The 121,355-nt window shown below is 40.2% G+C and overlaps 13 protein-coding genes and 1 pseudogene across 16 annotated transcripts; 6 read left to right on the top strand and 8 right to left on the bottom strand.

Annotated features, from left to right (window-relative positions):
• Positions 1–12,347: 12,347 nt before the first annotated feature.
• Positions 12,348–15,856, top strand: LOC112198618. Its single transcript, XM_024339761.1, has 3 exons — positions 12,348–13,179; positions 13,297–15,304; positions 15,382–15,856. The coding sequence occupies exons 1-3, from the start codon at positions 12,348–12,350 to the stop codon at positions 15,854–15,856; spliced, it is 3,315 nt and encodes a 1,104-aa protein (XP_024195529.1).
• Positions 15,857–32,642: 16,786 nt separating this feature from the next.
• LOC112198329 (anaphase-promoting complex subunit 13) lies at positions 32,643–34,357 on the bottom strand. The gene is made up of 4 exons (XM_024339427.2): positions 34,164–34,357; positions 33,588–33,724; positions 33,419–33,472; positions 32,643–32,947 (listed from the first exon to the last, which is right to left on the bottom strand). Exons 2-4 carry the CDS (start codon positions 33,661–33,663, stop codon positions 32,886–32,888), a joined length of 192 nt encoding a protein of 63 aa, XP_024195195.1. The 5' UTR covers positions 33,664–33,724; positions 34,164–34,357; the 3' UTR covers positions 32,643–32,885.
• Positions 34,358–36,628: 2,271 nt separating this feature from the next.
• On the top strand, positions 36,629–39,104 carry LOC112198328 (annotated as a pseudogene).
• On the top strand, positions 38,704–41,919 carry LOC112198327 (perakine reductase). The gene is made up of 8 exons (XM_024339425.2): positions 38,704–38,842; positions 39,468–39,564; positions 40,084–40,254; positions 40,405–40,608; positions 40,730–40,902; positions 41,029–41,125; positions 41,245–41,398; positions 41,568–41,919. The coding sequence occupies exons 2-8, from the start codon at positions 39,505–39,507 to the stop codon at positions 41,741–41,743; spliced, it is 1,035 nt and encodes a 344-aa protein (XP_024195193.1). The 5' UTR covers positions 38,704–38,842; positions 39,468–39,504; the 3' UTR covers positions 41,744–41,919.
• A 1,080-nt stretch (positions 41,920–42,999) lies between these two features.
• Positions 43,000–44,048, top strand: LOC112197495 (early light-induced protein 1, chloroplastic). Its single transcript, XM_024338208.2, has 2 exons — positions 43,000–43,226; positions 43,393–44,048. Exons 1-2 carry the CDS (start codon positions 43,083–43,085, stop codon positions 43,840–43,842), a joined length of 594 nt encoding a protein of 197 aa, XP_024193976.1. The 5' UTR covers positions 43,000–43,082; the 3' UTR covers positions 43,843–44,048.
• Positions 44,049–46,213: 2,165 nt separating this feature from the next.
• LOC112197494 (early light-induced protein, chloroplastic) lies at positions 46,214–47,322 on the top strand. Its single transcript, XM_024338207.2, has 2 exons — positions 46,214–46,484; positions 46,648–47,322. Exons 1-2 carry the CDS (start codon positions 46,341–46,343, stop codon positions 47,098–47,100), a joined length of 597 nt encoding a protein of 198 aa, XP_024193975.1. The 5' UTR covers positions 46,214–46,340; the 3' UTR covers positions 47,101–47,322.
• A 368-nt stretch (positions 47,323–47,690) lies between these two features.
• LOC112198297 (dymeclin) lies at positions 47,691–54,900 on the bottom strand. Its single transcript, XM_024339392.2, has 18 exons — positions 54,398–54,900; positions 53,070–53,309; positions 52,401–52,464; positions 52,188–52,317; positions 51,955–52,099; positions 51,466–51,714; positions 51,296–51,380; positions 50,575–50,677; positions 50,218–50,343; positions 50,028–50,141; positions 49,629–49,747; positions 49,400–49,472; positions 49,196–49,288; positions 48,997–49,086; positions 48,664–48,783; positions 48,474–48,565; positions 48,167–48,224; positions 47,691–48,057 (listed from the first exon to the last, which is right to left on the bottom strand). Exons 1-18 carry the CDS (start codon positions 54,594–54,596, stop codon positions 47,977–47,979), a joined length of 2,181 nt encoding a protein of 726 aa, XP_024195160.1. The 5' UTR covers positions 54,597–54,900; the 3' UTR covers positions 47,691–47,976.
• Positions 54,901–66,086: 11,186 nt separating this feature from the next.
• Positions 66,087–68,341, top strand: LOC112196460 (uncharacterized protein At4g06744). The gene is made up of 2 exons (XM_024336811.2): positions 66,087–67,237; positions 67,503–68,341. The coding sequence occupies exons 1-2, from the start codon at positions 66,253–66,255 to the stop codon at positions 67,943–67,945; spliced, it is 1,428 nt and encodes a 475-aa protein (XP_024192579.1). The 5' UTR covers positions 66,087–66,252; the 3' UTR covers positions 67,946–68,341.
• Positions 68,342–70,208: 1,867 nt separating this feature from the next.
• Positions 70,209–72,445, bottom strand: LOC112200575 (heat stress transcription factor A-6b). The gene is made up of 2 exons (XM_024341612.2): positions 71,854–72,445; positions 70,209–71,371 (listed from the first exon to the last, which is right to left on the bottom strand). The coding sequence occupies exons 1-2, from the start codon at positions 72,106–72,108 to the stop codon at positions 70,574–70,576; spliced, it is 1,053 nt and encodes a 350-aa protein (XP_024197380.1). The 5' UTR covers positions 72,109–72,445; the 3' UTR covers positions 70,209–70,573.
• A 16,335-nt stretch (positions 72,446–88,780) lies between these two features.
• On the bottom strand, positions 88,781–91,358 carry LOC112200576 (1,2-dihydroxy-3-keto-5-methylthiopentene dioxygenase 2). The gene is made up of 7 exons (XM_024341613.2): positions 91,201–91,358; positions 90,626–90,737; positions 90,303–90,397; positions 89,950–90,064; positions 89,741–89,865; positions 89,115–89,185; positions 88,781–89,028 (listed from the first exon to the last, which is right to left on the bottom strand). The coding sequence occupies exons 1-7, from the start codon at positions 91,216–91,218 to the stop codon at positions 88,968–88,970; spliced, it is 597 nt and encodes a 198-aa protein (XP_024197381.1). The 5' UTR covers positions 91,219–91,358; the 3' UTR covers positions 88,781–88,967.
• A 1,059-nt stretch (positions 91,359–92,417) lies between these two features.
• Positions 92,418–97,950, bottom strand: LOC112200578 (1,2-dihydroxy-3-keto-5-methylthiopentene dioxygenase 1). Of its 2 annotated transcripts, none has more exons than XM_040519045.1 (5): positions 97,806–97,950; positions 97,627–97,714; positions 97,416–97,510; positions 97,100–97,339; positions 92,418–92,555 (listed from the first exon to the last, which is right to left on the bottom strand). In XM_040519045.1, exons 1-5 carry the CDS (start codon positions 97,815–97,817, stop codon positions 92,433–92,435), a joined length of 558 nt encoding a protein of 185 aa, XP_040374979.1. In that variant the 5' UTR covers positions 97,818–97,950; the 3' UTR covers positions 92,418–92,432. The 2 variants fall into 2 exon arrangements, with proteins under 2 accessions (XP_040374979.1, XP_024197384.1); XM_024341616.2 differs by lacking the exon at positions 92,418–92,555 and adding an exon at positions 96,394–96,697 and having other exon boundaries at positions 97,806–97,944.
• LOC112200577 (1,2-dihydroxy-3-keto-5-methylthiopentene dioxygenase 2) lies at positions 93,040–95,442 on the bottom strand. Its single transcript, XM_024341614.2, has 7 exons — positions 95,306–95,442; positions 94,695–94,806; positions 94,359–94,453; positions 94,041–94,155; positions 93,831–93,955; positions 93,205–93,275; positions 93,040–93,118 (listed from the first exon to the last, which is right to left on the bottom strand). The coding sequence occupies exons 1-7, from the start codon at positions 95,321–95,323 to the stop codon at positions 93,058–93,060; spliced, it is 597 nt and encodes a 198-aa protein (XP_024197382.1). The 5' UTR covers positions 95,324–95,442; the 3' UTR covers positions 93,040–93,057.
• A 778-nt stretch (positions 97,951–98,728) lies between the features above and the next one.
• LOC112201149 (protein TIFY 4B) lies at positions 98,729–103,364 on the bottom strand. Of its 3 annotated transcripts, XM_024342161.2 has the most exons (9): positions 103,059–103,364; positions 102,776–102,921; positions 102,517–102,677; positions 101,366–101,459; positions 101,135–101,294; positions 100,600–100,659; positions 99,678–99,735; positions 99,361–99,560; positions 98,729–99,220 (listed from the first exon to the last, which is right to left on the bottom strand). In XM_024342161.2, exons 1-9 carry the CDS (start codon positions 103,192–103,194, stop codon positions 99,204–99,206), a joined length of 1,032 nt encoding a protein of 343 aa, XP_024197929.1. In that variant the 5' UTR covers positions 103,195–103,364; the 3' UTR covers positions 98,729–99,203. The 3 variants fall into 3 exon arrangements, with proteins under 3 accessions (XP_024197929.1, XP_024197930.1, XP_024197931.1); XM_024342162.2 differs by lacking the exon at positions 100,600–100,659; XM_024342163.2 differs by lacking the exon at positions 100,600–100,659 and having other exon boundaries at positions 99,361–99,488.
• Positions 103,365–109,187: 5,823 nt separating this feature from the next.
• Positions 109,188–117,366, bottom strand: LOC121052759. Its single transcript, XM_040518607.1, has 7 exons — positions 117,262–117,366; positions 116,600–116,839; positions 111,677–111,694; positions 111,057–111,154; positions 110,850–110,956; positions 110,474–110,754; positions 109,188–109,291 (listed from the first exon to the last, which is right to left on the bottom strand). The coding sequence occupies exons 1-6, from the start codon at positions 117,364–117,366 to the stop codon at positions 110,558–110,560; spliced, it is 765 nt and encodes a 254-aa protein (XP_040374541.1). The 3' UTR covers positions 109,188–109,291; positions 110,474–110,557.
• Positions 117,367–121,355: the final 3,989 nt, after the last annotated feature.

Genomic DNA, 121,355 nt, shown 5'->3' with positions numbered 1-121,355 from the left:
TGTCCACATGGACACCTTCAAGAAGGTCACCAACAACAAGGGGTTCGACGACGCCACCTTATGCCATCTATTCAGTGAAACGTTGGATGGCGAAGCAATGAACTGGTTTTTCGAATGTCCGCCAGGGTCTGTCGGCTCATTCCATGCACTATCGCATGCTTTCCTCTCCCGCTTCATCTTACTGTCCGCCGGACATCACAATACAAGTCATCTTTTCGGCGTTAAACAGGGGGAGGACGAGTCACTGAAGGCCTTTGTCACCAGGTGGCGGGCGGCAGCATCTCAATGCCGCGACCTAGACAAGACTATGGCATCGGCGGCCTTCAGGAAGGGACTCCTCAAGGGACCGTTCCTCTATCACCTCAATTACAACCATCCCAATGCAACGTACGACCACGTCATGAGCGAGGCAGTCATTCACGCCCAGGCGGAATTCATTACATATGGAGAGACCCCACCGCCAGCAACGGCAGCAAAGTCAGCACAACCATCTACCAGTCATCAGGAAACCGCTGACAAGCCCCCTCAGCACCGCCAACTGATAAGAAAAGGGAATGGCAGCAGGGCCACCATCAAACCAAGCTGCAGAAGGGGCAGCATTATTACAGGGGAAACCGCCCAGCTCATGGGGATAACCACAGCAAGCAGGCGGAATCCTCGCAGCGGTACGCAGTTTTCACGGTCCTAACGGCCTCATACGAAGATATCTACAATCAGTGCAAGGATCAGATCCCACCGCCACCCCCTCCAAAGTACCCAAAAACAGGCAAACCCAGGAACACTGGCAAGTGGTGCAAATACCACGCGGACAGCGGCCACAATACAAACAGCTGCAATGCTCTCAAAACGGCCATTGAGACTTTGTACCGTGACGGCAGGTTGGAGCAGTTCAAGGTGCGCCAACCACCACCGGTGATTGCCAACGTCGAGACCTTGGGCCGCATCAACACCATCGATGGCGGTGCTCCAATCACCAGCATGTCTCACAGGGCAAGAAAGCGCTATGAACGCGCCAACCACCCGAAGGAAGTTTGCAACATCCGCTACGAAAGATCCGCCAAACTACCAAGATCAGGATGGGAGACTATTACCTTTTCAGAGGAGGAGGAGCGCGGAGTACATTTACCCCATGACGACCCATTCTTGGTCGATGCCATTCTTGGCAAATTCTCGGTGGGAAGAATCTTGGTGGATAGCGGGTCCGCTGTCAACGTCATCTTCAGCGGGTGCTACGACCATCTCAAGCGGAACAAGAAACTACTCCAAGATCACGAGCCACTGCTCAGCTTCTCCGGTGACATCACGCAACCCCTAGGGTCGGATTACATGCGACTAGTTATTGGCACTAGTCCCTGTATGGCGGAGGTGCACACTGAGTTCATCATAGTCGACTGTTTCAGTTCGTACAACGCCATCATTGGTCGACCAGCGCTTAATAAGCTCAAGTGTATCATTGCCGGATACATGCTTCTCATGAAATTCCCCACACCCAACGGCACAGGCTGCGTAAGGGGAAGCCAGTAGCTGGCACGAGAATGCTATTCAACAACTGTAGCGCGTTCGACGCGCCGCCATGAAATCCTGACAGTGGGTAATGACCCACCATCACCGAATATCTTTGAGGATCCTAGGGATGAGGAGAAGAAATATGTAATGAAGGAGCCGGTCAACCCGGACACGTCGCTGAAGGTCATCTGCATCTCAGACGAACATCCGGAGAGGACGGTCCGCATAGGCGCCCAACTGGGCCCAGAGGTGGAGGCAGAACTCACTCAGTTCCTACGTGACAACGCCACCGTCTTTGCATGGTCCTATGCGGACATGCCTGGCATCTCCGCTGAAATAATCACTCATAAGCTAACCATCAAACCTTCCTTTTATCCCATCAAGCAGAAGCGGAGGGCTTTTGACGAGGAAAAGTACTAGGCAATCGGACAGGAGGTCGCCAAACTACGGGACATTGGATTCATCCGCCAGGTCATCTACCCTCAGTGGATCTCAAATCTGGTAATGGTAAAAAAGCCCAGCGGCAAGTGGCGGATGTGCGTCGACTTCAAAAATCTAAACAAGGCATGCCCAAAGGATAGTTTCCCACTACCTCGAATCGATCAGCTGGTCGATGCAACCGCCGGACACGAACTCCTCAGCATGATGGACGCCTTCTCCGGGTACAATCAGATCAAGATGCACCCCAGCGACCAAGAATGCACCACCTTCACCACCGACAAAGGCCTCTACTGCTACAATGTCATGCCTTTTGGTCTGAAGAACGCCGGTGCAACTTATCAGCGGTTGATGAACGCCATGTTCGCTGAGCATCTGGGAAAAATTATCGAGGTCTATGTGGATGACATGCTAGTTAAGAGCATAAAGGCCAGTGGACATGTGGCAAACCTCAGGATCATAGTAACCATCCTCCTGGCCTATGGTATGCGCCTCAACCCAGAAAAATGCTTCTTTGCAGTTACCGCTAGCAAATTTCTGGGTTACATCGTCAGCGAGCGCGGTATCGAGGCTAACCCAGACAAAATACAGGCCATCCTTAACCTGGCGGACCCGAAGTATAAGGTAGACGTCCAGTGTCTCCAAGGCAAGTTAACCGCCCTCTCTCGATTCATCTCTCGACTTACTGACAAGTGCGCCCCATTCTTCAAACTCCTCAAAACAACTCACAAGAAGGTCATCGACTGGAACCCAGAGTGTCAGGCGGCGTTCCAGAGCCTAAAAGAATATGTGGCGGCGGTCCCTCTCCTTTCTGTTCCTGTGCAAGGAGAGACATTATTCATATACTTGGCGGTCTCAGCAACGGCAATAAGTTGCGCCATTGTTCGGCGGGAAGGCCAGGATGAGCTCCCAGTGTTCTACGCCGGCAGAGGCATGAACGGAGCAGAAACAAGATATTCACCGTTGGAACAGCTGGCCCTCGCACTTATCGTTGCCGCCAGACGCCTCAGGCAATATTTCCAAGCTCACACGATCTATGTGTTAACCAACCAACCGCTGAGGCAGGTGATGCAGAACCCTGAACACTCAGGACGCCTCAGTAAGTGGGCGATTGAGCTCAGCGAATTTGACATAGAGTACAAGCCAAGAACCGCCATAAAGGGCCAGGCAGTAGCAGACTTCATCGCTGAACTTACTGAGCGTCAGCCGGAACCGGATACTCAAACAATGCCCGGAACAGAAATAGTAACCAATACAGAGGCAACTCCCCCACAGTCAGATTGGGACCTACATGTGGACGGCTCCGCCTGTGCCAAGGCCAGCGGCGCCGGAGTCATCTTAACCGGACCCGGGGGACTGAACGCAGAGTACGCATTGAAATTCAACTTCAAAGCTTCAAACAATATGGCGGAGTACGAGGCGCTCATCGCCGGCCTACTACTCGCCATTGACTCAGGAGCTGACAGCGTCAACATATTCAGCGACTCCCAACTAGTAGTCAACCAAGTCAACGACAGCTTCCAAGCCAAGGACCAGCAGTTAGCAGCATATTTGGGGTACATCAAAACTTTGCTAAAAAAGTTCAAATTCCATACAATCACACAGATCCCCAGGGTAAAGAACGCTAAGGCTGATTCACTGGCGAGACTGGCAACCGCCCAACCACATCAGAGTCCAGCAGACACAAGGGTGGAGTGCCTGGACAAGCCAAGTATCACAAAAACCCTGGCGGAAATCTTCAACGTTCAGGTCAACCCCAGCTGGATGGACGAGATCATCACATATAAGCGCAACGGAACGTTGCCAGAAGATAAGGTCCAGGCAAGACAGCTCCAGCGAAGAGCAACCCGCTACAACATCCAGCACGGCAAGCTCTACCGCCAGGGATTCACCCATCCTAACCTCCGCTGTCTAACCCCAGAGGAGGGAAGGGTTGTCCTAACTGAAATCCATGGCGGGGAATGCGGAAACCACTCGGGCGCTAGATCCCTGACCAACCGCATAATGCGACAAGGCTACTTCTGGCCCACACTTGGCGATGACGCCCGGCGGATTTCGAGGTCTTGCCACAAATGTCAACAATTTGCAGATCTCTCACACGCACCAGCGGAACCACTGTCAATCATCGTGGGCCCATGGATTCATTCCACGTGGGGCCTTGACCTGATGGGAAAGTTCCAGACTGCCAAAGGTCAATTCAAATACATCATTGTTGCCATTGATTACAACAGCAAGTGGATAGAGGCGGAGCTGCTGACGGCAATAACTACCGCCAAGGTAATTCACTTCCTTTGGAAAAATATCTATTGCCGCTACGGTGTCCCACACACAATCATCACAGACAACGGCACACAGTTCAACAATGACGAGCTCATCTCCTTCACCACCAACCTAGGCACCAAGTTGAGATTTGCATCTGTCGCCCACCCCCAGACCAACGGTCAGGTCGAAGCGGCAAACAAGATAATCAAAAAATTACTAAAAAAGAAGCTCGACGACGCCAAAGGTTTATGGGCGGAAAGACTCCCAGAGGTCCTGTGGGCCATCCGAACAACTCCAACCTCCGCCACCGGAGAAACTCCTTTTTGTATGATGTTCGGCACAGAGGCTGTCTTACCCATTGAAGTTACTCAACCTACCGCTAGAGTCGAAGGCTACTGCCCAAAGACCAACGGCGCCGGCGTCAACTTGGACAGGGACCTCCTAGAAGAGAACAGACTCAAGGCCCATTTACACAATCTACAAAACAAGCAACGGGTATCACGATTTTACAACGCCAGAGTCAGGGCCCGGAACCTCCAACTGGGAGACTCGGTTATGAAGGAAGTCATTCCGCCACCGACAAAACTCCGCCCAACTTGGGAAGGCCCGTACAAAATTGTGGAAGTCGTTAGCCCAGGCACCTTCTACTTAATGGACAAGGACGGCGTCATTTCGGCCCGCCCTTGGAATACTGAACACCTTCGGTATTATTACAAATAGTCAAACCGCTACCCATGCGCATCTTGACTTAGCTAAATCTTTTGTTCAAATGTTTAGCTAAGGGAAGCTACCCAACGGGTACTACCCCACTTTTGTACGCTGATCAGTCAGCCATCAATGAAACGAGGAATTATTCAAACCATTGTTACCAAGTCTAGCACTAAGGGCAACTGGCAACGCCAGCAATCGTCGGCGGACCCCGTCCGCTACGTAGTGCACTTGGCCCAATCTTAATTCCTTTAATGTTCCATTGGTCGACAAAAGAAAAATATAACTCAAAATGCTACACACACATCGTACCAAACCAAAAGTCAGAAATTTACTTTATTCCACAAACTTCTTTACAAACAAAGGTGCCCCAGCGGCTACACAAAAAAAAAAAAAACTTTGGAGGTCACGGATAGGTTCAGCGGTTAGCTTCGGCCTCGGCAGCTTCAGCGACTGGCGGCGCGACCGATCGGCTCGCTTGATCAGACCCTCGGGCGGTCGGACTGGGGGTCTCTATGGTGCCGTCGGCCCGGGTGTGTGCCTCCAGAAATCCGGCACGTGACACCTCCGACGGGGTCTGCTGGGGAGTTTGCTGCGACCCTTCCGTCGGATGTGGGCCACTTTCCCCTCTGCCCGAATGAGTACCTACAGCTGGGGCAGGCACGACTTCTGTCTCCGCGCGGACACTATCGACCGGCGGCACGTCAGGCTGTGACGCCTTTACAAAGTCAATGGCACCCTTCCGCTTCAACATATCTATATTGGCCCGGGCCCCAGACTTCGCCGCTTCGGTCAGTGTCTTCTTAAACTCCGCCGACTGCTTGAATGCTTCAACAGCAGCGGCCGCAGCGGTGCTCCCCTCAGTTCTCAGACGGGTAACCTCACCCCCCAGCCGCTTCAGTTCGGCCATCCTTTCGGCGGACTCCCGCTGCACTATAATGAGCTTCTTGTCCTTGGCGGCTATCCGCTCCTGCAGCAGCCCGATCTCCTGCTCCAACTTGGAGACATGCTCATTCCTCTCCAGATCCCGCCGAATGGCCGCATTTAGCTTGCCGCGGGCGTCCGCATAATCACATTCCGCCTTGACCAGTCCCCGCTCGAGCTCCGCCAATTTCTCCTTGGCCTCCGCCAGCTCCCTCTGGAGACCTCCGATTTCCCCCTTGAGCTCTTCCTCAACCCGGGGCTGCTTTGACGCCGCCACGAACATATCGTGTAACCCCGCCGATATTTGACCAAACGCCGAGCTGAAGGGCGATTGGTCAATTGCCGTCGGGCGCGATATGCCCGCCAGACCCCCGAACCCCAGCCGCTCGCACAGATGGAAGAGGAACTCCCGCTCCCCTTCTGTCATGAATGGCGCATACTTGGCGAAGGAGTCGAGATCGCTGACGATGGGCGCCTCTCCCTCCACCGTCGCAGTTTTTGCAGGAGCTTGGCGGGCCTTCTTCTGTCGGCGGGCCCCAACCACCTCCACCTCTTCTCCCTCTTCCTCGTCAGGAGACTCAGCCGTCCGGCGTTTTTTCTCCAACGCCCTCTGGCCCCCAGCGGCGGCCCTCATCGCCCTTACTGGCGGTTCCTCCCTCGTCACAATGACTTCTCCCGCCGGATGAACCACCTTCTGAGGACCACGCCTCTGGGCAGGCATCCGCTCCTTCTGAGGCCCGACCGCAGCACTTCCCCTCTGATCCCCGCCGGCCGTCTGTGTCCCCGCCTGCACCACAGGCAGACCATCTTCACCAAGGTGAGACTGGTGCGGCATCGCCATCACCACCGGAACCTCGGACTGGCTCAATGCCAACGTCTCCGGGTTCACCAGAGTCTGCTGGGCCGCCAGCCCCTCGGCGTACATGGCCTCCAAAACATTTTCTATCTCCGCCCGATCCATCGCTTTCTCAAATGCGTCGCGACTTGATTTGTTTCCCGGCGGAGTTTCTAAAAAAAAAAAAAAAAAAAAAAAAAAAAAAAAAAGAGGGAAGGCAGCCACCAGTCAGACACAATTCGGTAGTATAAAACGAAACGACAGGGTAGACTCCTCACCAATGGAGCGTGTTAGTCGCAGGTCGACCAATAACTCCCAACCAGTCAGCAGGCGGAAATCAAGCAAGTTTCGGTTCCGCCAGCAACCTCTGATCCTCGCCACGCGACACTCTTCTTCGCGAGTCAGCGTATACCGAAGTCCCGCTGCACAAAGAAAAACACATCGTTAGTAAGAATACAAGTTCAAGCATGTAAGCACGCCAAACATTTTCAGCGGACACCGGACACCAACCTCGAATAGGTTGGAACTCAGACTTAATCCTAAATGACGGCCCTTCTTCATTGGACCTAGCGTGGTACTCCCAACCGTCGGTAGCGACGCAAAAGGTCCCCCGCCAATAGGACATGGAGTCCCTCAGATTCTCGATCAGCTTGGGCGCTCCCTGCCGGCGACTCAAGTTTACTTGCCCTTTGCAGCCTTGGCGCTTCACATATACTAACTCGTAGAAATGAAGCACTTCCGCCACGGTAGGCCCCTCGCACCCCGACAAGCGCCACAAGGAGTTCATCGCCAACATCAACCGCCACATGTTGGGACAGATCTGACCAAAGGCAAGGCCAAACTCGCAAACAAGGATTTGGAGATTGGGCACCAGCGGAAGTGTCACTCCTTGGCGGAATATGGCCTCGTGCACGGCCGCACACCCCGTCGGGAGAATTGACGCCTTCTCATCAACCGTCGGAGGGCGCAGCTTCACCGACCCCGGCAACCGGAACGCCTGCTTCAGTCGAGCGACAGCAGCACCGCTCATCCCCCCTCCCGCCTCGTCAACGGTTGTCCCATCCGGGAGGAACCACGCTGACTCAACATTCTGCTCCGCTGTTTCTCCCTCCCCAGCGGAGCCGCTGGCAGCACTGTTACTCGCCAGACGCTCGTCGCGCCTGGCTTTGGCGGCAGCGGCCTCGCCCGCCTTAGAACTCTCCGGACGCGAACCCCGACCCATAACTACTTCCCAGGGGATGGTCTGTAGCGGCTCGACGTCTAGCGCTTCTGGCAGTGAGGTTCCTGCAGGGGCAGACGGACGCAACGAATCAATAAAAACCCCATCCGCCGCGCTGAGCGACACGTCAGACCCGGAATCCTCACTGCTGGAAATCTCTATAACGCTAGCCATCCCAAAACCCTAAAACCCACATCAGTTAGCACAAACATAGATCTAGCCTATTCTCGCATCAGATATAGCCAAAATAATCAAGAACAAAACCCAGAAAACTCCAAAGTGTAAACAAACACACTCAACCCAGACTCGCCTATCCAAATCCTAAATCACTAAACGCATTGGCCAACCATCATTCAACCCCCCACAAAAAACCCCATCTCACACCTCAGAACACACCCAGAAAAGCAAACACAACAAAACCCAGAAACTAGCAGAAGACAGAGATTCGAATACCAACCTCAGTGGTGCAATCTCCGGCACGGTGGTGCACAGTTACGACAGACGTCTCTCAGGGAGTGGTATACCCAAACTTCGGTAGGCTCCTTCTCCGGTTTCGGACAAACGGTGGCTAAAGCTTTCAAAATTTTCACAAAGTGTCGAATCCCCCAGAGTTTCCCCCCTTTTATATCGGCCCCAACGCGTCCTCAACCGTCCGCTCCAAACCGACATCACTTGGTAGCCGTACACGTGTCGTACGTCTCCACTCACTCTCCGGATTGCCCGAGGCGTCATCTCGGTTACGAAACCCACAGTTACTGTCATTAAAGGCTAGAAGACGGACAGGCTTAGCAGACAAACCTACGCACGCTAACCCGCTATGGGCGCGACACGTATTAACCACCGAAGGGGCAACTTCGGAAACCCCGCCAGCGGAACTTCTCCCTTGTCATTTGCCAAGAGACGAAGTATCCGCTGGTGGGGCGAAGTCTCCGCTGAGCAAACCCCGCCAGCGGAACTTCTCCCTTGCCATTTTCCAAGAGACGAAGTCTCCGCTGAGCAAACCCCGCCAGCGGAACTTCTCCCTTGTCATTTTCCAAGAGACGAAGTCTCCGCTGAGCAAACCCCGCCAGCGGAACTTCTCCCATGTCATTTTCCAAGAGACGAAGTCTCCGCTGAGCAAACCCTGCGAGCAGAACTTCTCCCTTGCCATTTTCCAAGAGACGAAGTCTCCGCTGAGCAAACCCTGCCAGCGGAACTTCTCCCTTGCCATTTTCCAAGAGACGAAGTCTCCGCTGAGCAAACCCCGCCAGCGGAACTTCTCCCTTGTCATTTTCCAAGAGACGAAGTCTCCGCCAGCGAAATCCCGCCAGCAGGACTTTCTCCTTGCTACCCTGCAAGCGGGGTGTCTTTCGCTACACACCGCTGGCGGAACCTTTCTTTTCATCTTGCAAAAATACCGCCAAGCACGTCTATCGGACGCTGCTTCCTGCTGCATCTAGCGGGGGGATATCCGCCAACGGAAAATCCCGAGGCTACGCCTCACTCTGACAACGACCGCCACGCGGCGTTACAGTCAGACCGTCCCTACGGGACACGGGGACTAGTCAAACAGTCTACGACGGCCCTGATCAGGCACGTTGACCCCCGTCATTTGGGTGCTAAACATTGGGCTCGCTACCCAACACCCTCTGCTCCGTGCAGCTCCCCCTCATCAAACAAATTACCGACCATCCGGAGGTCTATCTTCGTCGGGGAGTGGGGGACTCCCTGGGGGGCCCAGCAGGGGCCCACCCGAAAGGGTATAAAGCGTTTGATCAGTAAAACCAACGGTTGACAACGCACTGACGCTAATTATGCTCTTGCAAGTCTAGCGGAAGAAAACGCTTCAAACCGCCGAACAACTCCCCAACCAAGATTGCCCTCCTTGACTGGGGACTTGGGGGACTTGTACATACATGTACATTTGCAAGCATAATTAGCTATAATGAGCCACGCTCATTGTACCGCCAAAGGTACTAATTCCAACTAAAGGAATGACATGTAGACGCACCGCCAGGAGGGCTACAACCTCAGCGTTGGACCATCCCCAGATCGCCGGCGACGCGCCGCCACGTGCCACGCCAAGATAGCGTCAGAAGCTTCTGAAACTGAGAACTGAAGCATATCAGTCCCACATCGAAAACAAAGACAAGATCAGTCTCTTCCTCACCTATAAAAGGTTCTCTCCTCTCTCCTCATTAATGACGCATTCAATACTTACCTACTGTTACTTTGTCAACATAAATACATCGACTAACTTAGGCATCGGAGAGTTGAAGACCGCCCAACGCGGTCTCCCTCTGACGCCCATTGTATTTTACTTGACAGGTAACGGGAACTACAATAACAACACAAGTATCGATCCGCCCATCGGATCAGCGTTAACTAAGGTCCAGCTACCGCTAGACTTTTAGACATTAACATACTCTTTTCGATGGGAGAAAAGGCAGCCCAAAAGAGCATATTAGTCGATTTATCGACGTTCTTGGCCCTTATGCTAGCAATCATAATCTCAGGCTGAGGGAGTTTTCCAAAACTCTCATTGATCGTGCATATACTTGGTACACCACCTTAGCTCCTGGTTCCATTAGAAACTGGGACGAAATAGCAGGCAAGTTCTGTAGAAAATATTTCCAATATGAGGAAAGGGTGACCATTGCACAGCTGAACAACACTCGTCAAAGGACGGGAGAAAACCTGGTGGATTTTGTTCGTCACTTTCGTGATTTAGCTTTGGATTGCTATGATGAAAAGGATGAAGAATCGTTGGTGGAAATCTGCATCAGCAATATCCTGCCTGAATACAGGGTCTATTTGGAAAACATCGGCATTACTCAATTTTCCAGATTAATTGAAGCAGTGAGGAAAACAAGCATGTCTGTTAAGACTACCGCAAGTCAGAGGAGTTGGAGAGACAAAAAAGACACAACTCAGAGGGAAGCACATCAAGCTCTAATGGTGGATGAAAGATATTTGAAGAGGAAGGAACGGTCTGGAACAGTCCCGGCAGTCCCTTGTACTGATGAGGAACTTCATGCTATTCTTGATACATTGTTTGCTGATGGAGTGATCAAGCCCGTGCAGCGAGAAAAGCCCCCCACCAGGGAAGATAAGAAAAATCCACGCTACTGCCGTTATCACCAAATAGTGGGACATCCTACCCCTGCCTGTCAAACCTTGCGAAGGATCCTTCATGCAAAGATTGATGAAGGTACTCTAGAGCTCCCATCAAAGAAGCAAGCTATTGATGATGATCCATTGCCAAAACGGCATGGGAAAAGGGCATGTTCTGTTATCACTGGCATAGGAGATAATACCATGCATCAGGATAATGAATCTTGGGCATTAAGCAAATATCAAGGCCCCATCGACCAAGCTTCATGGCAACAATACTTCAGGGCATATGGCTATGACAATCCATGGTTCTCCCATGATGAGTGCATCTTAACTATAGAGGGCCGAATGAGAGCTAATGGTGGTCAGAATTTTGTGAACGCAATGGATCAGGTCTATCATGTGACTGAGGTAGAAGAAGGCGTTGTAGAAACTGATGTGATGCAGCGTACTAAGCCTACCGCTGCACAAGTTCTCCAGCAAAACCCCAAATTCAAGTCACTCTTTGATCAGCTAGAGTACGGGCCCCAAGCTAGGTAAGCTGCTGCTGAAGCCCTGATGGACGTATCTGAAACATTTGGCCCCCAATGTTTTGTTGCCGGGACTGAGACACAAAGGGCCAAGAGCTTACTAGAAGGTGACAATGCTATTGTGTTTACCGATAAAGATATGGAAGTTTCTTATCCAGATCACCGGAGGCCACTCTATTTGGAAGCACAAGTCAATGGTGTATTCGTGAGAAGAGCCTTGGTGGACACAGGGTCTTCTTTGAACATTATATCTCTTCAAGTGCTCAATGCCGCTGGAATTTCTCTGACTAAAATTGTGAAGGTAAACATGGCAATTACCGGATTTGCAAATGGAAGTGAGCAAGCTGTAGGGTACATATTACTAAACCTCAAGGTTGGACCAATTCAGTCTCTTACCAGATTCTATGTTGTTGATGCTGACACTAGTTACCATGCACTGCTGGGACGCCCGTGGTTGAACAAACATAAGCTCGTGCCTTCCACTTACCACCAGTGTGTTAAGGGGAGGATTGGACTCAAGCCTGTCAGGTTGCCAGGAAATCAAGTACCGTTCCACCGGTCAGAAAGTCATCACGCTGAGGCACAATTTTATGATGAGTTCACTGACGGAGAATGAGGCAATCCATCCAAAACCGCAGGCACTCCTTTACCCTCATGGCTTGACATTCAAGATCTCAGCAACAACGATCTTGCAATGTTGGTGAGGCAACAAAGCGTCTATCAGCCTCAATGCTCTCGAGTGGTGCTGCCGGATGGCCGCACAATATATCGCTTATGACGGGATGCGGGGCCTAACCGTTCATTATGGGAAGGCCCCAAATCATCAGGTGCCATGGAGTGTGATCAAGTTCAAGAGGCAGAAGGGGCTTCCGTGGTACCTGAGAGATTTCCCCTTCAAAAAGCAATGCCATCGCCAAAGTGTATGCAGGATGGAAGTGCTGCTATGGCAGAGGAAATGGAAGAAGTCAACCTGAGTGATGATCCCGTTGTTCAGAAAAATATTTCCATCTCCACCTATTTGTCACCTGAAGAAAGAGGCTGCCTCATCTCTTTATTAAGAGAATATAGGGATGTCTTTGCCTGGAGCTATGAGGAGATGCCGGGATTAGACCCGAATCTGGTGTGTCACACTATGAATGTGCAGTTAGGAGCGAAACCAGTGGTGCAGTCAAGAAGAAATTACCATCCCAATGATGAGCAGCAAATCAAGCAAGAAGTTGAAAAACTCTTAGCCTCTGGTTTCATCAAGCCGATCAAGCACCCTACTTGGCTGGCAAATATTGTTCCTGTAAAGAAAAAGAGTGGTCAGATACGAGTTTGTGTTGACTTCAGGGATTTGAATAAAGCATGTCCAAAAGATGAATTCCCGTTGCCAAACATGGATGTCCTCATAGATTCGACCTCAGGCCATGGGATGCTGTCGTTCATGGATGGGTTCAGTGGCTATAACCAAATTAAAATGGCTACCAGGGATGCTGAAAAGACGGCTTTCCGCACACCATATGGAAATTTTTACTATACAGTCATGCCATTTGGCTTGAAGAACGCTAGCGCTACCTATCAAAGGGCGATGACGGTAGTATTCCATGACATCATGGGAAAAGAAGTGGAGGATTACGTCGACGATCTGGTGGTGAAATCTAAGACTAGAAGTGAGCACTGGGGTACCTTGAGGAAAGTACTACACAGATGCAAAGAATATAAGCTGAAGATGAATCCAAAAAAATGAGGATTTAGGGTGTCTTCGGCAAAGTTTCTTGGTTTTGTGGTGCATAGTAGAGGCATTGATGTTGATCCCAGCAAGATCCGGGCCATTGCATCTCATCCACCACCCTCAAGTCAGAAGGAATTAAAGAGTTTCTTAGGAAGATTGTCTTACATAAGACGCTTCATACCTGGTTTAGCTGCTGTGATCCAGGCGTTCACACCTCTGTTGAAAAAAGGGAACAAATTTACGTGGAACGCTGAATGCAAGGAGGCTTACTTGAAGGTTCAGCAGCTCATCACCAAGCTCCCAACCATGAAAGCACCAACTCCAGGCGTCCCCTTAAAGGTGTATTTGGCCTCCACCAATGCAGCGGTAGGAGCATTATTAGCACAAGATGGTGAAGCTGGAGAAGAATTTCCTATTTACAATGTGAGCAAGCTTTTGAGGGGAGCTGAAACACGCTACCCTAAGGCAGAAAGGCTTTGTTTAGCGCTTGTCTATGCAGCCCAAAGATTACGTCACTATTTTTTGGCCCACAAGCTTCAACTTATGGTGAAGACTGATTTGGTCAGATATTTACTGACGAAACCAATGCTATCAGGGCGGTTAGCAAGATGGCTGCTCCAGTTGTCTGAGTTCAACATTGTATGTACGACACCAAGGCCTATCAAGGGACAAGCCGTGATCGACATGATCACCCTCTTCCCAGAAGAAGAAGGATTTGATGTTTCTCATGACATACTCAGAGAGTTACCTGGAATGACAGTAGTGGTTGAAGAAGAGGAGCCTTGGACCCTTCACTTCGATGGGTCAGCCACGGCTAATGGAGGGGGAGCTGGAGTTGTACTCGTGGATCCAAAGGGGCATGCCAAACCCCTTTCGTTTAAACTAAACTTCTCGTGCACTAATAATGTGGAAGAGTATGAAGCTTTTATTGCTGGGCTTGCAACTGCACATGAATTGAGAGTCAAGAGAATCAGAGTGATTGGGGATTCAAACCTAGTCATTAGTCAATTGAAGGGAGATTTTGCAGTGAAAGAAGTAACCTTGGCACCCTATAGGACTTTGGCAGAAAAGTTAATTAAGAAGTTTGAGCAGATAACTCTTGAGCATATTCCTGGCAGCACTAACAGATATGCAGACGCTTTAGCTACCCTTGGTTCCAAGCTTTCATTCACAAAGGAGCAACCCAACATCACTGTAATCCAAAACAACAAACCATGTGTAGAAGCTATGATTTTCTCAAGCCCATCAAGTGAGAAAGATTGGCGGGAATTTGTCAAGGATGAGATGGCTCAGTTGGACAAGGAAGATAGACTCAGAACACTGGGAGACTATAGTTTGATATTTGGAGAGTTGTACAAGCGTCTTCCAGGAGGAGTATTAGCCCGCTGTGTAGATGAAGAAGAAGCTCAGAGGAGACTGCAAGAAGTACATGAGGCCACTTGTGGGGTTGAGCAGGTGGTCAGCTTATACCGGAGGTTGCAACGTAGGGGTTATTACTGGCCAAACATGAAGAAACAAGCAGTGGAGATGCAACTCTCATGTTCTAAGTGCTCCTCAACTTTGTCAGAACAGGAAGGATTTACGGCAGCAATTACCGAAGACTGGAGGTCACCATACTTGGAATACCTCATAAGTAAAACACTGCCGGAAGATCGTAAGCATGCGTACAAGATCAAAAAGACGGTGAAAAGGTATTTTGTGGATGGGAGCACGCTGTATAGAAAGGGATTCAATGGTGAGCCATTAAGGTGCCTTGGGACTACTGAATGTCAACAAGTTCTACAAGAAGTGCATGCTGGGGAATGTGGAGAGCATCAAGGAAGAAAGAAGCTTTACCGGCAGCTGTTAGACTTGGGATACTACTGGCCTAACATGCGTGAAGATGATTATAACACGGTCAAGAAGTGTCACACATGCCAAGCACATGGAAACTTGAGTCACAAGCCATCAGCGTTGTTACAAGACATGAAAACACCTTGGCCATTTCACACTTGGTGGTTGGCCTTGGTAGGAACCATTCACCCACCTTCTGGGGGCTTCATATGGATTCTCACAGCAACTGAGTCTTTCACCAAGTGGGTAGAGGCAGTTCCACTAATAAGGCCATGGGAGCTGCAATTTCAAACTTCATAAGGGAGAACATTGTTTGCAGATTTGGTATTCCTTACAAAATTGTGTCTGACAATGGAACACCCTTCGTCAATCAAGAAGTAAGCAAGACACTCAAGGGATACGGAATCAAGCACATGAGATCAACACCTTATTATCCTCAAGGAAACGGCCAAGCTGAAGCTACAAACAAGACGCTCGTCAGGATCTTAAGTAAGATGGTACATGAATACAAGGGAGGATGGAGCACTCATCTACCGGATGCCTTATGGGCTTATCGCACCTCACCTAGGAGCGCCACCGGGTTTTCCCCATATTCCTTGGTTTATGGGTCCGAAGCAGTTTTACCAGTGGAGCTTATCATCCCGACGGCTAGAGTGCTAGCTGTTAACGATCTAGAGTGGGATGATGAATCTTGTACTAAGTGGAGAACGATGGACCTTGAAGCAGCAGATGAGAGGCGAAGACAAGCAGAAGCAAGGGCAGAAGCGTATCGGCAAAGAGTGACTAAAGCTTAGAATAGAACAGTCAAGGAGAGAAGCTTCAAAGAAGGGGATTTAGTCCTTAGAACTGTTGACTGGGTAAGAAGACAGATGCCCGGCCCTTCTAAGTTTGCAGCTCAGTGGGAAGGACCATTTGTCGTTAAGGAGTCTCACAGCAGTGGTTATTATCTCCTCATTCATGCTAACAGTGGTAGGCTGACTGATCCTATCAATGGCAAATGGCTCAAGCCTTACTATTGTTAGACCTTAATACATGAAGGTCCCTATCTTATAATTTAGTTTCCTTTCAAAAAAAAAATGTATACCTATATCAGTCTCTATGGTTACTTGCAAGACACATCTTCTGTTTTGTCAGAAGCTTTTGTAAGGCACGTCACCATAGTGACGCCTAAATTTGTATTAAGAAGCTTGCAATGTGAAATGAAGAGGTGTCTTTAAATATATTCACTATTGCCTTACCTCATTTGCCAAAACCGAGATGCTCTAATTGAAGACTTTGCGAATCTATACAAGGGGGCTAGCGTAAGCCTAAAAGAAAAGAAAAGAGGGGGAGGGGTCGACGCTAGCCTGGAATCCCAGCAGTAAGGCAATAATACAAATCCGGCGGTAAATGAGGCGCCACTCATTTAGCTCCAACCTTCTCAAAAGAAAAAAAAAAGGTGACAAGCAAAGAACATGCAAGCCTTAACGATAAATAAAGATAGGTATTCATACATGCTGCCAAAGTTTAGTCCTACTGAATGAGCTTCATACTTGAACGCTCAACTAAAAGCAAAAAGCTGTATTCATACTGCAAAGCTGTATTCATACTGCAAAGCAGTATAAACCCAAATCCTAATATAAATAATAAGAGAAGTGACTGCCATCCTTCCAAGAAGATTCTAGTATGCACTCCATAGCAGGTACGGGAACGTCACGCAAACTGAAACTCAGATCATCTTAAGCCTTGCGCAACTCTTCCTCAAGACGTGCAAGCTCCCTCTTGGTTTGCGAAACTATCTCCTGCAGACCGTGAATTTTAACATACTGGTTCTCTGACCCTTCAGACCTCATCATATAACCAAAGAAATGCTTTGCACCTTGTTTTAAGGAATCCAGCAGGAAGCCAACATTAAGACCTGCCCCCATGAAATCACGACAAGCGTCTCTCCAAATAAGGAACACTTCTCCATCTTTTATCTGGCAAACTTCCATGCTGTACAACATCATGCCAAGTTCCTTAATCAACTCACACTTCTTCCTTGAAGTATAGTCTCGATCAATTAAGCTAAAGATATCTCCACCGCCATATCTCTCAGCAAATCTAGCTAAGGGACCCACTAACTCTGAAGGAATTTTCATACCCGCAAAAACAGCGGTGTCTCTGCTCAATACTGGTGCAACGTCAGCCATGCTTAGAGCAGACTCCTCTTTAGAAGCAAATCGAATCATAAAGTTGTCCATATGGGTCACCCACTCACTAGTTGACCCTTTAGCAAGCAAGCTTGGGCCAAGGCTTTTAGTCTGAATGACAGTTACCTTATCAATCCCTGGAGCGTGCTTAACTAAGGCATGTACTGCCGTGTCATGACCAACCCCGTCATCACTCTTACCAACATCTGAAGGATGACCCTGCTCCTAAAAAAAAGGGGGGGAGGAAGTCGTAAGAAAAGGAAAATATCTGATTCTGCAAAATATTACATGCCTTCCACATTTCACATTATCAAAGGGGCAAAACTCATGTAACAGCAGCAATATCAAAAGCAGTGTTATCACTAACTACAACGGCTGGAAAAGCATAAATACTTGAATATCATACTGCATGATTATAAAAAAAAATCCAGAAACAATACTCAAGCACACTTCGTAAGCAAGATAAAGAAATCAAAATAGACAAAAAAAAACAGACGCATGAGTAATGCAAGAGAAGGAAGTGATTTCCTGATCTGTTACTCCAAGCAAATAACCAGAATCATGGCAAAAGGTGCATCTCATTCCAACTTTGCTCTCTTTCTTTTCTATTTTGTTACATATGCATTATTCTACCTGAAAACTTACTTCATTATAACTCATCTTACTTAGTACTCATGATTTTTTTTTTTTCGAAACGCACTTTATTTCTTTTACTTTCTCACGAGTACTACTCCTACTACCGTTCCCGGCAGCAAATAATCTCTCTGAGTTTTCAATTATACGTGTCCCCTATTCTCCTCATCACTCTTATGTCATTTTTCACACGAGGCTGCAGACATTTTATCACCATTCTTAACACAAAGGTCATGCTTACTGCACTGCATGACACACACACTTCACATAACTAATACATACGTTATCAATTTGTGTATTACGTTTCATTTAGTTTTACCTCTGTTAATTGTTTGGCTACATGATCTCCTCATCTTGTTTCACGAATAATTTAGCAAACTTTTACTCTACAGTTGCAATAGCACAATACATGGCGATTTGGAATCACCACGCATTTCATTCCTTTTAAATACCCTTTCGTTGTTTAGTAAATATACTTAGGCATACTACAATACAGATACACACACATTTAACTATCCGATCTCCATGTCAATATTATTCATTTATCTACTCTTTCATACTATTATCTTAAGCTAAAGATCTGATGAACATGCATGAAAGTGGCAGCAGGCGGATGAAAGGCCAAAAACTCCAATTCAAAAACACATCAGCACGCTAATGCAAAAAATTTTTAATCCAAGCTTTCAGTTTCAAGTAAACGAGCTACCTAGTCATTATTCTCACTCTCACTCGGACTATGTTGCAAAGGCTCAAATCCCGCATCAACCTAAGAAGAATGTACTTTGTGAGCCAAAGGATCTCCATGCATGTGACAAATACAATAAAGAGAAAATGGAATAGCTGGGACATACTTGATTGTCATTGCTCACACTGCCGTTTTTAAAGGCCTGCGGGAAAGCAACATCATCAAAAAAAAAAAGAGACAATCTTGGCAATAAGAAAAAAAAAAAAAAGAGAGCAATAGATGAGCAAAAGGGATGTTGCGCACTCGGTTATCACCATCACTCATGCCTTTATCTTCGACAACCTTATCACCATCACTCATGCCTTCATCTTCGATAACCTACGAAAGAGAAGCAGTTTTAGCTCCCTTAAAATAATAATAATAATAATAATAAGGGAGAAGTCGCTACAAAAAAAAAATGGGGAAAGGAAGAAAAAGAAACAACCTGATCGTCACCATCTTGGCTAATCATGGGAGGCACTTCAGGCAGATGATCAGATGCCCCTTTTGAAAGATTAGTATGATCCTCTTTAGAAGAATCGGTTGGACCCCCTTGAGAACCCTCTCCGTGATCAGATTCAGATAACTCAAGATAAGCTGGAGGACCACGAGGAGAAGGAGAACTCTTAGACTTCACACGGTTGCTTCGACGAAGAGGGACATCAAAATCTGCACCGGCCTCCCTCTTCACCCCTTTCTTCACTTCAAAACTGGTAGCATTCGCTTGCTTTGCATGAGAAGTACCACCTGCTCGGGATGTTGAAGATCTTTTCTTCTTTACCTCCTTGTTCTTTTGAAGCGGCATGCTTGGGGGAATCATCAATTTGACTCCGTGTTGGGTTGTATGCATAAACTTATCAAAATCCACCTTGGGCTTGAAACGCCGAATAGGCTTATGAGTGTTGTGTTCCCTTGTATCACCCTTATCACCCATCTTCTTATCGCACTTCTTTTCCTCTCCCTTCGCCCTCTTAGTTCCAAAACCCTTTAAATAGCCAACAATCTTTCTAGCACCATCGTTGTACACTTCAGTATAGGTGAGGTTATGCTTTTCAGCATAAGTCAATATAGCCTTGGGGCTAGCCAACCTACTGCTGGTAATAAGTCCCAACTCTAGCCGAGGACTGCCGGCTTCCACAAAAAGCCTGAACCTGCACAACACCCCCCTCCAATAACAACTATAAGCAGGGGAGGCGTTAGCATTCGCGGCATTCCCTGGCAACTGAGATGGGAAGTCTACAATTCTGCCAGAGAAGTCAAGTACACATCTACTCTCCATATGAGAAAAGCTTGTGATCTTAGAGTTAAGAGAGCGAGGTGGAGGTGAGGGAACGTCCTGAAGGCAACCAAGTTGCCGCATCACTCTGTCAGGAGAATAAACAACAGGGAAAATATTCAAGTCTTCCTTATCCTCACTGATGGATGGGATAAAGTTTGGGCAAACAGTCATGTATAGCTCAACCCGACCTAGAGCTGTAGTACACTGCTCTTCTCTACCAGAAAACGAAAAGGTCTCAAACTCAGAAGATTGGAGGTAGGGTTGCCAGATGAAATTATTCACGTCGTCTAACATGCTCGGAGCAAACACAGTCTTATCTTGTCTCCTTTTGAACCAACGACACAGCAGAGGGAGTACCGGCGGCAAATATTCGGTCTGCGCTTGCTTGCTGCCTTCCTTGTCGTTGTTGTACAATTCCAAAGAGAGACTCATGGTCAGGGGCTCCATCTTTAATCCTTTGAACTGTTCCCAGATAAATACTTGCAGAAAGGTGGTAGAAACCAATGTAGTAACTCCACACCGACCAACGCTCTCCAATTCGTCAACAACGATATAGTCAAGCAGACGATAGACGTGACCAAGAAACATTGGTCCCAAAGGAAACCTACTGCCGGCTGCTATTGCAATTGCCAAGGGAAACAGGCGCTCTTCAACATACTCATAAGAGAACTCAATGAAGACAAATTTTGTTAGCCACAGAGATAGCATTGCTTCCAGACGGCAACCAGAATTAAAGCCTTCACCTGGGACAAATACCCCATTTTCAGTAACACCCCAAAAATGCTTCACCCAATTTGAGAAACGGCGCTTACTTCCTTTGACACTGGAGGCCCCTTCTACAAGAACCTGCAACTTCTCTGAGTCAAAATCAAAGCCAAGGGGGTTGGCTGAACCAGTAATGGGGAGCCTCATAATGTTCAAGACGTCCTCCAAAGTAGGGGTAAACTCTCCCCACTCGCAAACAAAGGTATGCGTGTGAGGATTCCATCTTCGAACTACATGACGAAGAGACTCCACATCCCTGTTAATATCACAACGGGCAGAGATGAATACAGAAGAAAGAACAGCAGCCTCTGAAAGTCTGATTCTCGTGGCCTCATCTTTTAGCTCATGGTCAACCCATTGTGGCCACCCTGTAACTAAACCACAGGGATACTCAAAGTTTATAGGAACTGCCGGATAATCCCCCCTCTCAATCAGTAACCTGGAAATCCGCTCAAGACTGACATCTCTGGAAGTTTCATAATTACCTCTAAACTCCTTTTAAGGCCATCCTCAAGCACGAAATGATGATCGACTAGACTACACACCTTAGGAGCCATGACGTGATTAGAAAGATACAGGGATCTCCACATACAATGAGGTGTTTCTTAACAAGAGAAAGAAGGGATAAGCTATTGAATCACAGCACGCTATTCACAAACAATATACTTTGAATCAACTAACTGTTACATGTCAAGTAAGAGGCCGAGCAAAAAAAAAAATGAATGAAAGACGCAAGGCCAACGCATTCAATCCAAGCTAACAGGCGCAATTTATGCGATAAACTAAACTATGCGATACCAGGCTACGTCATGTTCCATTGCGACCACAGCAGTAAGACTCCACGCATAATGCGCACAATGCAAAAAAAAAAAAAAAAAAAAAAAAAAAAAAAAAATCAACAACAACAGTCCAAGCTACTCCATGCTCAGCCAATTCATAATCTCACACCAAGCAAAGGGCTAAGCTAAAAGTTAAAACTATTGAATCCACATAACCCCAACCAAGCTAATAAGCACATCTTATAGGATGAACCAGGCAAACTAACAACAAGCCCCATCGTGTTTAATGGCAATCACAGCAGTAAAAAAAAAAAAAAAAGTCCTCCACGCGTAAAGCAAAAGATCAAGTCACTCATACTGAATCAATATATCATTACATCAGGCAGGGAACTAATCAAAACCAAGGCTATTGAGTGCATGCAGCCAAGCCAAGCCAAGAAAAAATATATATATATAATAATAATAAATAAATATAGAAACAAGTTAGGATGCGGAATGGGAAGAAATACTTACAGATCAAAACACGCGGTAACATATCAAGCACAATATGATCTCGATAGCAGATTAATATAGCCAAAGCCACAAGCAATTGCAATAGCAGAATCGATAACACCAGAATAGAACACGCGACGAATCAATCACGGCAGCGAATCAACAATATCACACCAGCAATAGGCAATCGTATTTGCAACCTGATACCGCTTTGGCTAAATGTGAGATTACAGCAACGGCGGGTTTTGAAACAAAGAAGAGAAGAGAGAAGAAAAGAGACAAAGATAGCAAAAGATGGAGATAGTCGAGCAAAAGGGGATGCAATCTGTTAGGCTTACCAAGTGTAGAAGAAAATCGCAGATTGGCCGCGTAACGAGTGCGGTGCGCCCGCTCTGTTTCTTGAGAGAGTAAGGAAGCAGGAATGGAGGCTCTCAAGCCAAATAGATCTAAAGGGAGATGAGTTCCTTTCCTTAAAACGAGAGTCCGACTCTTGGAGAAAAGCGTCTCGTGCAAACCGAAATATGGAAGAAAACGAGGAGAAACGGAAACGACTCTACACGCCAATGCTGTTTTCCTAGAAGAAAAAATAGCTGAAAAGTAGGATTCTTCTCTTCTAACTAGGAGTCCAATGACGGCGAAGGTCTGTTGTCACGTGGGAAGCCTAATGAGTCATGGATTGTATCAATGAGATACACACACCGACTCAACTCAAAAAAAAAAAAAAAAAAAAAAAAGAGAAAGGGAGGGTTATGTACAATCACTCGATAAGTCTTCGAATTTTTGATTATGTAGCCTGTAACACGGTCACACGAGCTACAAAATCAAGGGGGCTAATGTTGATACCCAAATTTCCACAAGTTCGAATTTAAGTGACAGGCAAAGGGAACGAGTCATCGACCTCATAACCTAATTGGGCCTTCAAGCAAGCCCATTTCGCGGCGAAGGGAAATTCTCTATTTAAACAAGCGATACGAGATGCCTAAATATTCAAACAATTGACAGGGATTTCTAAATGGACCGACACGCTTATTTACCACGCGATACACGTAGGGCCCAAGCTACGTTTGGGGCTTATACGGCGGGATGTGGTGTGGAAGGTAACTGATCGTGCGAGGCCCATTGTTATGATGAGGCCCGTCGGCAATTTTGGACTTGGCAACCAAAATTCATGCTTCGAGGGCCAATATCTTAACATGGGCTAGTAGAGAGATGAAAGCAAGCCCAAACAAGACTTAGAGCCCACTAGAGTCATTCCCCTACCCAAAGTCCACTACACTAGAACCCGTAGCCCAAAAAGACGTTGGAGTCTTCTTCCCCAAATCAGGAACGTTGTTCCATCAAGTTGTTGCTGGGATTACTACTCCATCCTTTTCTGGTAAGAACCCAAAGTCTATGCAAAACTTCCCAACTCTCATCCTCCGAAATCCTGCCTCAATTTCCAATAATCCTTAGGTATTTGTGATCACAATTTACGATAGCACAAAACAAGGGATTATGATTTCTTAAAAATCACGGCAGCACGAAATCTGGGATCCCCATCGCCGTCCCATACCCGCGCCACCAGTCTTTACCCACATGGCCAAAGCAAGCCTTCATTCTTTTGATTTCATGGGGAAAACAAAAGCTGAAGGTTTTAGATTGATCCCATCAAAACTAAGGATGCCCTTTCAAAGCCTCTGGTTCTTGGCAGAAATCCTCCCCGTCTATAAAGGGCGAGTTCGTTGCCGTAGAAAACCAAGCCACAACAGCCCAGAAACATCAAGCAAGAGATCAAGCTTTATCTCTGAATCCCTAGCCTTAAATTCTTCCCAACCAACCTTAACCCAAAATCCAGAAATCATGTTACTGCTGGAATTCTCCCTCTCTGCTAAACTCTCATGCATCTAGCTCCCACACCATGCCCTCCTATAAGTCCTGTTCTTATGAAGTCAAGCCAAGTAGCTGCTGTTATCATCAGGTCAAGTAGCTGCTGTTATCATCAAGCCAAGTAGCTGCCGTTATCGTCAAGCCAAATAGCTGTTGTTACATCTAGCAGGTCACAACGAAGTTGTTCTTGGGTCAACCTTTGAACGATTTTGGGCCTAGTCTCGCACAACTAAGAGGGTCTTGCTGCAAAGAGTCAAAGTCACAAAGTCACCCTCACAAATCGAAACATTTCGAGTGAATAATAGTTGGAAATAAATCTAATTCATGATTAACCAAAAAAACAAGGCATCGAAACCATAATTTGTACCAACTGGGATATTTATTAATTTCAAGAAAAAAAATAAAAAATTAATACGAAAATCCAAGTCATTACACTCTTGTACCCACCCATTATTTCATAGTGGAAGTTCTTGTTGTTGCTACTCCGTGGACGTAGGCATCTTGCCGAACCACGTTATATCAGCTGTTCCCTTTCCTTTATTCTTTTATTTCTTTGCATATTTATACTTTTGTGGTTGGAGTTGTTACTTCTAGTCTATTCTTTTGCCAACAATGAACTCAATCCTCTCATTCTGAACTTAATTTCACAATGAAGCTAAAGTAAAAGTCTGATTACTTGCATTGTTATGCTCGTAATCACTACAAAAAAGAATTGTATTAGCTTCACCAATTTGCGTCGGCCTTCAATTGCCGTCGCCAATGCCTCCTATTTTGCGACGGCAAAAACTGAGGGGTCGCGATTGTGCAAAATATTTGCGATGGTAACAACTGCCGTCGCCATTGGGCGTGGCAAACCCAATGGTTTACTTCGGAAAGAGTTAGCCGTAGTAAAATAATATGCTTACGATATGTTTGTAGCAGGGGATTACGATCCCACCTAAATCTAAGTCGCTAACCCTAATCCCTCATTCCCTCAGCCTCTATTCGAGATTTCGACTGACCCTGACCCTCAGCCTCTCTTCGACTCACTCCCTCTGTCCCTCAGTTTCAGTCGTCGCCGACCCACCGCAAAGTTCGACTGTTCGGCCTTATCTCTAAGCTAGCTCTAACCTCTCAATCAGTCATCTCACTCCCTCAGCCTCTCAGTCTCAGTCTTCCTATTCGTAATCTCGAACCGCTGAACCGCCGACCCACGGCTTTGCTTCGACCCACTGTAAGTAAACCATCTCTCTATACTTCATTGTTGGGATGTTGGTCTCCGACCCATCGATCTCCAGTTAATAGATTTGATTATTTGAATGTTTTGATTGATTTGAATGTTTTGATTGATTAAGACCAAGAGCCGCCTTCATCTCACCATCTCACTCGATTCCTCAGCCTTCTCCGATGGCAAGGCTCAAATCAAAGTCGCTATTGGTCTGGTGGTTTACTCTCTCTACGCGCCGAAGCTTGAGGCTGCCTTCAAAACTAGGTCAAGCTCGGGAATTGATTCATCTACAGGTGCGACTCCGCCTCTCTGGCTCCCTCCCTCTATTCTCGCTGCTCTCTGCAAGACTGCAACTCCGCCTCTCTGGCTCTCTCTCTCACAATCAGTCTTCCTCACCTCTGCGGCTCTTCCTCTCAGCTCTCACTCTTGACCCTCGGCGTCAGCAAATCCAATCTCCTCTCCAGAACCCTCAACGTCGACGTAGCTGGCCAATCGGTCATCAAGGCCCAGATTTAGGACACTTTTGGCCAAGAAAGGTACTACTGCTTCTTCTCTTCTCATCGATTATTTTATGTTTTGGTGGATTTCTGGTTTTGGAGTGGATTTTCGTGTGGAAATGAGTTTGATTTGTGGGATTTGGTGAGTTTCAGGGGCAGATTTGGTGGTTTGTGGTGTTGAATTGCAGGTCAGCTTTCTGAATATTAATGGTTTCGGTTTGAAGAGCAGTAAGAAACCCAAATCAAAGACTCCGGCAAAGAAGCCCAAAGACAGTGTTCTTGAGCAGAGTCAGTCTCTCTATTATTGTCTCTATAAAAAGACTGTGTCTTTATGTATTGATTGGGTCTATCTTTGATTTTTTTTTTTTTTTGTATTGGGTTTCATATTGATTTGGTTTTTATCTTCAATTTTGCTGCAGAATCTCCAGCTGAGTTCTTCGCTGAGAATAAGAACATTGCTGGATTTGGTAATGTATGCCTTTTTTCTTTGATTATTTATTTCCAGGATCAAATTTGAAGCTTTCTGTAAAATGTAGAGGTGTTTGGAGTGTCTGACTTTGGATGTTTTAGCCAGGGAAATGTCTTTATACTACTGTGAGGGAACTTGTGGAGAACTCATTTGATTCGACGGAGTCCATATCGGAGCTTCCTCTGATAGAAATCACAATGTGAGTGCTAGTTATTGGATATGATAAATCACAATGTGGTTTGTGGTCTTTTTGATTTGGGTGCCCCTAATTTTTCAGTTTCATTGCATATATCTTATCAACAAGGGGTCCTCTGTCTTGTTAGAAGAAAAGTATGCAGCATATGAATTTAAATAATCGAATTTATGTAATGGCAGACACATATTTTTATGAGTTTGATATTATAAGCATGTGGAAACGTTTTGGTGGATATTGGCAAGCACTCAGAATCTTATATAATAAAATTTGATATGGTTTTCAAATTGTCAGGTTGTTCATCTTAAAAGTTGTCTTTTGTAATTCATCAAGTGTTGTTATTCTACAGAAGTGGGACTGGAGATCTGTTGAAAGAAAAGCTATAGGATTTTCTAGTGAAATATGTTAGGTTTAGATATATTCATGCCAAAAACAAGATAGGCTTTCTAGATAAATGCATTATCTCATAAGCAAGTTAGTTGATATGTGTTTGGTTTGTATTAAATGTTCAGGTTCCAAAAATTTTACCATATCAAAAGCAAATTTATCTATGAACTTCATGTCATGCTTGTTCTTTCTCAATTTCTTTTAGCTCTCTTTACAAGCAGTAACTATTTTGCTGGTTAATTTTGACAGTGATAATGTTTATAGAATGCGAAAGTTAGTTGGTTTGAATTTAATGTGATTATATCCAACGCAGGGTTTGATGTCATCTTCAGAATCTAGTGAAGATGGAGGAAATGAAGTGTTCTGATTACCAGTTTTCCAGTACATTAACTATATGTAATTTAATTTTGTAAATTTATGTATTTGAACATTGGTGAAGATATATAAAATTGATGTTAAAAAGTAATTTGATGGAACTTTTCCTTTGTATCACTTTCTTCCCTAAAATAAAAATTTTTAAAAATTCTAGCATGCAAATTTTGGTATGCTAGATTTTTTTTTTTAATTAATAATTCACATTTTGCGACGGCAATTTGCCGTCGCAAATATCAATGGCGACGCCACCAACGACATCGGCAAAATTGCCGTCGCCATTGGTCTTTTGCGACTGCAAATTGGCTTTCCGCGACGGCGTTACGCCGTGGCAATTTGAATTCTTTTTTGTAGTGTATAATTACATTCTAAACACTAGAATTAAGCTGATCTCTAAATCAATTAATATGTATTTAATCTATTTTTATTTTATTTTGTAAAAAATAAGTGGAGTTGCGGAAACGAGATAAAATGAGGCGAAAACGGTGAAGATTGGAGTGTTCGACAAAAAGACGATGAGGTCAATACCGGTCAACCGTAGTCAATGCCAATGAAGAAGTGATCTCATAGCTGCCTAAAATATGAGCCGAAAATATGAGCCGAAGTACATTGAGAAGAGGAAAAAAAATAGAAAGAAATGAAGTTTGATTGAATAAGATAATTAATCAAGTGGTTAATTACTTAATTGATCAAGGGTAGTAGCACAATGTTAATTAAGCATGATTATTGTCAAGCACGTGCAGCCCCTACCTTCTCCTTATCTTTTATTTCTGGTTGCACATGATCAATCCTCCACCATCCATCATGTGACACGTGGCAACTGATTTTTCTTTCTTCAGAATCAACACCGGGACAACACCACATTGCCTTATCCATCTCTTCCTCTCTTGGCAATTAGAATAGCCACCCAGAACCTAATATATTATATATATATATATAGAAGTTTGCTCAGGTGCGGATATCCGCACCGAAGTAAAAAGTTACGGATTTGCCATTTTTTCCCACTTTTCGATCATATTTTCACATCTTAACCGTTCAATTTTTAGTTCCTAATGTATAGATCATCTCTACAAAATTTCATCCAATTTGGTGATCGTTAAGGAATCCAAAACTGTAATTTACACAAACGGACCGAATCTGTCGAACCGGAACCATTCGTATTTATAATGGTAAATTGCAGTTTTGGATGCCTTAAAGATCACCAAATTGGCTGAAATTTTGCAGAGGTGATCTATACATTAGGACCTAAAAACTGAACGGCTAAGATGTGAAAATATGATCAGAAAGTGGGGAAAAACTGGAAATCCGCACCTAAGCAAAAATTGTGGACGTCCGCACCCAAGAAGGGCTGTATATATATATATATATATATATATATATACACACACACACAAACCTCAATTCAGCCGCACCATCTACCCCATCAAGCCCTATTCTCTCTGACCTCAACCAAAAACAGCAGCACTCCATCCTCTTTCTCTCTAACACCAAACCCACTCGCCCCATATATATCTCATCTTTTCTTCACCTCACCAAGATATACCTCACCAAAATTCCTCTTTCTCATCACTTTGTTCCTCTTTAAATTATGTATTTTGATGTTAGTTTGGTGATGGGTAGTCAGTAGTTTTGTTGTTGGGGGCTAGGATTGTGTGCTCTAGTCCAAATCTTGTGTAAAAATGTTTATTTTAATGTAATGATGCTCATATGATGAATGCTTATATCTATTTTTGTTGGGTTAAAATGCATAACCAAGAGCCTAGTCAACACCATAGTGTGTATTTTGAGCATGTTTAGGATGGAGTTAGAGGCTTGACCCCCTTTAATTCATAAACTAGAAACCTTCAAATTCCTATTCGAGGGATTATAAGCATGGTGATTTACACCCGTTGAGTGAATGCGCGGGCGGGTCGCTTGGCAGTCTAATTCCTTGATCTTTAGGCCTCTTGATGTGAATTAGAGACCCTTGAACCGGCTCTATTTCACCCCAAGTGAGTTCCTACGATCTTGAACCGGAGTAGGAATACCATGAAAGAGAATTTCGGTCCTTGAGCCTTGAACCGCCTTGGATACAACTACCGCTAAAGTAGGAAATTTGCATCTACATTAGATTAGCTTCCGACACGTGAGATTTGGGTGAAGTAACCTCCCTAGCACCTGACATTCTCATTATATTGTTAACACTTTTCTAGTTTAATTTCCTTGCATTTTTATTAATCGCTTTGCATTTTATTATTTTTGTTAAGTTTAAATCAACTCTCAATCATTGAATCCATCGACTCATTTGTGCATATTCACTTTGAGGCTACAAGTTATTGCCTTTGAATAGGCTTGGTGTGAGCTAAGCCGAGCATTACCAAGGCTTAGTACCTTGATTGTTTATAATTTTTATTTTACTTTTTATTTTTTCTTGTGTGCTTTTAGTATCCTACCGCCAATTATCTTGGTTAGCTCCAACACCTGATCCCTGAGATACGATAAACCAAGGTCCAAATACTTTCCTTATTTGACACGATTCGTATGCTTGCGAGATTATATGATTCAAGTCAAAGTCCATCAAGCTAGGGGAAGCAACGACAAGTTCCAGCAGTGAGCTTACTGGATAGCCTCAAAGTAGGGAAATTGATTTCTCAGTGTTCTTCCTCGTCTCGTTCTCTGCAATTTGAAGTATCTCAATTCATAGTGTCATACAAGTTGCGGTCCTTGTTAGATGCAATCATTGAAGCCAATCCCTCACATTGTGCTTCTAGATTATTGGAACTACTAGAAATATTAATCCTTAATTTAGAAGGTGAAGTTTTTAGCACTCCTAACCTTCTCTATTCTCATGGCCAGTGCCTTAGCACAATCATAAGTCCAGAATCCAAAAACATAGAAATTAAAATCACACAGCAATTGGCTTGTCTTCTTGGAATTTTCTTTCCATCTTACACTAGAACCATGAGGTTTTCCTTAATTGGGACATGGGTTTTCAATCCCAGCACGTACTCTTAGCAAAATCATAGGAGCTCAATAATAATTTGCTCCTAGTTGATGGCGGAGATCACACACCACCCCTTCGGTGGTTCTCTTATTGGTAACATATGTACAAGTTTGGAGATTTGATATTGAACTCTTTCTGTTTGGTATTGAAGTATATTCCTAGCTCCCCCACTTTTCAGTATCATCAGGCATGAAAGACGTTTTGAGACACCAACAATAATTGATAAATTGACAGCAATATTTTTTTTATACATCACTGAAGTATTGATTAGCTATGACATTATGAGTAAAAGTAAAGACCATGTTTTTAGATGGGAAATGATCTAGACGCATGAAAAAAACAGACATATGCATGAGCAATCATCCCATCCATAATTAAAAAATACAGAGAATCAGTCTTTTTATCTTCTTTAGACAAATATAAAAGAACAAATATCATTTATAAACGTCAAACTGATATGCAGTAGTAAGTGGAAGATGCTTTCGTTCGGTATCAATGATAGAAGATGTGCCCGATGTGACAACACCTCAATCTTTGGATGGCCCTTATTTTGTTTCCTCTAATTAGTTGTCCTATCTCTGCTTGTCTTCTTACAATAAGGCCTTGTTTGGTTCGTAAAATGGAAATGTTGGGAATGAAATTTTATCATTTCCTGTGTTTGGCGCACTCAAGAAATTGAACAACTTTTCTAAATGAAGGAAAAATATATACCATTCTCCCTTTTTCTCTTCACAAGCAACATATTCATATGAGTTTTCTATCTTATCTCCCTTTATAGACGACGAATAGATGAGAGAACAATTGGGTAGGGTGTTTCACATAGGCCTTTTGGTAACAAATAACAGTTCATTGAATATAGAGGTATAGTTTGTGCTACAGCCTTAATTAAGGTTTCTTTATCTGCAAAGCTGAGGAGCTTAGCTTTCCGGCTGATAAGCTTATTTGTGAGTTTTTCTTTGATGTATTCAAAGATAGCAGTCTTTGATCTTCCAACTCTCAATAGGCAGTTTGAAGTATCTACATTCTCTTTAACACACCTAACCTCCAAAATCTCTGCCAATTCTTTTTGTCTATCATCATGCACATTATTATTGAAGACAACACTGCTTATCTGAAAGTTCACTTACTGTCCAGATGCTTTTTCATAAGTGTCTAGGATTTTCCTGTACTGAAAACATTCATCATGGTTGTCCCAAACAAATAGCTATTATCTGCAAAGAATAAATGGTGAAGAGTCGGAGCTTGAGGGCACATGGTAAGTCCTTTAATAACATTATGCTCATAGCTTGTGATATTAGGGTAGACAATCATTCACTGCAAAGAATAAAAAATAGGATGATAAAGGGTCACCCTGCCTTACACTGTAATAACCCCCTGTTGGCACAATCTGTAAAGCTGGTTCACCATGCACAAGAATAGAGTATATTACTCACATGACACAGTTCATAACCATTTGGATCCAATGAGAAGCAAAACTCAATTCAGACAGTATTGCATACAAGAAAGACCAATCCAAACGATCATATGCTTTGCTAATGTCCAGTTTCATGCAATGAGAAGAAACATATGTCCTGTTATCTCAATTAATGCATAAGATGAGCATCTTCAGTTGCCACCAAAGTATTGTCAGAAATTAATCATCCAGGAACATATGCACTTTGCAAAGGGGAAATAATATCAAACAGCCACACTTTAAGTCTATTTACTACTACTTTTGAGTTGATTCTACAAATCACATTGCATAAAGCAATGGATCTGAAATGTGTTGCATCCTTAGGGTCTTCTATTTTTGGAATTAAGCATAGATGTATGAAGTTCAATTCAGGCCACATCTCACCTTTCTCAAGTAGATTAAGTATTGCAATGCAAACATCTTGACTCACAACGTTCCAATATTTTTGGAAGAAAAAAGAGGACATACCATCCGGATTGGGGCTTTTGGAAAGATACATTTGGAAAACGGCGGTTTTATTTCTTCATTAGTGTACTGTTTTAGTAAGCCTAATACATTTGTTGCGCTTCAATGACTTCACTAATGGATTCTGCTTCAGTGCCTTCAATTGAGAAGATTTTCTGGAAATAATTCCTCACGAGCCTTTGAATTTGAGTTTGTGCAGAGATTATTCTCCATTTTCATCAACCATACCCTTGATTGTGTTTCTGCTCCTTCTGTTGCTTGCTTTTCTATGAAACTAAGCCAAGTTTCTATCACCATCACGCAACCATAATGCTCGAGGTCATTGCCTCCAATACTTCTCATGTTGAGCAAGTAATTGACCTTAATTGACATGCAATTCATGTTGTTCATCATATTGCTGCTGAGTACGTATGTGGAAGACGCATAATGTCACTAAGCTTCTCCTTTAGCACTTTCCGCTTATCAAAATCAGTTTGGCATTTCATCAACCTTTTACCTGCACACTTGATTTTGTGCCCTAACTGTTTGAGAGCATTACCAGTAGTAGGTCATGCCCATTCCTGTTGAACGATATTGCTGCATTCCTCTCTACCATGCCAGCATTCCTGAAAACGAAAGCATTGATAGTTCCCTCTAGTTGGCAACCTTTCTGCACTCACCTCGATTAACAAAGGGCAATGATCCGATTCAGTAAGGTTTAAAGTGATAACCCTACTAAATGGGTTGCATATGCCTGGCAAAGTCATGTCTTATCAACCATATACCAGAGTTGTTCATTGTAAGCTTTGGTATTGTTAAGAATTATCAACCACAGAGTAACACTGAATATCTTCTGGCACTAGAGATTCCAAATTAGGGGCACTAAAGTTTAGTTTTGAAGGAAAAATGATAAACATACAACACCAGTTACCACCAGCTCATAAATTTACAGAATTAGTGTTACACAATCAACTTCTGGCAAGGAAAATACCTCCAAAACCTCAGGTCCACATTCATGACCCTATTAAAAAAACATACATATCCATACAGCAACTGTTCAATTACTTTGAACGAACCACCACCTTAAACACATTCTTTTACCAGAGAATTTATTGAGAACCTAATGCAAGATCATGCCAACTATCTCCCTCAACTTTTCGAGCCTCCTGATCTGAACATTTGAGAAAATGAAAAATGGAAACAGAAATAAGTAAAAAGGCTGAATGTTTTCCAAAGTGCCAACACTACATCAAACAATAGTGCTCAAAGTCCTAAATCCCTCTCAATCATTTAGTTTTGGCCCACCATTTGTTTTCTGTGGTGGGAGACAAACCAACATAATTGCACTGGCCATGGCAATAAAAAGAATGATAATCAAACTATTTTTATAATTCATTTTCCTCCCAAACATGTCAAATCAGCAAACCAACAGTGATGCCCCTAATAGTTCCTGAACACTAGAATATCCTGACTTCATATAGTATTGGATATAGTGAAAAATAGATGCTTTACCTAATCAATCTTCCAAAGGAAACAAGGACACTAGGCCAGCATGTTAAAATATATGCAATGTGAAGTCATGTTTCTTCAGATGGTAATGGTACCGTTTTAAACAGAAAGCATTGAGAATTAGAAGACATACTCGAATCCTCGGTGTCATCAGTCCTGATAACCAGCATTGGCGGCAGGGGAAGATCTGCAACAAACACAATACTTTCAACTATTGAACTAAAACATGATGAAAACTTTTTTTGATTTAATGCATTTGCAGGTACTGAGGTACATATCAAAAGGAGAAGCAAAAATGATACCGTCATCTGGAAGAGTGTCTTTCATCCATTCTTCATCAACAACATCTATAAGTATACCCAGGTTTAATTCGGCCATAGTTGCTTTAAGCCAAAATCCAATCAAGAATTCTCCTCAATTTGAAGTTTACCGTTTGTATCTGGAAAGCAACACATCGTGTTCAAGTTGATTAATATAATGTAGCATATAGGCATCAATATTTATTGATTTGGGACTCGGCTAGAATGCTTAATGCTATAGACTATGGTAATAACAAAGGAGGCCTGAACAGAACATAAAAGTATCATGGTATGTCCTACTTCAATGACCATATGACTGCTATTTGCTACTCAAAACACTCAATTAGAGATTTCTAACAGAACTGAAGAGTTCATAGCTTAAACACACAAGGCCAGCTATACGCAATGAGCTTTTGATTCCACAACAGCCCTTAATGGCCTTGCACTCCTTAGAGGTTTATCAGTTTCATTTTCAGAGAGAAAAGGACCAAGATTCATGCTTTATTAGTAAAACAGGTTGAGATTACACAAGTCAAGTAAGAATCTCATAAAATTGTAGATGTAGAGAAAGAGCAAAACCTGAGATTAAGAAGGCTCAAGTAACCTTGACCCGCCCTCGTATCTGAATCAGTCCCGCTGCTTCTTGTGAAATTAAACAGACAAGGGAAGAGGGCAGTTCTGAGTTCTGACCACCTGAAGCTCAAAAGAAGACGTCTTTTGTACTTCCAGGGTTCAAAACTTGAAATAATGTAAAGGGGTTAAAGGGAGATGACGGCAAGGAATCAGCTTCCTCTGGTATTTGGGCCTCTCTTTTCTTGCCTTTGTTTGGGCTTTAAATCCCAGACCAAAAACAAAATTAGAAAAGGGACATGGATTGTGGTAAAAGTAGACTAATCCTTTGAGGTGGATATAAAATAAGTTATATATTGACGATTAGTCCCTTGAATTCGGCTATAATTTGACGGTTTATTTCTAATCTGCAAATCCCATCTAAATTAAAGACCCTCTTTTGGACTCTATATTGTTCATGATTCTTTGCCAAGTCACGACTGTTTTAAGACAGAAAAAGGGCCTTGCATCCTCTGCTGCTTGTCTCGTTTTCATTATTTTGTGATATTTGTGAGATCATTCTTATGTTGTTATTATTGGTGAAATTGCACGTTTTCCGGATTAACTGAAGGAGGGTAAAGTCCAAGGCATGTGTCTGTGAATCCAGTTTCCGGCTTTGTTTAGTGCAAACTGAGAGTACTGGTATATATGTGATATGTACTACTTGTTTAGTGCCTTAATTTCTATGAACTAGCTAGAAGCAGGAATTTTAATATCCTGTTTCAATAATTATAGTAGTACGTAGTTTGGTAAAAAAAAATAATGGTATGCAGGGTAGAGTCATATGACTCATAGTTGCCAAGTAATCTGGTCCCCTACTTTTTTTAAGGGAAACAGACTTGAAATAGCAATATATGTTAGAAATTGCAGGACCTTAATTTGAAGTGCATTGGTTGTAGCCAGAAGGTTATTGTCCAAAATTACTAATCTGCTCAGAAAAACTGGAACATTTTAGTATGGGCTGACATGGAATAGCAGGGATAATCTTCTTAAATAGTAGAATTTGAATAAGGGGGGTGTATTGTATTTGGATTTGTGCAGACTTTTTTTAATGACAGACTTTTTGAAAAGTCCACAGACTCTTTAAAAAGTCGATAGACTGTTATGGATTTCTTAAAACCATTGATTTTAGCAACAGACTTTTATTGATTCATGAAAATCTATATACTTTATTATGAATGACTTCTATAGATTTCCTAGGATGTACAAAATATATAAAAAAAAAAAAACAAATGCAGCCCAAACACAAAACAAAATAATAACTTGTTGTCTCTTCAATGCTCTAGTATCTTCTAATAGAAATTGACTCAAATAAATGATTGTTAGTCTGTCTAGCGAGTTTGTTCTCATTTCTAATCTCCCAACAACATAAATATACAATATAGATCACTTGACGTTTATGGTTAATTATTCTCATCAATTTTGTTTTCGCCAATTAACATATATTGTAGCAATATTGATCAATGTCTTGATCTATAATCAATCAATTGAAATTCAATTGTTCAACCTTTTTTTGAACCATAATATAAATTCAAATTAATGAGAATAATAAATTAATAAGATAAAATTTAGTATGGTTCAAGGTCTTAGGGTTAGACCACAATATTTGAGTTTTAGGATTTCATAAATCATTTTTATTGCTATTAGGGTTCGAAGTATCACAATTGAAAAAAAAAACAAAAACAAAAAAACAAAAATCACATTCAACAACTACAAAAAACATGTTGGGTATCAAAAAAAGTTGATATCATAAAAAATTAGAGAAAAGACAAAAAATTAAGAAAGAGAGATGATGAAGGACAAACTTCTTCGTGTGTGGAGAGAATAACTTTGATAAAGCTTTTTTTTTTTTTTTTTTTCTGGAGAGGAAACTTTGATAGACTTTTTGAAATCTTTGGTCTGAAGGCTGGAAAATTATTGGAGTTTGTTATGTATAGTTAACACTACAAAGTCCATGATTATCCATGATTTTCTAATTCCATAAGTATGAATGATATTTTGAATACCTCTGTACTTTTATTCATTTTTAAAAGTCCTAATTGAATACCCCTAGATTTTGGTGGAATTCATGAAGTCTTTAAAAATCCTAATTGAATACCTCAAGACTTTCATGGACTGTTAAAAGTCTATATTGAATACACCCAGACTTTTAAATTCCATAGATTTCTTTAAAACTTCTACTAATTCCATATACAATACACCCCCCTAAGAGTGGAATACATACGGCAAATAATGCATACGGTTGGAAGGAAAATTAGGAGGTGAAAAATCAAAAATGGCTACCTGATTTCCTTAAAAAATTGGATTTCTCATGATAAAAGCAATAAAGAATGCGTCTTTTTCTATGCAGGAGATGATTAGATAGAGATGTGGGGCTCAAAGCTCACGGTTGCTTCCAAATTCCAATAGAAGAAAGTTGGTGGGAAGTGGAGATGTTGCCTACCTGAACACTTGAGATATTTTTTTCACTGAAGAACAAATCTCAAGCTTCATTCATCTGGTTTTGCAGAAAATGGAGGACAGATCTGATATTGAAACCCCAAAGGTTAAACTGGGCAGTCAAGGCTTGGAGGTAACTATAATTTTCTCACACTTTGGTCTATATCTTTGGAAATCAACTGAAACTATGCTGATCAATTTCATTAGAACAATGTATAACAAATTAAGAGCAGAATCTCTTACAGTTTATCAATATCATACCATAAAGCTGAGATTTCAGTTTCTAAAACACTGTTTAGTCATTATCTTATCACTTCACTGTAATAGTTTGTGATTGAATAGCAAATCTATATATGGTATAAGCCTATAAGGTCCATGTTTTCAATCATTAAACTTTGCAAATCAACTATGATGTTTGTAGAGAGTTTGGTTTTCAGTTTCCTTGATGACTATAACACTAATCTAGCTATCACAGAGTGACCTAAATGATGTTTATCACTAAACAACTTATCTTCAAGATCAAAAAAGAAAAAAGTTTCCTTGGTTTGCCGTCGTTTCTGAAAATTTGAGTTTTATAGTTGTAAGTAATGATGTGCACATAACATAGTTGGTTAATTTTGTTTGGTTGATAGTATGGCTTTTACTTTTCTGGCCTATAGGTGTCTAGATTGGGTTTTGGATGTGGGGGACTATCTGGAATATACAATGCTCCTCTCTCTCATGAAGCTGGATGTTCAGTGATACAGGAAGCATTCAATAGGGGCATCACCTTCTATGATACTTCAGATGCTTATGGTCAGGATCATGATAATGAAATCATGGTCGGCAAGGTAAATATTTCACACTCAATGGGACTAAACTAGACTTTTGGTAGAACATTTTCTTAGCTTTCTTGCATTTTCAGGCTTTAAAACAACTTACTCAAGAAAAGGTTCAATTGGCTACAAAATTTGGCATTCTCAAGTCAGACAGCTTTGAATTCAGTGTAAATGGGACCCCGGAGTATGTAAGAGCATGATGTGAAGCTAGTCTGAAGAGGCTGGATGTCGACTATATTGATTTGTACTATCAGCACCGTGTCGATGTTTCAGTGCCAATTGAGGATACGGTAAGATTTGAGAGATTTTCGCCATTTATGTATCATTATTTCATTAACTATTTCAATTGTACTTTAAGTTCTATATCTTCATATATCTAAATGTTTGTTCTGTTTGGTGAGGAAGATTGAGGAGCTTAAGAAGCTAGTGAATGAAGGAAAAATAAGATACATTGGCCTTTCAGAAGCTAGTATAGACACAATAATGAGAGCTCATGCTGTTCATCCCATTACTGCAGTGCAAATGGAGTATTCTCGTTGGACTCGTGAAATCGAAAATGAGATAATTCCACTTTGCAGGTTTGTAATTTTCACCTCTGAATTCCACAATATCAAATTCTTCCTAGTTTATTAGCTCTAAGACTTGGATATGTAATTAGTCATCCACATTTACAGGAAACTTGGAATTGGGATAGTGTCATATAGTCCACTTGGTTGTGGCTTCTTCGGTGGGAAGGCAATTTTAGAGAGCTTGCCTGCCGAAAGTTTGTTGGTATGAACAGAAACATTATTGTATTGTTCATTATTTGGTTAGAGCAATCACAGTAATAATCTTGCATTATTGTTCTTATTTTGTCCCCAGTCTATTCATCCAAGGTTCAATGGTGAGAATTTGGAGAACAACAAACTTTTCTATAACAAACTTGCCAACCTTGCCACAAAAACATTCATGCACTGCTCCTCAGCTAGCTCTGGCATGGCTTCTCCATCAGGGCAATGACATAGTTCCAATCCCAGGTACATTCAACTCATTCAATCTCTCCTAAATAATGCTCTCATAACCTGTGTTATCTTGTTTACATACTTGAATCTTGGTTAATGACCAAGGTTTTGAACCCAATGAGGGTTGTTTGTTAGTCAAATGATACTTTTGTAATCTCGGACTACATATGCAGGAACTACTAAAGTTAAGAACCTTTGTATCAATATTGGAGCATTGAATGTGAAGCTTCCGAAAGAGGATTTGACTGAAATTTGTGATGCTGTTCCCATTAATGAAGTTGAAGGCGACCGAGAATTTGAAGTTCTGTCAAAATTCATCTGGAATAATGCAAATACCCCATCAAAGTAATTGCGAGGGTGCTGTCAGTTTCTTTGTGTACTGAGTTAATTGGTGAGCATCATCACTATCACCAATCTAGTTGCTGCAGTTTCACTTTAGTCAATTTATAAAGAAAATACTGTAATGCATGTTTTAAACATTCTGCTTCAAGAATAAGATGTTAGAATCACAGTTGGTATGTAATCCCTTCAATAATCTGTACAGAAGTTTGGTATAAAGTTTGTAATGATATGCAAAGTACAGTGACACTGTCACAGTTGTTATGTAATCCCTTTGTTAAGATAAATACAAAATATTTGTTGTGCCAAAATAATGGGATTAGTTCTTATGTGGTCATAGCATTTTAGTTAGCACTTAGCACTTAGCACCTATTCAACATTGATAAGGTACAATAGAATGAAAGTCTACTTTGAAGATTAAAAAATGAATCTGTAGACTTCTTGCAAGTTTTCAGGGTTCATATGCTGGAATAAAATATAAACTACTAATTGTCAGGCCCAAAGCTGATGATTCGTTTCTTCACTTCGAATTGCAAGTTGTTTTTAATAAATTAGAATATATATATATACAAAGAAAAACTAATGAAGCCAGACAGTGTTTGCACAATTAAGTAATGAAGTTGGTGAGAAGTAGACATGTTACCTACCTGAACATGTAAGCTAGTGTTTCCCTGTAGAACGATCTCCAGCTACACTCATCTGGTTTTGCTGAAAATGGAGGACAAATCTCATATGCAAATCCCAAAGGTTAAACTGGGTAATCAGGGCTTGGAGGTAAGTTTATTTTTCACACACTTTGGCCTGCATATGTTCCAAAGTCAACTACATTCTGCTGATCAATTTAGAACACTCTTCACACAAATTAAGAAGAATCTCTTACAGTTTATCAACATTCATTCCCATCGTGCTGAGATTCAGTTTCTGAACATTTTTTTAGTTATTATCTGATCGGTTCCCTGTAGTAGTTTAATATATTGAATAGAAATCAAGAATACATATAATACAATATTTGTATTTCTATGAAAAAACTTTGCAAATCATCTATGATGCATGTAGTACAAAGATTGGTTTTCAGTTTCCTTGATGCTTATGACACTAACTACCAGACAGATCTGTGTGATTTTAACTCAGTAGACGACTTAGCTTTCAAGTTTGAAAAAGAAAAGAAGTCTAGTTTTCTTGGTGTTTTGAAAAAAAATTTAGTCTTGTATTTGTAGGTAATGATAACACAATAGTTCTGTTGGTTTTGGTGTATAGTTCTTTGGAAGTTGACTTTGACATTCTGGTCTGTAGGTTTCTAGATTGGGTTTTGGATGTGGGGGACTATCTGGAATATACAATGCTCCTCTCTCTCATGAAGCTGGATGTTCCGTGATAAAGGAAGCATTTGATAAGGGCATTACCTTCTATGACACTTCGGATCTTTATGGTCACAATCATGATAATGAAATCTTGGTTGGCAAGGTAAATGATGAACACTTGTTTTTGTCAAAATTCTCTAAATTTGATGAGCAGTTGCACAAATTCGAATGGGAACTAAAATCTTTGATCAGATCTGCTACTTGTAAGTGGGACACTTTTGGTAGAAAAATCTTACCTTTCTTGTACATACAGGCTTTGAAACAGCTTCCTCGAGAAAAAGTTCAACTGGCTACAAAATTTGGCATTGTCAGGTTGGATGGCTTTCAGTTTGAAATTACTGGTACCCCGGAATATGTAAGAGCATGCTGCGAAGCTAGTCTAAAGCGGCTGGATGTCGACTATATTGATCTGTACTACCAACACCGTGTTGATGTTTCAGTGCCAATTGAGGATACTGTAAGTTTTGAGACACTTTTTCACTTTCCATTGTCTTTCATTCTTGAGATCCACGATTTCAATGTACTATAAGGACTATCTTTATATCTAAATGTTTGTTCTGTTTGGCGGTATGAGGAAGATTGGGGAGCTTAAGAAGCTGGTACATGAAGGAAAGATAAGATACATTGGTCTATCGGAAGCTAGTATAGACACCATAATGAGAGCTCATGCTGTTCATCCCATCACTGCTGTACAAATGGAGTATTCTCTGTGGACTCGAGAGATTGAAGATGAAATAATTCCACTTTGCCGGTTTGACATTTTCACCTCCTGAAGTCTGAATTTTAACATGTCAAATTTTCCAATCTTATTAAGCTTTGGTGAAGTTGGTTATTTCATAAACTTGAATACTCACTTCCTCCACTTCCACATTTACAGGAAGCTTGGAATTGGTATAGTGTCATATAGTCCACTCGGTCGTGGTTTCTTCGGTGGGAAGGCAGTTCTGGAGAGCTTGCCTGCAGAAAGTTTGTTGGTACGTATAACCAGAGACATTGTAGTGCAAGCCTAGCTTGTTCATTCAAATAGGTGGACGAATTTTATTCAGAGAAATGACCTTTTTAAACTTACATTGTTATTCTTAATTTGTCCTAGTCTATTCATCCAAGGTTCAATGGCGAGAATTTGGAAAAGAACAAACTTTTCTATAACAAGCTTGCCAATCTTGCTACAAAGCATTCATGCAATGCTCCTCAATTAGCTCTGGCATGGCTTCTCCATCAGGGCAAGGACATAATCCCAATCCCCGGTATGTTCTTGTTACACGTGTTTGAATCCAAGATGAGGGGTTTAGTACTTAATGTTGTCATTATTTCGACTTAAAAGTAGGAATCGGCGACCCCCCTTCTTAATGTTCGAGATCTTTTATCACATGTTTAACAATGATATATATTTGAACTGTTGGATTATATATGCAGGGACTACTAAACATAAGAACCTGGATATCAATGTCGGATCATTGGATGTGAAGCTTACAGAAGAGGATTTGAATGAAATTTGTGAAGCTGTGCCCGTTGAAAAGGTTGGAGGAGACCGAGAATTTGAAGTGTTCTCAAAATTTGTGTGGAATTATGCAAGTACACCATCAAAGTAGATGTGAGGGAGCACTCATCAGTTCTTTAATTTGTGTACTGAATTAATTGGTATAGCACTACCATATCTGGTTACTGTAGTTTCATTGCAGCCAGTAAATGTATGTTCACCTTGCGCTGATTCATTTTAATTTACGTACTTTAATAATATGAAGTTCCAAGTTTCCAAATGCTAGTTTTTTTCTCCTTTTTCTGTCGCATATAGCGAAATGCTTTCCAGGCTTTTCAGGTTGATATATAGAGAAGGTTTAGTTTAGAAATGAAGATAATATAGGCACTTGGTGGAGTATTATCCTCCACGTCACAACAATTTGCTGGATAGTTCTACAGAATTCTTTCCGTTTATAATTAATGATGAGTTGTTCATACAATTTGACAAGACACGAACCAATATATAGAAGATATTGGACAGCTCTAGAACCATCTTTTTTCTCTTTCTTTTGAGAATATGTTCTAGAGAACTTGAAAGACTTCTTCAACTAGGACTCTGCTAGCCTTTGAACTAGTACAATTAGCTGACTTTCGATGATTACGTGCATATCTCAATTTTCCTCATTTTTATTATCCCCAAATTGGTGGTTCATGTATACATGCACTAGAGACTGATCGAGCTAGTGATTACGTTCATGCATCTAATACACAGAGGAACTAAGCAGATCGAGTAACGTTAAAACAGCATTGTTAATTAAGAAGGCCTTCGAGCGTTAAACCCGCGCAACTTTCCTAAATAAACTCTTCAATATCATCTCCCTTGTAACTTGCTTTCTAATTCTAACGATCGAAATGCAGCCAACACTACTTCTCGATCAGAAACAGTACCCCTGACAGGAACTTTGTGCTGTGTGCGGCAAGCCACGTCTCTTTTACGACCATGTCAAATGGGGACGACACAACCTACAAAATTTCCATAGCTATTGTACAAATGCTGTTATATAAGCCAGTGAAGAAGAAGCAGCCAAACATACCTTTCGTTTTCTTTCAAACGAAAACGAAGCAAATCAAAGAACCCCAACTAGCTCAAACAAGTCGTGGCCTCGTGAAACATCGTTCCTCCATATTGAAAACCTTGAACAAACCATACCTCACAAATCAAACTCATCGATACATACTGGTCTGCGCTACAGCCACGTCTCCCTATGATGACAAGACAACCCACGTGGCATAGTACTAGTGGGAAACCAAACGAATGACACGGTGCCAACGTCTCGACCATTCATATCATGAGCTACGTATACTATAAAACCCTGCTCAGGAATACTACTTTGATAACCAAGAACAAGAGCAAAAAACAAGCATTTTAATTGGACACCAATTTCCTACTTGATCATCGAAATATATACAATGGCTGCTTCAGCTACCATGCACTCAATATTCCTTGCAAATTCCGTTGTATATGCAGCAGGAAAGAACAGGTCCTCGTTGCCTGTTCAATTTGCACCAACTCTTCGTAGGTACCCTAACATGAGGATACGCTCCATGGCTGAGGTAATTCACTCTCTACCTAAGCTAGTGTCACCTCCTTTGTGTTGAAAGCTACATCATTTGTTTCAGGGTTCAAAATAAAATCAGCATGAGATCTTGGTGTGTTTAATTATGTGGAGAATTTAGATAAATGTGTATTTACCATGTCCAATTTGTCCATAATTTGCAGAATGGTCTACCTGAGGAGAAACCATCTACAGTTTCAGAACCATCAAAGGTTCCACCACAAGCACCTACACCTACACCTTTCCCACCACCACCTAGGACTCCCAAGGTTAGCACCAAGTTCGGGGACGTTTTCGCCTTTAGCGGTCCAGCACCGGAGAGAATCAATGGCAGACTCGCAATGGTGGGCTTTGTTTCAGCTCTTGCAGTGGAACTGTTAAAGGGCCAGGATGTGTTTTCTCAGATCTCCGACGGGGGAGTCTCGCTGTTCCTTGGCACTAGCATTTTGCTGTCAGTTGCATCCTTGATTCCTCTATTTCAAGGTGTCAGCGTGGAGTCAAAATCAAAGGGGCTCATGACCTCAGATGCTGAGTTGTGGAATGGAAGATTGGCCATGTTAGGTTTGGTGGCTTTGGCTTTCACCGAGTATGTCAAGGGTGGAACCCTAATTTAATTCTCATGCATCATGATTGGCCTGTGTTTAATTTGCTAGGTTAATACTTAATACCTTGTAAAAGTCATATTCATATCAATTAGTTAACACGTACGTACTGTAAATTTGCAGAGAAAATGTATGGTTTATTTGGAACTTTGGATACTTAAAAATGAGCACGAAATCAATATATTGCCAAGGCAAGGCCAGAAATTTGCTTTTCAAAACTTCTTTTGAACAAGAATATACAGAAAACTATTCCTATCATCTCCATTGATTTGAGCTTATTTTTTACTTCATTTTTCATCTATACAGTAGACAATAAAGGGTAATACAATAAGTTGATTGGACCTCCTTTCTTTTTGACTGTCAATTGTTTGGACCTCCTAGTTGATCCGACCTTTTAGTACGTTGAAGTTCTTCTTGAATAAACACACCATAGTAGGCCCATCCGACTTAAGCCTCTATTAAAATTTATTAAATAAAAAATTAAAATGAAAAATACAACCAACTAGGAGGAAATAGTTTCATACTCATAAATACCCTACATCATTTCAGTTGAAATTTTTCTCATAGTAAAGGTGTCCTATAAATATGAAAACCATCTACCTAGTGCAAAAAGATTAGAACTACCCCATATATTTTCTTGAGAATTGAGAATGAAATTCATAACTGGAATTCATATTTCATTATGTTTTCTTTTTATATTCATCTATTGGATCTACCGTATTCAAGCAAAATCAACAATCTCTGGTACATATATTATGTATATGGATGATTTGTACATGCCAATAGTTTTACAAGTTGTCATAACTGGTATTCGTCTATTATTGATTCTCTCGAGTCTGCAAACTCTTTATCGCCACCATATCTTTTACACATAAAAACATTTTCCAATTTCAAAAAAAAAAAAAAAAAGAAGGTTCAAGGCTTTAGTGCAGTTTTATCATTTTACCAACTAGGGGATTTAGAGAAACATCATGGATTTATCTCAGAAACTCATGATAAATCATTAAGTCGACCTCATCTGCCACTACCTATCCCCCAAAGTTTCTCTCCCTCTCTAAACCCATAGGATTATGGGGTATCTCAGAATATGGTAAAGGTATTATTGTTGGAATCATTGATTCTGGTGTGTGGCCAGAACACCCTAGTTTTAAAGACCACGATATGCCCGTAAAATACATAACTAAACGGAAAGGATCATATGAAAAAGCCGGGCAAGATTTCCCTCAAAAGTTTCTCTCCCTCCCTAAACCCATAGGATTATGGGGTATCTCAGATTATGATAAAGGTATTATTGTTGGTATCATTGATTCCGGTGTGTGGCCAGAACACCCTAGTTTTAAAGACCACGATATGCCCCGCAAAATACAAAGTAAACGGAAAGGTTCATATGACAAAGCCGGGCAAGATTTCAATTCCTCACTTTGCAATTTCAAGCTTGTTGGAGCTAAATACTTCAACAAAGGTTTGTTTGGCTCAGATCGATAAAGTCATAAAATTATAAATTTAGGTACCAATTCTGCTAGGGACATGGGATCTTTGATTCGATCAACAGTTGTTGCAGTAATTGTGTAGATAATGTATCACATTTTGGCTATGGTGGTGGAACATACAGTGGTGTTGCACCAAGAGCCGTACAAGGTGATTTGGGACAATAATAACACTTGTATATCATATATTGTTGCAGCTATATATAGATGAAGCCATTGCTGACGGTATTTGATGAATATAACAATGATGAATTACCATCGTTTAAAAATGCGGTAGCAACTGCCTATCTTTCTGCTTTGTCTCACATGGTAAATTTTCTTTACTAAAAACACTAAAATTTACTCATTATATGTTGTATAGTAGATTAGTTGAAGTTCTTTCCTGTGTATCTAGGGAGCCACTCTCAAACCAACCACTATCAAACAAATGCAAGTGTTTTCTGTGCTGTGCTGAGTGACTCATCCAGCTGCATGCGAGCTAGGAACTGTTACCATCTTTTCCTGTTTTTCTTTTTTCGTTCCAATGATTCGAAAATGCAGCTAAAGACGGTCTCGTGCGTACCAAGTGTCGACTAGCTCAAAACCCTAAAACCAGTATCGTGGACTCGTGAAACATCGTTCCTCGTTTCTAGAAAGATCAAAAAAGTGAAAGGCCTTGAAGAAATGGGACCTCAGAAATTCACTGACTTCTGCATTGTGGTGTGTTCTTCAGCCACGTCTCCATGCCCATCATGTGTGGACAAAACAACCCACGTGGCCCAACGTTACTGGCAAAATCCAACGAGTGACGTGGTGCCTAAATATCCACCGTTCTCTTCACGAGCCAACCCCACTAGCACTTAGTGCCTAAACCCCATCACGTACTTTTACTATAAAGACCAGCTCAGGGCATTCAACTTTGATAACCCAGATCGTCTTCACTTTCTCATCTCTCTACCTCTTCTCTCTTTTCTACTAAATTCTTGTGCTTCATCAACCTCCTTGATCATACCTTGTAGTGCTTAATCAAGAAGCATATATACAATGGCTGCTTCAGCTTCCATGCAATCAATATTCCTAACAAACTCCGTCGCTTTTGGAGCTGGAAAGAAGAGCTCAGTCAGAGTAAACCAACTTGTACCAACTCTTCACAGGTACCCTAACATGAGGGTGCGCTCCATGGCTGAGGTAATTAACTGTCTAAATAAGATAGTCTCTCCTTTGTGTTCAAAGCTACATTTGTTTTAGGGTTCAAAATCAAATGAGTTTTCTGTTTAGATTTTAGTGTTTAGAGTTTAATTTTGTCGAGAATTTGTGTATTAACCATGTCCAATTTTTCCATATTTTGCAGGATGGTCTACCTGAGGAGAAACCATCTACAGTTTCAGAACCATCAAAAATTCCACCAGCAGCACCTACACCTACTCCTTTCCCACCACCACCTAGGACTCCCAAGGTTAGCACTAAGTTCGGGGACGTGTTCGCCTTCAGCGGCCCAGCACCGGAAAGAATCAACGGCAGACTCGCAATGGTGGGCTTTGTTTCAGCTCTGGCAGTGGAAGTGGTGAAGGGCCAGGATGTGTTTTCTCAGATCTCCAACGGTGGAGTCTCGCTGTTTCTCGGCACTTGCATTTTGCTATCAGTTGCATCTGTGATTCCTCTATTTCAAGGAGTCAGTGTGGAGTCAAAATCAAAGGGGCCCCTTTGGACCTCAGATGCTGAATTGTGGAATGGAAGACTGGCCATGCTAGGTTTGGTAGCTTTGGCCTTCACTGAGTATGTCAAGGGTGGAACCCTTATTTAAGTCTCTATAGGGATCATAGGATTGTAAAAGTCTCTGTAGGGATCATAGGATTGTAAAAGTCCTATGAAAGACTGGCCATGCTAGGTTTGGTAGCTATGGCCTTCACTGAGTATGTCAAAGGTGGAACCCTTATTTAAGTCTCTTTAGGGACCATAAGGTTGTAAAAGTCCGTTCATATTTAGCTGTTACAAATATCAATGAGAAGGTTATATTTTTATACTCCAATGCGCAATAGCTTTATTTTCAATTACCATCACAATAGAGATGATGCACTAATGAAAACTTACTTACAATTAGTTGCAATAAATCTATTCTCAAAAGATAAAACAAACAAACAAAAATAGAAAGAGGTATCTGTGATAAATGAGATAAGGTTCTTGATATGAACAATAAGGATCATACTCAAAGGTCATCTAGCATAGAAAATTGCTTAAGCATTTAACCTATGCAACATTACGGATCATAACATCAGCCACAAAAGGCAATGAACAAATTTAATTTCAAGCAAAAGTCCTCACATAATACAGATTAACAGAATAGCAGCTGTGTCTAAACTAAAACTAGAAAATCCGCAACCCACATGACCAGAATTTGTGCAAAATGCCGAAGGACAACCGGAAGAGACAAATCTTAATTATCTCTTTCAGAACTACATTAGTACATTATGGAGATTGAAGATGGAAATATGCATCTTCTCTTATTCATTACATCAAAGATTTTGGGATACATCTACTTATATAGAAGGCCTCTAGTGTTGCACACATATAAACAGAAAAGAATGAGAAGAATACACTTTTTTTTTCCTACTATTTCATGTATATTTACAAATCCACCAAGGAACCTCAACAGCTCTTGTGGATGACCTATATATTCCATCTATGGATCAAGAAAGACTGCACGCTTAGCCACCTCTCCATTTACATGATTGTCAGACGCCACTTCATAATCACTTTGTTTCTGCACAAAAGAATATGTATTTCACTTTACATGCTAGTGATGCACTTTAAATCAGGAAATAAATCAAACTGAAGCTCAAATGCCCCTGCCCTATGCTATTAGGTCATACCTCGGAAGGTTGATCAATTGGAAACAAATTTATGGCTCGAGGATTGAAACTGATTCCACTGTAATGAGAAGCATGAATGAAAAGTGAAATTAGTTAAACATGGAACTGTATTCAACCAGTAAGAATTGCAAAATCAATAACAAGATTCATCAAGAAATGGACGTTCATCCAACATGTTTGCTAAGATAATTGCTGTACTGGGAAAAAATGAGGGATATATAAAAGACTTCAAATATGGCCAGAGGACAAATAAAATAAGCACTCTTCCTTCTTATACTTGTACACTCTATAAGGAGATGAGCGTTACCAGCGGGACAGTACTAGCTGCCACAAGTATGGAATAAAGAACTCCTCTGGATGACTCTCTTGTTCATATGTGAAGCGCAACTGGGTGAACATCTGAGAAAACAAGATTTTGAAGAGATTATAAATAACAATCTCCAGGTACAACTTCAAATCAACTTATTCAACAATTTAATTCTCTTTTGCCTTTTTACCTTCATCCCTTCACCACGCCATGATCTACAATTAATGATAATGACTTGAAGTACTTTTTCTACTGACCATTCTCCATCTGTTCTTTGTGCATCCACACGACTATTGAAAAAATCTAATACCTACAACACCAGACAAACAATATAAGTCCGGTCAAATGCACCAAGAGGTGATTTATTTTGTAAGACGTGAATTGTTTTCAAGTTATCAAAAAAAGGTAAACAGCAGCCAAGTGCCATCAAAGGTGGCCCGTTGATGAGAATAAGACAAAGTTTTGTTGAAAAGAAAAAAAAATTGAGAGAGAGACAGAGAGAGAAGGTTAATATGGAGCATACTGTATAAATGTTTTCAAGCAGCTCATTGAAACGTGGATGATTCCTGAAAGGCTGAAATACTTCCTGCCTGTGCATTATCGCATATATAACCTGCACCATTGCATAGACTAAGAAATATAGAAACCGGACAATGTACTCAATCCCTCATAGCAATACAACAATATCTCACATGGATCACTAATATTGTAAGTAATGATACCTCAGGATTCCGTGGCAGAGCATATGTCAAAATTGCATTTAATATTTCAAGGACAAGTCTCAAGAAGTCGGTATATATATGCATCTCCGTTGACTGCAATGAAAAAGGTTCTAGCTTAGCAGACAATAAAATAATATAAGGTGATACTTATCAAACAAAGCAATTCGAAGTGCCATAATATATGCAAGGTATGTGGTATATTACAGTATCGTCTTCTATTGAGTTGCCTTTGGCTAATGTCATCTGATTATTACGCACCTCTGCTAGTTTGTTATACCTGAACCAAAGATTACGACAAGAGCAACATGTTAACCAATTCACTAATAAGTGTAAGAAAGGCACTATAAAAATATGAACTCCCAAACAAATAGAAAAGTATGGAGTAAAGCTAATGGACAAGAGAAAACAACAAGGCAGACAGAAAAGGGCATACTTCCGAGACAGCATATCAAATAGGCTGACCAATCTCTGGGATGCATATGCACTCAAACGGTGGACATGAGGTGCCATGTTTGCCAAAGTTGCTAGACAAGTTGTATGGAGATAAACATCCTGTTACAATTAAACAAAGAAAACATGTTAATCAGGGAAGTACCAAAGAAAGGGTGAGGACAATCACTGTTTCTGTGACCACTAAGAAAACCAACTTGTTAAATCATATTCCAGTTCTGCAAATTTAACAAATACCTTAACCAAATTACAGCCCATGCAATACACAAATAGCAAGGTCTTACATGTAATTGACATAGATATCAAGATATAAGCAATCTAATAATAATCAAAGTCATAAAGCACTTCAAGAAAGTTCACAGTAAAAAAGGCAGATAGATACCCGCAACTTAGATAGGTTATACTGCACTGTCCTTATCAGCGTAATGACCATTAATGAACCAAGAGATGTCTGGTGGAGGAGACGTTCTTTGTACCAGGGAACAGTAGGAAGTATCTGTTCATGTGAAAGTTAGATTAATATGACCCACATCTAAAATTATAACTCGTTGGCTACAGGAGGCAACCCTTACCAATTTGTGAATGCTTGCATTAAAAGATGAATCCTGACTAAGTATGAGAAGTATGATCAGCAACATGTAGATTTGATTAGATGTCCTTTTTGGAGCATCATATAACGCTTCCAGGATGGGCATCAACTGTCCATTTCATCATATAAATACAGGTCAGTATCAAGTGTTGAAATCAATTTAGTACCAAAAGAATGTAACAAGATATTGTTAAATCACCAACTTAAGGCTATGACCTATTTCCAAAGGCATTAAATGCAAGAAAAACAGTATATCCTAACACAAATTTTGCCACAAAATACTGGTCCCTTTTTTATTTTTCTTTTTTTCCAATGACAGTGATCAGCTGCTGTTACATACCAGCGTATCCAAATCAGTTCGCACCAAGACATACTCCAGAAAGTCAGCATTTCCTTGCAATAAAGAGTAAAGCAAAAGTGCAGCAGCCTCATCAGATAAGTACCTGCAGAGGCAGAAAACGAGAAATTCAAAATGAAACTAGTGCTTTTAGTTTGCATAGACCATTAGATATTGAGCACAGCTATCGGGTAGCAGCAGGCCCATGGAAATCACCACCAAACCATAAAGGACCACAAATTTTCACTTTTGAACAGCATATTGATATACATATATATGTTATCAAACAGGTATGAAAATACTAAGGCCAAGGAATCTTTTTTTGTATCAAACAATATTTGGCTGACGTATGAACTTGGGACCTCAAGTGTAGGACTTGAGGAGTAAACACTGTTAAGCACTAGAGCTACAACAAGCCTCTACAATACAGCCTAGGAATCAAAAATATAGAAAATATAAATTAAGTAGCAATGTGAAGCTAATTTGTTAGTTCTACTCACTTTTTATATATATGATTGTTATTTATGCACTCAGAAGACACCTAAAATGTCTGAACCCTGATTGTCTATCAATTTACTTCCATATACATAGTACACACTTGCACTCCATCTTAGGAAGCCTACAGCCACTTAGATGATACCACATACAAAGAATCAGCCTATAATAAAACAAAAAAGTAATATCGTCTACAAGCAGAGGAACAAAAGGAAAAACAGATACTTACATTCCAAGGGTATCGAACAGGGAAGCAAAAGGTAACCTCAAAACTGGACCACTATGTGCGTTACCCTCATTATCTACACGATCAACTGCAAGACAGAACAATATTTACTCCAATTATCTAAATGAAACCTCATAATAAGAATACATAAAGAGATAACTAAAACATCTTACATTCAACATCTGTTGCATGTTCCAAGGCCTTGCAGTAAGGGTTGTCAGAAAAATATCTACTCCCTTTCAAAAGTGAATTTGAAGTAGTGGTGTCAGTACTTGAATCTGTTATTGGCTCGTTGCCCACAACACATTTATGATAATGAGTGAGAATAAGTAGCACATGGAGACTGCAGTCGGCCAAAAGACTTCTTGAGCCTTCACCACTTGAACTGACGAGAAAGTTGAATGGTAATAACATCAAATTTGCTGCATGTCAAACAATTGGTGTCAACAGCAACGTCTATTTTGATATTATCCAACAGGTCAACAAACTCAAAATAGTGAAAACCATGACACTAAAGAAGCATAAAAGAATAAAAGATATTAAAAAATTTACGCTTCGAATGGTATATATTAACCGGGAATATGTATACTGTTCTCTCAGGAGGAGCCCAGTCAACATTAGATTGAAGAAAGGAAAATTTGTTATCAAAGAAACCGCCATACCTGCTGCAGAACTAACTCTTTGTATAACACCAGGCTGGCTTCCTTCAGAAAATATAGAATAAGATGCACTATTCAGGGGTATCGAAGGTCCAGTGATGTAGTTGAGTAGCAGTCTGCGAACAACCGAGATAACCAACGAGCTTTCCTGTAGATTGCAAAATTAATGCAAGATAAAACAAAAATTGCATCAACTAGAAATTTTGAATAAAATAAGCACAATTTTGTCCAGTAACCTGAGACATTGCTGCATCAAGAAATGGGTTCACATCTTCTGGTCCTGGGGATGGCCCAGAAAGAAGCTGAGTTGACATTGCAATCAGCACAAAGTTAAGCAGTTCCAAATGAAGGAGGTATGTACCAGGACTTCAGACAAGGAAAAAATATAATTAGGAAAACAGTAGGCACAATTTGAATAATAGGGCATAAATGAGTACTTGAGTATGTACCTTACATCTATTGATCCAATAAAGGTAAGCACACTACACATTACAAAATCCTCGATGTTTAGATCTGCAAAATTGAATAACAAAACAGGTATAAATTTATGCTGCCAACAACATTTTGTTACATAATGTCAACCCAGATAAGCAATACGTATATGAAATGAGAAACCTAAACAACAAGACTTCCCAGTCCATTCAAAAGAACTCAATCAATATGGTGGAGCCATTCAGTCAAATGTCCCACTTTTATCAACTCCATCTCACTAAAATCATTACTCATCCAGCTCCATACCCAGCAAACACACATGAAGAATAGGATAAAAGAGAGGGGAACTGCTATGACAAAGATAGCTACTAGTTTTAGATATGGGCAGTAGTTGTGTCCTTTTGAGTCATCGCCCATCAACCCCCACAGGGGGAAATATACAATGCCTAAAATACTAACAGCCATTATGTGTGTATAATAATAGGTTCGATTTGATTCTCAAATTATAGTTATCATCTAAATCATTCTACCACAGTACACCTCACAGCACACTGAATAAGAAAATTATTTTGAACTTTCAGGTGGGCTGAAGATATCATTAGAAATAAGAAATCATGAAACAAGTTCCATAGAAAAGCTCATTACTGGTTTGACATCATTTGTCAAAAAGAATACTAGTAAATTACCTCTTGTAATATCAGTTGGCATTGGCTCACTTTCATCTAGAGATAAGTACAACTCTTCAATCTTGTCGCCTTTTGGATTTTCAATTAGGTACTTTAAAAAGACAGATGAGATGTACACTGCATTAACAGCCTTCCCATAAACAAGAGAAGGGCCACCAGAAGTTGAAATAGCTTCTTGTAAACACCATGCCAGATGGATCAGAAGCTTTGCGAGATGCCTGGTTTTGTAGTTGTTTTGTGCTGCAAAATTGAGACAAAAAAATAAAACACTCATATGAGAACATGCAGGTATGCAAAGTTGCCAAACAAGAAAAGTTTGAAGTAGAAACAGGTACAATCCATAACATTTTATCGAATCATCATAGTTCAAAGCAAAAAGGGAGGATCCTCATGCACATTTGTAGAACTTACATGGATACCCCTAAGGTCGAGTCAAGAAGCAATGGTTAATTAAACAAAGATCTTATTTGTTCCAATGAATTAGTGATGGGAATGGATGCACTTAAACATCATTAGCTACTACAAGCGTATGTGAGACCTACTGGTTGACTACCAATCACTTGCAACATAAGATGTGATTTACGCAATTTTGTATTTATAATATGTGAGCTACAATTCTATCTTTCCCATTATTATATTCATACTTGCCAGAGGTTTTGACAATTTTACACTTCGGTTACTTATTATAAGGAGTTTTTGGTTATTCAACAACATATCAAATAGCATTCAGATACCCTCAATAATGAGTAAATGCCCATTCTTTTCTCAATCTGAGAACCAATTGATTGATCCTATGGCCTTGGCTAGCACATGCTTAAAACTTAACAGCCAGCTAGGTAAGATTAAGGAGTTCTCGAAACAGTGAAGCTTGAACCAAGCATTTCAATATAAGCAGAAAGCACCTTACCTTCCCTTTTTCTTTCTCCCACAGCATAGTAGCTACTTTAGTTTTACTCAAATTCAATTATTATGCTCTATTTAGGGACTCTCGGTAATTTTTAGAAGTATAGGATGGTTAACTTTCTCTAACAATGCTTTAGACTCGAAAATGAGAAAATTTATTCCCCTAAGTTGATCCTCAGCATTGAAATTTATTGCCCTCAGCTGATCCTAATCTTAATATCCGTCGGTTTCAACTGTGATGAACAGGCCTTAACTTAATATCCACAACTACATAGTCTTGTGCACCATTTGATTAGCACTAATGCTGATGCCGCACATCAAAGAACCCTAATTACATTTTATTGACACAATTCGAATCAAAGCAAGTAACAATTTCATGATTCATAACACAGAAACTGAGAGAGAGAGAGAGAGAGTTGACTGACCAAGAGCCTCGCAAGCTTGTTGAACGCGGTCAGGAGGCCATTGGAGACTGAGAGGGAGGTCGAGCAATTTCTGCCAGTAATCAGAGGACAAAGGAAACGACTCGTCGCCGACGAAGGTCCCGATCAGATACTCCGCCGTTTCCAGCGGACGCGCCGCGGAGCTACTCCCCCAGCGCGGCGTCGACGGCACCGCTCCCATTCGGAGAAAAAATGCAGCAGCAAGCAGAAGACCACGACGACAACGACGACGAAGATTTAGAGGACTCGGTGAGCGATCTCGGCGGTTGTTGGCGCCAACGGCATTACCGGAGAGGTCTGGATCGGAAGGTGACGGTGGAGATTGAGACTGAGATTTGGCGTTGTGAAGAGTGAGAGAGAAAGATGGAGGGAAGGAGCTTACAAAGGAAGGTTTTGGAGCACTTTACAGAGAGAGAGAGAAAAAGAGACTAGAAAGTCTGCAACAGCCAAACAGATTACCACGCGACTTTGCAGAATTTTTTCGGTTGTGGATCCAAAACGACATTGCGTTAATTCTCCAGTTAATCTTTTTCCTCTGACCATAATGCCCTTGTCCACAGCGCTCTAATAACTTACTCTATCGGTTAACTAACAACGAATCTTCATTAAAAATGGATATCTTCACAAATAGTGTATGAACTTTAAGCATTTCTACACTTTAGTGTACCAACTTTCATAACTATCAGAATGGTGTATCAAGTTTGCTCCAATTTTTCATTTTGGTGTACGCCGTTAAATTTTCCGTTATCTTTGCAAAAAAAAATAAATTCCGTTATCTTTCCTTTAGCTTTGTCAGTTTTTTTTTTTGGTAAAGATAACGGAAAATTTAACGGCGTACACCAAAATGAAAGATTGGAGCAAACTTGATACACCATTCTGATAGTTATGAAAGTTGGTACACCAAAGTGTAGAAATGCCTAAAGTTCATACACCATTTGTGATGTTTTCCCTTAAAGTAAATAAGGTTTCTTCGTTTTCATTAGGAAGGTGTAGATATGTTATTAATTAAAGCAGAGACCTACAATGTACTGCATAAGACAAAATAGACCTATTCTTTATACTTTTTTAAAATGTTTCAATTTTTGAATACTTCTTAGAAGACAGGACTAAAATCGTCTAAGTTATCCAGTGAGGTTTGATCTCAATGAGATTATCAGATGATGAAATAGACCAACAAAAGTTCTAAAATCGGGCGCCATAACATTTTTACGTGCTTCAAATCGAGTGACTGATTGTTGGGGGTTTGAGTTAGGAAATAATGTTTTATCAGTCTTTTTTTTTTTTTTTGAAATATTTTGGTGCACATCGTTTATTGAATTAGCAATAAATCGATGTTATTTCTTTAAAATTATTTATACATCAAATTACTTTTAGTAGATAAATGGATTAGTTGGTCATATTTGATTATCTCGACAACGTCTCGTAATTGCTCATCTTTAAACATCCAACTTCAAGAATGGCAATATAGTCTTTCACTCTTTGTGCAAGACATTTTCCACTAAAGCTAATTCAAAGTTATTTTATATAGTGATTTTGTAACAGTCTTAGGCACCGACGGCAACAAGACACGTTGAGACAATATTTTGTTGAAAAGCATGACTTCAACTTTAATTAATCTCCGTTTTAATTAATTAAGAGGTGAACCATCCAATGACGAATTGATAATCGGATTTTGCCCAAACTTGATTGGGTGTGGAACGTGCCACCAAGTTAATGTGCACCGCGGGTTTCATCATCCTTGACTTTTCAGATCCCAGGCTTCAATTTGACTCATCAATCAAGGCGTGGAAACTCAGGAGAAGAGTTTGATGGTAATTGAAGCTTAATTAGTTGTTGAAGAAAGAGTCATATTTGCTTTGTTCACTTGGTTTTGATTACGTGCATGCATGTCTACTCGAGGCACTAATACATATACATCGTGTCCAAATGGTGTCCAATGATATTAGATTATTGCCTCTACTCCTATTTGAGCAACTCTTGTATTACGCTTCCAAATTTAATTTCTCAAGAAACATACATTTGAACTTAATTCATCAATTACTTGTCAGATTCTGGTGATGGATTCATGAGTGCAAAATTTGGTTTCGTACTTTGATTAATACATATTTGTCTCAATCATGTCAAGTCGACAATGTATGTATTGAGTCAACGTAATAATTATTGATAACGCGTGTTAATCGGTAATTAAGTCAGTTATGTTTTGACAATATCAATTTACGAAAACTTTGCTGAAAGATTTTTTGTCTCTAATATGACTAAAATGTTCGATAGAATGGCTTGAGTTATTGATTGATAGGACATTGATGCCATGAGGATTGATGACATGGTTTGGGGTTTAGTATGATGAGCAGTAGAGGATGATGATGATAGAGACAAAAGCAGGCCGCGGGGATGCAGGGTAGCATTTTGTGGATGGATTGGGATGAAGGTGTCGGTAGCTGAAGATGAGCTTTCGTTCTTTCTGGGATGAGGTCATCGCCTGGGTCCAGCTAGCTTCGTGTTTAGCCTTTCGAAAATGGATACACTTGTCTTTTCTATCAAACAATGCCGTTGGGTTTTGAATTTGCCATTGTCTCACTCACCCACGAGGCCACGACCAAAACAAACAAAATCATACATCAGCTTATCAACACCAACCACAGAGAAAAAGAAAGCTAAAATATATATATATATATATATATATATATATATATATATATATATATTGCTCTTTATTTTAGTAGTTTATGTTTAGGGCTTATAAAAAATTATGAAGGCCCAAGAGACCCCATGTGGTTATGCCTCTGTGGACTTGAATATTGGGCCAAGGCGGAAAACATGTTTTCCGCCCAAGCTTTAGAGCCTCAATCGGCATTGATCTTTATCAGGATCGGAGATTGGTGCTCGCTAGTAGAATACAATATATCAACCTTGTGAACTGCATAGATAGATGCCAAGAAAGAAAACATGCAATCAAGAAACCGAATGGTCCTTCTCTGTACATGTTAGACTGCTGTTAGTATTTCCTTGGGTTTGTGAACAGGGAAGATTACACCTATTACGTACGCGCGTCGACTCTGGAGAGGCACTAGGTGATATGGGGAAAGGTAACGTTGAATGGTTGTGTGTGTTTGCATAGTTTTGAATTCCTTCGTCCCCGCCAACCCATAAGGAAATGCAGCACCGCCTCCCCTTCACCAGAGTCATCTGCAGCACCAACCGCCTACAGCACCGATCCCAACCCCCTGCATTCCGGCCTTGGATCCAGCCGTCCTCCTACCCACGCGACCAGCACACCCGCGCAGATCCCAGCAGAGATAGCTGCAGAATCCGGCAGCCCTGCAGCCCCGCCCCGCCGCCTGCGCAACACAGCACACCACCGTCAGAAGACCCGCGCGCACGACTAGCCTTGCTGGCCAGCAGCCTCGCAGCAGACCCACCGCCTCCACCCACCACTGCTACAACCCCCCGTGCGCATCACCGTTTTCGATCCAGCCTAGCGCCGACGATCCTGCAATCCCGGCCTCATCCCAGCGCTCCTCGCCTACCATGGCCCAGAATCAGCCACCCATCAAAGAACCAGAACGAAGAAGACGCGAGGAAGAAGAAGAAAAAAAGAGAGAGAGAAAAAGAAAAGAAAAGAAAGACAAGGAAAAAAAAGAAAAAAAGTGAGTCGGCCCAAAGAAAAGGGCGGCTCAGAAACAAAAGGAAAAAGGCCTTGCGGCCCACCTTTGCCCAAAAAAAAAAAAACATCGCTACGCACGCCTGCATCGACACGCGCGTGCGCTAGTATTGTTTTCTTTTCTTGAAATCAAGTATGTTTTCTTTATTTTATTTTATGATTTTAACCAAGCATGTGAATTTTATTTTCTATTTTTAAGCTTTATATTTTTTTGTTTATGCTTTTATTATATTTTATTCTTGAGCATGTTTAGTTAGATAATTTTGATCCTTTCAAGCATGCCTTGTCATTTATGTTTTATAATCATCTTGATGCATGATTTATTAATATGTTTAGCATGTTTTATATTTTATTGCTTATGTTTCTATCATGAAATTTAAAGCATGTTTCGTGATTTTTTTATTTTTACTCATGATATATTATTGCTAATTATTATGTGTAGTATATAATTTGTTGTATATTTATGAAATTTGAGCATGCCATGTAGTTTATTTTTATATATGTTATGTTTAAATGTGCTATGGTTATTTTTAGAATGCAACATATACAATCCGTTTTTTGTCATGATAATGAAAATTCATGCACATTATACACACACACACACTTACTGTGATAAAGTATTTTCACATAGCATCGAAAAAATGTGACAATTACGAATCTTGGTCTTGAAATCTAATTCATATGTTTGGAAAATAATTCACGTGGATGTCTTTATGACTGCTTAATTTATATCTTCCCTCTTGTTTATGTAGATGGCTGATCCAACTCGACCTGAATTTGACATCTAGGACTCAAAAGGACTTGAGTACCATCATTGGGTTTCCGATGTAGAAAGTGCCTTTGTGGCAAAAGACTACATTGCCACCATTACCGACCCCAAAGATGATGAACTTTCTAATAAGGTGAAAGCAAATGCCTTAATGTTTCTGAGGCGACATATTGATCATAGCCTACGTTGGGAGTACCTTCAGTTGAAGACACCCAAAGAACTGTGGGATGCCCTTAAGAGACATTTTGGGAACATTCATGACACTTTGCTCCCAGAACTAGCCGTTCAGTGGAATGGAATCCGCTTGCTTGATTATAAAAGGGTCAATGAGTTCAACAAGGACATGTTGCGCTTAAAGGCACATCTTAATTTCTGTGGAAGGGAAATCACAGAAGATGATATGATCTACAAGACTCTTTCCACATTTCCTACTTCAGCGCTTATACTAGCGAACCAGTATAAGTTGATCAACCAGTACAAGGCTCGAGTATAACAACAAAAGAATCACAACCTTCAATAAGTTGATCAACCTACTGCAAGTGGTTGAGAGGCATAATGAGGTTCTCTTGAACAACAATAGCAGGCCCACTGGAACAATGAAAATTCCCGAGGCTGATCCCTACCCACGTGGCAACAATACACCACGTGGAAAGGGACATGGGGATCGTGAAAACAAGATGCAAAAGGCACCTAAGAATCCTTCAGTCAAACAGGATATAGTTGGCAATGAACCATGCTATAGGTGTGGAGTCATTGGGCATTGGTACAAGAACTGCCAAGCAAGCAACATAGTTGCAGCCACTTACAAGAGGGATATGGAGTCTAGAGAACAATAGGCTCACTATATGGAAGAAGAATGCCATGACCCAGATGTCAACCTCACAATTGCAGACTTCAATGGTAACAAGGAACTTGCTCAGTCAATGGATGCCCTAGATTTTGATTGATCTGCTTTATTTATTTTATTTTCTAAAAACAGTTGTGAAGTGATTATACACATTTTTATACGTGTAATTATATCTAAAATACTATAATTAAGCTAATGCTCAAGTAAATTAATATATAGTTAATCTATTTTTATTTATTTTGTAGGAAATAAATGAAGTTACCGAAATCGTGAGAAATTGGTACGAAATCGGAGCAAATGATTAAGAAATGAAGATTAGCATCTGTGCTATCATCACGCGTGAGAGGTGCATCAATTAAACATTATGTTTAATTGAATTAGCCAATTAAATGATGACACATGGCCATCCATACCTTAGTCTTGCACGCCAGACCATTTCCTTCCTTTTCTTTGACACCAATCAATTGTTGACACGTGCGCATCACCTTATCTCTCCTCTACCTCTTCCAAATGAGGACGGCCACAATTAAAAAGGAGAACCCACACTCTTAATCATACCCACCTTCTATAGCGCCGAACTTCCCAATTTCCATAGGGGGAGGGCTGCTACCCTCTCCTTTCCACCCTTCCATGTCTTTTATTTTCTTTACTTTTCTTGTGGGTATTTGGAGGATTTCTCACTCAAGCTTCAAAGAATCATCATCAAGAGCACCAATCTCTATTTTAGGTAGTTGGGTGAAGAAATTACTTGGTTCATACTAGCTCATAGCTAGAAGTGACCGAGCTAACTCTCTCATCTTTTCCTTATTATCTATTCCATAATTTTATTTGTTATTAATGATGTATTTGACTACGGATAGTGAGTAGTTCAATTTGGGAGTTAGGGTTGAGAAGCCCTAACTCATCTTGTTTAAACATTGATGCTTTAATTTTAATAAATGCAATTTTCATTGTGTATATTTTAAATCCGAATTTATTGGTCCTTAGAAACATGTTTCTAGGTTTTGACACCCTTTGAAATTATGTTGTGGGCAATTGTGATGAGTAGATTGATAAATTGACAGCTTATTAGTCTTGTGGCATCTAGGATTTAAGTGTGGTGACCATTAGCTAGCTTAATTGTAGCTAAGCTTGCTTGGGTCTCTATTATCTTGCTCTTTAGGCCTCTAATTTTGGATATTGCAGCCTTAACCGGCGTAATGCCCAAATTAAAGAGTTGATTGTGGCCTTAACCGGCATAATCAATACACTGAAAGGATAATTGGTTTAGTAGTCTTAACCGGTACTAGATATGGGACTTGACATAATTAGGAAATGCATGCATTTGTGAAATTGGCATCGATGTTTACAAGATAGTTAATGTGAATCATCCAACACTCCCATGTTCCCATTAATTTGAAAACCCAAATTTAATTTTCTAGTTCGTTAATTAGTTGTTTAGTTTACTTTTCGGTTGCGTTTAATTTAGTTAATTCACAATTCAAAACTTCCTACAATTTTCGACTCATTTGTACATATCCACCACTAGGCTCTTAGTTTTGATTAAGCTTTGGTAAAAACCAAAGTCGAGCATTACTAAGGCTTGGTGCCTTAGAATAGCATTTTTATTTTATTTACTTTATTTTTTTTCTTTTCTTTGCTTAGTGACTCTAGTTCCAACCACTCAAGGATTGTGGGTTAACCACTAATCCGCGTGGTACGATAATTTTGGGCACAATACTTCCCTATCTTGACAATGATACGTATGCTTGCGTAAATGTGTATCAAGTCATGAAGGCATAATGCCTCATTTTTAATTAGACTATTACTTGGTCTTAAAGTTTATTTCAAAAATGGTTTGATGAATTAGATTTCTGAACAAGACCTTGATTTGATTGTCATTGGCTTATTAATAAATTTTGAATTTTATTCTGAAGCACTGAATTTATTCAAATTTATTTACTACACATATCCACATGGTTCGAAATAGCACTATAAAGATGTAAAACAATACATCTAGAAAAAGAAAAAATTATTTGAATGAAAAGATTATCATTCTACCTAAAATAGAAATACTCTAAAGAATATGAGATATATTTAATGTCACAGACGCTCTGTATGCACCAAGAGCTAATCAAACCTTATTAAGTTTCAAAGATATTCGTGCCAACGTTTATCATGTAGAAACACACTGTAAGAATGGAACTGAATACCTTTATATTACCTCTAATGAATGTGAAAGGAAACGCATTTTAGAGAAACTTATGAGTCAATCTAGTGGACTGTACCTCACTACGATTTGGATCATTGAATCCTATACTGTCACCAACAATGAAATGTGGGACACTGACTCATACAGGCTTTGGCATGACCGCCTAGGGCACCCCGGTTGTGACATGATGATCCGAATTAAAAAAAAAAAAAAAAAAAAAAAAACTCACATGGACATCCCTTCTTTCGAGTGAAAAATAAAGTGTGACAAAAATCCGTCACACTGCAAGGTGTCGGTCCTAATACTGCTCAAATCCAACCATTGCTTTCTGAAGTACCAGAAGCACTACCTCCCTCTCATTATGCCTCATTGACTATTTCAAAGGCACATCACTCGTTTTGCAAAGCCTGCTCTTTAGCAAAAACAAGATCGAGACCTTCCTATGCTAAAGATATAAAACAAAACATTCCATTCCTACAAAGGATACAAGGAAATATCTGTGGACCTATCCATCCAGAATGCGGACCATTCAAGCACTTTATGGTTCTGGTCGATGCTTCGACATGCTGATCGCATGTCGTTTTAGTGTCCACAAGAAATGTTGCACTCCTAACACAGATTATAAGTTTAAGGGCTCACCACCTTGATCACCTTATCAAGTCTATAAGGCTTGATAACGCTAGAGAGTTTACATCAAAAGCATTTGATGAATATTGCATGTCTATTGGGATCGATGTAGAGCATCCTGTACCCCATGTGCATACACAAAATGGTGTCGTAGAAACCACCATCAAAAGGCTACAGATGGTGGCTAGGGCACTGGTTATGCGCACCAACCTGCCTATATATGCATGGGGTTATGCAATATTGCACACAGCTTTACTTATCCTTTTCAGACATACTGCTAGCCAACCATTTTCTGCGTACCAGTTGGTAACTGGATATGAGCCTGACATTTCACACTGAAGCATATTTGGTTGCGCAATTTATGTGCCTATTGTGCCCCTACAGCGCACCAAAATAGGTCCTCAGAGATGATTAAATATTTATGTTGGATATGAATTCCCAACAATTATCCGCTACTTGGAACCCTTGATAGAAGATCTCTTTACCGCTAGATTTGCGGATTGTCACGTTGATGAGACAGTCTTCCCGTCGTTAGGGAGAGATAGGAAAAAGGATTTTCCAAGGGAACGACAGGAATTGTCATGGTTTGTCCCCACTCTGTCTCATTTTGATCCCCGCACTTCACAAAGTGAAAGTGAAGTGAAAAAAAATAATCGATCTTCAGAACGTAGCAAATTCGAAGTCTAATGCGTTTACTGATATCGCAAAAGTGACCAGATCACATATACCAGCTGCAAATGTGCCTGCATGGTTAGAAGTCCCCAACAAGAGGCACGGTGCAGCAGATAAAGGCATTGCAACTACACTTAGTGGAGGTGTGGTTGAGGCCGTGGCTCCCCAAAGGAAGAGGGGGATGCCACTTGGTTCGATTGACACTCACCCAAGGAAGAGAGGGCAAGTAAGGCACAAACTGATCCATTAATCATCAATGTAGAGAATCCCTCTCATGAGATTGTCTCTGATTATAGTTATGTCCATGAATCAATACTTGAGGACGCTCCGATGTTTGAAATGATTCCAGAGAACAAAGAAATCTCAATGGATTATGAGAGTGCGTATGAGTTGATAGAAAGATATTCCATACACATTAATGATGTATTTGCATACACTGTTGCTCAAGAAATCATAGAACACGATGATATCGAACCACGCTCTGTTGCAGAATATCAACAAAGAGCAGATTGGCCTAAATGGAAAGAAGCAATCCAGGCATAATTAGATTCTCTGATAAAGAGACATGTATTTGGTCTAGTAGTGCTAACCCTACCAAGTGTAAAGCCTGTAGGACATAAATGGGTCTTTGTCAGAAAGCGTAATGAGAAGAATGAAGTCTTGAGGTACAAGGCTCACCTTGTGAAGCAAGGTTTCTCACAACGCCCTGGAATTGACTACGAGGAGACATACTCTCTCGTAATGGACGTTATAACGTTTCACTACTTAGTTAGCTTGGTAGTTTCCGAATGACTAGAAATGCAGCTCATGGATGTGGTTACTGCATATCTCTATAGGGATCTTGATTCATATATATATATATATATATATATATATATATATATATATGAAAGTACCTAATGACCTTACATTACCCAAGTCAAGTGACTCTAAACCACAGAGTGCATTTGCAATTAAGTTGAAACGCTCACTTTACGGATTGAAACAATCCGGGCGGATGTGGTATACCGGTCTAAGTGACTACTTGATTAGGAAGTGATATAAGAACGATAAATTATGCCCATGCGTATTCATAAAGAAAACAAGTTCCGGATTTGCAATTGTAGCAGTATATGTCGATGATATGAACACAATAGGTACTCTTGATGAAATAAGAGAAACCGCGAGCTACTTGAAATCTGAATTTGAGATGAAGGATCTTGGGAAAACTCGATTTTGTCTAGGCCTTGAACTAGAACATCGAGTTTGTGGAATACTAATTCACTAGTCTGCGTATGTCCAAAAGTCAGGCGATTTAACATAGACAAAGCGCATCCTGCTAGCACTCCCATGATCAGTTGAAGTTTGGATGCAAGGAAAGATCCATTTCGTCCTAAGGAAGATGACGAAGAGGTGTTGGGAGCTGAAATTCTCTATCTAAGTGCAATAGGCGCATTATTGTACTTAGCCCAATGTACTCGACCAGACACTGCATTCTCAGTGAACTTATTAGCTAGATTTAGCTCAACGCCAACGCAGCGTCACTGGAATGGTATCAATAACATTTTCTGATACCTAAAAGGAACCATTGACTTGGGACTATTCTTTCCCTACAGAGAGACAAGAGGGATCGCAGATGGAACTGCAATCCTTAAAGAAAATGTTGATGGCGAAAACGCCAAATGATGTTTTAGTCGGTTTTGCTGATACTGGGTACCTCTCTGACCCACATAAAGGTCGTTCCCAAACTGGTTATGTATTTACCATTGGGAACACGGCGATATCTTGGAGATCAACTAAGAAAACTCTTGTGGCTACCTTCTCGAACCACTCAGAGATCATTGCTCTACATGAGGCGGTTCGTGAGTGTATATGGTTAAGAGCTATCATTACACATATTCGAGGGACTAGTGGTTTGAGTTCTACCACTGAAGAGTCTACTTGCATTTATGAAGATAATGCAGCTTGCATCGAACAAATGAAGCTAGGTTATATCGAGGGTGATAACACAAAACACAAATCACCAAAGTTTTTCTACAATCAGCAACAACAGGTCCTCCTCAAGATTCAAGTGAATCAAGTAAGGTCTGAGGAGAATGTAGCAGATTTGTTCATCAAATCAATCATTGCCTAAGGCCACATTTGAGAAACATGTGAAAAGCATAGGAATGCGAAGACTTTCCAAGCTCCCTTGATTAATGTAAAGATCAGGGGGAGGTGTAGACATCAGGGGGAGTCTAACACACACATGTCATCCTCAAATGTAAAAAGTGCGTTGTGCTCTTTTCCTTCGACCAATGTGTATTTTTTGTCTCATAGGATTTTTATTGTTACTTGGCAAGGTTTTTAGTGAGGCAACAACTCATGCACCATTTCGTCTTTGACTTGGCACAAGGGGGAGTGTGTCTTCGTCAAAGCGACTGACGGAGAGGGAATCAAGGAATCAGCGATTATCATCAATCAACACAATTATGGATCAATCAGCATTTAATGTCATAATTGTAATTGATATTTCCGTTGTAATTCTCTCCCTATATAAAGGGACTATAAAATGAAATGAGTAGACCAATTTCAATCTCAATTTACTTTTACATTGGCTTAATTATTAAAATTGATTTTAAAGATTTTTCAATCACTTATTTTTTTGTAAGCTCTCATAATTACTAAAATACCCAGTCAAAACAATTTTGTCTTGCAACTTACCAAACACCTAGAAATGAATGTCTCACAACATTTTTAAAGACAGTTTACCAAACACCTCAGCTGCTTCCTCTCACAGCAAGTTCGGAAACACTTCCTCTCACAGCATAGCAATCCCAAACTAAGCCTAAGTCTAGTAAGGCCAAACTTTTGAAAGCAAATTCTGTAATGTAGAGGAATCAAAGTGACAAACGATTCTGCATTAGCAAATTGTCTGTCTGATAATGAGAGCTCAACTTCCGCTGTCCTCTCATCTCTCAACTCTCAATCCCAAGACAAAATATACCTTGAGCTAGTTCTAGCTGTTTGCTGGTGAACCTTAACTTCTCCCTTTGTCTCTCCTATATATGTATGACATTATCTGTGAGATGCGTAATGTGTGCAAGAAAAAATGGGTACCAACAATTCTTTCTTTGCTTCAGTTTTGCTTTCACTACTCGTGCTACATTTGTGTTTGCAACATGATCTAGTTGAAGGTGCTGAAAGAGAAGCCCTGGAAATAATCATTGGTGGTGGCGGCAGCTACAGCCCTCCTCCTGCTCCCTCCCCCGAATACGAAGAATGCCCTCCCCCTCCGCCTCCTCCTTGCCCACCGCCACCTCCATCACCACCACCGCCATCACTTCCACCACCTCCATCACCGCCGCCACCAAAACTCCGTCCGTCTCCACCACCACCATCTCCATCACCGCCACCGCCGTCTCCACCACCACGACCACGACCACGACCACGACCACGACCACGACCACCTCCACCATCACCACGACGAGCACACTCTCCGGTACCAGTACCAAACGACCGACTTGGAATTGCCCTCAGAGTAATTAAAAAGTTCAAAGACCTAATCGGGTATGACCCAAAAAACATCACAGGCACATGGGTCGGCACAAATCCTTGCAAGTTCACGGGATTTAAATGTGCAATGGTCCCTGTCTATAACCAAATGGCAGTCACCGAAGTTGACTTCAATGGCAAAGGACTAGTTGGCAAACCGTTCGGTGGCAAAGATATAAAGCTACCCCTTGGCGGTTTCGTAGACCAGTTACCAGACTTGGTGTTTTTCCATGCCAACTCCAACAATTTCACAGGCTCAGTCCCGAAAGAAATATCCAAACTTAAATACTTCTACGAGCTCGACCTCAGCAACAACAAGCTAACTGGGAACATCCCATATGAAGTTCTAAGTGCCACAAAGTTGACATTCTTAGATCTCGGGTTCAACTTTTTCACTGAGCAGATTCCTGATGCTATTGGCTCCTCACCAGCACATTATCTCACTTTTGCCAACAACCAGTTCTCGGGTCCAATCCCAAATAGCATTGGCAAAGCATCAAAAACGCTTTATGAGGTCCTCTTCCTCAACAACAAACTCTCAGGTATGCTCCCAAATCTCGATAAATGTTCGTGTTCTTAACAAATTAAACATGTTTCCCAAATTCTCTCTGAACATATTTCGATCCTAATTTTCATATAATATCTAGCATGGATATATATGTTCAACAAGCATGATGATGTTCGCTCGCTAGATATCTGATATATTATGTAGCCGTCAGCTATGATTCGTGGTTACCAAGAAAGACCTTATCCGTATCTACATATTTGTTTTGTTAACATTGATATATTTAATTACTTGCTTAACAGGGTGTTTGCCATGGGAAATCGGCAAACTTAGCCAGGCAACCTTGTTCGATGTGAGCTCCAACTACTTAACAGGCCCAATTCCTCATTCCTTTGCTTGCTTGGCCAAGATGGAGATTCTGGTCTTGGACAATAACCAGTTCTATGGAACAGTGCCTGAGTTGGTATGCAAGCTGCCCACCTTGACGAACTTGTCGATAGCAAACAACTATTTCACCCAAGCCGGACCCGAGTGCAGAAAACTGATCAAGAAAGGGTTTCTCAACGTCAAGAACAATTGTATCTTGGACCTTAAAGATCAAAGATCAAAGAGTGATTGTGCTTGGTTCTTCTCTAAGCCCAGAAACTGTCCCAACGAGCGGTCCATGATTTACATTCCTTGTCAAAATCACTATTCAACTTCTGCCCCATTAAGTTACGGTACTCTTAAACCGCATAATCCGTGATCTTCATGCTCTTAGGGGACTCATTAAAGATGAGTCACGGACTCACGGTGGGTCTTGATCTGCTTATGCACTTTTGATGGAAGCATTGACATGCATTCACTTGTCAATAATAGGATATGGGATCTGAACTTAGTTGTGGCCATTAGCATTTCTCTAAGATTGAATACTTCAATAGGCCATCTGTCATGGCAAAATGCTTTGCATAGATGCAGAAGGAAGTTAGCTTCTGATCCCAGCTTCCCTTAATGCTTACTTCATGTGGAATCATGAGACCATCTATTTCTTAGATGTGAAGCTTCTTTAAGCTTCCAAATTGGTTATACTACATTATCTTTAAGCTCTGAGGATTGATTATTATCTACCAATTTCAAGGCTAAGCTTGGAATCTTTCAACTCCTTGGTACCTCAACTTTTCATCAAGTCTTCGATCGGTTCATTTGGAAGTAGCTTTGTAATGTTGTCTTTGTTAAGCTGCAACAATGGTTGCATCTTAATTTGCATCTTAATTTGCATCAATGCCTGCCTGCTTTTGTTGCTCTCATCCTCATACTATTGGTCTATGGTTCTACGGTCTACAGTACAGGGCTTAAAATCCTACATTTGATAGACCTCCTTACTATATTACCTTCTCGCAAACCAAATGGATTCCACATGATTTTATTTATATTTCAGTCCATCTGTATGAGAACTACAAGGAACAAGATGATTTCCCCTCAATCATTTACTGATTTACATGAGGGCCAGATATGAGTACAAATAGGATGACTGTTGATGTGTATATCTTTCAAATGAAGCTATCATTTTTAGGAGGTATTAGATCGAATTAGAATAATACTAACAAATGTTACCGAATGGGATATTGGATGAAAACTAATGAAAGAGTTAGCAATGATCATCCAAAGTGGCCTGAGGGTACAACAGAAATAAAATTGATCACGCATCATACTGTGAGCAATCATCATGGGACGTGTAGGGATCGTTTACTCAAGGGAATTAAACCAAGTTCTTGGGGCATTGAATCCTTACGAATATTGCTTAGCTCCCACAATGTCCTCGATGGTTGACAACTTGGATTACCAAACCATTTTAGCTCAGACATTTTTTTGAACCTCCGACCCAATCCCCTATAATTTTAAGAATGTACCGATATGTTGATAATTTGAAAATGATCTCTTCTTAACAATTGCACTAGTATCCCAATGATCAAGCTAGAACTGGAATCACTTCAAAATTAATTTTCTAGAATTAATCATGAATTTGCTAAGTTAGAAGTCCCCTGTTACAAGAATTTTTTGAAAAACATCAACACTGTTTTGCCTATACCTTCTTTTCTAAGATTACTGATGGTCAGTTTTACAAAGAGTCCAGCCGTGCTTTAACTGAAATTCTTATGATGGATCAAAACTTTTGTATTGGGAAAATATATAGAGCAAACATGACAGATACGCAGGCTCCCTCCATAATGACACCAGCTTCACTGCTCATGCGCAGCATGTGCTACCTTATCACTTCAGCAGACAACGCAATGCAGCATACTATGTGTTCCAACTCAATTTCGCAGATGTTGCGCCATAAAATTGAACCTAATTTTCCCACCTTTTTTCTTTTTGCCCATAAAGAGAAGAAAGAGGTCAATTGCCAATCCTCTCAGTGCACATGTATTAATACTCATATGCTTAGTTTGCTAATGTTAGGGTAGACTTGCATCAGTCCCCATCTAGAACCTAGATCAGTTTTTTAGTGTGTTCAAATTCATGTTAGTGAAGACAATCATGCTCCTCTCACCTGAGTCACCTCACAATCGATTTTAGATTTCTAGCCAACCGGAGCTTACCAAACCACCAAGTGAATGGCGATTTTTCCTTTTCGGTTCAAGGGATGGGGAAACAAGAGTCAAACTCTAGTCATAGGGTGTTACTCTTGTCAAAATATACATTTGCTCTGTTCCTTTGAACATTAGTATCATAAATATCTATAAAACCACATAATAATCTAGTCTAGCAAGCATAAAGGATGTGTAGATACACTCAAACACACACCTGAACATGGCATTCATTCATCTCTTTGAAGATGCAAGTAAATTTTCATGTTTTTTCAACCATCACCAGCAGTAGTCCACCACCTTCACAAAAGCTCTATATTACCAATATGCATTATGCAACTAGCGACAAATTAAGAACAATATGATCTCAGTACTGTATCATCTACCCATCTCCCATTGTTTGGAGTAGTCCTCTCGGAGTCCAATTGCATACTTGGCACATAAGAAACTACTTTGTCAAGGATTTTCATTAAGAATTTGAAAGTTGAGGTCATAAAACAATGAAACGGAATAAACACATGGTTTAACTTCCGACAACAGACTGAAATACAATTGCATTCTAATCTTTGTACACAAGAAAGGAAGAGAAAACCGTGCTACAAACAGACCAAGAAATTTGGGAGATTCTATGAGTAGCACAGATGGAAACCCCCAGAAACCAAGCAGTATGCGTTGGACGAGTGTCAATGTGCTTGGATTCAGTTGTCACTATCAAATAAGAAAACGACTTGGGAAGATCAAGATCTGTTGTAGGCACTCCTACCCCAGCTACTTGAAGAAATGTGCAGAAAGCTTGATCACTTTCTTTACTTGGGCTTGGACACCAAGCAACCAAGCTGCTCAATCAACACACTGACATCTTCCTCATCTTCTTCTTGAACACCGAGTACTTCAATTTCTTCATCAACGCCTTCATTCAAAAACTCTTTCCAAAATACCTCAGACAGATCTTTGCCTCTCCTTTCATATTCCTCTTCTTTCTCCATACACTCTTCCCCATCATGGACCTTTTCGTTTTCATCTGTCACTGGCATGTCCATAGCAAAGTTGTCTAACCCTGAAACATCCAGCTCAGATATGTCACCATAATATTCGGGTTCAACTTTAACAACAGCTTCGCCTCCACCTTGGCCTAATGCACCCACCTCAATACTACTAGGCCCTTCAATAGTCCGCCTTCTCTTCTTCGTAATTGCTTCCTCAAGTTGTTTCTTTCTTTCCTTCTTTTGTACCAATTGTTGTAAAAAGTTGGGATTCTGCATTGCTCTTGCCAAGAAATTCATCATCTGTTGTTGTTTCATCTCTGTCCTCTTGAGCCTATCTTCCATTCCATGGAGGTGAAGTCTAGCAGTCTGCTGCTGTTGTCTAAGCTTCACCAGTTCCCCCATCAAAACCTCCTTATCGCGCCTCAACTGATCAATCTCTCCATCTAATGATCCGAAACTTCCAACCTCAATGCAAGAGTCCAGATCTTGCTTCGAACCATAATGAACATTATGATGAGATGTCCTCCTCCTCCTGATATTCTTTAAAAGATGCTTTTGCCCTCTGAGAAACACTTCATGAGCAAACTCCCATTTATCTGTGTCAACCTTTCTAAATCCCTACATTAACCAATCAAATAACCTGTTCATGATCAAACTCTAGAAACAAGGCTTTTGGCTCTACTAATTTGAGGCTTCGCATCAACCCTAGGAAGGTCCAAAAGCTCACATATATAAAAAAAATAAACTATAGCTTCTGAGTTCCGACCCACAAGATTAATACAATAGTTTATACAAGATTAATACAATAGTTTATATTATACAGATGCAAAGGCACCTTCTCTGTAATAGTACCCTGCATATATTTTATACATTATTTCCTGCACTTTCCTCATTGAAGCTACCAAACAAACACCATATCCACATCAACAAACCCACTACCCACCCATTAAACAAAAGCTGGAAAGATAAAGATTATACCTTTCTAGCATCTTCATGAACATAATCTATGAATATATCTAATACAATATTGAATTAATAAACAGAGGGAGAAAAGATTAAATCTTTGCACTCTCATTCTGAGACGAATTGACAAAGCTTACATAGGTGTTGAGCTGCCTGACAAAGCTAGAGAAATTGCCGTGCTTGAAGTACTTGGGGAGAAGACTGATGGCAAAGGCCTGGGGATCCCATACAACAAAGCTGTTGTTTGCTTTGCTCCAAGACACTATGTGGTTGGTTGTTGAGTCTTCCACAATTTCATAGGTTTTGTTGAGAAATGGTGGAGGGCCTTGGTCATTAAGTCTCTCCAGTGGCACAGGTAAAGGTGCCTCCTTTACTTGACCTTGGGGGTTCATTGCTTGATGGTAATCACTAATCAGTAGTATCTGATCTGGGTTAGTGTCCTTAATCTCTTTTGTCTTTGGACAAACAAACAAGGCACTTTTTTCAAATGGGTTTTAGAGAAATTGTGAAACAGAGATATAAAGTGGAAGAGTGAATGGTGGGTGTAAACCTGAAAAGGCACACAGAAATTTTGAGGTATTTGTTAGAGGGAAGAAGGTCTAGACAGGAATGGTTATGAGAAATGGGGAAGCTGAGGTTGCTATTGAGGCGAAGAGACTGAAATGGTGATGAAGAGGTGAGTATGAAGAGGCCATTGGGAATTTGTTTTGGACATAGAGGCTGCTAGTAGTTGGGTGGCATCAATTTATAGATGCGTTGTGAACTATGCCAGTCATTTCTCTTTGCAAATCAACCACAAGCGGCCACGTTGTAACCTGTAAAAGAAATATTAAAAATGAGCTCAAATATCTTTTTCCGACTCTTTATTCAAACGATATAAATTTTACTTTTATAAGTGAAAGATTTTTAATTTAACTCATGTTATTTGCAATCATTTTTTTTTCTTTGGTCGAAAATCATCAAATCGCTTTGTTGTATAATCTTTTTTTTTTTTTAATTTCCATTCTTCACATATTTTTAATTATAAAAAAATTAATAAAATAAAATACAGCTAAATCATGTTTTAGGGTGATGATTTTGGCAGTACACATTCTCAAGTAATTTACCACTTACACTACACTTTTATGTAGTTAAAAATAGAGTGCAAGTAGTAAAACATGAACTCATGATAATGAAACCATCTCTCTGGAACAGAAGAAAAAATAAAGAAAAAAAGAAACTTCATAACATACGTACAGGCTTTATCATAATTAACTTATAAGACTGGACATGGATAGATGAATTAGGTGTTCAATTCTTTTTCAAGTCTTCGACAACTTCCACCTGGAAGGTATTGCGCGCTAGCAACGGTCTATCATCAAGCATAAATAGCACTCTGTTTTTTATTGTTCCGATCACATCACAGTCACGCCGGTGTAACACACGGGTATTTCGAAAACATAGCTTCCAACTTGAGGCAAGCTCAAGCCCAGTCATGTCAGAACACACCTCCACACGTTGGCAGATCAACTCTACCTAGTAAGGATCAACAAATTACTAATGTATATCAGTCATACATTGGACATCAAATTTACAACGAGGCCTCAAGACCTCTATAAAGGCTAACTCCTCACAGCATGTATGGTAAGCATTTATTACTTATCTAACGTTACCCTGTTAATATTAATTCATTGACTGACTTAAGCATTGAAAGAGCGAAGACCGACTACCTAGTTTACCTCTTGACGCCCATGTATTATATTTGACAGGTGACTGTCACTTACCTCATCAAGTTAGCCATCAAACACGAAACCTCCGTCTGCCAATCAACATATCTATTGGGTCCCTAATCCAGGCAGAAACACATCTTTTTTAACGAATAATGACAATAAGCTAAATTACATACAATAACAACTTTGAGTCTGAAGCTCTAGAACCAGGTATAAATGTAGAACTCTGAGTCTGAAGTCTCTTGCGACAACAACAAAAACAAAGCCAACACCACTAATTTTAAGTTTGGATCCAGCAAGAACAGCTTCAATAATTTATAAAAGAAAGAAATGAAAAAAAGGTCTAACTTTTAATGTCATTCGTAATATGAAATTACTTTATTATCAAAAAGCTATGCATGTTTCTCTCCACAATGAGATTATTTCAATAAAGAGTGGAGAATTCGGATGAAATATATCACCCTTGAATCCCATATTCGTGTTTTTAAAATTTTTAGGTGGAGAAGTGTTTTGAATTGCACCTTAATCATGTTTCCATTCCATGTGAAGAGTTTTTTGTTTTTTGGTCAGAAACAATCATCATGTGAAGGTTTGGCGTCAGAAACTTCACATGATGAGTTTGGCGATAAAAAAATGTTGCCATAATCTCATTGAGCGAACGAGAAGAATTTGTGACTATTTTCTATCCAATATTTTCCTTCTTCTTTTGCAAAGCCAGTCGGCACATCGGTATTATCAAGCTCACAATCGAGGACAAATCGAGAAGATCGTTTACCCTACTAGAGGTCAAGCATTTAAATAAGGGAAAAGACCCATCTAACAATAATTTGAATTGCAGCACTTTATGAATTTTAAACCAGAATGTTGTAGAAACTTATTTGTTTATGGAGAAAGACTTGCGTGCGGTATCCGCACCGCCATGTGGTACGGCAAATCAATCACTGTCCAGCAGGGAGGTTTTTTAGGTATTGTAGGTATTGTACATTTAGAGAGCGGGGGTCTTTTGGTCCTCCTTTTCATTGAATGAAAAAAAATAACATTGTTTAATATATGTGGGATCGCATATGTGATCAATAGGTGTCTTGCAGGACACTTCTGGATTTAAGAGACAGATATGTTGACAGCATTATTCTGGGCTAGAATTTAAATCAGATCAAGCCGCATTTCTACTAATCATAGACCGCCAAGGCTGATTAAACTAATGGCAAAAACATAAAGTTGAACTAATAATTTAAGGAGTTGATTAAGTCATTAAGATGAGTGTAGAACCAAAATGTACATGCCCGACATAAACTACTATTTCAAAAGCAAATTGGATCTCAAAAAGAGTGGTAGGAGGGGTCCAAATCCAACTTCAGAATGAAATTATTGGACTTGATACGAAATTATTTGATTCATTTTATTTCAAAAAGAATTAACGGACAGGACTACAGGAGAACTGTGCTACTATTCATTCAACAAAGCAAGGCATCAGACTATATTCTATAACAATCAACAATGGAAGAAAAGAAAAAATGAACATGGACCTGTTAGAGAACCAAGTAAATATATATTCACAAGCCATTGATTTTTTTTTTATTTTTTTTTTATGCAATCAGTGGTAGTGGAGAAGCAACCTCTCTAACATTTCAATTTATTTAGCCAAAAAAATGTGAATGACAACAAAGGGGGATCTAACCAAAACCTTCGGAATAAACAAGAAAAAAAGAAACAAGTTAACGAAATCTAAACTGTAAAAGACCTAAAACATCACTTTCATAAAATGACAAGATAAATGGAGGAGACACAACCCACCATATTTGCTCCAACAAAGATGTTCCATGATTAGTTAGAACATCTGCTACCTTATTCCCTTCTCTAAATATGTGTGAAGATTTGAAATTCATTTGTGCGATCCTATATAAGCAATTTAACCAACGTACTCGAAGTTGCCAAGGCACAAGGGAAGGAGAGCAAATATAATCTAATACAGTACATGAATCTACCTCTAGCCATATGTGTTTCCAATCGTGAAGCCAAGCAATCTCTACAGCCATACTGATTGTCATTACTTTCGCCGCAATAGAACTAGGAATATCAAATTTAGAAGCAAAAGCACCAACAAACTGACTTTTATAATCACGAAAGACAGCACCTAATCCTCCAATACCCTCTTCATGTTTTCAAGCGCCGTCATAATTAATCTTGATCCACCCAATAATAGAGGGATGCCAATTAACCTCAACAATCCTAGGAGTATGTCGCGGTCAAGCCATTGAATAGTATTGCAGGAGTTTGCATAATGAACCTATCTAGAAACCATGCAGTCAAAATAAAACTCCTTCAAATGCTCTTTTCAGATCTGACTTCTGATCTGCAGCAAGGATATGATTGAAGCAAATATGACATCAATCTTGATTCTCAAGTTTCCCTTTATCAACAGTTGGCTTGCGATTGGCATTCCCTAATTCGATCGGTACAGCCAAGCACGCACAGCCTACTCTGCATTACAAACGATGTATGAGTCCATCATAAACTTTGATACATCAATCTCAAAATTCTCTCTTACATTATTGTCAATATAAATTTTGATCCACAAGATCTAGGTATAAGATTACACTCTCATACAACACAATCAGTAAGTCGAGTAGCTTTAGGTCAGTTATGGAATTAACATTAAGCAGTTGCAGTTGTAGGATCCCAAAGAGTTCGAAATAAACGTTTTCACAGACCCAAGTCTGGTTAGAACTTGGGGCAGGCCTTTCAATTTCCAACTTTCCATTGTAATTATGATTAGGTATTAGAAAGGAAAACTCAGCCATATTCTACCTTATTATTACAACTTATCAGTGACTAGCCTTTGACTCTTTTTTTTTTTTTTTGGGAATTGAGGTAGAAAGCTACATTGGTTACATTAGCTAGTTAGTATTCTAACCGAGTTCTACGCAGGTATCCCAGCAAAGCCAGACTAATCCTCTACCGTAGGCACACAAATCTGAAGGCCCCTCAAACGGGTGGGAGTTGGGACTCGAACGCTAGATATGGAGGTTTCATGCTAGGCCGCTTGATCAATCTTACCACACTAAATGGTTTTTCTGGATTGTAATTGTATTTCTCATCCAGTCTTTTTTCTTTTCTAATTTCAATTGTGATAGTTCACCATCAGAACATGTTTATATGCTTTCTATAAGTTTTTTTTTTTTTTTTGAGTGGAAGACGTCAATAGAACCAACACACACACCCATACAGTGTATCCTAGCATAGTCAGACTAATCACTGCACCGCAGACGCACGAACCATTGAGTGTTTTAACTAAACCAGGTCCCTCAAATCTGCTGGCCACGGGATGGAGCTGAGATTCGAACTCTAGACCTGGGGGTTCCAGACTAAGCAGCTCGACCAACACACCACACCACGTGGTTATGCTTTCTATAAGTTAATTGTATTTATTTAAATACTAGTTAATGTTATTAAAAATCCAGTGAAACATTCGACAATAAAAGATATTATTCATAACAATTAACAAAAAGAAACACGATAAACTCTTTATTATTTAGTTCTGAGAAATCATTCAAATCATTCATTTGTGAATTGTGATCCCATAAGTCAGGAAAGAACTTAATTTCAATACGCACAATCAGCTAATTCAATTAGCTATTAAAGTATCCTAAAGGACTTTGTACTTCTTGTAGTTACAATTATCCCAATTACTTGGGGCATTGATCATTTATATAGTCAGGGATTTGAAAACGTAAATTTATCCATAATTTTTGTTTCAAATTCCAAATCTTCTTAACTCAATCCCATTTTTAGCCAAATAAATAGGCATCCCAACCCTAATAGACCTCAGCAGCTTATAAAAATCCCTCGAATACGATCAGACTATTCATCATAACCTAGAGGTCCTAGCTTATTCCTCTTTCGTCTCGTCTCGTCTCGTCTCGTCTCTCTGTAGCTCACTGCCTCCTCGATATCAATCTCTCTTAGCATAGTCGGATATACATTCGAATTGTAGTAACCTAACCCTAACAAACCTCATCAAAGGCCTCCTTATAAAATCCCTACCTTCCATGAGGGTAGTACTCTATTAAGCCCAATTTATCTCTCCCTCCTCTCGTTCCTTTGCGGTAGCCTCTGTCATGGAGGCAGATACAATGATACTGCTCATTGTTTGGTGTTCCTATCTTCATTCAACAGTCATTTCTTTGTATAATTAAGTACATGGTGGGTCGCATGCAAGATGTTCCGGAGCATAAAAGGAAGCCTAGAAGGAATTCGGTATTGAGCCATGGACATTTGTCCAAAAACTTGGCGATGTGGTGTCCATTCCTGCAGGCTCTCTACATCAAGGGAGAAACTTGAAGTCTTGCATGCCGGTGAGTGCTTTCGGTTGACAGAAGAGTTCCGCACACTCCCACCAACCATAGGGCTAGCGAGGACAAATTGGAGGTGAAAAAAAATGATTTTTCATGCAGCATATCCTTCGCAATTCAGGACAATAGTACCCTCGCTTTGGCAGCAATTCTGGACATGCATGGTACCACCACGATAGTATCACCATTTCTATCGAATGAAATATTGTTGCCTCTGCCCAACCCAGACCCATACGACGATGACCGGGTTGCCCTAGCAGCTGTTTGAGTCATTGTTTGTGTAAAAGTTAGTAAGAGAGGAATGTAATTTCCGTAGATTTAGGGAGTTCTATCATATGAAATATTGTTGCCTTAGCAGCTGTTTGAGTCATTGTATGTGTACAAATTAAGCCTTAGCAGCTGTTTGAGTCATTGTATGTGTACAAATTAATAAGAGATGAATGTAATTTCCGTAGATCTAGGGAGTTCTATCAAATGAAATATTGTTACCTCAACTGCAGATGTAGACCCAGACCCATCCGATGATGACTGGGTTACCCTAGCAGCTGTTGAGTCATAGTGGGTGTAAAGAACTAAAGATTAAGTAAGAGAATAATGTAAAAAGAGTGCGGCTATCTCCATCTTACCAACTAGTCAATTACTTTCTTCATCCTCTAAGTTTTTAATTTATTGAAAAACTAAACTACCCTAATATAAAATTACAATAAAAGACAATATTTGTTTATCTTAATTATAAACTACATAACACATATATAAACTTCATTTTTAATGTCTTCATGCATTAAAGAAACTTTTATGGTTCTTAGCATATATCATCTTCAATCGTTCTCATATTATGCTAACAAAAAACGAATTCGTGAAGCAGAGGAAGCCAAACAGAAAAATAATTCAAGTTAAACTGTACTTTGAAAAATGGTATTTTGGGTATTATAATGGTCAAACCTTTAGCATCTTTTTCTTCTCCAACTCCAACAGATTCCCTATTTTATAGCAATCTCTAAAATCTCTATATTCTTCCTTAAAATTTTAGAGATTGCTGTAAATATAGGGAATTTGGTTTTCTCTTTCCTCACTTTATCTAAAATAGGGATAGATATAGGGAATCTGTTGGACCAAAATAGGCTCATTTTTCGCTAAAGTAGAGAAAAATCAAATTATGGGGAAGCTGTTGGAGTTGCTCTTATGGCACGTTTACTTACTTGGAATAGAAAATAATCATGAATCGGAGATAAGTGGAATGAGAGAAGAAATGAATCGGTATTAATTTCGGATGATTGATTCCTAAACTCATCTCCCCCCCTTCGTAATCAAATTCCTGACTATTCAGGAATCGATTCCTGTTAAAGTGGTGGGACATAAATTCATTATGATTCCTTCATGTGTTAGTAAACGCATGAATTCTTTCACCCGGAATCATTCTGATTCCTTTATGTGTTAGTAAATGCATGAATGTTTTTACTTCGTAATCATTCCCTCCTATTCCAAGTAAGTAAACATGCCCTTAGTAGGGTGGCAATAACCGCATCCATGTAAAATTTACAAATTTATTATGTTTATCATGCGGCATCATCCTCCTTATTTATAAATTTACAATAAATATGGTAATCAACATATTCAATTTAAAACCCTGTGATCAAGTCTGCAATTCAAGTTTCGGTTTACTAGCTCCTTTCATTCAAATTTCCATTACAATCATTCAAACTCCCGTTACATGATTTTTGATTCTGTAATCATACTCGAATACAATTATCTATAGTATTATTTACGAACTCTTCAAAAGTCAAACAAAGTATGAATATAATTAATTCTTGCTTATGTATGGTAGATAAGTAGATTAGATACAAGAGTAAAACCCACCACTAGGGTCAAAACTTTTTTCCACCGGACAAAATGATACCCAACTTTCAAAAGTGATCAAAATGATACCTAAATTTTTAAAAGTGATCAAAATGATACCTAAAGTTTTAAAAACAAATCAATTTGATACCTCAGTTTATTTTTTTTAGGGCTAAATACTGGTTACTACTCTGTGGTTTAGGTCCAAAATCAATTCAGTCCCTGGACTTCTAATTTCATCAAAAACACCCATGTACTTTCAATTTTGATCTAATAGGTCCAATTCATTAATATTCTGTTATGGGTTCAAGTTATAGTTGGATTATTTGTTGAAAAACTATTTATTTGATAGATTTCTTATAGTGAGACTCAACTATGCAGGCCACCTCAACACCACATCATAAAACATAAGTCATATATAAGCCACGTCAATAAGTTAAATGACTCAATTGTCGGAAGACTAACAAATTGGACCTATTAGATCAAAATTGAAAGTGCAGGGGTGTTCTTGATGAAATTAGAAGTTTAGGGACTGAATTGATTTTAGACCCAAACTACGTAGTAGTCAGTATTTAGCCCTTTTTTTTTTGAACTTCTTTGTTAAATCAAATGCAAAATCAAGCACAAAAATTGAAGTGATTTGTGGTCAGAGGGCCATCAATCATCTATAACCCAATCTTCTTCTTCTATAGAATTAAAAAAAAAAATCTTCCATTCAATTTCAATTCTACCATCGATCGTAGAAACAAATAAAGTTCGGATGTTTCCCAACTTCTAAAAAAACAAAGAAAAATGGGACGAGAGAGAGAGAGAGAGGCAGAGATAGAAGAAGAAGATGAGAATTAACAAAGTAAAATAAAAAATAATTGAAAAATAGTTTTTTTTGTGTAAAATATTATTATAACCCATAAAATATTGCACCGCACGTGATCAATTTTAACAAAAAGTTACAAAAAATTAAACCGAGGTATCAAATTAATTTGTTTTTAAAACATTAGGTATCATTTTGATCACTTTTGAAAATTGGGTATCAAGTTGATTTGTTTTTTTAAATTTAGGTATCATTTCGATCACTTTTAAAAATTTAGGTATCATTTTGATCACTTTTGAAAGTTGAGTATCATTTTGTCCGGTGGAGAAAAGTTTTGACCCTAGTGGTGGGTTTTACTCTAGATACAATGTTTCTATTATTACCTTTATTTTGGCTTAATGTATGGCTTGAAGTTTCTTCGTCAGCTTAAAGTTGTGTCTACAGCCCATGCAGCAGTAATATATCACCGTGAGATCCTCCTCAGATTATTAAGAGGGAAATCCAAATCAACTGCATATCGCTTCAGATTAATAAGAGGTAATCGAAGATCAAAATCCAAATTCAAATCCAATCATCACAATAAGATTATCGACAACATCTCAATCTAGCCAGGACATGGTAGACACTATACACCCCCCACTTCGTTTTTTCTTGAGTAAAAGTTAGAAATGGTCCTTGTGATTTGGGGTGATATTCAATATTAACCTGGTAATTTCAAAATATTTAATTTTACCCTTATGATTTGCGAAATTGATCAAAGTTGGTTAAAACTAATTTTGACAAAAAGTTTGCCATGTGTAAAGAAAAGTTCGTCATCTCAATAAAAAAGTAAAACAAAAACAAAATAAATTCAAAATTTTATCGAAAATGAAATTAAAATAAATAAAAACTAGAATTCCACAACCTCCTAGTTTTTTAGTTTCATTTTTCAAATACTATTCAATTTAATTTTTTTTACTATTTTAAATCGAAATGACAAATTTATCCTTGCACATGAGGGGTTTTTATCAAAAATAGCATTTGGACCAATATTAATTAGTTTCGCAAACCACAGGGGTAAAATTAAACATTTTTAGATCACAAGGTTAATTTTGAGCATCACTCCAAACTACAAGGACTATTTATAACTTTTAACATTTTTTCTTATATTGCATTTTTTTGTTTCCCACATATGGAACTTAAATGCACAAACTAATCTGCATATTTAATTCTGTGATATGAACTCGTTATTTTTTCCTTTGTTTTTCATTGCAATCTCAGCGAAAAGATTGTGATAGTTAATTGAATGAAAAGGTTAAAGTTTATATCATGATAGAGCTGTAAAAGAAAATGGGCATGCAACAGTTGAATAGATGTGCAAATCATCATGCCGATCACCTTGGCGCACAACTATGGCGATGGATGAAACCCTAATAATATTCAGCAATTTCTTTAAAAATTGATCTTTTGAGATACATAATTGATCTTCTTAGTGTCCAATAATAACATGTAGAATTTTTTTTTATTCGTCCAATCACCCATGTCATGCCATAGTTTCTTCCACTTAATTTTTGGCTTCAATTTAGTTCCTTATGATGTCTAACCTCGACCAACAATCGAAATGCAATTCGTTCACCATTTCAAGAAAACAGGAGCGAAAGTTGAAGAACGGTTTATATTTTATTTTAATTAGGGGGTGCAGTAAAAAGATAAGATAAAAAAAAAAAAAAAAAAGGCCAAAAAGAAAGGAAGCCTTTATGTGCTGTTGACTGTTGACTGGTTGTTGGGTGCTCATTAAAGAAGAGTTTGGAAAAGGCTGAGGCTTTTGGAAGTTGGTTGGAAAGTGTGGGTAAGGAAGATTGAAGAAGATCAATGAGATATGGTTAAAAGCAAAAAATAAAATAAAATAAAAGGCATCTTCTTGCCTACAGTTTCCTTGAAGTTTCTTCCTTTCCCTGATTCCATATCCAACCAAATCCCTTTTTGGCAACTTGATAAATAAGAGGGCTTTATTCTTGAGATGGTGAGGGAGATCAATGGAGAAAGTGGGAAAGAGTAGAGCCCTTGAGGAAGTTTCTGTCATGGGATGTTGGGCAAGAGATAAATCAGACAAAGTTATTGTCTGTTGATGACATCAATTTCTTTCCCATTCCTCCCATGCCGGTGATTTCCCAAGTTCCTCTGTTTCCCTTCTTCCTTTTCTTACATGCCTAATACCTACTGGAAATGGTGATGCTTTAGCTTCAAAGGAGGAAGAGGGAGTGGGAGAGAGGAGGTGGGAAGTAGTGGGGTTGGGGAGGCTTTGGGAAAAGGAAAGGACTTGGAGTCTTTCCTTTCCAATTCCACCCATACCTCTCATTTTCCAGCGATTTCTCCCATTCCTTTCCTTTTTCCTACACTGCTTTCCTCTGCTTGCTGACTCTCTCAGATATGTGCAAAGTTGGTATCTAAGCTACTAATTTCTATCTCATATCTGGGCATAGTCCACTTGTTCTGCTCTTTTGCTCATCTTGTGCCTGTAGAAGTGTGTTCTTTTAAAGTTGAAAGATAAATACTTTTGAGCTGCTAGCTACTCAAGTAGTCAAGTTAGCATTATAATCTGATTATCCCTTTTGCTCATTTTGTATATATACTTGTAGATCCATGTAAAGTAGACTGATTTTTCTGCTTTGCATATTGTTAAGATCGACAGATCTCAAGCAATATGTAGTAGTCCGGTACCTGATTCCTATCCTTCCTTTAACTACAAGCTCTTAAGCTTTAACCTTCTATGTAGAGGGAGCTAGCTTTAACTATATGATAGATGTTTCTTTAAGATAGATGTATTTGTTTTCAGCCTAGAAATTTTCTCTGAACTCCCATTATTTGTCTTGCATTTACTTCCTTGCACTTTGTTTCAGTTCTGTCTGCTAGATTTTCAATTTGTCCTGGTATCATAGCTCTAATCTTTGTGGGATCTGATCTGCTTAACTGGTGTTGTGGTAGGCATAGATGGATCAACTTCCACCAATGTTAATTAAGTATGTGAGAAAGAATTTCTTAATCTTCTATTAATGGCACAGATTGTAAACAAAAGTCTATACTATATTAGTTGAGCTATGCATTATAAACAAGTAGTGCCCAACTTATCATTTTTGTAATGTTGAGGATGTTTAGTTAGTAACTTAGTAAGATGGAAATCTGTTTTCTTGTTCTATTTCACAAGTGGTTGAGTAAACATAATGATAATGAGATAAAACACTGGCATTGTTCCAAGTTGATTTGCCTTTCTACTTAACTTGTGCTTCGAAAGTCTGTTCTTTTAAAAAATTAGAAAACTTCATTTAACTTTGAGATGCTAGTAGTCAAGTTCAAGTAAATACAGAGAGCAGACTATTCTTCTGTGTCTTGAGAGATGTAGATCCATGGTGAATAGGCTGAATTGGTTGTCCTGCATTTTGGAAGTTCCTGTACCATTCAATTATGATAGATGTTTCTTTAAGATAGATGTATTTGTGGAACCACAGTCGATGAGAAAAGTGTTTTCAGCCTAGAAATTTTCTCTGAACTCCCATTATTTGTCTTGCATTTACTTCCTTGCACTTTGTTTCAGTTCTATCTGCAAGTTTTTCAATATGTCCTGGTATCATGGCTCTAATCTTTGTGGGATCTGATCTGCTTAATTGGTCTTGTGGTAGGCATAGATGGATCAACTTCCACCAATGTTAATAAAGTATGTGAGAAAGAATTTCTTAATGTTCTATTAATGGCACAGATTGTAAACAATAAACTAAACTATATTAGTTGAGCTATGCATTATAAACTAGTACCCAACTTATCGTTTTTGTAATGTAGAGGATTTTTAGTTAGTAACTTAGTAAGATGGAAATCTGTTTTCTTGTTCTATTTTACAAGTGGTTGAGTAAACATCATGATAATGAGATAAAACACCGGCATTGTTCCAACTTGGTTTGCCCTTCTACTTAACTTGTGCTTCGGAAGTATGTTCTTTTAAAAATTAGATAACTTCATTTAACTCTGAGATGCTAGTAGTCAAGTTCAAGTAAATATAGAAAGCAGACTGTTCTTGTGTATCTTGAGAGATGTAGATCCATGGTGAATAGGCTGAATTGGTTGTCCTGCGTTTTGGAAGTTCTGTACCATTCAACGCTTTGCAGATCATGCATACAATTATGGGAAGCTAATCTGAAAGAGCTTGCAGTACAACAAGAGAGGAGAGGAGGAGCAATAAATGACACTAAATAAACCAAGTGATGCCAGTTAGCTGATGAAACTTAAGCATTCTATAATAGTCTGCCCCTATCCATCCTTTAGCTACAAGCTGAAGTCTTATCCTGCCTTTCATGCAGGGAGCTGAAGCTATCATGTGGATTATGTTGTTCTCAATAAAGACTAATGTATTTACATGTATTTGTACCGGACTGGTATATTGAAATTGAATGAGAAATCTGTTATCGGCCGAGAAATCTGTAAACTCATACTGTGTTTACGCTCATCTGCCATTCTTTAGTTTTTCATGGTATCATCGTAGCACTAGTCTACTAATTTCAACCACTTGGTTAAAGTATTTAAGATATACTGCAAACAGAAGCAGCAAATGGTTAGTTGAATGTCTCGATCTAATATGGCACACAGTAAGAAAGTGTGCTCATGAATTGGAATACGTTTACCATATTTTCAATGAACAATGATAAAAGAGTGCTATGACAGAACCATGAAGAAAATATAGACATTTATTTGAACCAGGATACCTTGTTATGGTGTTTAGGATAACCGCTACTTTTCATCTATATGAGTACGTGTTTAATTGAGTAGCTCTACTGCTCTAGGGTGAAAGAAGAAAGATACCCCAAACTTTGGATTCCAATATTTAAGAGACAAAAGAAAGTCATTTTCATGTCTGAGACTGAGACTCTGAAGCTTTGAACAGTAAAAATCAGTTCCTACAGAGAAGACTGAGAAGTCCAACTAAATCCTGCACATGGCTTTGACTGCCCCCACTCTCATTAACCCTCTGTATATATACAATGCTATACCTCCCAAGTTCCACTCAGAAAGAAAGAAAGAAAGAAAGAAATCCAAAATGGTTGGGAAATGAAGTAACTAGAACAAAGGGCGAGAGAGATTTGCTGGAAATTTTGGGAAATGAGAGATTTCCTTTCCCAAAGATCCCCAAACCCCACTACTTCCCACCTCCTCTCTCCGACTCCCTCTTCCTCCTTTGAAGTCAAAGCATCACCATTTTCAGTAGGCATTAGGCAAGTAAAAAAAGGAATGAAGGGAAAGAGAGGAACTTGGGAAATCACTGGCATGGGAGGAATGGGAAAGAAATTGATGGAAAACCAGCGGTGGGCGGTCCTAATTCGTGACCTGAGAGAGGTCGAGGAGGCAGATCTGATTCACCCTTTTTTGAAGACCAAAAAATCATTCACGAATCAAGGGATACTGAGGAAGAAACTTTTGAGAGGCTGCAGCAGTCACATGTCCATCCTTCAATTTTTCTGTCTACCATGGCCAACGAAGGTAATCATTATTTGAAGATACATTAATTCATTCTCAATTACTTCAAGTATTTTTGTTCACGAAACAATTATGCTTTGGATAGATGTATAAGTATAACCACAATTCTTTCAGCCTAAAAATTTTCTTTTGTTTTTCTTGCATTTCTTTCTTTGCACTTTGTTTCAATTCTATCTGCTAGATTTTCATTTTGTCATGGTATCATAGCTCTAATCTTTGAGGGATTTGATCTGCTTAATTGGTCATGTGGAAGGAATGAATGGATCAATTTCCACCAATGTTCTTAAAGTATCTGAGAAAGAATTTTTCAATCTTCTATAAATGGCACAGACAGTAAACAAATTAGTATATTAGTTGAGCTATGCATTATAAACGAGTAGGACTTAATTTATCATCTTTGTAATGTAGAGGATGTTTACGTAGTAACTTGGTTGAAATTTGTTTTCTTGTTGTATTTCACAAGTACTGGAGTACACATGATGATAATGAGATAAACTGCTAGCAGTTATTCCAAGTTTCCAACTGGATTTGCCGTTCTACTCATCTATCATTATTCAGAAGTCTTTTCTTTTTAAAATTAGAAAACATCATTTAACTTTGAGATGCTACTGTGATGCAGAACGGATGGCAGCTCAATTCGAAGAACAGTTAGATCGTGCTAAAGGAGAAAAACGAAAAGTGACTAGTAGACACGAAACAGCTCGGTGTCCGATTGGGACGTGCCTTACCTTTCCGGAAAGGGAATCGTGCCAAAAACAAGACTCATTTAGGGCTTTCGGGATCGTTTAGGGCCTCAAAACTGCATTTTTCTATTTTTCGGAGTTTTGGTTTTCCTAGTTATTTTTGGGTTGTTTTTGTTTTTACCCATGGGCTTTAGGGTTTCATTGTTAGTCGCCCTAGGGTTTACTTTTCTCTTATTTAAGCAGCCGCTTGTCTTTCAACTTTTAATCAATAAAATAGAGAATTTTCTCTTTTATCTCTGGTGGACTCCAAAACCCTTTTGTTAGGTTTATTGCTGGTAAATCTAGTTATCAATCCGACTGCGTCATACTGGTTAAGTTAATCAAGTATATACAGAGAGCAGACTGTACCTATGTATCTTAAGAGCTGTCAATCCATGTTGATTAACCTGAATCGGTTGCCTTGCGTTTTGGAAGTTTTGTACCATTCAACGCTTTGCAGATCATGCATACAATTAAGGAAATTAATCTGAAAGAACTATGGTCACAACAAGAGAGGAGTGGAGGAGCAGTTAAAAGATCAAAGAAACCGTGATTCCAGTAGCTGGTGTACCCATTTGTTACAGTTAATAGAACTTGAGCAGTATATATAGTCAGCCCCTATCCATCATTTAGCTACAAGCTGAAGTCTTTTCGTGCCTTTCATGCAGAGGAGCTCTAGCTATCATGTAGATTATGTTCTTCACAATAAAAGCTAATGTATTTGCGTCGGATTGGTATATTGAAAATGAATGAGAAAGCTGTTGTCGGTTCAGAAATTTTCAGTTCAAATTCTCAATTTTCTCTTGCATTTCTTTGCTCACATTGTGTTTCCATTTATCGCATTTAGATTTTCATGGTATCATCATAGCGTATTAATTTCCACTACTTGCTTGAAGTATTTAAGAAATACTGCAAACAGAAGCGGCAAATGGTTTAGAACGTCTTGATCTTGCATGGCACACAGTAAGCAAGTGTACTCATGAATTGGAATACTTTTACTAAATTTTCAAAGAACAATGATAGATGAGTGCCAAGACAGAACTACTTCACAGGCATTTATTTGAACTAGGATTTCTTGGTATGGTGTTAAGGATTACCACTTTTTTCTTCTATATGAGTGTTTAATTAAAAAGCTCTACGTGAAAGAAAAAAGATACCCCAAACTTTGGATTCCAATATTTAAGAGACACAGAGACTGGTATGCGTGTTTGAACAGTAAAAATCAGTTCCTACACAGAAGACTGAGAATTCCAACTAAATCCAGTACGTTCTTTGACTGTCCCCACTCTCATAAACCTTCTGTTTAGTCCTATATATACAATGCTATACTGGCCAGTTCCATTCAGAAAGAAAGAAATCCAAAATGGTTGGGAAATGAAGCACAACTAGAACGAAGGGAGAGAGAGATTTGCTGGAAATTTTGGGCGGGAGGTCATGGAAAGGATATCTACTTAATACTTTGATATTAACTAATTGAATCAGAGTAAGGTAGCATTCTTTCCTAGACCTCCCATTTCGATGATTTCCAGCCATTCCTTCCTCTCCCTTCATGCCCATTCTAGTTCATATTTGCAGCCTGCATTTGCAGCAGTTATAAAACAGTGCATAGAACAAGCTAGCAGCCTACATTTGCAGCAGTTACTTTGGCTTCTCTATCTTTCTGCAATTCCGGTATTAGCAGCTTGTAATTGTAGAATGTCTGCTGTTATAACCTGCGGGCTAGCCCCAGCCAGGTCTTTTGTTTTTGTTATTCTGAGCAGCAATAGTGATTCTATTTGTGATCAAGCAAAGCAAAATTTGATTGGAGTCCTCTTCAACAAGGTAGCATTTACATTCACGAGTCCTAGCATTCTTAATTTGCAGACTACACAACTCAAGTTGGCTCTAGTGAAGACAAAAGCTAATCCTACACCAGTCTAAATCACTTGCATCCTTTCATAACCAACCATGCAATTCCATTTGGTACTGAAACATGATTCCGGAACATAAATTCCTTTGACAAAGCAACTCATCGTCTATCTTACAACACATAATCAAGCGACTATGAAAGACATTGAGGCTCAACGACCTTCTTTTTCCTTTTTATATGTCACTCCTAAATCAAAGCACACAAGGAGAAACTATGCAATTACTCATTTTTGAAGTAGGTATAGATATATAATAATCCAGTTGATCAACACATAATAATAATCAGATTTTATTGCTTCTACAATACAAGCATTTTAGGCAACACCATGGAGCCACCAGGCACATCTGACATGATACAGATATATTTATCAAACCCAAAACATGGTACATTATTTATAGAGCAAAAGCCAGATTTCAGGCTGAAACTGCATGTTCACTAGCTTCTTTATGCACAAAAGTATTGAGGTACTCCTTCCTGCAGGTAAGTTCCCATTGTAAGAGACTTAAAGGGTATCAAATCTATTGACTGTTTGCACATAAATAAGGACAACAGAACCATACCTTGCTGGAAGATCATCATGAGGGCGATTGAATGGAGTCCAAATTGGATCACCAATGAAAAGCCGCATTGCCTGTCATATATTGAACATATTTTTCAGAAGGTCTACCCATGAATTTAAGATATTGACTACTGTAAGGAACATAGACTGACTTCTCAATTGGAACTATATTGCAGACAGATGTTAAACATGTCCAAGGCAAAGAAAATCAACACATGCCTACACTCTAAATGGTGCACTTGTGTAAACAAATCCATAATTTGTCTAGCATGTGCAAGTGCAGTCACTTAACAGTGTCTCTCAGGTGTCCTATGTTGCAAGCCTACTATTGGGAAATTATGAACATGAAGTACACAGAAATGTTCAATAGGGAGGCATAACAGGATAAAAAAACTATGTGTTTATTCAAAAAAGAAAGAAAATGAAGAAAAGGATAGGCAAATCCCCATCCTGGTCTACACATTTAAGATCATCCCACAAATAAATGCTTATTAAATAGTCAGTGCTCCATCACGCTTAAGTGGTCTTCTAGTGATTATAGGGCATCTCAAAACTTCACTTCCTTGGAGATGATGGAACAAGAAAAAGAAAAGTGAACAAAAAGATTGGCAAGCATTGAAACGATACCTTTATGTAGTTGTCTGTGTCCAAAGTAAAGCGGTGATAAATTCCAGCAGGCAAAACAATCATTCCACCCTTTTTCACCCATACACGAATCCAGCGTTCGTTACAGTCCCTAACATCAAAATAACCTTCACAAGAAAGTAAAAAGTCACATGTCTGAACAGGCAGATAAATATGGGACAACAAAACAGGATAAAGCATAATTAATATACCACTTCCTGCCACAGCATAGCGGATCTCCTCATCAGTGTGAAGATGTTCCTCAAAGAAGTTCTTTATCTTCTCCTCATAATTTGGAAGCTTTTCAGGGCAAACCTCACAGAAGTCCTAGCAAAGGGGAGAACAATATCAAGTTAATCATACGAATAACTGTGAAGAGAGAGTTATAACCAATTTGCAAATTAGTACTTGATTCGTAATAATAAGGAAACGAGAAAAAGATCAGTTACATTTCAAGTTTAGGTTTAGGTTGATTAAACAATCAACAGAAGAAGAAAAAAAAATAAAAAAAAAAAAAAATAAAAAATAAAACTAAAAATAAAAGCCTCAAGTTAATGTGACAAACCATGTAGGAGTAACCACGTTCTTCACGAATCTTCTTCAACTCCTCATCTGTTTCATAGTTATCAGCATCTAAACGCCAGCTGAGAACCCCAAGCTCTGGAAGGTCAACGTAATTAACATAATTAGCTCTCCAAAATTTAAATAGATTAACCAGTATCATCTGGTTAAAGATACATCTAGTAGTCTACTTTATAGATGGTATAAAACATAAACCTACGTTAGTTTAACTAATCGCCACCTCAGTTTCTCTAGTACATTGGTTTTGGATATACTAAAACACAATCATAATCTCTTCAAATGAATTTGTTCCCTAAAAATGCTCACCAGCAAGTTGGTCCAGGGATACAAATTCCTTGGGCTCGCGGTGATGGGGGAGTCTCTGGTCCTCATCACTATCATCCATGTACCATGCTTGAATGACTTCCTCTCTCGGGTCCTGTATATGTCAAGATAACACAAAACATATCACGAAAACGCTTTTGCTTCTTTCAAATATAAACTACTGCTTCAGCAATCATAATAACAATCAATCCAAAATCCAAAATCCCAACTGTCAACACCAAGATGCTGAAACAGATTCCAACTCTATAACTATGTTCAATCCTTTTCCAATCAAATCATGAAGCTTTCTCATCACTACTTAGCTATTAATCATGCATTCAGCTTCAAAATTCTAACCATAAACATATATAATTAAACTAAAACCCACAAATCCTTACTTGTTAAATTGGATAACAATCTGAACATAATAGTATTCAAAACAATCGAAGAAGGGGGAACAAATCAATCAAAGACATAAAATTTCTGCTCTGTTTTGCAATTAGAAAACTTTCCCGGCAAAAAGATCAAAACTTTCGATTTCCCGGAGAAACCCAAAATCGAATTTGGGGAGGCTTTACCTTTTGGGGGGCAACCATGGCTGCTTTTGTTTTGTGTTTGCCTGAAGTCGATCCCTGGAAAGCTAAACAAGGCTTTGAGACTACGCGTGTTCCAGAATTCCAGGCCCTCTTAAAAAGTGAAGTTCGGAGATGTCAAAAGACGAAAATGCCCGTCCTACGTTTCCGCAATCACCCTTTTTGTGCTGTGTCCAGGTTAATTGAATCTGCCGAGTACAAGTCGTGGTTTTGCGTCATAGGAAGCTAACGAGTCCCAAAGTATATTTCTCGTAAATTAAGTCGTATATGTTCATAGCAAATTGACAACATATCTAACTAGAATAACCGGTCGGAAATCATCATTTTTTATCGAGTTAAACAATGTGTGTCAAGTTTGAAAAGAGGTTAGAGATCGTTGGATATGATTTAGAACTGATTATATAAGTAAGTATATATCTCATGATAACTCTACACCATCTCTTGTTTAAGTAATTAGTTGGAAATCACCACTCTCTGTTGAGTAAAACAATTTGTGTCGAGTTACGAGGTTCAATATTGTTCGATATGATTAAGCGCTCATTATCTAAGTAGGCATATCGGTACTTCTATACAAAGTTGGTTCTTTAATGTTAAATTCGGATAGTGTCATTTTAGTCATTTCAATATAATTATTTTCAGAAAATTGAGGTTGGATTGGTGTAGAAACTAAATAGTATGAATGGAATGTAATTTTTTTGTTTTTTGGTAGCTAATTTGTGCTGAATGTATGGCTATTCTTAGTGCTTCCGTCCTTTCATGCTGTCTGAGGTTGTCAAATCCCTGATAATTCTGGTTAACATTTGTTTAATGAAAGTCGATACTGCTGGTTTAGACCATTGACTGAATAGCTTAATAGCCAAAGTCAAACAATCATTCTATCTTCGTTCATATATGCCAAATGGCATTTGATGGTACGTATCAAAATTCTTTTGGAATGTGAATCCCATTGTGACAGGGCAAGCTCTCTGTTTCACAAATTTGGTCTGCTGTTCAGATATGAACAATTTGCTTTGACAATCTTATCCTTGTAGAAAAAACGAAGAAAACGAAAAAGTAGAGAGCAAAACCATGTAAGACATAAACACCAAAGCAGAGTCCAACTTCATATTGAAAAAAGTAATGAGATTTTCATTATCACATATATTTTGTTGAAAGGTCCAAGGGAACTTTCAAACTGCATATAAAAAGCTTCAATCCAGACGATCTTTACCATAATACTAAGACTTTGTAAGAACAGTAGAAGAAGCCCTTCTCTCAATGTACTCCTTCCTAGCTGGATGTTCTTCCTGTGGTCGATTGTAAGCAGTCCATACAGGCTCTCCCACAAACAACCTCATCAACTGCATGATACCAACGAATGAATCAATCAAACATTCAGAAATCTCGATATCCATATTATTTGATTAAGCTTTTAGGCTTTGATGGTCGTCTAACATGGTATGAGCTCTCTCGCTCATGGTTAATCCATACTTCCACAGTGGGTTGCACCGTGCAATATCATTTGGTATTGTAAGGAATTAAGTCGTTGAAACATGATTCCGGACCATAAATTCCAACAAAGAAACTTATCTTCTATCGTACGACACATAATGAAGCGACTATGAGAGACATTGAGGCTCAACTACCTTCTCTTTCACAAGGAAAAACTATGCAATTACTCATTTTTAAAGTTAGGTATAGATATATAATAGTCCAGTTGATCAACACATAATAATCGGAATTTATTGCTTCTACAATACAAGCATTTTAGGCAACACTATGGAGCCACCAGGCACATCTGTCATGATACATATTTATCAAACCCAAAACACTGTACATTATTTATAGAGCAAAAGCCAGATTTCAGGCTGCAACTGCATGTTCACCAGCTTCTTTATCCACAAAAGCTTTGAGGTACTCCTTCCTGCAAGTAAGGTCCCATTGTAAGAGACTCAAAGGGTATCAAATCTATTGACTGGTTGCACACAAGTAAGGACTACAGAACCATACCTTGCTGGAAGATCGTCATGAGGGCGATTGAATGGAGTCCAAATTGGATCACCACTGAAAAGCCGCATTGCCTGCCATATGTTGAACATATTTTTCAGAAGGTCTACCCATGAATTTAAGATATTGACTACTGTAAGGAACATAGACTGACTTCTCAATTGACACTATATTGCAGACAGAGATGTTAAACATGTCCAGCAAAGGAAATCACATGCCTACACTATAAGTAGTGCACTTGTGTAAACAAATCCATAATTTGTCTAGCAAGTGCAATTGCCGGTCACTTAACAGTGTCACTACCTCTCAGCTGTCCTATGTTGCAGTCTACTACTGGGAAATTATGAACATGAAGCACACAGAATTGTTCAATAGGGAGGCATAGCAGGATAAAAAACTGTGTTTATTCAAAAAAGAAAGAAAATGAAGAAGAGGATAGGCAAATCCCCATCCTGGTTTACACATTTAAGATCATCCCACAAATATATTCTTATTAAATAGTCAGTGCTGCATCATGCTTAAGTTGTCTTGTTGTGAGTATAGGGCATCTCAAAACTTGACTTCCTTGGAGATGACAGAACAGGAAAAAGAAAGTTGAACAAAAATATTTGCAAGCATTGAAACGATACCTTTATGTAGTTGTCTGTGTCCAAAGTAAAGCGGTGATAAATTCCAGCAGGCAAAACAATCAATCCACCCTTTTTCAGCCATACACGAATCCAGCGTTCGTTACAGTCCCTAACATCAAAATAACCTTCACAAGAAAGTAAAAAGTCACCTGTCTGAACAGGCAGATAAATATGGGACAGCAAAACAGGATAAAGCATAATTAATCCCACCACTTCCTGCCACAGCATAGCGGATCTCCTCATCAGTGTGAAGATGTTCCTCAAAGAAGTTCTTTATCTTCTCCTCATAATTTGGAAGCTTTTCAGGGCAAACCTCACAGAAGTCCTAGCAAAGGGGAAAACAATATCAACTTAATCATACAAATCACTGTGAAGAGAGAGTTATAGCGCCGATTTGCAAATTAGTTCTTGATTCGTAATAATGAGGAAGCGAGAAAAAGACCAGTTACATTTCAAGTTTAGGTTGATTACACAATCAACTCAAAAAAAAAAATAAAAAAATAAACGCCTCCAGTTAGCGTGACAAACCATGTAGGAGTAACCACGGTCATCACGAATCTTCTTCAACTCCTCATCGGTTTCATAGTTATCAGCATCTAAACGCCAGCTGAGAACCCCAAGCTCTGGAAGGTCAACGTAATTAACATAATTAGCTCTCCAAAATTTAAATAGATTAACTAGTATCATCTGGTTATAGATACATCTAGCAGTCTACTTTATAGATGGTACAAAACACAAACCCATGTTAGTTTAACTTATCGTCAGGAGGTGCCACACCCTCAGTTTCTCTAATACATGGGTTTTGGATATACTAAAACACAATCATAATCTCTTCAAATGAATTTGTTCCCTAAAAATGCTCACCAGAAAGTTGGTCCAGGGATACAAATTCCTTGGGCTCGCGGTGATGGGGTAGTCTCTGGTCCTCATCACTATCATCCATGTACCATGCTTGAATGACTTCCTCTCTCGGGTCCTGTATATGTCAAGATAACACAAAATACATCACGAAAACGCTTTTGCTTCTTTCAAATATAAACTACTGCTTCAGCAATCATAATAACAATCAAATCCAACATCGAAAATCCCAACTGTCAACATCAAGATGCTGAAACAGATTCCAACTCTAAACTAAAAACACCCCAATCTAATGTTATAGACTATGCTCAATCCTTTTCCAATCAAATCATGAACCTTTCTCATCAGTACTACTTAGCTATTATTCATGCATTCAGCTTGAAAATTCTAACCATAAACATATATAATCAAGTTAAAACCCTCAAATACTAACTTGTTAAATTAGATAACAATGTATACATAATAGTGTTCAAAACAATCAAAGAAGGGGAAATAAATCAATCAAAGACATAAAATTTCTACTCTAGCTGTTTTGCAATAAGAAAACTTTCCCGGCAAAAAGATTAAAACTTTCGATTTCCCGAAGAAACCCAAAATCGAATTTGGGAAGGTTTTACCTTTTGGGGGGCAACCATAACTGCTTTTGTTTTGTGCTTGCCTGAAGTCGATCCCTGGAAAACAAAACAAGGCTCTGAGACTACGCGCGTTCCAGGGCCTCTTTAAAATGGAGTTGGGAGATGTTAAAAGACGAAAATGCCCGTCCTACGTTTCCGTAATCACCCTTTTGGAGCCAGGTTAATTGAATGGTACAAGTCGCCGTTTTGCGTCATAGCCCATAGGAAGCTGAAAACCAGTCCCAAGTAATTTTCACGTAAATTAAGTCGTATATGTTCATGGCAAGTTTACAACATATCTAATTTAAATAACCGGTCAGAAGTCATCACTCTCTACCGAGTTAAATAATGTGTATCGAGTTTGAGTTTAAGTCCGATATCGTTTGATATGATTTAGAACTGGTTATATAAAAATAGGTGCGCATTTCGTAATAACTTCATACCATCTCCTGTTTAAGTAACTGGTCAGAAATCACCACTCTCTATATTGAGTTAATGTTTTTGTGATTCGTGTTGATTTAAGATGTAAGATATTGTTCGATATAATTTAGAGCTCATTATCTAAGTATGGCATATCGGTACTTCTACGCAAAGTTGGTTCTTCAATGTTAAATTCGGATAGTGTCAATTTAATCCTTTTAATATAATTATTTTCCAAATTTTCTAGGTTGGGGTAGGAACTTTAAATGGTGTGAATGGAATATAATTTGTTGCTGATTGTAAGATAGTTCTTCCCTCCCCTTTCATGCTGTCTGAGGTTGTCAAATCCCTGATAATACTAGTTAACATTTGTTTATATGGAAGTCGATACTGCTGGTTTAGACCATTGATTACTGAATAGCTTAATAGCCAAAGTCAAACAAACATTCTTCACAAGAAAATCTTCGTTCATATGCCAAAATGGCATTTGATGGTATCAAAAATCTTTTGGAATGTGAATCCCATTGTGACAGGTCAAGCTCTCTGTCTCACAAATTCGGTGAGCTGTTTAGATATGAACAATTTGCACAAATCGGGTCAAATTCCGACCTTGGCAATCTTATCTTTGTAGAAAAAATGAAGTAAAGGAAAAAGTAGAGAGCAAAACCATGTAAGAGACAAAAACCCAAAGTCCAACTTACATATTGAGAAGAGTAATGAGATTTTCATTATTACATACATTTTGTTGAAAGGTCCAAGGGAACTTTCAAACTGCATATATAAAGCTTCAATCTAGACGATCTTTCCCATAACACAAAGACTTGTAAGAACAGTGGAAGAAGCCCTTTAATGAGCTTCCAATGCCACTCCAACTTTCTTAGTGAAGCTCTCAATGTACTCCTTCCTAGCCGGATGTTCTTCCTGCGGTCGATTGTAAGCAGTCCACACAGGCTCTCCCACAAACAACCTCATCAACTGCATGATACCAATGTATATATGAATCAATCAAATCAACCAAACATTCAGAAATCTCGATGGTCTTATAGTTTGATTAAGCTTTTAGGCTTTGGTGGTTGTCTAACATAGTATAAGCTCTCTCGCTCAAAGTTAATCCATACTTCAATGTTGAGCCTACAATGTCTACATTTACATTCAAAATGAGGTTCTACATGAAGGTAGCCGCATTTTAACTAGATATATACATTGTTTATCTATTACCTAAATATTTAATTTTTGATGCACTGATGTTTCATTTGTTATTTTAATTCTCAATTAAGATTCTACGTGCTTCGAATTATTAACGTGCTTCGAATTATTAGGGTATTGCGACCGTGCCACATTATTAGGTGATCAAATTTCAGCACTATAATCTCTTACCTTGATATAGTTGCTGGTATCCAGGGTGAACCTGTGGTAAATTCCGGCAGGTAAAATGATAAGATCACCGGCCTTAATCCAGATTCTAATCCAACGGTCATCCTTGTCTCGGACATCAAAGTACCCGCATCCTTCTAAACAGTAACGTATCTCTTCATCACCATGAATGTGCTCAGTGTAGAAGTTCTTCAGCTTGTCCTCATAGTTCTCCAATTTCTCCGGGCATATATCAAGCAAATCCTATTTGATAACACAATAAAATATGAGCAAAAAAAACTTTCTCAAATACTCAGAATTGAAAAGTATTGACAAATACCATGTAATTATATCGCCTGGTTTCTCTTATCTGGCGCAGTTGTTCATCGTTCTCATAGTCCTTGGGGTTCAAGTGCCAGTAGAGCACACCCAGCTCTGCAACACCACCACCAACCTTGTTTAGTAACTACTTATTACAAGATTAACAAGACTAATTTAACTGGATAGTTAAATCTTTTGCTTAATGTAAAGAGAAAGGTCAAGAAAATAACCTGCCAAATAGTCCAGAGGAACAAACTCTTTGGGGTTCAGATGGTGAGGAAGCCTCGGGTCTGCATCGCTCTCATCCATGAACCATGCCTGCTTCCATTAAATAAATCAAAGTAAAATCAACCCATTATTCAGTATATCACAAAGTTATAAAGCAATAGTAATATTATCAAGAACTCACCTCCATCGCCATGGTTGACTCAATTTTTCAGCATTGGCTTTTCGATGGATATCAGAGACCACATAAGAGAAGATTTGTGTCGTTTACACTTGATTTTTTGTGCACTCAGTTTTTTGGATGCTATTGTCACGTTGTGCCACTTGTCTGGTTTGTTTTACTTTGGTTGCTCGTGGACACCATCCTTTTGGAAAATTTTGTTCACAATTTTATTCCGCTGTTTGTATCATTATTCTGGAATGTGCCTTTTTAAAATGAAATTAGAGGTTACATGAGTCATATCGAAGTTCTTACATACTACGAATGACCGAGATTGATGCAGAACAGATGGCGGTCCAATTTGAAGAACAATTGGATCGTGCTAAAGGTGGAAAACGAAAAGTGACTAGTAGACGTGAAATGGGCTTCCGGAGTCCGATTGGGACGCATCTTACCTTTCCGGAAAGGGAATCGTGCCAGAAATCAAACTCGTGCTTCGCCACGACTTGTGACCACTTGTGACCTTTTTCGGGCTTTCGGGGTCGTTTAGGGCCTTAAAACTGCATTTTTCTATTTTTCGGCATTTTGGTTTTTCTAGTTATTTTTGGGTTGTTTTCGTTTTTACCCATGGGCTTTAGAGTTCCATTGTTAGTCACCCTAGGGTTTATTTTCTTATAAATAAGCCGCCTTAAGGCTGCAGAACGGATCTTATCATCTTTTATCAATAAAATTGAGATTATTCTTTTTATCTCTGGTGGACTCTAGAATCCTTTGCTTAGGTTTATTGCTGGTAAACCTAATTATCAATCCGACTGCGTCAGAGATTGCCTAAAGTGGTTGTGAAGAGTAAACCATTCATCAATTTTAACAGCTCTAGAGTACTCCAGAAAATATACTCCGATAGCTACATCAACTGAACTAGTTGCAATACGTTTTTGTCAGCGTCCGTTGGCCAAATATAAACAAAAGCACAATAGATTACATGACACACTGCTCCGTGGCTACAAAATGTTGAAGGGGGTACTTTCCTTCAACACGTACAATAAGCTCGATCTCTTGGAACAGAGATTGGTACCGCATACAAACTTTATACATAAGAGTTAAAACAGTGAAAATGGCTGAGTGCAACTCTGCATCTTGACCCTAGAAACATCCGACATTGAGCTAAGGATGAAAACATGATCCTACAAATTACAAAACTGATCAGTCATGCCAGTTCAAAAAGAGAACTCTCCTCCTGATAGGCGAAAGTCAGTGAAAACTTCATGGTCGAAGAGTAGCTCAAATCACACAAGGTGGGTCTCTGGGAGGCAGTTAAATTAGTTTATTCTCTTCCTTCCTATCAGGTGCTTCGGGTGATAATTCAAGACAACAGATTCTTTACTCAACTTCCAACTCTTTATGACTAATGAAGTGTCGAGTTCAGCATTCCACGATATCTGCATTGGATGATTAGTTTGTGATTGTGACATCCAATCTAGACAAAATTGCATTTTCTATTTGGTTGGAGAAACTAGAAACTTTAAAATTATAAATAAATAATGAATATTCTAAGTCATTACATACTTGTTTAGCTTACCATTTTCATTTAGGTCAACAGGAAGACAGCGAATCTTGGGCTGATTGTCAGCTGCTTGTAGCATCCCAGGTTGCTGGGGTGGAGAGCTTGTGCTACTCCTACTTGAATTACCATTTGAGGTATGTCTCCTGAGTTGATGATTCAAATAAACCTCCAAGCTAGAAGTTGATCCCATATTTTTCTTAATCTTTACTCGTTCCCTTGTAGGAACACGAGCAATGAAAAAGGAGAAAATAAATGGTTGAGATCAAAGGCTTAAAAGAATTTAATCGCAATATAATATACTGGTAGTAATCAATAGCTTCTACCAGATGTACCTGTCTTTTCGCTTTTCACGGTATCTCTGCAACGAGACTTTTCTACTTGCCTGACCCTCTGCATTTAAGAATTACATGGTAAAATACATATTCCATCAAACACTGAAACTTGGTTAAGACTCTTTAGAGCTTTTGATCAAAATCCTATGGCATGAAAAGGGGGTCATGTTATCTCCACTTCAAAAGGCTAATCATAAGTATCTAAAGATCAACTTGTTTGAGTTTAAGTCATACAATATGTTTTGCATGTACTTCAATGGAATCTTTTCACCAAAGCACAAGGGGAAATGTGTGGTGTTGGTCAAGAGAGTAGATGAAAAGGTAATGCCTGCAACTTGAGCAACAGGGAAACAAAGTAATTACCTGACAGTGAAAAATAATACTAGGTGCACTACATGTGATGAGGGTATGATTCATTTGGAGTTGCAGATGCAAACAATGAAACAACTACTGCTAGAATAAATACTTTAAATTCAATTTAAAAACCTCTATAGAAACAATACAATACCACACTTACGGTAGCATCACCAACCAGGCTTTCATAGCTATATTTTGCTTTACAGCTTTACCAATAAGATTTATTTCCAATTACTCCCAAGAGTAACAACTCTCCAAAGTAGGAAAACATAAAAAATTAAGAAAAATCTTGTGACCAGTTTTTTAAGAGGATTCATTTCATGTGAACAGAAATGATTCACAACCCTGGACCTTCCACCCACTGTGTGAAACTAATGATGGGTTATTATCTATTGAGATGTATGCCCTTTTGAGTTATGACATTGTGATGTTCATCTATCCTTAAGACCATAAAACAACAAGCATATTTCCAAAGCAAGATACATTTTTTTCCTCCCCAATAGTAGATAAAGTTCTGCAAATTACTACACACATTCTGCCAGGGTACAAGAACTATAAAGCTTACCAGGATCACGAGTGTTGTTCCCTTTATCCCAGTACAGCTGAGTATAGTCTGCAATCCTATCTGGAAAGTTCAATGAAAACCCTAATTACCGATTATCCAGAGTCCAGTATCTCAAAACCAATCACTTCTAACATAAATATTTACTCCAACTGAAATAAAAAAAAATTGTGGCCATGTTATTATTATGGAAAAGAAGTTCAAGGAAGTTAAACACAGAGAACTTTGTCTGTTTCACAGTTTGCATATTGAACTTGATTTATGCAACAATATGAGAGATTTTAGCAAGCCTATGTTATGAAACCAACTCCCTGTAATAATTAAAGCCAACTCCTATCATTTTTAAACAACCAAGAAACTGTTTTCAATAGAAAAGTAAAGAAACCATACTACCTGAAGAAGAAACAAGGCAATCCCTAGAGGTACTCAGATTTTATTCCATTTCACCGAATGCAGTTTTGGTTAAGTGTCAAGTACAGGTAACTTCATTTCACCCAAATATCTTAAAGGTAAGCTCGGAAACCCTTATGGAAAATACCTGTTTGCATAGCCTGAGGGATTGTGGCATTAGGTGGGAAAGGGCCATCTTTGTCACCTGCAGTCTGAAATTGGCATCGCAAGGACCTAGCTGCAGCAGTTCCAATATTGTCCAGAGGCAAATGGTTGGGCCTTGCTGCAAGGTGCATGATTGTTCGTGCCTGCAAATCCATAGATTACTGCATTGCAAACCTTATCTCCAGTATCCAGGCTGAAAGGAAGCTTCATTTACCTTATCTGGTGGCACTTCATCATACACATTCACCTTGCCGCAGTAGAAAATTGTCATTTGCCTAACTGATGCATCGGTTGTGCACTGATTTTTGCTGCCACAATATTAGATGCTTCTCTTTAGACTTAATAATAACATATCACAAGAAAGAATGATGCACGAAAGTGGCCTGAATCTCATCACCCAGATAGTACACATAAATTCATATGTTTCATGCAATATTTCCATGGAAAAACAGCAACATTTGAATGAAAAAATAGAAAGGTACACAAGGTTTTATACTCAGAACAATATCATATTCTGATCATATCCTGCTCTCTCAGAATATATTAACCTAAGTTAGTCTCATATCATGTTAAAGAGAATATGCAACCAAAGTGTCATGTCCCTTCAATTGCATCTTTCACATGTGGCTTAACAGACCACGGTAGCATACACGTCAACAAGGCATGACCCCTCGAGATAAGATAAGCATAAAATAAAAAAGAATCCCTCAGGGCTTTAAAAATAGTAAACTTGGTGCCACCTTTATGATGTAGGGCTCCTTTAAGACCTATTTCAGCTAGACATTAAAACAAGAATCCACATCTAAATTTCCTCCACTTACAATTCACATTCATTATACTCAGCAAAAGAAATCATATCAGACCCAGTGAAAAGATTCTCAAATCAGAACAAGATCACTATGATGAAGCCAGAACTACTAGTTTTACGTGAAGCTCAATTTTACTAATTCACTACCACAAGAATCCGCATCTGAATTCCTTATCTTCCCTTTTACAATCAATTACTCAATAAACTCTCTACTAGGTTCAACTAAGCTACAACCACCACAGGTGGTCGAGTTGGTAAGAGCCTCCAGGCACCCGGGTTTGAATCCCGCCGACGCTTATTAGAGTTAAATCCCAATATATTCTTGGTGGCCAGGGGGAGAAAGCGTTCTGACAAGATCCCCGAGCACGGATTACTCTCTGGGCTTAGGAAGCCTTTGAGGACACTGTGATTGTCAAATAAAAAAAAGGTTCAACTAAGCTAATTTAGGGTAATTTACCACACCACATTGTGTTTAATTTATTATCAAAACTACAACCGTCAATTTAAAGCAATGCCAGCCTATTAGCTATCAACAGATCGCGGCAGAGAAGCAAAACCTTGGAGTAATGGCTTTTACAGCCGGTTCGGCCGGTCGGTCCTGCCGAACCGGTTTCTGCGGTTCTTTCTTCTGCTGCAGCACCACCGGTTCTTCGGCCGACTTACAACCCTGGACATCGGCACTGGCCTCCTTAGTTGAATCAGTCGAATTCGAAGCCGCCTACACAGTAAAATTTCCGAATCAAACAACCGAGGAAAAGACAGTTTTTTGGTTCGCGCTTTTAGTCGGAAAACAAAAAAAAAATAAAAAGAAACTACCCGAGGCGCGGGCGCGGTCCCATGCGGCGGACCGACGATCTTTCTGAGAACTCCGGCGCCGGAGTCGTCGTTGGGCTCCAGCAGCGCCTTGAGTGAAATAACCTGCTGGATCGCCTGCGATTTGTTCCACGACGGCCTCCGCATTCCTGCACACGTGTTACGGTTCTTTTAAAAGAGAGAAAAGAAAAAAAAACAGAGAGCGTGATTTCCGGCGCCGGAAAGCACGGCGGTTTTAGACCGCGAGGGGCAAAATCGGAAATTAGAAAAGTAGAAAGCGGTGGACCTTTTTCTTTGAGGTACTTGCGGCAGTCTTCGCGGGTGAGCTGAGAAATGTCATCCTCGGTGAGCTGGTTGAGCGGCTTCTCGAGGATGGTGCGAAACGTCGTCGTTGTAGTGGTTGTAGTAGTGCCGGCGCTCATGGCTCCCCGTCGTCCTCCGCCGCCGCGATCTGGTGCGGTTTGGTAATTTCGGACGGAAAAAGCGAAGAGGATGTGGTGGTGGTGGGAGGAGAGAGAGAGAGTGTGTGTGTGTGTGAGAGAGAGAGAGAGAGAGGAGAGCCACGGCGTCGGAGTGAGTAGAGTAATTTAGGGGGAAGGGGCATTTCAGCAGCTGAGGTTTCACCCTAGAGTGCCACGTAAGCTGTGTCCCAATGATTCGGGTCTCAAACAAGGGCTTTCTTAATTACGATTAAGAGTTTAATAACAGTTTTAGTGGGTTTTAACCACTACAAGCGAGCGTCCTCCTCGTTGGGAACCTCATAGTCGCGTTTGATTCACGAAGTTGTTTAAAAAATGTATAGATGAAGCGTTTTACATGAGCCGTTAAACATAATTTAAAACTTAATAAACTTTTGCGATACTCTGACCCCGTTAAAAAATAAAAGAATTTTAGTAAGTTTGGATTAATTTTTAATGACACTGCATGCGGAAGGGATCAAGGGAACATTAGGGAGATTTTGTCCAAATCATGGAGGGATAAACCCTTATTATTTAGGGGTGTAGGGCGGTAGGGTATTGTAGCAAAGAGACCTAGCTCGGGAGGTCAGGTGGTTTGTTTAATTATGTGTTTCCTCGAGGACTTGTTGGCAAAGAGAATAAAAGGGGTGTTCGGTGTTCCCGTGCCAGCGTACATGATGTTACCCCAAATGATCTTCGAAATCACAATAGTTTCACACCTTGAAATACAGTTTTGACCCTAAGTCCAACGTGCACATTTCATATTCAAACTTACATTCTTCTTCTAGAATTTTAAGTCTCACCCTTTCTATCATAAGATTTTTTTTTTTTTTAAAGTAAATATAGGTCGTAAATTTACGTATTCTCTTGATACTTACAATGTCTCAGGTTAAGGAATAGGTGTTTAAATTTTTCAGTAAAAGAATGCATTTTGAAAATCTACATTACAAGTAAGTAACTAACTAATTTTAGAACTAAATTCAGTTTGCCCCCTCCAACTTTGGGGCAAACATTAGTTTGGTCCCTAACCTTTTTTTTTTAAATCATGATCGTCATTGCACTTTCAATTTTCATCAGCGAAATCCAAATTTCAAATTTGACGCCAAAGATGACGTCACAAGCTGAGTTGTCACCGGCATAAGGGCCCACAAGAAGGGCAAAATAGACATTTCAACAATATATATATATATATATATATTTTTTTTAATGGACAGTACTTTAATCCGCTTAAAAAATATATATATTCATCTTCAATCTCCATCTCTCTGACGATCCAAAATCCCAATGCCATCTCCACCTCTAGTCTCCGCCGTTCTCAATTCTAAAATACCCACCGCTAATCAAAAAGCCCCAAACTGCTCCTCATAAACCAGCCCTCAAAAAGCACTTTCGGAGAAGAATTGAAGATGATCGAGGTTATGGCTATGGTTATGGTCGTCGTCTTCCTCCTCCTCTAATGGATCATCTTCTTGATCAACTCTAGGTAAATCCTACACAGCCTGCTGCAGCTCTTTTTTCCCTAATATGGGCATTTGGATTTGAGTCTGATTTCTTTAAATTTTTGTCAACCAGTATAACCGAACACTAACCATGGTGTTTAATTGAATTGCCAATTTCTTTGATTCTCCATCGAGATACGACTGATGACTAAGTTGGAGGGTACAGAGAGTGGGTTTGGGGAGCTGCTTCAACCAACGCTGTCGGAGAGTTCCCCAAAGACGGAGCGAGTATACCGGAGATATGAATTTTACTAGCTTTTCGATGGACCGGGTAGCCAAAGCCTGCAATATAGCGGCACATAGATCGAGTAGCCATCGATCTTCTCCCTAGCCTCATCCATATCTTCTCATTGATCGAGCATGTGTGCGCATCAGGTCAGCTGAAGAGTGGCTGAAGCTATGTCTAGCGGGCTTGGGCTTAGCGCTGGCTAGAGGCGGGGGATACAAGCAATGACGCGTTGGTGGTTGTCAATGCGACCGCGGATGGTTGACTCGATTGGTGGCTGCCGCCCGCGGAGGATTGAAATTAGAGGTGGATGAGACTCGGTATGATTTTGAAACTTGTCATGAGATTGAGTGTGAGTGTGTTGATCCTAATGAAGCAAAGGAGAAGATCGAGGAGTTCTTGAAGGAAAATAGGGGTGTAGTATTCATACTTCGAAGTGTCGAAATTTGAAACTTTTTGAGCTGGGAAGCTGCCTTCTTGAATCAATATGGTGAATTTTCTGATAGAGCTGCCTTCTTAATAGAGTATAACTTTTTGCTTCGTATCGATGTTATTATGCAATGATTAGATTGAGGATGAGCTGGGGTTAGGATCTCGTCTTCCATTTGAAACTCGAGAGAGAGTCAGAGAGAGGGTTTTGAGGGGTAGTTTGGATATTTGAGGGTCAAAGTCTGAAAAGTAGGCCCTTATGTTGGTGCCAACTCTACTTGTGACTTCATTTTTGGCATCAAATTTGAAATTTGGACTTCGCTGGCGGAAATTGAAAGTGCAAGGACGATCATGATTAAAAAAAAAAGTTAGGGACCAAACTAATGTTTGCCCCAAAATTAGATGGGGCAAACTGAATTTAGTCCCTAATTTTATGTATTAAACACGTCTCATGTTCCTTGACCTTCTTACCTTTCCATGAATGGATAAGTTGCATCCTTTTGCAACCATCCCTGTTGATCTCAAATCATTTGTGTGATTTTAACTTGTTTTGGTCGTGAGTTTTAATTATTTTGCATGATGTGCACATAATTGATTGCTTGATTAGAGATTGTAAAGTTGCGTAGACTACTGTTTGATATGTAGATCTTCTTGCTCTTTGTTAATGTCTAAAAGTTCAGCGGTAGCTGAACCTCGGTTAACGCTGATCTGATGGGCAGACCGCTACTTGTGATATTCAGAGCTTCCGTTTACATGTCAGGTAAAATACAGAGGGCGTCAGAGGGAGACCGCGTTGAGCGGTCTTCTCTTCTCCGATGCCCAAGTTAGTCAATGTATTTATGTTGACAAAGTAATAGTAGGTAAGTAGTAAATGCGTAATTTAATGAGGAAAGATGAGAGAACCTTTTATAGGTGAGGAGAGAGCTGATCTGCTCCATGTTTTCAATGTGGGACTAATATGTTTCAGTCTCAGCTTCTGGAGCTTCTGATGCTATCTTGGCGCGGCGCGTGGCGGCGCGTTAGTAGCGATCTGGGGGTAAGCCGGGGCTCAGGCGGTAGCCTGCTTGGCTGTGTTCCCGCAAGTCACTCCTTTGGTGGGAGTCAATACCGCTGGCGGTAGCATGAGCATGACTCATTATAGCTAATTATGCTTGCAAATGCTCATGTAAGTACAAGTCCCCCAAATCCCCAGTCAAGGAAGGCAATCTTGGTTGGGGAGTTGCCCAGTGGTTTGAAGCGTTACTTCCACTAGACTTGCAAAAGCATAATTAGCGTCAGTGCGTTGTCAACCATGGATTTACTGAGCGAACGCTTTATACATTTTCGGGTGGGCCCCTGCTAGGCCCCCCAGGGAGTCCCACACTCCCCGGCTAAGATAGACCTCCGTTTGGTCGGTGTATTATTTGTTGAGGGGAGCTGCACTAAGCAGAGGGTGTTGGGTAACGAGCCCAATCTTCGATACCCAAGTGGCGGGGGTCAACGTGCCTGATCAGTGCCGTCGAAGACTGTGTTGACGTGTCCCCTTATTTGTCCGGAGGACACTACTAGAATTTTGGCCTTAGACATCGGCCAAAAACCGATGTTAAAGAAAAAAAAAAAACCATCCGATGTCTTAGTGGGGGATGTTAAAGATCGGGAAATCTCAGACATCGGTTTTTAGCCGATGTTAAAAATGACTCTAGACATCAGTTTCTTAGAAACTCCCGATGTATAAAATGACCCTACACATCGTTTCATTCATAAAAAACTGATTTCGTATCCTACTATGACATCGTTTTACATAAGAAATTGATTTATATATTAGTATTAGACATATATTCTATAGATAGAACTGATGTCCTGAGTCATTTATAACATCAGTTTGTTATTTCAAATTGTTGTGTTTTCATTCTTTTTGCTTCAATTTCTAGTTTAGAAGTGATTACTAAATCAGTTTCTTCAATAGAAAAGTATCACAATGAGAATACCAGTGGTAAGCAAAAGAAAATTATCATTAATACTATTGATAAAAACAGTACAAAGAGTAGGGAGAAGGGGACATATGGCCTAAACTTCTCCATATACAATAACAAAAAAAAAGAACAAGATTGAAGTCTCATAAATATACCATATGAAGACAAAAACGGTTTGTCGATACAGTAAAAAGAAAAAGAGAAAAACATAGCAGTTTGTTACAAGATAAAAATACTTGTAACTTGAATTTCCAGTCCTTGGTGTAGCTGCAAATGAACCTAGCAAAAACATGTGCCAATGAGTTGAGAACTAGTTTCACAGATATCCACTTAAATTGCAACTTCAAATCACAAAAAGTAGTTAAAGTAGAGGGTAATGACTTAACAGTATCATTGATCTATAGCTAAAATATAAAGTACACAAGGAAAGAGCAAAATGAATATGAAATCGATTCCTTCCTCACAATACCAAAGCAGCTAAGACATCAGACCTATTTGCATTAATAGTTTAAGTAGAGCTAGAAATCTCAATTCATACCCACACAACAACATAAAGCTACGACACCATATCTGTCAAATACAATGAACTTAACTAGTATAATAAGTTCATACCCAGAATAAAAGCTATGTAGGGCATCAGAAATATTCAAATTCAAGTCCAAGTTTTAAAGTTGCAACCCTAATTATACACTAGCTCAATGAGGAATATTCAATCTTGCTTATAACACAAAAACTGCAACATCATACATCATATATGTTATCAAATAGTCTAACAAGTAATCATAATCCTCACCCACAATAAATGGATCAGAAACATTCCAATATAATCTCAAAGTTCTGAACTTGCAACACTAATTAGACACTAGCTAGTTCAATGAAAAGGATTAAATAGCTTATTAACTCACCCATGAGAATGTCAATGACCCTTTTCACCTCAGCTTCTGATCTGCCCTTAAGAGCCTTCCTCACATCTTTCTCATCAACTCCACCTAAGCCCTTGGCTTTAATTAGACACACCAAGTCAAAATCAATGAACTATAATTCTGTTTAACAATAAGAAACAAGATTCATAAGCCTTTAAATCGAATTTGAAATTCAAACAGCTATACTCAAATCGATTGAAATCGATCAAATACATAGCAAGAGAAGCATCATGACAACTAAGTTGAAATGACAAATAAGAAAAGACTTTATCAGAACATACATTTTGAAGGATTTGTTAAAATTTAAAGTGGTTCAATTGTTTTAATTAAATAAAATCATTTTCACACAGGGTTTTCTGGTCAATTCTAGCTTAGGTATTAATAGAGTTAACAAAGCCAACTGGGAGCTCTTTCTTAACAGGTTGGAAGACACTGACTCCAACAGGTTGGAAGACAAGTCAAGCTCTTGTACGTAGCTTCTCCAATCCAATGAATCATGCCTCTATTTAAGAACCAGAAAAAAAAAAAAAAAAATCAAAGTAATGTCTGCCAATATATACCAATGACAGATAATAGTGATATTCGCAGAAAGATCAATAATTGAGATGTATGAACATGATTAGGTAATCTAGTATGTTGTGCATAATTGTGATTCCATGCCCACAGTCTTGAGTTTGTTTGCCACGGCAGTGGAAAGTGTTCATTTCAGAAATTCTAGAAACATGGATGAATACAAAAGTACTTCAATATTTAGATTGCATAATCATGATCCTCTTTTTTTCTGAATAGGATTGAATTGGCAGGATTTGAAGATAGAAACAAGGAAGAGATATACCTAGCTCTTTCTATCCGGTCCAGTCACTTTCTCCCACCACTGTCAATGAGATCAATAAATCCAATTAAATACACTTATAAAATCAAAGCCAATAATTGCCCCAATTTGTTTTAGACTCTTGAGTATGAACAGAAGTAGACACACATACAAAGACTTTAGTGTTGTTTTCCACATTAATCTCGATCAAATACAAATGCCTAATTTTTGATCAAATGAGTGCATTCATACGGAAGATGTTACAAGTGGTATGAACGATACAATCTGGAGCCACTAATGGGTCACTTATAACAAGAGTCAAACCAAAAGGCCTGAACATAACTTCCTAATGGAGCTACCAAATCTCCGGTACACCATGAGACAAGAAAATAGTCCTATCGACCAAGAAGACTCATAATCCGACAAAACTGCCAAACAAAGTTGGTAAGACGACGTCGGCATTCCACCTGGGTAGCAGCTCTAAACCCATGAAGGATTGACAAAACCTCGAGTCAACTCCGCCTCCTGAGAAGTGAATACACGTGATAGTTGCAGGTGTAATAACATCATCACTCGATCAGCGGTGTATTGAATTCAGCCACAAGCACGACCACAAAGGATCAAAGAAAAACAAAACACAAAAACAAACAACAGAACAACAACAAGCAACGAAAAAACAAAAGGAGATGCAGCACTTCTCCTGGGCCAACACAACCAGATCCAAAACTGGGTAGGCCCTCGGGGCAAGGCCAGGGCCCAACTCAGGACAGCCCCGCCCAACTCCAGTAACCCAGCCCAACCCCAGGAGCCCTCCCGCCTTTGCTACCATCAAAACCACCTTATGCCGCCCCTCAGAACCTCCACCAACACTGCCATCAGTTGACGATCAAGACCAACCGTCCTAGCCATCGAAGCCTCCCAATCCAAATCCACAGCCCACCACACCGTACAACACCCAACCCTTGGAATAGCTCACTGGAAACCTGACTGAGAATCCGATCTGACATCAGATCACCAGAGATCCTCAATACAACCAGCTACGCGCCCAGACAAGTTTGATCTGGAAACAAGAGGACACCAGATCAGGACACAGAACCCCCTAAACCCTCTCAAACCCACCGCTGCATTCGGATCTCCCTTCCTTCACGGCCGACGGCGGATCTGCAACTGACACACACACACACCCTCCTCCTAACCACACCAAACACCAGCATGAGATGGTAGACAAAGGGTAGAGCCAATCAAAAACTGCCGCCTCCAGACAAATCCCCTCCCGGCTGAGACGCAGCGGTAGAAGATGCCGGCGGCGTTCGACCGGGAGAGAACCCCACACTCTCACTGTTTTTTCTTTTTCTCAAGGCGCGTTCTAGGCGCGTGCTGTAAATGGGAATAAATACAAATGCCTAATAAACTATGTTATGTCATGGTTGAGTTTCCGAACAAGCGAAGAATGATAGTCATGTATATGTAAATTAAACTATGTTATGTCATGGTTGACTCCACTCTGAAGAGGAGTCATGAGAAGCACCACCCATCCTTGTCCACCTAAATCTGTACTCAGTGTTCCCCAGCTTCTCCCCGCTTTCTCGGTACCAAGTACTTCCATCTTCTTTAGTGTTGGATTCCTTCACATGTTCGTTTAACAAGCTAATACCCCATTCCTTCTCACTGGCAATACCAGTATCTACACCAAACCGCGTACAAGAAATGCTTCATTACTCATCACTCAAAATAACAACAAGCAACCATATCTAAACATATCTGAACTCATCAAATCACCTCTTTTCGGCGGAGTATCACGAGATTGTGGACCAGTATTTCCCGGAGTACAGCGAGGGCGCCGGCGAGGGTACGCCTTGTTGTTTTGTTTGGAGGCAAATTGAGATCTGCAGCAGTACAAAATCGATGACAAATACTGAATTACTATTCCGAAACACAAAGGAATTCAGGTAAAAAAAAAAATACAAACAGAAAGAATTAACGTACTGCTCAGAAGCAACGGGCAATGCAACAGCAGCTTTGAGTCCAGCTCTGTGAGGAGGCCTCTTGTTGGAATCGAACTGCCGCTCATCGCACTTGTTCCTCTTCTCGGCAGGGGAGCATGGGTTAGAAACAAATATTGTATGACAAGAAAATAGAATCAAAAGTTTAGATTTTAATTTCACTAAATTTCTAAACAGCAACCAGAATGAATGTATCTTAATTAGTTTCTTAACACAATACACATAAAAACAGTAATACCCATCCAATGTTTCTAGAACCCCAAATAACGCATATCAAGAACAAAACCAAATTTTCTAATTTCAAATCCAAATAATTTGAACTTGTGTTGATAATATATTCTCTAACACAACGGGATTTCCATCAAACACCAACAGCAGTACTTTTCTGAGTACCATTTTTGGCGATAGTTCAATTTTCTGTTCCATCCCCAATCAAAACAAAACTAGAGGATTTATATCTTCATATGAGTATCATGCCAGTAATCCAATCCGTTCAATAAATTAAAGAAGGAATCACACAAGAGTGAAGAAACTTAAGAAACCCACTCACAAATACTTCAAAGATACAGAACCAAATCCATAAACTGAAAAGATTCAAATTACCTCGGAAACCGTAGCGCATGTAGAATAGCTGTAAATCTTATGTAATTATGATTCTGATTTATTTAGGTTATCATGTAATTATAGGAATGATTCTTTCCTATTATGGTTAGACTACTTCTCTTGTCCTTGTATATATACCCCTTTGTGGGATGAATAGTATTATTATTGAAAACCCTAAAATCAAAGTATTCTTTTCTACTTGGTATCAGAGCAGGTTCAATCCTTTGAACTTGCCTGCATCCTTTGAATCCTAAATCCTGAATCCTGAATCCCAAAGCACACCACAAACCGCTGCGTACCACCACCGTTAAAATCAAGCCATCCCTGAATTTTTGAAACCCTAGAAAAACCAAACCTGAAAAAAAAAAAAAAAAAAAAACAAACAAACCCCAAATTCCTCAATGGCCGTTCAACGCCAACCAGGTCCTTCTCCACGCCGTCCTCATGACAAACCAAACCCATACGCAAACAAAAAATGTGTTGTCTGTGGGGAAGTAGGTCATACCAAGGAGCGGTGCTATGAAGTGATTGGCTACCCTGATTGGTGGAAATTCACCAGGAAACAGCGAAAGAATCTGGGCAAGGCGGCTATTGCTACTACAGAGGAAGAGCATCTCGACAATGCCTCCGCTAATGTAGCGCAGTCAGGTATGAAGGGTAAGGCTACTTTGAATAATACATGGATAATTGATACAGGTGCATCTGATCATATGACCAATGACCCTAGTCTTGTGAAAAACCTTAGACGTTCCTCTCAAAATATTGTCTCTACTGCTGATGGTACTCTAACTCCGGTCACCGGAGAAGGTTCTATTGTTGTATCTGATACCTTAACCCTTGAATCTGTCCTAGTTGTTCCCTCACTAGCTTATAATCTCCTATCTGTTGGTCAGATTATTTTAGCACTTGCATGTATTGTGACCTTCTATCCATCTTTCTGTGTGTTTCAAGACATTTTGACTCGCGGATTCTTGGTTATGGTGTTAGAAGGGGAAAATTATACTACCTGGATCTGACAGAGACTGGAGAAAACCAGAAGCATCTTTTGGGGCAAGCTAATCAGATTAATGGGGTAGAGAATGCAAAGGAAGCAGTATGGTTATGGCATCGCCGTTTAGGTCATCTATCTTTTAGTTATCTTAAGAATCTGCAACCTCATTTGTTTTCGGTTGTCAGTGATTTGGATTTCCATTGTGACATTTGTGAACTGGCCAAGAGCCACCGTATTTCATATTCACCAAGTCTTCATAAAAGTCCTGTTCCTTTTATGAAAATTCACTCTGATGTCTGGGGTCCTGCAAAGATTCCTTCTCTTTCTTGAGCTCGGTATTTTGTAACGTTTATTGATGATTGCACTCGCATGACATGGGTGTCATTTCTGAAGAATAAGAGTGATGTATTTGGAATGTTTATCGAATTTCACAAAATGGTGGCAACTCAGTATCAACAATCCATCCGAGTGTTTCAGTCAGACAATGGTGGAGAGTTTGTGAATGGCCCTATGATTGAGTTTTGCCGGTCACATGGAATTCGTCATCAAACCTCCAATTTTTATACTCCTCAACAGAATGGGTTAGCAGAACGGAAGAACAGGCAGTTGATGGAAGTTGTTCGCGCTTCCTTATTTGGCATGAATGTACCTCGGTCCTATTGGGGAGAAGCAGTAAAATCTGCAGCATATCTTATCAACCGTACTCCTTCACGGGTGATTGAGTTTCAGAATCCTCATCAGAAGCTTCATACATTTTTGACCATCCCTTCTATGCCTAATTTGGAGCCCCGGGTGTTTGGGTGCACAGCCTATGTTCATATTCCCAAGCCTCAACGCAACAAGCTTGATCCCCGTGCCCGTAAGTGTATCTTTGTTGGTTATGCTGACTTCCAGAAGGGTTATCGATGTTATGATCCCCTTACTGGCACTTTACATGTCTCTCTTGATGTTGCTTTTCGTGAATCCGAGCCTTATTACTCAGGGGGAGCTTCTCAGTCTTCCCTTCAGGGGGAGAGAGGTTGTGAAGGGAATCCTCGTTCTATTATTGATTTTGATGTCTTTGAAGACTTGGAAAATTTGGAGGATACATTTGAGGGTAGAAAAAATTTGGAAACAGAAAATGCAGTTGCCGAACAGAGCATTGTGAATTCCGAAATAGACAATGCGACTGCCGAACGAAGTGTTGCGAATTCCGAAACAGAAAATGCGACTGCCAAACAGAGTGTTGTGAATTCCGAAACAGAAAATGTAACTGCCGAACAGAGTGTTGTGAATTCCGAGACAGAAGAGACGACTTTTCTGGATAGTTTGAATCAAAATCAAGACGTATCTGAAGCTCACACACAAGATATTCCCCCTTCTACATCACCAACTGAAGATCCCGGTCAGAATGATCCGCCTCAGGTACCCCTAAACTTTAATGAATCTTCTGGGTTAGACAGTGTCGAACCTAGGAAATCACAAAGGGTTACCAAGGGAATTCCTAAGAAACAATATGAACCAGATATCAAAGCCAAAGCTAAATACCCTATAGCTAATTTTATGTCTAACCATAGGATTTCTGGGTCACATGCACTTGTTATTGATCAATTATCTACTGTATCTATTCCTAGTAACGTGCAGGATGCATTAACGGATCCAAAATGGACAAAGGCGATGAATGAAGAATTGGAAGCTCTTCAAAAGAATGCAACATGGAAACTAGTACCTATGCCGGTTGGAAAGAAGACTGTAGGGTGTCGTTAGGTATTTACTGTGAAGCTTAATGCAGATGGAACTATTAATAGATACAAGGCGAGGTTGGTTGCCAAAGGATACACACAACGTTATGGGATTGATTATGAGGAGACTTTTGCACCTGTGGCAAAGATCAATACTGTTCGGATTCTAATCTCACTTGCAGCAAACAAAGATTGGCCCTTACACCAGTTTGATGTGAAGAATGCATTTCTTAATGGGAATTTGGAAGAAGAAGTGTACATGGATGTGCCCCCAGGTGTTAAGAATTACCCAAGTGAAGTTGGCAAGGTGTGTAAATTGAAGAAGTCTTTGTATGGCCTGAAGCAATCTCCAAGAGCCTGGTTTGGGAGATTTTCAAAGTCCATGAGAGCCTTTGGGTACAGACAGAGCAATTCTGACCATACCTTGTTTATCAAGCGTAAGAATGGTAAGATTACAGCTCTTATTGTGTATGTTGATGACATGATTGTTACAGGGGATGATCCGAAAGAGATGAATGAGTTACAAAAGTATCTGTTAAAGGAATTTGAAATGAAGGATCTGGGGCAACTAAAGTATTTTCTGGGTTTTGAAGTTGCGAGGTCTAAGAAGGGAATTTCACTGTCACAGAGGAAGTATGTTCTTGACTTACTTACTGAAACGGGGATGCTGGACTGCAGTCCAATTGAGACACCCATTGAGATGAATCACAGACTTGCCATTTATCCTGATCAAATTCCAACTGATAAAGGAAGGTATCAACGTCTTGTAGGAAGGTTGATTTATCTTTCACATACTAGACCTGATATTGCTTATGCTGTGAGTGTTGTCAGTCAGTTTATGCATTGTCCTAGTGAAGAACATATGGATGCAGTTTTTCGGATTTTGAGGTATTTGAAGATGGCGCCAGGTAAAGGATTACTGTTTGAGAAAAAGGATGAATTGGAAGTTAGGGGATACATAGATGCAGATTGGGCTGGTGATAAAACTGACAGGCGTTCTACATCTGGGTACTTCACTTTTGTAGGAGGGAACCTTGTCACTTGGCGTAGCAAGAAACAGAAAGTTGTGGCCAGATCAAGTGCAGAAGCTGAATTTCGAGGTATGGCACATGGAGTCTGTGAAATGTTATGGATTCGTAATGTCCTGAAAGATCTAGGTTACAAGCTTAGACAACCTATGGATTTGCATTGTGATAATAAAGCTGCAATTGAGATTGCACATAATCCAGTTCAGCATGATAGGACAAAGCATGTGGAGGTTGACCGTCATTTTATTAAAGAAAATCTTGACAGAAAGGTTATTCGTTTTCCATTTGTAAACTCAGAATAGCAGTTAGCTGATGTTCTTACTAAAGGAGTATCCAGGAAGATATTTGACAGCTCAGTTGACAAGTTGGGCATGATAGATATCTATGCACCAACTTGAGGGGGAGTGTAGAATAGCTGTAAATCTTATGTAATTATGATTCTTATTTATTTAGGTTATCAGGTAATTATAGGAATGATTGTTTCCTATTATGGTTAGACTACTTCTCTTGTCCTTGTATATATACCCCTTTGTGGGATGAATAGTATTATTATTGAAAACCCTAAAATCAAAGTATTCTTTTCTACTTGTTAAACAGCGACAAGCGTGGCCCGTGGCCCACCATTGTACCGATATTGTCCCAACTTAACCACCCGTTAGGTGTTGGGTTTTAATCACAAAAGGCCTCGGTACAATTGGGTGAGATCCACCCACTTATAAGTTATATTTTATTTGTCACTTTTCCAATGTGGGATCTTTCCTCTCCAACACGCCCCCTCACGTGCAACCTAACTCTAGGTCTGCACGTGAAATTAATTAATCCAATTTCCACATTAGAAATTGGGACACAAGTCTCATATCGGAGACTTGGTCAATACAATCCAAGGCCCACATTGGACACTTGGTAATTTCAATGGCAATACAGGGAACCCCAATTTGGGTTCATGATACATGCCTACGTGGAGACGCAATTGGAGAAGGACCAGCTCTGATACCATGTTAAACAGCGACAAGCGTGGCCCGTGGCCCACCATTGTACCGATACTGTCCCAACTTAACCACCCGTTAGGTGTTGGGTTTTAATCACAAAAGGCCTCGGTACAATTGGGTGAGATCCACCCACTTATAAGTTATATTTTATTTGTCACTTTTCCAATGTGGGATCTTTCCTCTCCAACAGCGCACTTCTTTCGGAGTTGCTCCGATTCGTCTCCGAAATGGGGGCCTTGAACTCTGGAACATCCACCATCTTTGAGCCCTAACCCTTCGCACTCGGCCTCTCTCTCTTCGTTCTTAGCTGGGTGCTGGTCAGAGGCGGAGAAGGGTCGGGTTCTGATCGGAGGTGGATAAGGAAGAAGAGGACGGTTCGGTGCCGTTCGGAGATGGAGGAGGAGGTTGGGTGCTGAACAGAAAGGAAACAAGAACTCAGATTAGTGGAGGAGAAAGAAAGTGGATCTGGAAGACTCTCTCCTCCGTCACGATCTCCAACCACCGGAGTGGGCTCACTGTAGCCACCATCTTCTTTGCCTTCCTCCGACGAGTCAATACCTGGTTACACCTCCGAGATGAGACAGAGAGAGAGAGAGGGGAGGAGGAGGAGAAGGGTAAGGAGGAGAGTGAGAGCGTTTCGGGGAAGGACGAGAGAGAGTGAGTGAAGTAAGTGCGAAAATTTTGTTCCCCACCTATACAAAATTTTTTAACTTAGTCTTTCTGCGTTTTCAAAAATTTTGGAATCAAAATATAGACATCAGTCAACAGTAAAAAATGATGTCAGTTATATGCATACAAATCGGAATTTGAGGAATCGATGTTAATGACATTTTTTTACATCGCGTGAATTCCTCACCGATGTAATTGTTGTGATGTCTAAGAGCAAAATTCTAGTAGTGGGAGCATGGCTCGACTGCACCGCCACATTGTCAGAGTGAGGCGTTACCTCATGATTCGGCATTGGCGGAAGTCCCTCCGCTGATAGTAAGCGACAAGTAGTGGCGCGATGACCCACTTGGTAGTAGCCCAGTGAGCTGTGTTGCGCTTAGCGGAGACCATCTTGCTGAAAATGGAGAAGTTCAGCTAGCGGAGTTGGGCTTAGCGGAGACTATCTCGCTTGGAAGATGAAAAGGGAGAAGTTCCTCTAGTGGAGTTGCACTTAGAGGAGACTATCTCGCTTGTAAGATGAAAAGGGTGAAGTTCCGCTAATGGGGTTGCGCTTAGCGGAGACTATCTCGCTTGTAAGATGAAAAGGGAAAAGTTCCGCTAGCGGAGTTGCGCTTAACGGAGACTCGACAATTGGTGATCCGCTTTTTCGATGGTTACCCTGGATAGATGATTCGTTTGACGGCGTTCGACATATGGTCAACATGTATTGGGTTAGCGTGTGGAATAATATTTTCACAGCACGACCGTCTCTTCGCCATAAATGCGAGTAATTATCGATTTTTGTAACCGAGGCGACGCTTCGGTTAATCCGGAGAGTGAGTGTGTTCGTGGCCACGTGTACGGCTATGGTGAGACGTCGTTTTTTTAGCAGACGGCCTAGATTGGTTTGATGTTGACATAAAAGGGAGGGAAACTTAGTAATTTTGACAGTTTGCACTTTCGATTAGTATCGTCCTCCTCAAGCTGCGCTCTGAGATCCAAGAAGAGGATTCTATGATTCCGTGAAGTTGTCGATCGTTGGAGGACGAAGATTTCTTGCAGCGAAGACGAGCCTCCTCAGGTACAGCAGAGTTTTCGTCTCTTAGGTTGGTAACCTGAATCTTGTGCCCTTATTTACTGGAATTCTTTGTTTTCTTGTCGGTTTTCGATTTTGTGGTTTCTTCCCTTCCTCGGGTACCTAAGGGTCTAGGATTGTGATTGGGGGTGGGTTGAGGTTTTTTTGTCTTGTTAGATGGCCGAATCTGGGTTTGAGTGGGGATGCATTTTATTCTTATTTTGGCATTTCTGGGTTTTCTAGGGATAGGTGTTCTTGATGTTCTTGGCTATAATATGACATAGGCACAGTTTAGATCGTTGTTGAACTAACTCACTTGGGTATTAGGGTTTGTGATGGCTAGCGTCGTAGAGATCTCGAGCAGTGAGGATTCCGAGTCTGACTTGTCGTTCAGCATGGCGGATAGGGTATTTATTGACTCGTTACGTCCGTCTGCCCATGCATAAATCTCACTGTCAGAGCCACTAGATATCGAGCCCCTACAGACGGTACCTTGGGAGGTAGTAATGGGCCGTACCGCGCGTCCAGAGAGTTCTAGGGTGAGGGAGGCAGTTGCCACTCGCAATAGGAGTGAAGAGAGGCTAGCGAGCAATAGCGCCGCTAGTGGTTCCTCTGATGGGGGAGAGACTGACGGGGAGGAGATCGAGTCAGCATGGGTTCTTCGTGACGGTACTCCTGTTGACGAGGCGCCGGGGGGGGCATAAACCGATTGAAGCGAGTGTTTCGACTGCCAGGCGTCGTGAAGCTGCGTCCGCCGCTGAAGGACCAGAGATCATCGATGCTGCCAGCGGGGCATGAGGCTATCTTCCGCCAAGGAGTGACATTTCCCCTCCTGCCAAATCTCCAAATTTTGGTATGTGAGTTTGGCCTCACCTTTGGGCAAATTTTCCCTAACATGTGGCGGTTGTTGATGGCGATCAACTCGTTATGGCTCTTGTCCGGTTGCGAGGGTCCAACTGTGGAAGAGGTGCTACATTTCTACGAGTTGGTGTACATGAAGTGCTAAGGTTGCAGCGGGCAGGTGAACTTGAGTCACCGCCAGGGGGCGCCCAAGTTAATCGAGAATTTGAAGGATTCCATGTCTTACTGGCGGGGGGTCTTTTGTGTTGCCACCGTCGGATGGGAATACCAAGCGGGGTCAAACGAGGGGGAGCCAATTCAGGATTAAGTCGGAGTTCCAACCTATCCGAGGTTGTCGCTAGACTCCACTGCTCAGTGTTGGTTTTGCTTGTATAATGATTCCTTGTGCTAATGACTTTCGTTTTTTTTTTTTTTTTTTTGCGGGCTTGCGCTATAACCTGACGAGTGAGGAAGAGTGCCGTGTGGCAAGGATCCGAGGCTGTTGGTAGAATAGCAATCTGCTAGATCTCCGCCTACTCACCGGGTGAGAATTGTTGGTGATCAACAGTTGACGCGCCCCCTTGGTAAGTAACTTTCGCTGATGTTTACCCTGGCTTGGTTTGTCAGGCTAACTTGGTTGTTTTTGTATAGATTCTCTGCCGGGTAACAAAGTGAGTCGCGACGCTTTCACCAGAGCCATAGATCGTGCAGAGATGAATAATTTTTTGGAGGGCATGTATACTGCTGGGTTGGCAGCTCAACAAACTGTCGTCAACCCTAAGACACTAGTGGTGAGCCAGTCAGAGACTGCCGTATTGCTGCCGATGCTGCACCACTCTCATCTCGGCGCCGACGGTTCGCCAGTGGTCCAGGCTGGAACTGGCGCCAATCCCAGGGTTGCTAGAGGGAGCAGGGTACCGGCCGTCGGCGAGAAGGTAAGGGAAAGAGTGCCCGCCAACCGCCTTGGGCCTCAGAGGGACAGAGTGGCAGCGGAGAAGGAACCCATTACCGTTGCAGTACCGGTGCAGCAGGTGGCCTCGAGGCTTGTCACCGCCGATGGCACACAGGCGGTACTTCAATGGAAGCGTCGACAGAACAATGCTGCAGAGGATGATGTCGCTGATGCGGAGACTATTGGGGCCCGCCAACAGAAAAAGGCAAAGCAGGCCCCGGCGAAGGTTACCATGGCTGCTGACAGGGAGGTGCAGACGACTGACCTAGACTCGTTTGCCGCGTATGCCGAGTTCTTGACCGACCCTGAACAAGAGTTTCTCTTCCATCTTTGCAAGCGGCTTGGCTTCGGTGGACTAGAAGGAATTTTACGCTTAACCGCCATTGATCAATCACCATTCAGTTCGGCTTTTGGGCACCTGTCTGTTGGGCTACATGAGATGTTCCTGGCGGGGTCCAGCCAGCCCCGAGCCAAGCGGCAGCTGAGGGAGGAGATCAAAGGTCTCCAGCGGGAGCTGCCAGAGGCCAAGGATAAGGTGGCGGATGTTGAGCAACGCCTGACTAAGGTGGAATGTGATGTCATGGATGCCCGCGGCAATTTGGATGTTGCCATTGAGCGGGATCTTGAGTGGAACGACAACGTCTCCCAGCTGGAGCAAGGCATATCCCTGCTGAAGGATCAACTGGCAGCCAAGGTTAAGAAAATTGAGATCCTTCAGTAGGATTCTGCCGCTAAGTCCGCCGCGGTAAAGAGGCTGGAGGATGAGGTTGCCAAGCTGGAGATAGAGATGAATCGTTCGGAGGTAGCCTCTGTGGCGGCTTTCAAGCACTCAGCTGAGTACAAGCTGGCGATGATGGACGCTGCAAAGGCTAGTGCTGCTGCCAATTTGGACCTGCTGAAGCAGAAAGGAGCCATTGACTGGGTGAAGGCATCCCGATCCGCCGAGTCGTCAGGGCAGAGGGAACTTCCTGCAAGCGGTGTGGTTCCTATCGAAGCTGAGGGAGCTCACTCAGGTAGCGGCGAGGGTGGTGACCACCCGACTGATGAATGTCAGCGGACTCCACCTCCAACTCGGTCAAAAGTTTCTTGTGCAAACTTTATGGCGGATGGCACCATGGTGACTCCAAGCCCTACCGCGCATGGGTCTGACCAAACGAGCCGCCTGGTCGATCGACAACCGCCAGTGGATGGGGAAGAAATTACCGCCGTGAACCTTAATCCCTGAAGATCATCTGAGCCTTGTGGCCCTGCGCTTGTTGACTTATTTTTATTATGTAACGCCGCTAAGGCTTTTCTGTACTGACAATATTTTTGGGCGGGGAGTCCCGACCCGCTATACTGGCAGTTGGTATTTTGCTTATGGAATTTTTTTTTTTTTTTTCAAGTGTGGATGTGTTTATTGACTGTTGTTTGCATATTGCTATATCGCCAGCGT

The sequence above is a fragment of the Rosa chinensis genome, chromosome 4 (assembly GCF_002994745.2).
Source record: "Rosa chinensis cultivar Old Blush chromosome 4, RchiOBHm-V2, whole genome shotgun sequence".
Lineage (NCBI taxonomy): Eukaryota > Viridiplantae > Streptophyta > Magnoliopsida > Rosales > Rosaceae > Rosa > Rosa chinensis.
Note: the sequence above shows the minus strand (reverse complement) of the source record. Positions and strands in the feature narration are given on the sequence as shown.

Coding starts and splice junctions, on each gene's coding strand:
- LOC112198618 (XM_024339761.1), top strand. CDS start 12,348: ATGGAGTGTGATCAAGTTCAAGAGGCAGAAGGGGCTTCCGTGGTACCT. Junction 13,180..13,296: donor GACTAGAAGTGAGCACTGGG/GTACCTTGAGGA, acceptor TGCATAGTAGAG/GCATTGATGTTGATCCCAGC. Junction 15,305..15,381: donor GCAACTGAGTCTTTCACCAA/GTGGGTAGAGGC, acceptor CATTGTTTGCAG/ATTTGGTATTCCTTACAAAA.
- LOC112198329 (XM_024339427.2), bottom strand. CDS start 33,663: ATGGCCGAATTAAACCTGGGTATACTTATAGATGTTGTTGATGAAGAA. Junction 33,473..33,587: donor AGACACTCTTCCAGATGACG/GTATCATTTTTG, acceptor TGTTTGTTGCAG/ATCTTCCCCTGCCGCCAATG. Junction 32,948..33,418: donor TGATGACACCGAGGATTCGA/GTATGTCTTCTA, acceptor TCAAATGTTCAG/ATCAGGAGGCTCGAAAAGTT.
- LOC112198327 (XM_024339425.2), top strand. CDS start 39,505: ATGGAGGACAAATCTCATATGCAAATCCCAAAGGTTAAACTGGGTAAT. Junction 40,903..41,028: donor GAAATAATTCCACTTTGCCG/GTTTGACATTTT, acceptor CCACATTTACAG/GAAGCTTGGAATTGGTATAG. Junction 41,126..41,244: donor TGCCTGCAGAAAGTTTGTTG/GTACGTATAACC, acceptor AATTTGTCCTAG/TCTATTCATCCAAGGTTCAA.
- LOC112197495 (XM_024338208.2), top strand. CDS start 43,083: ATGGCTGCTTCAGCTACCATGCACTCAATATTCCTTGCAAATTCCGTT. Junction 43,227..43,392: donor GGATACGCTCCATGGCTGAG/GTAATTCACTCT, acceptor CATAATTTGCAG/AATGGTCTACCTGAGGAGAA.
- LOC112197494 (XM_024338207.2), top strand. CDS start 46,341: ATGGCTGCTTCAGCTTCCATGCAATCAATATTCCTAACAAACTCCGTC. Junction 46,485..46,647: donor GGGTGCGCTCCATGGCTGAG/GTAATTAACTGT, acceptor CATATTTTGCAG/GATGGTCTACCTGAGGAGAA.
- LOC112198297 (XM_024339392.2), bottom strand. CDS start 54,596: ATGGGAGCGGTGCCGTCGACGCCGCGCTGGGGGAGTAGCTCCGCGGCG. Junction 52,100..52,187: donor TTGATGCAGCAATGTCTCAG/GTTACTGGACAA, acceptor TGCAATCTACAG/GAAAGCTCGTTGGTTATCTC. Junction 48,058..48,166: donor CAATTGATCAACCTTCCGAG/GTATGACCTAAT, acceptor TCTTTTGTGCAG/AAACAAAGTGATTATGAAGT.
- LOC112196460 (XM_024336811.2), top strand. CDS start 66,253: ATGGGTACCAACAATTCTTTCTTTGCTTCAGTTTTGCTTTCACTACTC. Junction 67,238..67,502: donor CCTCAACAACAAACTCTCAG/GTATGCTCCCAA, acceptor CTTGCTTAACAG/GGTGTTTGCCATGGGAAATC.
- LOC112200575 (XM_024341612.2), bottom strand. CDS start 72,108: ATGAACCCCCAAGGTCAAGTAAAGGAGGCACCTTTACCTGTGCCACTG. Junction 71,372..71,853: donor TCAGGCAGCTCAACACCTAT/GTAAGCTTTGTC, acceptor TGGTTAATGTAG/GGATTTAGAAAGGTTGACAC.
- LOC112200576 (XM_024341613.2), bottom strand. Junction 89,866..89,949: donor CTATGCTGTGGCAGGAAGTG/GTATATTAATTA, acceptor TTTCTTGTGAAG/GTTATTTTGATGTTAGGGAC. Junction 89,029..89,114: donor CATGATGATCTTCCAGCAAG/GTATGGTTCTGT, acceptor ACTTACCTGCAG/GAAGGAGTACCTCAATACTT.
- LOC112200577 (XM_024341614.2), bottom strand. Junction 93,956..94,040: donor CTATGCTGTGGCAGGAAGTG/GTGGGATTAATT, acceptor TTTCTTGTGAAG/GTTATTTTGATGTTAGGGAC. Junction 93,276..93,830: donor ACACAGACAACTACATAAAG/GTATCGTTTCAA, acceptor AACATATGGCAG/GCAATGCGGCTTTTCAGTGG.
- LOC112200578 (XM_024341616.2), bottom strand. Junction 97,511..97,626: donor TCCTCTGGACTATTTGGCAG/GTTATTTTCTTG, acceptor GTGGTGTTGCAG/AGCTGGGTGTGCTCTACTGG. Junction 97,340..97,415: donor CCAGGCGATATAATTACATG/GTATTTGTCAAT, acceptor GTTATCAAATAG/GATTTGCTTGATATATGCCC.
- LOC112201149 (XM_024342161.2), bottom strand. CDS start 103,194: ATGAGCGCCGGCACTACTACAACCACTACAACGACGACGTTTCGCACC. Junction 102,922..103,058: donor CAAGTACCTCAAAGAAAAAG/GTCCACCGCTTT, acceptor ACACGTGTGCAG/GAATGCGGAGGCCGTCGTGG. Junction 99,561..99,677: donor CGTGAAAAGCGAAAAGACAG/GTACATCTGGTA, acceptor TGTTCCTACAAG/GGAACGAGTAAAGATTAAGA.
- LOC121052759 (XM_040518607.1), bottom strand. CDS start 117,366: ATGCCGAATCATGAGGTAACGCCTCACTCTGACAATGTGGCGGTGCAG. Junction 116,840..117,261: donor ACATCACAACAATTACATCG/GTGAGGAATTCA, acceptor CACTAATCTGAG/TTCTTGTTTCCTTTCTGTTC. Junction 110,957..111,056: donor TTGCCCGTTGCTTCTGAGCA/GTACGTTAATTC, acceptor GTACTGCTGCAG/ATCTCAATTTGCCTCCAAAC.